The sequence below is a fragment of the Amia ocellicauda genome, chromosome 11 (assembly GCF_036373705.1).
Source record: "Amia ocellicauda isolate fAmiCal2 chromosome 11, fAmiCal2.hap1, whole genome shotgun sequence".
In the NCBI taxonomy this organism is placed as follows: domain Eukaryota; kingdom Metazoa; phylum Chordata; class Actinopteri; order Amiiformes; family Amiidae; genus Amia; species Amia ocellicauda.
This window is the reverse complement of record NC_089860.1, coordinates 32,037,878-32,156,083: the sequence shown is the minus strand read 5'-3', so window position 1 is coordinate 32,156,083 and position 118,206 is coordinate 32,037,878. Positions and strand designations below refer to the sequence as shown.

The 118,206-nt window shown below is 40.3% G+C and overlaps 1 protein-coding gene across 2 annotated transcripts; it reads right to left on the bottom strand.

Annotated features, from left to right (window-relative positions):
* Nucleotides 1–1,625: 1,625 nt before the first annotated feature.
* Nucleotides 1,626–116,807, bottom strand: pacrg (PARK2 co-regulated). Of its 2 annotated transcripts, XM_066717476.1 has the most exons (5): nucleotides 116,585–116,807; nucleotides 90,763–90,897; nucleotides 47,243–47,414; nucleotides 41,899–42,048; nucleotides 1,626–2,783 (listed from the first exon to the last, which is right to left on the bottom strand). In XM_066717476.1, exons 1-5 carry the CDS (start codon nucleotides 116,804–116,806, stop codon nucleotides 2,623–2,625), a joined length of 840 nt encoding a protein of 279 aa, XP_066573573.1. In that variant the 5' UTR covers nucleotide 116,807; the 3' UTR covers nucleotides 1,626–2,622. The 2 variants fall into 2 exon arrangements, with proteins under 2 accessions (XP_066573573.1, XP_066573574.1); XM_066717477.1 differs by lacking the exon at nucleotides 41,899–42,048.
* Nucleotides 116,808–118,206: the final 1,399 nt, after the last annotated feature.

The following is a 118,206-nucleotide window of genomic DNA, read 5'->3' as shown; positions in this document are numbered from 1 at the left end:
CATATTATGGTATCAAACACCATTCATACAAAACTGGCAAAGTAACAAGATGTGTTTCATAAATAAGATTAACAAAATAATACATATATATACACAATGCTTATTATTCACATCACTAATTAAGGGTTGACAATAATTCTGTTACAACTCATAAAATAAACGTAATTGTTTGTCATGAAATCAGTCAAGATTTTGATATTTCAGGGAGTACTACATAAAACATGGACATTTGTAGTTATCATAGTCCTAAAACAACAATACAAAAAACACAATTCACATTTAACACGTTTAATTTGAATAATCTGAGCTCAGTAAACCCTTCAGAAAATATATTTTAGTCCTAACAATAACCCTCCGAAGCCCAAAATATCCCAATACCCTGTTTTCCTGCAATTTCCAAGTGGCCCAAATGGAGTTTAAGATTGGGATCCATGTCAAGGCCAGGGGGGCAGTTTTATCTGCCCCCTTTTCATGAATAACTTTCCCATCTTTTAACAACGGCAGCTGACAGTTTCAAATGAAGCGGACGCCTCACTACGTGTGATTGAACAAGACTGGTTTTCGAGAGGTAAGGGGGCAGGAAAGAGGCAGGAAGAGCTCCTTCAGTGAGAGATGTTGTAAATGGGCTGAAACTCATTCAATCCAGGGAGACGGGCAGAGCCGAGGCAGTTTATACAGAGGGGATGCAGGTGGCTTATGAAAGAGCTGGCAGCCTCAGATTTAAGTCTAGTTTGGACTAGGGAGCCAAACATCAAGTTTAAAATAGCACTCATGACCTCAATAAGAGAGGGAAAAAAAACATAGCAAAATAAAAAAAATCAAGATTGGAGGGAGGTGGGAAAAAAGGCAATCAAAAGCAATCCTTCTATTTTATAACAATGAGGACATAGTATGAGGACAGAAGCATAAGGACATATCAAAGCAGTAATTGAATCCGGTAATTTAAATAAACAAATGTGTATTTACTGACAAATATAAATACCCAATTCCCCCAAGTCGTAGCTCCTGTACTCTTGTTAAAAATAAAAGGCTAGAAGCTGTAACACACACCCTACTGTTTACCAAGCCAGTGTGCCTTTTTTTTCATTCGTCCCCCCATTCCCTTGAGGAGCGCTATCTGAAACAGGCCGAGATTGTGGCTTCTAAACAGACAAAGGGCTCCCTAACCCAGCCAATGCCCCCAGTCTGGTTTTAATCTCTTCGTTCCTGGTGATGCGAAGTTTTATGATAAACAAACAATTGGCACTGCCGAAATCCTTCTCCAGCTCTCGGGCCTCCTCTTAACTCAGAGCAAAGCCCTTTTAGTGAAGGATTACTATGATTTAGATCCAACAGAGCAGGTTACCAATATCTGCCGCAGAAAGCGGAGGGTGCTCAGGAATGCGGCCGGTCCTCATTCCACAGTGCATTCCACAGCACGCACGGGCATGCTGCGCTCACTGCAGCTCGCAGGAGTTGTAATGATCTTTTACATCCTCTGGCTTTATTTATTTATTTTATTTGCTCCTCCTCTGCTTTCATTAATAATCTCATTGCAGTCTTTTTGTAATTTGTTTTCTTCATTTTGTCACTTTCTGGACAATCAGAATCAATTTGAAAATAATAACACACTGCGACACACAGTATTGCATCAGTTTCGTTTTATTGTTTTTGTTTTTTTCTTTTCTTTCAACCTCCTGATACATCCAGTTCATTGACAATACATCTTCATACAGGGCCCCGCAACTGCACCTCCCAGGATCCTTTGCCCTCTGCTGGTGTCATTTTCTCCTAGAGGAATCCAGGACATGTTTTTGTTTGGCCTTTTTCTTCTTATTCGATGTCTCTCTATGGAAACACAGGCAGAGGCCAGCAGGCCAGACTGGCACATGTAACATCCTGACATAATACCGCAAAGGGAAAATGTTAGCCTTACCGCTACTTGGGTTGAGAGGTTCAGTGGTCTGGATTTGAACTGTGTCAGTGATGGGTAGAACTTACAGCCAGAACAACAAGCGGTGGACACTGATGCCACACTTCTCATCCCTATCAGTCTTTTCATCTCTCAAAACCATCACCATTCGCTTACTGAGCTTTTTCTTCTGATGTGACAACACTCAGTCAGTATATATGATGCAAAGGCTCTATATAAGGGGGGTGGGGTACTACTCTGCAGAGGTTGGTAGCATACATTAAAAACAATTTCTGTCCCTTTCTATGGCTTGGATTATTGATAGACCTTTTAATTGGACTGGAGTTAATAGTTGATACATATAAAAGGAAGATGAATGCCCTTTGTGGGAGACACAATTCTACAATTCCATTTTAAATCAAACCTTTATTTACTTATTTATTTACAGTTTTGGTTTTAAGATCAAGACCAAAAGAAGTCTGGAATGAACACTGCAATGAAGCAAAATCTAATGTAGTGTGGAATCATTTAACCAACATACTCTAACACTAGCAGAGATCAGGAGAGAGAAGATATTAGAGCCTCAACAGCCCGCCATAAAAAAGTCAAGATAAAAAGAATGCTTTAAAGAATGTATTTTATGTTGAGTTATGATTTTAATATCTAGTGTAGAGGGGTGGGTAGTGGGGTCTGTGGAAGAGGATTGTGGGGGAGGTTGACTGAATGCCCCCTCAGGTAAGCATACAGGATTCGTATGTGGGGACCATGTATTTGATGTTAATAAAGGCGTCCTCCCCTCCATAGCGCTCAAACACCTCCAGGGTCTCCTGGATCAGATCCCCGATATTCTCCCTCTTCTGCTGGCTGTAGTCAATCCCATCTCCAGAGTTGACTGCAAACAAGGAAAAAAACAACATCTGTGAGATCAGAAAGAAATGGAACGAGACTCACAATGAAGGGAATAAGAAACTATCCAGAAAAAATTACTTCTAACCTCTACGCAGAGCAAGACACAGTTCTTAGTCTAGTGAGAATTTGCATTGTTTCAGCCAAACAGTGTGGGGTGGAGACAACGGAGGCCAAGAAAAGACACGTCAGGCACACAGATTGAGCCATTACCGAACTGGCTTACTGAATATATTTGAAAAGTGACAATACATCGTAAGCGTGACATGGAAAAACATCAGTTTGAAAAAAGAATCGATACGAGTCAACAATATTTCTGTGCTGATCAAAGTCCTAGAAATATGATTCCTATTATGTTCAAACATGGTAGACTAACACTGGGATTAACTCAAAAGTTTGACAGACCTGCCCACTGACAATTATAAGACAAGACGTGGGAATTTTGTGAGTTGAAGAAAGCAGCTTCCAAAAATAATAAATGCCGCCACTGAGGACAGGTTTGTAAATTTGTCAAACCTTTGCTCTTTTCGAGCCTAACTCTCCAACGCTGATTCCTTGTGGAAATAAATTTTTCTTCTCCAAAATAATTTCTGTCTTTGTGTATTTGGTTGACATTTGACACTGTTATTCCAACCTGTGCCCTCCGCAATGTTCGTGTTTATAAGAGAGTGGGGGATTTTGAATTGGTTAACAAAGGAGTAATTTACGTATTTCAAAGCACCAATGTCAGTTCAGATTAATGTCAGTGCTAGGGGTTGCTAAATTGGATTCCCCTCTGTAGGGCAGGACGTATGGCCAGTGTTTTAAAAGAGAAAGGCAGCTACCCCCCAGCGCAATGCAGTGCCCATTTATCTCAAAGGGGTGTTACCAAGTAAAATTAGCCAACAACAGCAAAGACATCAAAGCTTCATCCTCTGTGCATAATTAATTAATTTATTTTGTGTGGCTCACAGTTGACTAAACAGCCTTAAGGAACCTAAACCCATTAAACAAGAGTGCACAGCCAAGACTTAGGAGCATACGCATGGGCTGTCATAAAGATATGAAAAATAACTCCATGGCGCAGACAAATCATCATCCGCAAAGAGATCTTGATGTCACTTATAGCAATTTATGGCACCTCTATTTGCAATCTGCTTGAAATTTTCCCTTCCCATCGATGTATCCTGTACACTATGCTCAGACACGGGGCCGGGACTGTCCATATGCATTTCACTATGCTATGGCGTAGTCTGGTAACAATACAGAGCGGAAAAAAGAAACATTCCAACAGTGTCCCACTCACATACGAATGCATAAATTCCCTGACAGCCGAGAGCATCAAGTGGGATCAGTTAGTAGACTAAAGCACTGGATTTAGCTACAGTTAACACCAAGCCAGACATTGTACGTTTTATGATTTTTAAAACCAAACACCTGAAAGTTGATAATCTCCCCCCACCCCTTCTTCGAATTCCTGATTGTCATGGTCATTTTATTAACAAGTCCCGAATGGTAATTCCTATGCTGAATGGAGACGTGGCCGTGCCAGCCCAAAAACTTCCTGTGTAGCACCGGAAGTGACTGCTGTCAGTATAAGTTCAGGTGAGCAGGAGCACTGCTGTTGTGTGGTTCTGTGCACTGGAGACTATGACAGGTGAAATGCAACTGAGCACAATACAGTTTTGCCCCATTGATTGTGATTGCAGTTTAGGTTACCTTCATCAGTGACGGCACAGTGGATATTGAAAAAAAAAAATCCTGTTGTATTCATGTACAAAATTGGTATCTTAAATTTTATTATTGTGGTTGTGCAATAAGCTGACCAATTAATTAATTCAGGACGGCAGGAGTTGATCAAATCTTCCTTTTGAAAGTGGTGACTGGAGACCCTATATGAATATCACACTGAATATTTCGTATCCACTTTTTGTGAGTGTCTTCCATGGTAGGGAAAGTACGAAAGCTCAACACAGAGTTTAACTGGAGGAAGCAACACACAATGGGTCACAGCCGCGTTCAGCCGCATGACTGCCCTCACGTCGTAGATAATTTAATTTTCTGGAACTTATGATGACTCACTATCAGGGTAATTTGAAAGATTAATAATGTGAATATGTTATATATTAAAATTGAATGTTTGTCTTAAATCTAACAGTTGGTTACTTCCACTAGCTACAATATCTTTGGCAGAAGTAAATGAGCTGCTTAAGGGGAAATATGTAGGCTATCGGCCGTGCATAGAGTCCACTGTCTCTGGATAGACTGTAACCCATCATTGTAACCAAGTCTTCTGGCTTACGCTCCAGCAATGAGACAAGCTAGGAGTGTGGAGGAACATGGTAGGCAGTCTTATCAGGGCTCCACAGGCTCCGAAGCTCAATACTTCCCCTGAAATGTGCACAACAGATACGTCAATATGTTATTGAATTCATTCTATTTGGAGCATTCGGACAATGCTCCGATAGAAACACATACCCTCGTGCTCTTACAATCAAAGACCCGGCTTATTAAAAGTGAGCAGTCCTCACAGAGATACACCTTGTGAATGTGACACAATAGCAAGCACCAAAGGGAGCAGAGACCAGAGCTTTCGTGCCTAATATTTAAGCCACGTGTTCAGATAGTGCTTTTGTATAAAGTGCTGTGGGATAAACAGTCAATATCATAGTGTTGATGTGCTGATGTGCAGATTTTAGTAGTGTTATGGTCTATATCCACGTGTATGTTTTGAATCTATAATGCCTGTAGTGGTTTCTGACGTGCTAAATTAGTACAATAGTATGTTTACACTTTTAAATGGATTTGACATGTCATGTGACTCAAACTTCAAAATGCAGTTCGTAAATCTTGTTTGTTTAATGTTCACATTAACACACAACACATAAAAACATCAATTAAATCAATAAACAAACTGTATACCTACCAAATGTGTGCTTTTGTTTCATCCTGCCAGGGCCAATGCATAATAACAATCAAACCACACAAAAGCAAATGGCCTAGTAGTGATGGTCTGTCTCTGAGGTGGGGGGGTCATATCTTAATAGCAAGAAAGAACAGGTGGCTCTAATCCCTGTAAATGGATACCTGCACTTAAAGCGCTAAATCAGAACGTGAGCTTCTCATATGGTGATAAAACGCAACAGATTTTCACAGGCTGGCTTCGTAAAATAAATCTGAAAACGATCAGCTCCCCTCGGCTGCCCCATAGCCGTATAACAGCCCCTGTGTGGTGGTAAATGCAGTGAGTGACAGGATTATTTTTTCCACAGCTGTGACGACCGTGGCCTGGGCTTTGTACATGTTCTGGGCTGTGGGTCTTGAAGGGGCACCAAAAGCAGTGAATACCTATCCCCTGCATTGCAATAAAGTGCACACCTGAAGCCCATAATCAATGTGGGGGGTCAATTAGAGAACATATTTCACATTTCACACAGTTATGTGTGCAGATTCCTCGATGTAAAGTATTCAGTGCAGATTAAAGAAAGATATATCCCTCTTGAATCAAGGCTGTTCCTGATTAAAGGACTTCTACAGTAATACATGACAAAAGGATACATGTACAGAGAAAGCCTTAAATGAATGAATTATATTCAATGAACACAATTCAATACATGTAAGATTTGTTATGTATATAAGAATTAATGTAGCCGGCTCAGCTCAACACATTTTTTAAGTTGGTGCTCTCCAGGCCTGGTCCTAGAAGGCAGTTACTTAAGATCAGTTTAACATAATTAGTTGATTGAATTATATAATTGGGGTTTGATTGGAATGACCCTTGGCTCTGTAGGAAAAGCATAAAAAGCAACACAGTGAGCCACTACACATGTATTCACCTCTGTGACATGAGATGCTTCCATGGAATCCTTCACAAAACAGCTGGGAGAGACCCTTAGTCTCCTCTCCTGTAACCTTATAATATCACTCAGGTCTTTCATGAATAAGGATGTCTTTTGACACCAGCAAACTGTTCCCGGGTGTGACCTTGGCACTGCAGGCAATACAAGCATTGCAAACCGGTTCATGAAGGGCCCCTTGCCACTGGGATTCCAGTCACAGCTCCTAATCCTCCTCTCAGCTCCTCTGCGCAGGTCCCTATGGAACTGGCAGCTGCGCAACATGTGTCTCCCGTGCAAATGAAATAAGAGTGCCTACAGAGAGGACACCCCATTTGTTTAAACATTTTACAGTTGACACAGGAGTGCCATTCTGACAGACACAAACCAACTGGAGAGTAAATACTTGGGGAGGGATGGGGGCGGGGGGGCTCAGACACACAAAGATCAAAGAGGCCTATCGGGATGTTGGAGAGGAACACTGTTTTGTGGGACACACAAAACCTCCTTATCCAGGGAAGAGAGAGAGGACTACTGTGGAAGTAGTCAATGGAAGCGCTGTCAATGTGTTTTTAACTCCCACATGAAATGAGTCGCAAGGACATCAATGCACCAGGGACACCAGTGGCCTGATATGCATTAACGTGGGACATGCATGGGAATGCTTTCAGAGTTGGCATCCTTCGGCAAAACTTATTTTTTCACATTCCTCAAGGGGGCACAGACAGTAATATATTTAATGATCCATGCACTTGATTTTAATTTGATAAGGAAAAGTATACATCACTGTTATAAAAGTGGTCCACTCTCTCCACCCCTTCCTCCACTGGCGTTTCTTTAAGTTCTCTTTGTTCTGAATAAACAGCTGTGGTTTGACTTTATATTATGACTCCGGGTCAGCTGCAGGAGCAGTGTTTATTTTACCTACTTTAAGAGGCCACCTGTTAGTGAGCCTGTTGTATCAGTCGAGCGATCCTTGTGATCTGTGTGTAATCCAAGGATTCCCACATTACCAAGACCAGTCTTGTGGGGAAAATGCTCAAAGCTGCACAGCTGCAGAATAAAATAAATCCCTTGTTTAAAACTGGCTTGTGATTTTAACCACCATCCAGCACGGTTTTCAAGGGATCACACAAAAGCAGATCACACAGAAGATTATACACGGAGTGCTGGAACAGATCCAAGAGAATGATTCAGGATATGTTTTTTATCATCATTTTAATACTGGAAAACCTTCAGAGCTTTGTCAAATCCATGAGCCACATCAGGACTCCTTGGTATCATTCATTTTGTCTAATCTCACATTTGTACTTCTGAAAATGTGCGTCCCGCTCTCTCTCAGACCCACATCTGTAACATAATTAAGGGAGGCAAACACAATTATTCTGACAAGTTGACAAAAGCATAATAAATAGAGAACGTGAGGTCACGTTTGAGGTTTCCGCAGACACAAGATCGGTATTATGGGTGCATCCCACACCCCCATTCACTGGGGATCCAGAGAACAGACTCCACATTATGCAGCACGCACACGCACAGCCCCAGCCAGTAGCAAATAGAGCTGTATTTAAGCGCTTAGGTTTAGGAAAGTCTGTGGGAGGAAGAATGATGTGGTGGCTGTGGTTCTGAATTCCAGTTTTGCATTACGAACCTCCTGCGAGTTAAAATGTCATTCATAATGCCAGGAAAACACAAAAGGCTCAAACCCAGCAAAGGGGTGCCTGCCAGTTCTGTGCCTTCACAAGCGTTAACAAAGGTGGGCCTATTTATAAGAGCACAGTAGACAACAGACCTACGCCTTCACATTCAATTGACATTTTCTAACTGTAATTAAAGCAAACAAACACTTGGGAAACAATGCTTTCTGAGGTATTTTGGAAACTCCTGTAACATTATTGTTTGTCACTCCTTCTTAATCACTAAGTTTGGAGGACTCAGTCATACAAACAAAACACTTAGATGGGAAACAAGCAAGCTGGTAGTGAATCTCAACCAAACAAAGCCAATCTGATTTAGACCACATGAGATTCAAATCGATTGCATTTTCAATTGTTGTTTATGAATCATTTCAAGGCAGACACTGTTGCTTTGGGACAGAGAAGCACAAAGAATGTAACAGAACAAACAATCTCAGTCTCTGCAATCTCACTGTCAGAGCTACTGTTTCAACAAGTGCCAACTTCAGTCTGACAGGTGGGGCGACATTCCAACAGAGTGGCGACCTAGAGCGCAGAGAAGATTTCACTGCAGAGACGAGAGAGAAAGTCAAAGCGAAACACAGCTGAGCCCTACAACTTCTCATCGGAGGCTGGTTGGGCAGAGAGCGACTCATGAGAGGGGAGGAGGGCGAGGGGCCCAGTCCGAGGATCTCGGCAGGTTTCTAATTAAAAGGGCCTTGGATTTACGCTGCAGGTTTGCGGCGCTCTCGTAAAGAGTAAAGTGGAATAAATGAGGGGCTGGTGTGAAGCAGTTTGGCAGGCGGTGTGAGAGGCTGCCCTGTGACATTCCTCTACCCCCTCTCGCCCCCTTCCCATCCCCCCTTCCTCTCGGCAGAAAAACTGACACCACAGCTGCAGCTTGCTTTTGGACACACAAAATACACAGTCCTGGCATCCGGCCAGTCTCAGTCTAACTGGGGTCTGCTTTCCCCTACATTTACAACCTTTTTTGTGTTGATCAATAATAGCAAGCTTTATTTTTTATTCCTAAAGGGTGCTTTCTATTTTATAGCACAGCTTTATTTTAGCCAGCAGGGGAATGGTGGGGGGGAAACCCACACACACACAAGCAACCTGAAGCAGCCCACTAGTGTGGAATCAGACACAAGTAACATGCGTGTAGATAGATACTCAATATGCAACAGAATCTCTTGGTGACCTTGTGTAAGAGTGGAGGATCCAAGTTATCCACAATGGACAGTCACACGTTACAAGTTAATTATAGGCTTTACTCATCACTGACCAAATATCCCTGCCTGTTTAACTCCTTACTCAGCACAGGGTCTGTACCGAACAGCATGTGGGATTATGTTTTAATATATACAGTGTATATGTCTGTATGTAAACCTGTATTCAATATTTCCAGATTAAATGTAATGTGAAAGAAAGTGTTCCCTTTTTCTCTCTCTCTCTCGGTTCCCTTAAGAAAATAAGATGCTGTCTTACTGTTTTTCTTGTGAAGCAGGATCGGCCCCCACACACAAGCGTAATTCTATCAAATGATTCAGGATGCTAAAGTTAGCAGACAAAACATGTTTTACAGTAAAAGCTATATTTAGAAATGTTTGTTCTTCTATGTTTTCTATTCAGATTGAACGTGCTGAAGTGATCTACACATGAAACAGATCAATACACACCCATATTACATTTCATAGAGAAGTCTCCCAAGTTAAGGGGGGGTGGGAATTGATGCTGAAAATGTGTTTTTGGACAGAGCTTTAATTAACTTAATTTTGCTTCGCTTGCTAAAGTCAGCTTATATGAGGACCATAAATCTTAAGTGTGGAACATTAGCCTTAACAGAAGACAGACATCTGCTTCAATGGGCAATTTTAATTTTTCACACACTTGCACATAGCAGCTCTGAAACGCAAAGTGTATTAACGCTATCTGAAAAGCAAAGACACTATTGCCGGCGTCTCCAGTGTGGAGCTCTTCATTGTTACGTGGGCAGGAGAACAGCTGAAATAAATGAGCGCTTCCAAAGGAAATCGGCAGAAAATGCATTTTAATCTCGCATATGTCATAAAAAGCTGTTCTTTTGTCACTGCAATCAGCACACACATATATCCATAAACATTAGGAAAAATAATCACGTACACATCCTACCTCCACGGCTCTAATCTACACACTGCAAACTTGCTCTGAATACAGCAGCGCTGTGTGCCACACTCCATGCGCGCCCTGGCACACTTGAACGGGAATGAAGCGAATCAGAGTATAAATCAGCCACAGTCTAGATCACTAAGGCTAATGTTAATTGCTTTACTGTGTCTAACAAACCGGCCGTCGTAAAGAATCTGAATAAAACTGCAGCCGTAAATCAACCGTATGTACACAATTAGAGTCTAGCATGGAGAAATGGCAGGAGAAATTAAAAAAACAGAACAATACTGAAATATCAGTTACTGACACATCCATATCCTCACAGAAATAAGGAGACTGTGGCAGACAGCTCTGTCAGGTCTCTATCATTGAGATTTGAACTAATTACAACAACATCCCCTAGGTTAGTTTTTTCAATTTCAGGGGAATCAAATTCCCCCCCAACCCACACACATTTTTCTATTATAGCTCTGTGTGGCAATGAGAGTGTGCAGTGACACACACACACACACACACACACACACACTTTGCCGAAGATAGAACTGATTTAGAAATCTGCACACAGAGGTCCAGATGAAATCAGCGCTTGACCTATTCGCAGTACAGGAATGCGTGGGGCTTGAGTGTGGGTATTTAAGAGGCTGACAAAGCTGGGTGGGGAGGGGTGGCTGGGGAAGGGGATCCCGGGAGGGGGACAGATACCCTTTGTTTGCTCGGTGCAGAGCTCAGTGTGAGACCAGGCATGCAGGATCCACATTGTCTAGGGGGGGCTGAAATGTGATTGGGGTGTGTGTGTGGGACACAGGCTCAGTGCTGAAATACCACAGAGCCCCTTCTCTGGGTACTGGTGTGTGTGTGAGGGGGTGTACCTGTAGGCGTGAGCCCCTGGGGGAGGGAGGGTGTGGCAGGGGTCTCGGGGGGCGGGGGCTGGGGTCAGGGCGTTAACCGCCGGAGAGCTGGGATGGGTGGGATGGCCTGAGGGAGCTGACCATTGCCATGCGCCTGCTACAGGGAGAGAGTGTGTATTATCTCATGTGGAGATAATCAGCCTCCAAAAAAGCCACGGAAGACAATCAGGTCCTCCTCTTCATTAGGTGACTTAACGACAGTCTGATACTGAATGGTACTGTGCTAGTATTATTAATGTTATTTGTTTCTTAGCAGACACCTTTACCCAGGGTGACTTACAGTTAAGTGGCTCATTCAAAACATTCAAAACATTACAAAGTGCAGTAAATACAATCATTTTTCAATCCAACACAAAATTATTTTTCCAATGTCTAATTTACAGAAGTATTAAATAAACAAATGGAGTGGAGCAGACTATAAATTACAGGCAATGGTACCCTTTTAAAAATATATAATACTTTTCTACATTGCACAAGACCTTGAGTACAAACTATTACTGTCGGAGGGAGGCTTGTCCCATACGTTGGTAGTAATGTATATATAATGTAATGGAATGCACATATTGGAAAGCAAATATGGACGAAACAATATTTCACATTCCACCCAGTTCTCATGGCTCAAATGCTATTCACATTCCATGGCTGCGATAAAAAGATCATATATGAGGCACTGTTTTGTTTTATTTTTTTATTATTTTATTTATTTTTACGAAAGATTATTATTTTTTACATATTTTTAAACTACAGGCAGTAATCTGTTTTGGGACACTAAAATATTAGTGAGCCAGGACTCTGCCATTGTAAAGAGCTGTAAAAGAAAGCCAGAAATAGGCACCCTGCAAAGTGGCATATTGTAATTAACAGCTGGCACAATATCAGGAAGATGAATAAAAAAATAATTATTGTGCAATTTATAACTGTGTTTATGGCTATTAATGGCTTACCACCTACTTACCGTATGATAGCAAACCTTGAGCACAGCAAAATAATAATCACTGCACTGAAGAACAGCTTTGAAAAATGTGTCTTATTGAAGCTGTGTAATGAAGCTCAAAAGTACCTGTTCACTTGTTTGTATATCGTTATCTGATCTGGACCTTTTTTGTTGTTTTTTTCCTTCTCTTTTTTATAAACATAATATATATCAAATTAATTAGCAGACCTGTTTCACAGCACATTCTTTGTCTTTTTCTCTCAATTATCAATAGATGTTTAATTTTGATGGCTGCATACTCGAGAAACAATTTGCATTTCATTAGGATCAAACTGGAATTCAAAAGCACCTGCTGAAATTTACCAAGGCCTATTCACTGTGCAATCCGTTTTAAAATTAGTTCACGCTCAATAATGTACTAAGCAGGCAAATGGCACCTATAAAAAGATGTGCCCACAATGCCCACATAGACTTATCTTGTAAACAGAGCTTTTGCAGGTGGCAGTGCCAGAAAGAAGTGAAATAAAGAAGGAATAATTAGACATTAAAGCAGCAGGGTGAGAGAAAGGAAAAGATAGAGAGGGAGAATTTGAGAAGGTTGAGAGAGTATAGAGAAAGGGAAAAATAAAATAAAACAGTTATACAATGTAATCAGACTCAGAAATAGCACAAGACAAAGCAGAGGGGCTTAAGGGAAGAGTAAAAAAGGCACATAGTATGTTTTCTGCTTTAATCTTTTCAGAAAACTCCCACAATAAACATTTTCTTTATGAAACCAGAATAACAAAAATGTCTAAACTTGTACTTGGGGAAGAAAGAGCCCCAATTGCCAGTTTGATTTTTGCACTTATTATATTTGGATTTGCTGGTTGTATCCAAAGACACTCAAACAATGCTGCTAAACTTAGAGTACAGAGGAAATAGCCAAGTATATATCCCTATTAATAGCTCAGTACAGATGACACAAACCTGGTCAAGAACTCTCAAGAAATGATATTTCCGTTTATGAAATCATAAATGTCAAACACAGTGTTTAGATTTTAAAGCCATTGGAAAGTGAATATATATATGTCTATTGCTTGCATTCAACCAAATGATGATCAGGAAAAGGCCATGACTGATTTATAGAGACATTATATTGTTTTGTAAGGACTGGTGGCCAAACTGCATAGAGGGCTAAATTTCACTGTGTACTGAAAGATACTTTGTCAAACAGTCACCTTGGCTACTAAAACTACTGAAATGAAAACTACTAAAAACATATTTGCTCCTTGATGACAAATAAAGTGCAAAATAAATTAACCAAATATAAGATGAAAATGTAAATGACTCAACTAGGTGTGGATCACATGACAGACACTATTCAGATCTCACAGATCACAACTGAATTTGATGTGCTGCTCTGCTCTGTACTGGAGCCCTCAGTCCTTGAGTCCCAGTGGTCTTTTAGGTGGCTGGTAACCTTAATAGGGGAAATGGCAATCGTTTTCTCGAACAGATGAAGTCGGGGCAGATCCCTTAGCTCGGATCAGCACGGCACAAGGCTCTACAAGGCACACGTGGTTCTGGTTCGGCTTGGTGAATTTCATATGATACAAGTTTATAAGCTCAGCACTGCAGTGATGGTAACGCACTGCTTTGAGCTGAACGACAGATCATATTATCTGTTTAATATTCTGCTGTAATATCTCTTGCTCTATTCATGTAGGTATTAAGGCTCTGTACACATACATTGTTTTTAGTGATTTATCCAGTTATCCCCTAACCTCGCCTGTCCAGATTTTTGATCATCATATTTTAATACCTCAGTGTGAATAATATACTAACATGTCCCAATTGAACTGAAAAGGCAACGTGTGTCCATGTGTAGCACACAATCTGCCGCAGTGTGCATCGGACTGGCCGTTGGGCTGCTTGGCTTGCCATGTTTTAAGGTAAATTGAGGTGATTTACGTCACTTTGCCCTCGTTTATATTCTCGGCAAGTAAAGCGCATAACACTAACATCCCAGTCTGCCATACAAAAGACTCTGCTAAGTGTGGTTAAGGTTTTATTAATACAAAAAGGAGATTACAGAAAGGCATTATGAAATCTGTCTCAGTGATACTAAGTGCAGTAAATATACTTTTTATGGCTGTTTCCTGGCAGGCGGGTGCAGATTATTACTGCACTTTTTTAATTAAAAATATTTTTACATCATGTTTATTAAAAACTGCCTCTAATGGGATCCTCCTTAATATCTCCCCTGGGCTAATTATCAGTATCTGTCATTGCTGATGTAGAGCTGCAACTCATTTACACCCTGATGTGTTAATAGTGGCAGTATTTAATTATGTATTAAAAACAAAAGGATGCCTCACAGTTCGTCAGTCCAGGCCATCAACTGTTGTGTTTTTCTCTTCACGACTGTTGATTCCCCCAAACAGACAAGGACGAAACCCTTTGTAAAATACGCCTGTGAACAGAAATGTTTCATATCGATGCCCGACATTAAAATGACCATCGCTTTGGTCTGGAGTTAATGGCTGTATCCTTAACAGAAATTGGCTTTTGTTATAGCGCCTAGATGATAAAAAATGTAATTAACAACAAAGTGTGAAGGGCCGGGCACTTCACATCATTACATCAGTGAATTCTAGCACTTACTTTCAATGTGCAGAGGAGATGTTAACAGTGCCCCCCCCCAATCTCATTACTAATTTATTCCCGCTCTCTCCTCACTCTCGTTAGTTCCCCCTGGCACTCTTTATCTCCCTAACTCAGGTAACACTCCTCCCTCTCTCCTTCTCTCTAAACTCACTTCCATTCTCCCTTCTTCTGTCTGCCTAATGCGAAGCCAATCCTGCCTGTCCCGGTCTCCACAGACGCCTCTCATTTATTTTCTTTGTGAGTGTGTGCTGTGTGTGTGTTTCCATATCACCAGCACAACAGAGATCGAATCTGTGACTTGCAGCCACGCACACACCATGGTATTCCTGCTCCATTTATGCATGTTCAGTCTTGCTCTAGCAAGTTCTTATATGCCTACACAAAACAGGTAAGTTATGGCCGAAAGATTAGATAGACGCCTTTCTAAAATACCAGGCTGTATTTCAGTTATGCCTGATGCATCGGCTAACCTAATAATGTTCTGCTGTCACAATACTAGCAGTAGTAGTGGCAGCAGCAGTAGTAGTTTTAATACTATTAGTAGTAGTCTATCAGATCCCTCTCACCCCTGTTGTGCACATATCTGCAGAATAGTTCTGCTCATTCCTGGTCATGGAAAGCTACAAAGTATTTTGGGTTTTCTTTCCACCTGCACATCTATTGGCTAACTTACTCACCTACTGCCACCTTTAATCTTTGGGCCTTGTAGCATAAATCAAGGAACCCTGGAAAAGGGTTTACGGACAGCCCTGCTTCTTTTCAGAGGTAAGACAGCCATTCTATAAAAGTGCTGATGTAACAAGAAAGTCACGACTTCATCTTTAACTTCTGTTTTGCCGTGCCATACCCGTAGCATGTGCAGTGTCAAAAGGGAGAGTACTCCTGGCTGGTGATGTAATAAAACAATATAAATCCTATTTGATTTGACAGTACCTTCTCCTGTGCGGATAGGCACCATGCATTAGCAATGCAACAAATTCCTACTGGGCAAAAAATATTCATAATGAGAGTAGTTACCATGAGCCATTGAGGAAACTATAGCTGTCATATAGAGAGAGCTTTCCTTCTTTACCTGAGTGGGTGTGCAGGGATAGAGCACAAGCCTCCTTTCAGGCAGGCCAGGGGGTGGGCCGCACCAGCAGACAGTGTGCGTTATTGTGTGCCACAGTGGCTCGGCTCTGTCTCGCACTGCCAGCAGCACAGTGGGGTCACTATTTCTGGCCCTGGGATACAGCTGCTATTCTTCAGCCGCCCGCCAACGGAGAAACGGCTCTGCCTAACTGTTCTGTCTCACCCTCATTAATAAAAGATAACCAGCCATGGCTTGAACACCTTTTTTGTCCAGCTCAGCTCATTGAATCCTCTTCTTGGCTTTTTCTTTCTCTTTGAATGTGTGAATTTAAAATGGTAAAAAGGGTCCCTTTTTGTAGCAGGTGCCTCACAATTGTAATCATGAATAACATTTTTACATTCTCTCTGTTCTGGTCTTTTACAGATTATCCAGCAGTGTTTTACTAAAACACCGGATTGTGTAGCTAGTAAGTTTGTCCTACTGATAGTATACCGTCTCCAGACCCTTTACAATCACCAGACCCTGAAACGGCAGCTCTGAGAAGTAACTGCTAAACAGGTGCTTGTATCCAGAAACAGATGCAGAGTGTCTGTTAAACTTTGGGATGACGTTCAATAGACAGAGAGCTTTTTAAGCCAAAGACCTGTCACTTACCACTCAACTGCACCCTGGGAATCAGTAACGTGACGAGGATACGAAAAGGGCAAGCACTCATAGGCATACAGGGAGACTTTTGCTCAACAGTAAAATAATAAGAAATTCAAATGTATATCCCGCTGTGAGCATATTACTTCTCTGGCCTGGGGGGAGGGTAGTGCCAGGTGTAGTTCATCTCTGCTGGTTCTGTCACAGGGGTAGGTGTGTCAACACATGCACCAATCAACTGAGAGAAAAGGGCGTCTTTAGGGCATAAAGGCAGCAGGGCAGGAGCTGGAGCCCCCCCTCGCATGTCACTGGTAGGGATCTTCCAAAAATCACAGGTTGCCATGTGAACTTCAAGGCTGTCTGAATTGAAGCTGTAATGTGAAATGCTTTAAATACCAAATAAGTGAGTAACCTACGGTAGAAACAACATCTACAAACAACAAGTTACCATTACTTTAATGCCATTTCATTTCATTTTCCTTCATTTTAGAACATAATACTACACCACGTTAGGCTTTTTGTGAACTTCCTCATTAATGAAATATAGTTTCACCAATCAATTCTTGTGTTCCTCGAATGTCCTCTGTGAAGCCATGTTTGAAATTGCTCCTGATGGTATTTCTGCTTTCACATTTCTTTCCCCCATCAGCAAGTATTTTTCTCTTTGTCTCATGATACAATGGAAAATTGATTATTTGGACGTTAAATGGGCTGCGTGCTTGGCTGGCAAACTGGGCCAGCGCTGGTGAGATCAGCGTGGATACAGACGGCGCTGGGCACTGCCAGGAGGCTCCATTTACACCACCTGTTGACGTGATTTATTAAATGCCGGGGTTCAATTACAACGAGGGCTCCTGGTCTGCCAGTGAGGGAGAATGTACTGCAGCTCAGATGTTCCCAATGAAACATGCCTGAATTAGAAAGTTTGCTTCTGATCCCATTTGCCCAGTCATGCATCCATCTGTAAAGAGATGAGACCTAAATTGCTTAATGGAAAGTGCTCCATTACTACTCCAGTATATCAATGAGATGTGTTCTAAAAGGTTTTCTAACCTACATTCAGGTCTGGTCTTTATGGTTTCACAGACGGTCATGAAAAAGGCTTGGTCTGGTCTATTGTTGATCCTAATGGCCAACATAATTTATGCTCAACATCCTCTCTCACGTGCTTGATCTTCTTGAGCTGGAGTAGGTAGATCATGTCACTGTGAAATAGAGGGAGACCTTAGTGGAACATCTACCATGTCTAGTGTTTCAATGCGCTGAGCTCTGGTGAGATTTCTCAGAGAGCCATTTGAGATGTCTGTGTTGTGTTTCAGCAGTCATACAGATTTGATTTTCAGATATTATGAGTGGTGTTTGAGTCTGCTCCTTGGTGTTTTGTCTCTGTTGCATTATCTCTGTATCAGGGCTGCTCATATTGATGTGGTAGAGCTCGGTTCCTGTTTATTAAGAGTGGCATGATTCTCTTATTTTATATAAAAATAAGCTTTTATTAAGGTTTTATAATCTCCTGCTCTTTGTCAGCAATGGGGCTCCAACAGAATCAGAGAAGGGCAGTTCGATGGCCACACTGGGGAGAAAAAGCTCTGACTGAAGGCTCACGAAAATGGTTCATTCTTTGGTAATTTCTGCATTTACTTTTCTTTACAGAACAAAATGTCCTGCTGCACTCTAATGAATCCCAAATGAATTCCTAATGACCTGACAGGTTACCCTGCTAAATAGCACATAACAAGATGCTTAACGAGAGCCTGTTTTCTTCGTTTTGCTGTTCTTTTTCCCCAGTAATGAGGGCTGGCCTTGACCAGCGAGTATTAGACTGAGATGCAAGCAGTGTGTATGTGTGGCTCTCCTGGTAAGTGTCCCCATAAACCTGATTAAACACCGATGTATCCCATACGGCTGCCTAATCACCCTTTAATTTACAATGCAGTAAAACACAAACACACCAAAAGGAGAAAGACTACATTCAGAAACAGTGCTACACTGTAGTTCTCGGCATACAATTAGGGACCGCTTTGCCATTTCCTTGCAGATTGAGAGAAATACATCCGAATGGACAGTTTTGCTCTCATTAAATCATGTATTGTGTACACACATACTAGTCATTCAGCGAAATGAACATCCCATCACAACCCCCACCTCTTTCTCCCCCCCCCAAAACCCTACAGCATGAAGCTCATGTACTCTGCTCCGGGGGCGTATGTGTAGTGCATTCATTTAAAACAATTTCGCCTGTTGCCTGGGATCTCGGAGCGATCAGCACTTGCACATTAATTCGGCAATAAACATCCCTCTCAAATCAATGCTTTATCAGATTGTTTTTCTTTTAACAACATCCACGGCCCCGAGTTAACTGCAGAACAGCAGGGACTGGTGTGAGCCTCCACAGCAGCTCAGGAGAAGGGGAGAGTATAGTATATTTGTTTCCTGCAGTTGCGAGTGCCGGACAACTGAGTTTTACTGTGGCCATTTAGCCAGCGGGTCATGTGACAATGTGTGGGATTACACAGGAATTTAAGCAGGTCACATTTAGACACAGCGCTCACTGTTCACTGCGTTGGAGAACAGCGAAACTCACATGGTCCAAGTGAATCAGAAACAAGGGACATAGGAGCTCTGTGAATAATCCCGTCAAATCCAGTCCTGAACAAAACTCCAGAGCCTGTTGCTAGGACATTTAAGATGTTTGTTAAAATTCCACTGGAAATAAATAAATAAAATCGAGGCCCTCACCAACAGGTAGCTCTTGTGTACCATGCAACTAGTGACATTTGCAACTAACCTCAGCTGTTTATTTTTAATACAGTTTTGGCTAGAGCTATAAAAGGCCTTCTTGCTGCAAGGTTACTTAAGGGCATTACAAATATATAAAGGGTATATTAAGAGTTACATCTGAGGCAAGAGTACAGACTCATACTCTGAAAAGGTTTCCTTCTGTCCCTTCAAATGTAATAATAATAAATAAACCTCTGCCAGCAATGGCTTCCCAGAAGACTCACGGAAAAAAAAAAAACTGAATTCCAGTTACCTGGCCCGCAAAGAGTAATCAAATACAAAACAGGTTTAGTAAATGCAAGTGATATTAATTGCCTTCTAGGGCGGCTAATTGTTATTGCATTGGAACTGAACCTTTGAGTCAATTCACAGAGGCAATCAGAGGGGTAAAAAAAAGAAACGACTTCCTCCCCACTTGCCCCATGGAAAAGCTGACCCGGCCTATGTGTATTTTGCTACTCTTGTGTGGGCAATGAAAGGCTTAATAGAAAAATAAATACATCCATAAATAGCAAAGGTAAAAAAAAAAAGGACTAACAGAAATTGGAACAGAAAAAAACACTCCTGTAACATCCATTCTAGACTCTGACTCTCTCTGATACATTTTAAATGAACAAGAATGCAGATTAAATAACATTTGGTGTGAAAACACATGGAAGAGCTTTTAACGTGAAGGTTGATTCTCATTGTAATCAGATATTTCTCTTCTTTGTGAAGAAATGTCTGATAAGTTCTGCACCGCAAATAAGTTGTTTTTCAAATCACCAATACCGATGAAAAAAAAATGAGTGTCGATCATTCTAATTTGATACATGACAAGTCACTTTAAAATAACTTAAATAAAAAAAAAGGCTACTTCAGTAAATAACTACCAAGGATCGCACTGAAACTCTTAGTCTTATGAGCCACAGGTAACTGACTCCCAACTCAAACATGTTCTGTTAAGCACCATGCAGGTTATTTGGCACATGTTAGGGTCCAACTAATTAAAGGTAACAAACAAGCCCACAGCTGGGGGAATCTGGCCCTAATCCAGAACAGTACGAGACAATCTTGTGCACTTCTTATTACAGCAGACAGCACCAGCTTGTCTGTTAACACATCTTAAACAGTCCTGACCGATTTATGTGTCACATTGACTGAGCACTGACTTACCGGGCCTTTCCACCACTAAACCCAGCCTCAGCTTTTTGATTCAGCTTTAATATGATCTTCTCTAACATGGTTTCCAGGACTCACACCGCTTTGTGTCCTGTATTGATACCACACAGCATACATCATCTTACTTTCCCTTTGTTTACGGCCTACCTCAGCAATCAGCCTTTACAACAAATCAAAACAATGCCCGCCATGGGGAAACACAGCCAGTGCGGTATACCCTCGCAGGCGGTGTCTGTGTGTCCTTCATGTCTCTGTTCCACTTGGCTGCTCAGCATGAGACGGTACAGTAATGATGGTGATGTTCACACAGCCGGCTCCAGTGCACCAGCTGTGAGTAACAAGCACATCATTGTTTCTGAACAGTCAGAATATTTATTATCCTCCACAGGGGAGGGATATGCCTGGTGATAGGAATAAAACAGGGGGGGGTGTGCATGCATGTATGGGTATGTATATATATATATCCATCCATACATACATGTATATATGCATATATGTATTAGAGCAAGACAAATGGATCATTATTGGACCACGGAAATACTTGACTGGATCACGGGAGACAAAACAATGTCCTAGAAAGATATATTGTGTAGGTTGAAACCATGAAGATTGAAGGCCAGAATTATGGAAGAAGTCTGTAGAAACTTGTATCCCGTGCAGCAGGAGGTTATGACTGTCTGAAGTGCAATATGGGCCCCCAATATGTCCTGTGGTATCGTGGACTGTGGTGGAATTGTTGGGAAGATGTATTAAATGTCCACCCCTGAGTATATTACTAACAACAGTTCGATCAGGACAAAAGCTTGAGCATCTCTTTTATTCAGAAGACTGTGTGCAAAGGTTTTACTAAGACTGTTTGCAGGGAAGGCAGTGGATGACAAACACTGGGATCAAACACTACGAATTATACAATTATACTGAGCGGGTGAGAAGCTGTAATGCTGTGGAATTATAATCTTTCCCTTTAGGTACCTGCACAAAGACGATTTCATATTGAATCAAACAAAAGCCTATTTGAGGCAGAGAGCCATTATTTCCATACACGTGGCATCCGGATATAAAATATAATTATACACTAACTATGTTACATAAGAGAGACTGAAGTACAAAATGGTCCCCACAAGCAAAGCAAAACAACTCACTAAAGAGAGCGAGAGAGCAGAACAATACAGAAGTGCTTTCTCAACAGCACTGATGCCGATACACTCTGACACCAGATGAGGAGTAACTGTATTGGCATGACTGTGAAACACAACTGATATTCTTGATTTTGCCATGATGACACTTATATCAGCCTAGGGGTGACTTGCTAGCTCTCCTCTGGGCTGGGGAGAAAGGGGGTTGAAAGCATTTTCTGGGGGTATTCTCTGCAGTTTCATGTGTGGATACAGCCTCCCTGCCTTGGGACTTACCACCCCCCTGCAGACAGCACACAGAGTAGCACTGCAATCAGGGCAGGTGAACTGTCACTGGGAGACACTTAATCCCCAGCATCAAGGTCGGTGCACGGTCGCTGTTCAGATTGATTTCTGGGACCCTAACCAGCACCCTTTTCCCCCTCTATACTTCTGCAGTGCTTTTGAGCTGGGTTACAACAGAGAACCTATAAGTGAAGGAAGGGCAGGAGTCAGAGGGCTGGATGTCTCTCATTCTGTCCTACGTGCAGTACTGTGAGCAGCCTTCATTAGCAACACATCTGTGAAGCCATGTTATTCACACTCTGCAGTTGGTATAAGGCAAGTCTTTATGAATTCCTTTTTACTCATTGTTCAAGTGATTTCTGTTAATTTTGAACAACAATCGATATGGTAGGTCCTGCTCTGAAAGACACATAGGGCAGTTTTATCTACCAACCAGCAACCAAACACATATGCTACCAAAAGAGCCTTGTCCATTTTATTAATAAACTATAGCTGCAATGCATTCTCCGGGAGTTGAATCAGTACAATCACTATCACAATGTCAAGACATGGATCATTCAGTTGGAGGGTTACATCCTCTTGAAATAAGAGTTACATCCTCTTGGAAGACATTGTTTTGTACTTTTGAATCTGTGTTCACTGTGTTCTGACCCTAGCATTTCATTTTGTGATTCAGGTTTTGACTGGTCCAAAACAGGTACAACTACCCTAGCTAGCCATAACTGTCCATTTAGTGTCTTGCTCTCCAGAGGCACGTCTGTAGGTAGTTTACGTTGCCTGTTTAACAGATCACATCTTGTCGGAGCTCCTTGCGAATTTCCAACAAAGTTCTTTGGAACAGAGGCCATTTGTCACCTTGTCAGTCCTCTTCAGCACATCTCCAGTTTTCACACAAATGCAATTTATAGTCCCTTGTTGCACACACTACTGCACACTCAGTAAATGAAGAGAAAGCTTGTATTTTTCTTATTTAAGAGACTGTACTTGGAAAGATTTACTTTTCTTGTGGGTGGGTGGTACTACAGAAGTAACGGTACTTTATCTTTAGCAGAATTGACAAAGGATATTTGGTGCATGCTTAAGTGAATTTCACTGCAGGCTACTCTGGCACATTTCTACAGCGAAACATTAACACAAAAAACTGTGACCTGATTTTCACTTCTTATAAATAAGGTTAATATCTACTTCAGAAAAGCAGTTTCCTATAATGCTAGTTTATCTGCTTTAAAGGGAAAAAACAAACTCCCTTTCTTTTTACGATTCCTTCCTCTGTACACAAACTAAAACTTTTAAAGGTTAACCTAAGCCTAAGGTGATACCTGGTGATTTGTTAGCTCGTATTATTGGAAGCTGCGACGCACTTGAGAGAAGACTGTAAATAGTGCAGATTAAAGCAGATTAGTGGGGAAGTTCTGACAAGATACGTGACAAATGATTTTTATATACATCTCATCAATTACTGCAGGCAGTCCAAGGAATCATTCAAGAATATTTGGACCTGATATTTTGACATTCCTCTTCTTGAGTATTCTGCATTTCGACCCCCTAAACAACAGAACATCTACTGGTGCTGCCAAAATCACTAACCACTCATTTCAAATAGACATTTAGACCCAATGTTTCCCACAGTGAGTGCCACAATCTTTCCAGTTTCCAGTTTGTATCAATCAGAGGCTAAAAATGAAGATCTAGGTCTTCTCTAATTAAACCTATGATGTGCTCGATATGTTCAAAAGGCCGATGATGGCTCAGCAGGATGATCAGCCGTGCAGGCGCCGACACTCCCTGAGACACCTCTCGCTCTGCCTCTTCGTTTGATTTTTTTCCGACGTTAATCAAGCATTGACTATTAAACCTGGGGCCAGGCAGCATCTGAGCGTTTTAAAAATAAATATCCGATTTGAAACCGGAGAGCTGTCAATCTATACCCCGTTCCCCTCTGTAGATGAAATCTCTGGAGATGCCCATTTTGTGTGAGGATGAAGAGGAATGCGCAGGGTGTACAGTGTATGCCGAGTGAAAGACAGCCAAAAACTGACAGCAGCCCAATTAAGAACAATCCCAGGAGGAACGTGTGCCCTTGTCTGCCAGGCCTCCTGCGGCACTTCCAAGGACACTGCAATGGCTGGAGGAAGAGGGGGAATGGGTGGGGGAGGGCGGCTAAGAACATTTGTTAATCATTCCTCCCAAAAGACAAGCCACTTCAAGGCTTTCGAAAGGCGTTGATCACCCGCTTGGATAGTCAGCCATCTGGGAGGCATCACTCATGTACAGTACCTGAGCACACATTCAGGCCGCAGGCAACATAAATCAACACATTACTGGGAAACAAACTTTTGTTGTTTCCCCGTTATCTGAGAGCCAGCATTCTGGAGAATAACACACATAATCTGTACAACTGGGAAGTGCTTGGCAAGGACGGTGCCAAGAGACAAACATGATACAGAAAAAAAAAAAAAAAGATTCCCTCCTGTTACCAATTACGAAACTTAAAAGGGAACAAATACGGTTGCAAATTGCTGCTGATGACAGTGTGTTTTAACTCCAGAAAAGAGGTATACTCTAGATATAGAACTGGACTTAAAACTTATTATTTACTTAAAAATTATTCTTTTGAAGTCTGTTAAAATAAATGCAAATTACTAATGTCAGGAAGAAGAATTGGTAAGGTGATGTTCATGAATGGCACAAGCACAACATGGGGAGGCATTTCTAATTTTGAAAATGAAAACGGGTAAAAAAATTGGCACATTCATGAGAATCCTTATCAATTTTACAGGATCTCGCAGATTTAATCTGAGATGAAATGCAAATAGTGCACTGGGACCAGGCTTCAGAAACCATAAGGCTGAGATATTGGATAGTGGAGAAATTTTGACATATTGGGCCACACTCCCTGCAGCACTCAGATTAGCTTCTACAAGGCAAATAAAAGAGAAAAGCTGTGAAGCAAAGGCTAATTTATGATCCTTTCTTACACTAGCAAGGGAGTGTCTTCAAAGAGCCAAAGAAAACCCTCCGGCTTTAAACCATCACTCTTGTAATGTTGCAAGGAGTGAGGCACCTTCTAATCAAGGGATTTCTCAGGTCATAAGGTGACTTAAATTACCGTTTCTGCTACAATGACCTACTTCGTTTTCAGAATGAACTTTTACTACCTAGTTTTCAGATTGAACTTTTCACATGTTTTTGTTTTGTTTACAAGTAAATCAATTGCCAAGGAAATGCAGTGATATGATAATATACAAAGTATAATAATATAAATTAATATGTTGCAACCGTACACATGTGTAGTGTATAGTGTGCTAAATATAAAAAGGACGGGTTGAAATCAGGTGTGAAATGTCTCTGTATAAGTGAATACATTGTTTATATTTTGAAATATAAAGTGCTCAGTGGTCTTTCAAACCAAACATCTTATCAGCGGGAAAACGGGCTCCAAGAAGGAAAGCAAGAGTACATTGATTATGCACTGCATCATCTGTGACAGTAGGACTAAACAGAAAAATTAAAAAATATATACTTTTGCCATCTTTGAAATGAATTTTTTCATTGCCAGAGGTGTTTCCTATTTAAACGCTAATGCTTTAGCATATACTTCGATAAATATATAAATAGATATTTGTAACGATAAAAGCTATGCATTGCTGCTTTACTGCAGGCAGTCATAGAAAAGGGATGGAAAAAACACCACCTTTCCCACTATCTGAATTCCATTTGCCCGCTTCCCCTAACTTTCACTATTTCATATGTTTACTTAGGCACAAACTGATCCAAATCTAATTGGTCACTGAAATTGTTATTTTTTTTCATGAATTGCCAGGAGAAATAGAACACTGCCTTTTCTCAGATGCTCTAATTTCACAAAAGCGTGAAAACAGAAATCTGGGGAAAAAAAACATTCTCTTGAAACCCAGGATGAATCACAAACACCATTCATCTCATCACGAAGCAGCCCGCTCACATCAACACGACCACTGCGGAAACACAGGAAATGAGAGGCCCGACTTGAAAGATATTCTGGGAGTTGAAGTTAAAGGTCTTCAGTATTTAAAGTTAAAGGTAAAAGCAATATTTCATAACACAAATCAAAGACAAAAACAAAAAACAGTTGTTGGATTACATAGTATTAATGCTTGGTGATGTCGATTTGATTCTTGCATTCTAAAGCAGGAAGGTGAATTATGACAGATAGTAATATTAAGAAGTCTGACTAAATTAGTGTTGTTAATCCATGTATGTGTCTCAATTAAATCACATTAATATGATGATGAAACACAAATTGATGTAAACTTCCTTTCCTAGACCGCTCTTTCAACTGCAATCAGGTGAGAGGGTAGAATGCACAGTTCTTGTAATAAAAAGGCAAACTCGTTGAGAGCAAATCCACAGCATAGTTCTTTAAGTGCTGCCATGTGGATGGAAAGGGAATGTTTTGTTTATGTTTTCATAGCTAGCTTTAAACGTTTTGCTAGTCTTAATAGGCTAGATAAATTCCTGGGTTCGATGCGTTGTTGCTACAGATGCAAACAATTACAGGCCAGTAAATGCTTAAAAAATCTCAGCGTTGCATTCCACTTCATTTAATTTAAAATTAAGAGGGTGCTTCTTACAGGGCAGAAATTTCATCTGGGGCTCGAAAAAGCCGAATTAAACATGGGAAAAAACAGCCTCCAGCATAGATGCAACCAAGCCTAACACCAACGGTATGTGTTGGGTTCATATGATGTATCCAATCTGTACTTCAATATTGAAGTGATCATTTATTCAGAGGACACCCAGCAACCCTACGCTACCATTTCCTGTATCGCTTAATGAGCCAGTGAGCGCAATGAGCCCAAAAAGTCACAAAATCATGTGAGCAATATGCTGCCCTTCCAATAAAATCTCTGAAGATAGGCTTCCTGAGTTGTGATCCAGGCTCCCAGTCTGCAAGAGTGAAATCTGTGCGAGAGCGAGATATTTTTACTCTTGTTAATAAATAATAAAGCATTCCAAAGCACACACACACACACAAAGAAATGGCCAACACTTTGCAGAGTTATGATCTGGATTAAATATTCATACTGCCCCTTGCTGCCTCTGTGTGAATATATATTAGGACTCTGCAGTAACGCTTTAATCAAACAGATGCTAAATTTAACAATAGAACCTAAAACCTAATATAATTCTCATCCTGGGAGTCACCACATTATACTCGGCTGAACTAATTAGCCCACAGTTAACTATATGACTATATGCAAGCTTTCGCTACCCTCAGCTCAAGCCTGCAAATGAATGCTGTAAAAATTTTACTAGACAGAACTGAACACAAGGGGCTCAATTTGCTATAAAACTTTACTACACATCTCCACTTTTTTAAGCTAGAAGGTCGGGGGGCGGGGGCAAAGAGAAAGGTATAATTTTAGGAGTTGTAAGAAATGCACTTAGTGTGGAGGAGCTCGAAAAGGTTCTTTCTTTCTTGCATTACAGTAAGTATGCTTTTCAAATTGGGCCCACTGTGCCCTCACATAAACATCAGGTGATAAAAGGCTAGAGCGAAGTATGCACAGGAAACAAGCAATTAATAAAAATGACGGCCCCAAACCCCAACACGTCCGGACTGGAGGGCAATGACCCGTCTGTGAGCTCACTCGGACTGTCAAAATGTATGAGAGCCTCTATTGGAGCTGGGCAGGTCTGGGACAGGAAAGACCAAATTACAGATCTCCAGATATGGTCAACAATTGCCAAATTTTCAAACTTTGACATCAGAATTATACAGAACACTGCAATTTCAATCTCTGCGTGGATTTTCCAAAAAATGATATGGCATTAAAAACATAAACTACGTATTCTCATTCACCCTAAGGGAAGCAGCTGATACAATGACAGATATCTCACATTGCTGTCATTTCCCCCCAACCATTCATTTTGATCCTTTCACCAACATGGTGGCTAATCAAATGTCTATTTAAATGTCTCCGATTTGACCGGTCTATTCCACAATGAGAGGGTGCTAATGAATATCTTTGACTTTCACCTGACTGCTGTATCCATAATTGAACACCTAGCCACACAGACAAAACACTGGCCGTGCTAATGTAGTTTTTAATAATTTATACTGCAAATCAATCTTCGGTATAATCGCGCAGGCATGAAATGGCCCAGTCAATATTATGAGTTTAACCCGACACCAAGATAAGGACGTTGAATTGAGAAAAGCAAAATGCCAGAGATTGCTCAAACCTCGGACTAGGATCTTGGGAGAAGATCATGCAAGACCGTTATTTAAAACTCTAGTATCCAGCAATACAATTTAGATTATTCATGCACATACACTCTTCATTTTGATCATTACTATCAAATATTCAGTTCAGAGGCGAATGAAAGATGGGGGGGCATGGCTATTGTCGGAGCCGTGGGTTTTACATGTAGGATTTGCTTATTTTGTAGGTTTGTCAATAGACGGAAAATAAGAGAAGAGGAGACTCTTTCTCCAGTGGACAATCTCTCTCCAGGGGCAGGCAGATTAAACCCTTCTGACATCCATCTCACAAGCAGATCAAGGGTGAAGTCTCCCAAGTTCAGGATTACCATTATTAGGTTTTAGTTTTAGCCATTCGTTCTTGGATTCGTATCCACAGTCAATTCTCTCCCACTCAAAGTCCTTTGCGTCTCAGTGGAGAAGGGGTGAGAATTGTGGAGGACCAAGGCTGTTGTATGAAGTAAAAAGTATCTTTTTTACCCTCTTACCAACTGGATTGCAGTCCTACGCAGATTTCACAAAGCCTGATAGGCATTTATATGACAGAAGGGGTGCTTTAATCTTTAATGTAAGCATTATCAAAACGAAAGGGGCCTTTTCTGTTCTACCATTGAAATTGACAATGATATTATTAGGATGATGTTACGCACTGCAATAAAATGTCATGGGCACACGCTAATGAAGGGCCTCCTGGGAAATAAGGCGGCTAAATTATTAAAGACTTTCATTTAAAAATGTCCAAAACGAAGCTGAAATGATTTGCACTAAAGCAGAAAAGGTCACATCAGTATTGTGGGGTTTAATTAACCTCCTCACACCCTCCTTGCTCAATTATTCCTATCAGAGCAAAAGGGATAAATGGATTGCCAAATAAAACTTGCCATCACTAGATTATTTTTTCAAGGGATGGGACGCTCAACTGGTCCTTGAAGTTTCCATCACTTGGAGAAAGTTCTCAGCGGTGGAATGGAATTGCTGGAAGGTCCCTTGTGGCCCTGCAAGCTTCAGATTCTTTCGTCTCCTGACTAATTTATCAGCTATGCATGTCTATGGTATTTACAAATGCCATGCCCTTTGGCAGGTAAAATAAAAACAAAACACTGACACTCCATCCATCTACAGGAGAAGAAAATATCAATTTCTCAAGTCAGTTGCTGACTTGTTCAATGTGCATCTCTTCCTCTCTTTACATCCTTGTGCCTACTCTGGACAATCCCTTCTTGAAAATAAGCCACACAGCTTGGCTAGACTTGGACAGTTATTTTATTAAAAAGAAGGAGAAAACAGACATGCCAAATCTGTGTTCTAAAGTTTCTCAGGGGGAAATAACAAATCAAAATATCTTATCATATTTTATTTTCATACTTGTCTGGGTATTGTAATTAAATGGAACAGAATTCACTTCACTTTTGGATCCAGAGTTTCACCACGACAGCTAACAGTGTACAGAGCAGTTTTTAGAAACCCAAACATCTTTTCGTTCTAATTCCAAAGTGAATTCAAAAACTAATTGCTAAGCTGCTAAACTCATTTTTTATTTCTGGGATAGAGGGCAATTGTCAGATCCTGAGAGGGCCAGATTGGTCCCTTAGTTCAGAACATTGCGAATGGAAAGAAAGAATCTGGTTAACCCTTCAGCAGCTGGAACTGAATACTACTGAATGCCACAAACCTCCTCCCACCAAAAAAATAAGCCTAGATGAATAGTCTTATCTTGTTTGTAACCTTTCTCAGGTTCTTATGTGAACTGGATGGCTATAATCCTAAACCATGGTAGCTGCCATCTTCTATTTACTTGACATGTGGCAATACCTAAGACAGATTATAGAAACCTGAACTTCCACAGCAATTGTAGCAAAGTCTTAGTATTTCTGCTTGATTAGATATAATAATATGACTAAGAGCAAAATTAATTTGAGTTCCTGCATGTCAATTCTCACTGATTGGTCTTGCTGTCATTCACGTCTCCACGAATGGGCTATACAGAGTGCACTGTAAGTCAAAGGAACTTCATGTTTACGACTCTACTCCCCATTGTGATAATTGTCATAGTTAACAATAATGAAATGAATACATTATTTTACACAGAGAAATACATGACAGGGTAACAATTCTGGAAAAGCCTTCATTTCCTGTGCCGTTTCTAATGCTTAATGATAAATGATTCCAATTGAACTGAGTGGTTATTTCTTAGCAATTAAAAAGTTTTGTGTTGATTCAAGTTCATAACACAAGTTTTATTTCATTACTATATTTAAATGTAGGATTATAAATAACATAAAATGGTGTTCTACAGCTAAAACTAAGACTGACAGACACTAATTAATGTAATTGCAAGATTAATCATGATTAAGTTTGGTACTTGTTTGAAAGCACTAGTTTCAACATTCCTTGGATGTACCCGAGACAGTAACATAAAACTGACTAAATTAATTACTATTATTAGTGCAATTAATTAGGATGTGATAAAACATTTACATTTTAGTTTTTAGAGCGTGAACATTAGAAACAATTTATTCAAATGTATTAATTTATAGGTTAAGGGATCTTAATTAATCACACAGACGAAGACCAAGTTATGCTGGGATGCAGTGTTATTGAAAATTGATCCACAGGCTATAGAAAGGGAAGTGGTTTAAGACATCTTTCTATTATTCCCACCAATTGATCACCTAATAATAATTTGTATGGTCTATATATGACTAATGTTAGGAGGCCAAATTGAGATATGCAGAAATGCAATGGAATTGTTGATTTCAAATAACAAGAAGTCAGCTAGCAAGCACATAAATCAAATCGAAAGCTACAAATGTGAAGTTCAGTAACTTTATGAAAAGGTTTAAAAAAAAAAAAAAATTTGTACTGTGTTATGGAATGAAACTTCTATTTGCATTGAAATTAAGTATTTTCCTCCTCTTGACATTAAATTGCCAGACCTGCTTGGCAATCTTGTTTATGCTCTGCAGCACAGTGACTGGTTAACAATGAGAAAAAACTAATTTAATGTCTCTAGAGTACATATTGAGTGTGGTGTTACAATTACATTATATAGTGATGCACACAGGGATCACGTCTTAGTTGATAAGGTGTTCCTAACATGCCCCCGGGCTCAGATTTGGATGGTGCTCTATCAGGATTTTGAAACAGTCATGTACAGTACTAGAAGCGACCTCTGGTTTTCCTTCAAGAGACGACTGAGTGAAATACTCGAATCGATTCAGAGACAAGCACCAAACTGAGCAAGATTGGCCTGATTCTTATTTTGTCATGTAATGTCTGTCTATTTACCCTTATGCTGTGTTAAATACAAAGAACAACAACAAAAAGGCAATAGCAATGAAATGACGGAGATTGTGAACCCGTTATTGTTCACCGAGAGAAAACGTGTCTGAAGGAACACATACGACTCCTTCCCGTGGTTATCAGGCTGCTATGCTGGGTGACAGGCTTAATGAGTGGTATTGGTTGTGTGTGAGCAGTTCAGATGAGGTAGAGCACCAGGGCTAGTTTGCTGGTAGAGTAATGGCTTTGTCACACTGACTTATCTCACTCGCCCTTGAGCCTTCCAGGCATGCTCCCCAGCAAAACTCTGTGCTCAGCAGCCGCTATGGATTGGAATGCGTTTCTATTGAATGTTTTTTATAGGTGATCAATAAGAAAGCCTGCAGAGATTACTGGACTTGTACGCTCCTGATAGCTTTCATCCATTACAGCTCTTTAATAACAGCTGTGCCCCCTGGAAATGGTGTGTAAGAAGCCTTTCAGAAGCTAGATTTGAAGAGATCCATAATGTCGGCCACATAGTTACAGATGATTGAGACAGAAGTGGTGTTTGTATATCTCTAGATGTAAATGTACCATATTTGTATGGGTGTACATTTCATTTTTTCTTATTGTGAGTGAAAATAAACTTGTCCCCTCAAGGAGCAGTACAGCAACAATGTACGACATAATCAGTCAAGTTGATCCAATTGGCATTTGGAAGTTAACATCCCTGCCCAATAAATACGCTCTTGTGCGTTTCACTCTGAAGAATATGCAGCCTTACAGACAGTAGAAAAGCTAAGCTTGGGGGGATGACAACACTATCATATAGGCTACAGCTCAGACACTAGTACGCCATGTTTACTAAGCCCTCACACTACTATTAGTTTCTGCACTGGCCACAAGATGGGAAATACTACTCTTAGAAATCACTTAGAAGCACCATAGTATGTTACACCGAAAGGCACTCACTGTACATTCCAGTGGGCGGCTTTAATTTATATTCATCATCCGGATAAACACATGGACACAGTGCTTAGAGAGAGGAGAAGTTATAGAATGTGACTGCATGTGTTCTTTAAAAGCATTGTTTAATTTGGGTCCGAATTTGAAAAAATATATAAAATGAAAAAATCTCGGTTTACAAAAGGAAACTACCAATTCTGCCTTATTATGTATAGTGTAAATGATGATATCTTGAAACACTTCTGAATAGGATTGGCCTGAATGATACAAGCAAGCCTTTTGTTGTTGTCCGTCCAACCTAATTTGGTCCCAAGTGCATGTGTTCCCTAGCAGTTATTTGTCTTGTGCAGTGCTTGCGTAATACATTAATGAGTTATTAGATATCCCCTACCTACATATTTCATACCTGCACACACTGAGTCGTGTATTTGGAGGAGTGTGTTATGCCTTACAACCCAGGGTACGTGCTCTGTCATGTCCTGGGAAGGAGGTATGTTAAAGGTTATATTAAATCATTAATTTTACAGTCACTTGAAAAGACACTTATCCTCAACCAGAGCAGATTTGAGATTAACTAGTGCAATCTGACCGACCCTGGTAAGTCTTCCTTGCGTCTTGAGGTGAATCATTCTGAGGTTATATTTAAACCACATGATGTAGAATGCAAGGTGATTGTTAATCTGGAGGATGACTCCATAAACAGGCCAAGCTCGTGATTGTACTACGGTTCCTCCTTAAGTTGCTAGAACAATGCCCAGTCCCTGTAGTGAGGTTCCACTGGAATGATTAATGACAGAGGGGATTCATAAATGGATAGAAAAGAGAAACAGACATGGGAAGATTCATCCACTTGACGGATATTCACGGTGTGTTGGCGAAACTCTGAAAGCAGTAATCGAGACGAGTCTGCTTGTGAAAGCTCTGTGACCCCTGTGGTCCATTTTAGATGTCTGTATTTACTTGCAGTGTACATTCCTGCATGTGTGTTTGCTGGGGGGTTTTCAGAAGCACATCAAAGCACATCCACCATGTCCTCAATGATATCATACATTTCAGTTTGAGTACTTGAGCCTCTTGCTGACAGACTGGCAGACCCACCGATGTTGTCATGCCTCTTTTCTTTCTCCCCCCACCCTCTCTGTGTCTCTCTGTCTTTCCACTCAGCTGCCCTTCCAGGGGGGAGGGTTCACCCAAGTATAAAATTCACTGGCTCTCCGGATTAGTGGCCCAGCAGGTGATTGAAGAGAGCAGATTTCTTGCTCTCGTTGCTAATACAATACGGCAACATCTGCTTTAGTGGATCCCCTTTCAGAGGGCCGTGGGATTATGGAAGGTGACAGGACAACTGGCACTGTGTAAAAAGATAGATGAACAAATAAATAAATAAAGTCAGCATGGCACGAAAGGCTGTAAGTGCTTCGATGGGAGGCCTATAGGATGAACATTAAAGAGACACAAAGTCAGAACTGGTGTCCACAGAGACGGTGCGTCTGCACATAATCCTTGGTGACACCAGCATGTGAGACACACACTGTGCTTCAAGCAGGGAGTATCAGGTTACTGTTACTACAAGGGGACCACAGGTGGACCACAATCAAAGTCCCACTAAAGTCCAAATGAATGAAGACACGTGTTTATACTGTGGTGTCCCCTTCCAGCGGGACGTCATTGACAAGAAGCAAGATCTGTAAGGATCTGCAGACCGGTATCTGAGGTACTGCAAGATAATACAGTATCCACACCTCCTGCATTTTAGACGCTTTAAGGTAGTTTAAGTTGAATCAAACAAGGCTGGACAAATCCCTGCACACATACCCAGGCAGTGTTCAGCAATGCCTCTGGGGATGTCAAACACAATGATGTAGTAGTAGTATTTTTGTGTCACTGATGCAGCTGCAAAGCCCTGAATAGGAACCAAATCTGACGCTGAATATAACCTGTACAATGCTGTCCCTGAACACCAGGGGAGTGATTTAGGGGGGTTCAGGGGGTGATTGAAGGGATTTGGGGAATTTAAAATTAAATGTTTTGAATATTAAAAAATTGTTCTCAACGATTTTGTTCCTGGAATTATGAGTTGGGTTTTAAATTAGCCGCACTTTGAAAGAGCTGCTGAATCTGAGGAAGCCAATGTGCGTCCTCTTACTGCACATATATTCCTGGAACTGGGACGTTCATTCCAGGCTGCTGACGGTACCGTGTGCTGGAATGGAGATTAAGCCAACAGGTGCACATATCAGTCTGAATGTGGGACTGAGTGGGTCTATTCAGTCTCACATTGGGAGTCAGTGAATCAGTCAGTCTCGCGAGGTGAGTGAGCAGGGGTGGACTGGGACCAAAATCGGCCCTGGACTTGTGGGACAGTCCGGGAAGGGGGGGAATGCCCCACGAGTCCAGGGCTGATTTTTTTTAAATGAGGCTCCGCAAGTGACTGTGACCCATGGTTTCTTGCTTCGAAAACTCTCCGGCCGGATTTGAAATCCACCATGGCAGTTGCAGTTCAAGTGGTCAAACTTCATCGTGAGCCATGTATCACTGCATCTTTAAGCTTTTCTGCCAGGAATCAGGTGCAGATCTTGACATCTTGCTGTGCCACACTGATGTCCGCTGGCTTTCGTGTGGTTGCATGATCCATCAGGTCATGGAGCTGCATTTGGAAATCACACTTTTCGTTCGGAAGAAGGCAAGCAACCTCGACACTCAGTTTGAAAGCCAAGACTTAATCCTTTCCTCCTTGTACTTGGTGGATTTGACGAATTTCCAGGTATGGTAGAAGCTTGGCCTGCACCTATTTTGCAAGAAATTTCTTTGCTTTGACAAACAGATCAAATGAATTAGAAAAAAACCTTTTGACAAACAACCAAGCTAGTGCAGTCAGGGGAGGACTAACAAGCTGGATCTCTTGGTCAACAACAGGGCAGTACCTGGGGTAATATAGAGGGACAGGTATGACACTGTACAAAAGCTCTTGCTGTAGTTGTCCGCCCTACAGCAAGACCTAGGCAGCACATGATCAAAGCTACATATTCATAAGAGTGTTTGATATTGGTTGTGGAAGGTGAGGGGGAGGGGGGTAATGTAACAATTAACAAATAAACGGATACAACAAAGCCGTGTCTTCGAAAAATAAATGGTGAGAAAGAAAAAAATTGAAGAAAAAAATAAAAAGGATGAGATCCCGGTTGCCTGAATTTCTGGGATTATGCATGAGCTCCAGCCTTATCTGGTGACCTTTAAATTGAAGGCAAGCAATGACTGCAGCCCTGGGCTCGTGGTGCATGCCTGATTGGCTACCTGCTCAAACCTGCTGACAATAGAAATTAACAGAAGCACCAGGCATATCCAAAGGGAAATTATTTTAATATATATATTTATAGTTTCTTTTTTAAACATGGAGAGGCAAAAAAAAAAAGTCATTATGTGCTCTCAAGCATGCTGAGTAGGAACAGCACTGCAATTACCTTTTGCTCTGTTGGAACCATGCAGCATTGTATTTTAATAACAGATAGTATAGCACATTTGATCAAATGATAAATATTACATACCGATGGGGATACAGCACTGACGTGACTGGAAATCCCGCTGTGGGAACGGTGCAGTGTGGGAAATATATTGCTTTAAGGGTTATTCAAAAGAGGTTCGCAGGAGAATTAGGCACTAGGAGCCTTTCCCATTGGGTTCATTGAAATAACGTTGAGAGTATTATTGTAAATGTTTTTTAAAAAAGGAAAGAGAAGCAGAGCAATAAAAAACAATTCTGTCTGAGGGCAAGTCTAAATCTGGATTGCTTCAATTAAATCAGCTTTCAGACTGGATCTTCTTTATGAGGCCAATTAAAAGAAAACTAGTACAACCACGTGCATGTCAAATGTCTATAAACCAAAGCACAACCTTAGGCAGTGATGAACGCATTTCCAGAGAACGACACTTCGAACGACACTTCGAACGACACTTCGAACGACACATTTACCTTGGTATGGCACGTACCAGGGTCTTTCGTGGTGAAGCAACAGTCAAAAATGTAACTGATATGTTCATTAGATCACACACACATGGAAAAGACCACAGTGCCACAGAATGATCAATGACAAACTACATCTCAGGTGGCAGTTGTAATGAAAAGCAATTCAAACATATTTAAGTATGTTATTCACTTTAGTAGTGGTGTTTGTTTTTTCTTTTGAAGGAATTGCACAATAATAATCTCTCAAGGGAACTTAAGAACAAAAATCCACACACCAGCAGAAATAACGTTAATTATCGTTACAATAACACTTTATTAAACAGGAACGCAGATTACACCGCTATGCATTGGATACCACGGTACAATTAATCTTCCCTGACTTTGTTCACAAGACACATCCTTGATGGTCACAATCTCTCTGTGTTCAAAGGCCAGGCCTTAACTTTTCCATCGCCTTGTAATGTGGGAAAACCGTCAGCCTAGGGGGGCAAGCGGGACTAGAGCTGAAATTTGTCAAAGGAACAAATGTGGTGTATAGAAGGAGAGAGGGAGAGAGAGAGAGAGAGAGAGAGAGAGAGAGAGAGAGAGGAAGGAAGCCACTGTGCTTTGCAATATGTTATCTGTGTTGGCCACATTCCTAGCAGGAAGATAAAAGAGGCTAAATTAACTAGATCACAAAAGGGGTGGCATTGATGAATAACAAAGAAGACTTACACTTCAAAGATAAGGTAAAAAAACAACAACAACGATGATGGGGAAATAATCAGCACGATTGGATCTATGTATAAATGGTACCATAATAATAATAATTTTTAGCATTTAGTTGTCAAGAAAATAAAGGCACACTATACTATACACATACTATAACTGTGTTACAGATTATCCCTATACAAGAATGACAACGGACACTATTCCAGTGTGCCGTATCACACCCTATGTGCGGGAGCTTGTAGCTTGTACTGTTCTATACTCCACTGTGTAACTGAATGTTGTAGTGGGTTCTAGATTTTGTGTTCAATGGCTCTACAATATATCACTTTGCAATCACTCCATATAGTTCCGTACTGAGTGTGACTTTGGTCAGGAAAACTGTGATTGTGATTCTACTGAACAGTTTCAAAATGGACAGTGAATGAAAACGCTAGCAAAGGAGTAGCAGCTACATCCATTTGGATTCAAAAAGTACCTAATTGAATTTTGTACAATGTACAAAGGAATAAGATTCCACCCGATCTGCCTAATTTGTTTAAAGCAAAAACAGCATAAACTAACATTGCAAAAGTCATTTTTCATTTTAATGGAATCACTCGACTTCAGGATAATATATTTTTTAAGAGTTTTGCTTTTTTAAATCACTTCATAATTAATCCACATAGTTAAATACAGAGTAAATTTACTTCTTACCCCAAATGAGCCAACTACTCAGAAATGGATCACTATGAAAAAAACAGGGAACATGAATTAATCCCATAAGGATTATGGCCCTTTCCCATAAAGGCTAAATCAAGGGCAACATTACAAAATAAAACAGAATCTACCTTTCTGCTCTGATTGTATTTAATCATTATATAACACCATTAGAATATGCTCCAAAACCCCAATGTAATTCAACAATGCCATAGATCAGTGAATGCGATGCTAACCTCAAGAGCCACGGAGCACATTTCTGCAGGTACTGACGCAAATGTAGGGTCTGGCACCCTCCCAAAGCAGATGTACCCACCATTACTGTCCGTTCTTAGAAATCTGTCTCCTTTCTGCTTTTTCTGAGCTGTCTGAGAAGTTGAGGAAACCTGATTTTTGCCCTATAGGTCATGTTTTGTGACACTTGATTTAAAGCTTTTTTTAAAGTGTCATGAAATGCCTTTTATCCTGTGAATATAATGGAAAAGAAAAATCAATAAGCATATATATGCGAACAATATGCCCCCCCGCATTATATTTTATCATTAAGTGGTGGTAGCTGATCGCTCCCACGTCTCATTATTAACCAATGGAGTCCAGAGTCAGGTTGGAAACGGCAAACGCTGAATTCAAAAAGGAAAAGAAATGTAGAAACGTATACAGGTCACTCCAGCCCCAGTGCATTGGTGCTTCGTATCACATCGAGTCAGGAGGTTTCCATTAATCCTCCAGTCCCCTCACGCAGACAGAGCGCTGTGCTATTTCCTCCGGTCCCAGCGGCATCACTTGTTGATTAGGAGGCCTCTATCGCTCATACGCAGACAGTCATCTTCTGCTGTCCTCCGCATAATACAGTGTTGCCCTGGGTGCTCTCGAGTTAATAAGTCTCCCCGAGTCATCTAACACTATTTACCACACTGGCTGGGTTTTGCACATCCCAACGGCAAATCCCACTCTGCCTTTCCTTCTGAGATGAGAACCTTCAGCTCCGTGTACTTTACAAAACGAGGCCGTCTCGTGTGTTGCCCACATTAGCCCCAAAGCCCGTGGCACTCTTGATTTATAGTGTAGCCATAACATCCACTGTGATAAAACGCGCAGAGCCAGGCCACGTTGTGTATGCCTCATACAGCTTATACAGAGCCCCTTAGCTCTGAAGAGCTCTGAACCAGTTATTATATCACACACCCTCACCCGAGAAATTAACACGGAGAGAAGCCATTGCATTCATCATGTTCTCAGTCATACAAACATGGCTACTACTGCTACTTATACTACTAATGAAACACAAAGGAGGCCAAAGCAGGACTTAGATATGACATCAGCATATTCCTTTCTCTTTCCCCTGTCTCCAAAATGACGACTGTTGCTACCAATATGCTCTGTGAATTTCCGCCTGTGTTAGGAATATGTCTGAGGATGACAGAGTGTGCCAGTTCTTGATGGAAGTCTTGCTCTGTTTCATTAGGAATGATATCCATTTACAGAATGAGGGTGAATTAGAAAATGAAATAAAGGCTGATATACCCTTCACAGAGCCCAAATGACAGACTGAAATAATTCACTCAATAACTCAAGTGAAAGGCAGCAGTATTATAGCTATTACACAGAGCTGCTACAGTAGAACTCTACCCACAATAGTGTCTGTACAGGGGCACAATGTTGTTGTTTTTTGGACCTTTGATAACCCTGCAGTCCACTCACTTGGTGGCTGGATAAGGGAACAGCTGATCAATATGATCGGTCCAATAATTAAGCATTGAAGCAGAGGTGTAATTTTAAAACCTTGTCGTGTCTCTATGAGTCTCAGTGACTCAGAGACCCTTTTCCATAATCCCCCTTTTCTCAGTGTGTGAAATTTGGAACAAAATGGTGTCATCTCACCTCTAAATGCAGGGAAGGACTTAATTACACACTGGTACTGTATGATCAGCGCTCACATGTGCTGGCACAGAAACCAGGGCAGTACAGTCCCACACTGTCTGTCTTCACGGGAGGAAACAAAGGGACAACTTGTGCTGTCAGGGAGCAGAACAACACAGAGAGTATAAAGACTTTCTTTGGGAGGACTGGGGTGGCATACATTCCAGTGCAGACAACTGTATGACACAGGCTTTCACACAGTATGCCTTTCAAACCAGCACTCCTGAAAGCACAACATAGGGTAGCACATTTCCGCACTGCATTAGAATACACACATTGAAAAAATATTGATTATTAAATCCAAAGGATATAAGGTAGACCGATTACATAAAAGAGAAATTTAAAATGAAGGACAAATTCAAATGACAAGGATGAGAGACCAGCTACTAATTACAATAAGACAATTTGTTTAAAAATAAATAAATGTTGCTTCAGATTTGCTGTGTGGATTTATACTGTGACCTTACGATATATCTGTCAATTTAAAAGTAGTTATTCTCTTGTTCAAGGTACCTCCCCTGATATTTTAATGACAATATAGTTTATGCCTAGATGTTCAAAAGACGCTATTGGTCCGGCAGTAAAACAGATAAGTTCTTGTTATCAGGACTTTAACACTGCAAGCCACAGCTAGTCCAGCTTCTTGTTCTCCATCGTTCAGGTGAGTCGGCCTACAGCCCTGCTGTAAGTGACTCGGCAGTATCAGCTGTTCATGCACCCTGGTGTGTTGTTCATTTTGGATTAAAGCGTCTCCTAAATTGGCCTTTAATTAACCTGAAAAGTCTTATCAATAAAAAATGACAACTAATAATAATGACTCCTGCCTTTTAGTCCATAAAAAAGCAGCAACAGAAACTATATAAAGTCTTTCTCAGACTTTCAACAGCCCAGAGGCTGAATTACAACACCTCCGGTTTGTTTTTCCCAATAGGCTCCTTCAGTGCATCCTTCCCTGGATGCCTATAGCATCAGTTCAGCAGTGGTGGTAAGTCATTTTGAAAGGTCAGATCTCAACAGCAGCCAGATTTGCAGAGAAATACATAAAGAAAGGAAAGAAATTAATGTAGGCAGCCAGCTAGCAGCCATTGATAAACTATTTCTCTGGAGCAGGCTAGCTAAGTGTGCGTTTAAGAAAATGCCGCGTTTAAATGGTTGCGGAATTGGCTTGACAGCTAATTTACGGCCTGATTTACATGAAGGAAAAGATTAATATGCCAGCCCCACTCTTTCCCTACAACAGATAATGTAATAGAATTAAAAGGCAAGAGATTAAAACTGGATATTGATTAAACTTAAGGAAGCAAAAGAAAATGAGAAAAAGAAAAGAGAAAATAGAGCGACTGCCTTGTAAAGCCTCTTTTTTAATCCCGCCCCTGATTTATTTCCAGTGCAACAGGTAGCTGATTCCTGCCCATCTAGGAGTGGCTATCAGTTTCCTGTTCTTGGGTTAATGTGAAAAATGCAGAAGCAGCACTATTTACAAATGCCACTTACGGCTTACCATGATTATAATCATTGCCTGTAGTGAGGTGGATTTTCAGACATTAGAGGTGTCATCAGTAACTCTCTCGGTTCAGAGGTCTCTTGAATCCAGTACTGCGGGATTATTCGACCATCTCAAAGGCGTTTAATGAGAACTATCGAATTTAACTGTGCCGATTGACACAGATTGAAAAACGGCTGTGAGAGCCTGTATTGCTCAATCAACACTGGGAGAAGTGACCAGGGAATGTGACTAGAAGAGGACACTGAATAATCGCATAATCGTTGTGCAGCCCTACTTCGGAAAAAGGAGAGAGAGGTGACACTCTCTGCTGTGTTTGTACCCTCATGCCCATGGACATTTCAAAACACAACTTTGTTGTGCTGGTCATCGATACATGTCTAACATGTCTAACCTCAACAGCTGGTTTGACTGAGAGGTATCCTGACTCATTATCCTGACCTCCACAGAGACGGCACTGAGATGCATTTTGCTTCCCATGATCTCACACACACACAACAAGCATAAGAAGAACCAACAGCAAAGAGAAAGATGCCAATCACAACTAGGCCTGAAACACGGTGAGGCTGCTAAAGGCAGACACTACCACTCTAGGTGAAGAGCGAATGGTGCCACTTACTGTTAATGTTCTTGAAGATGTTGAGGATGGGCAGGATCTGTCTGTAGTAGGGCACCAGGGCCTCTCCCACCATGTCTCCAGAGACCACCAGGTGCTGCAGGACCTTCAGCGTGGTGCAGATCACCTGCCTGTTTCGAGTGTTCAGAGCATCTGCAAGAGAGGGCCCGCTTAGTGTATTGATAGTACACCACTTCCCTGGGTTCATTTGTTTTAATTTCCTGACACCAATGTGATATAATCACACAAGGAGATGTAAAAAGAGAAATACTTCAAAAGTAACAAAGTATAAAGATTTATTTAAAAGAAGCAATCACACTAGGGAAAGAAAACAATCACACTAGGGAAAGAAGCAGTAGAAGATATAGCAGTCAGGCGACACCATAAGCAAAAGAATGAAAATGAAATGAAAGAAATGAAAGATCCTTGCATTGGAAACACCTCACTAGTTTCTTTCCTTTTTTGTTTTCTTTCTCTCTTTATTTGAATTTGTCCTAAAGGAACAGTCTGGTCTTTATTCTTCATGCAATATCCAATTCAGAAAGTTTGCCACAACGCTCTGTCACAAAGTTACGGAAGGACACAAGCAGGACATTTGTCTCTCCTCATACCATCCCCTGAAATGAGATGCTGAGATCCTGTGAACCCAATTAGCAATGTTGTTTAGTTTTTTCTTGGTACTCAGCTATTCTCACCAGTCACCTTCTCAGGACGGTTCACCACAGTATTGTCATGTGAATAAACTCTAGCTGGATTGTCGGGTTTATTTCTTATGTTTGCTTCCATGACACTATGGTAACCCTCTCTATTCACAAGATTCTTCAAATGTCTTCTTTAACTTCCTGCCAAGCTGTAGGTATGTGCTGATTTATACAATAACACCAGACACGACATCATATAGCAAGTGAATATTAAACACCAGACTTCGGCTCTTTGAAGTGCTAGCAGTTAGACAGAAGGATTAACTGTTTTGTTTTTCCTGAAAGCTTTAATCCTGTCAATTATGAAATAATGTGATATATATTTTACTTCTCCCTCGAAATCAATCTGTCAATGCACATTATTTTGGCAATCAAGATACAGCACCTATCTGCAGGACCACACTTAAACCAGACATGTATGTTTGGTCTTTTTAGGGGCATAGCCCTAGTATTTCAACTGTATTCACGAGGTGAGCAGTTAAAGAGCCCTTCATATCAGTTGTGAGGGGATGCTGCAGATAGGAGCACTATTGGTGGCTGATCTCTATCTCCATTGGGAAGAGTCCATGCATGTGAATGATTTGGACCTGGTACAGCGAGCTAAAGATCTGGCCTCTTTGAAATGGCGTTGGAGGAAAGAGCAGCTGCAGAACAAGATATCAATGAGTGATCAGACGGAAACTGCAGGAGTGAGTTGGTCAATCAAAAAAGGGAATGCTCTGATCACAAAGGACAATGCTTCAGGTACTGTGAGCCCCAGGCCCAAATGGGCCACACAGTGAGACTCTAACACTAACCAGACTGACCTCTCTTGTACTTGAGTCAGTACTTATCGAGATCAGCCACTAAGGAACCCGAGAAGACCAGCATCATGTTGAAAGGCTGAGTCACAGATTAATGTGGATTATTGAGGAAAGCATTTTCTTGTCAGCAATTTGTTAACACATACACAGCAGGTAGGAAACAAATATATAGGCCCAACCTACAGTATATGTATACATTAAAGGTATCTGCAGGAAAGTCTGACATGTCCACAAGAGATCATACACTGATGATGCCGCGGAGCGAGGCTTTACACTGGAGGCCCTTTTGCCACACAATAGTGTAACACATTGTATAAGAAACATCGCATCCAACAGGTGTGCACGTACGCAAGGGGGAAGAGAGCACCAGCCGTAACGAGCCACTCTCACTGGATTTTTTTTCCTGTTGGAAATCAATTTTGTTCAGCTTTAAGTTTCAATAGTAACTGAAAATCAAACGCTGTTGTAAATGCAGCTGGAGAGTGGAAATAAGAGAAAGCCAATCAAGAGTAATTTGGCTGACAGCACTTAACCAAGCCTCCCGCAGACAGCCTCCCGAGGGGGCTGTGATGGGATTCTTTCAGAGAGATCTGACACTTGTGCAAAACTGGGTGGGGGGGCTCTCAGGTGACTCAGAACATCTGTTTATCACTAACACTCAATTCAACCTCTCCTTGGGGATAAAAAAATACAAAAAAACTAGGGGAGTGCTTTTCCACACTACAAGACAGTACTTAAGTGCTATGGAGCTCAGAGAGATGACATATCCTTTTTTTTCACAGCAGACAAATTGTAGAACCAACCGTAAAAAAAAACAACCAAAAAACAGTATGACAGCAATGCCAGATCTCCTCACAACGATAATTACAACAAAACAACAACACAAATCTTCAGCTGGATATCTGAAAAGAATTCAGATAGTGTCAGCACAGGATATGTGTTTCTTAGAGTAAATCCCAACCCTGTTATGGACTCACATCTAAAGCAGATAGGATGCATGCAGGTAAAAACGCAAGTAGACACTGGAGGTTAAAAAGAGCCTTTGAAGATTTTTATTTCTATTTATTTTTCTGACACAAGCTACACATGAAAATATGCATCGAACATCTGAACTCCGAAATCCATTTGACATTATGATGAATGTGAATATGATTTACTTTTTAAAATTGATTTATTTATCTTCCTTGTTCAGCAACTGCTGGAACATTACTGAGTACAAAGCATTTATATTTTAATTAGATTTTGTTTGGTGACATTGGATTGGATTGTGTCTGGAGGGGCAATAGCAGTTTCCCTTTTCAAAGTAATATCCTAGTGTAAGGAGATATTACAAGATTTAAAAATGTATATGCATGGTCCCCTGCTGTCTAGTTATATAAATACAAATACAAAATCATGATTATTATGCACATAAACTGTTTACTTGACTTTGGCATTTGGACTGTAGGTATACTTAATAATTTATCAGGTCATGCCTGCTGACAGGAGGGACGTTGCTTCAGTTTTATCAGTTTGGTATCAATCGCACTAGAACTAGTTATAATTTATTCATGGCACCCTATTAAATTTGTAGCACATAAAACTCATAAATCCCATTTCTTAAATGTCAGCGATAGGTGACATTTGCAAAGATTTTTTTTAAGCTAGCAATAAAATGTTTCTGCTTAAGTATGTAGGTTTTATTGTTATGAAATTTTAATTTCAACCCCAGACAGAATAAATGTTATTCCAAATTGTGTAGGATTGAGAAAGATATGTTTCCAGATTTTGTTATTTTAATATCATTTTAATATATAGACTTTTGTGTCTATTTTTGTTCAACTATCGTTGGACATACTGTTGATAGAATACTATATACTATATTAAAACAACAATGAAAAACAGTCATAGCCAGAAAAAGCAACCTGTAGGAATCCCATGTTTTGAATGCTTACATCCACAACATTGCAGACAATACAGACATTGTAGGATTAAACTATCTGGAACAAAATAGTCAGAAAGACACACAGATTTAATTATAAAGCCAAGCTAACACAACACCCCCATACATTCTCTATTAGAATACATTATTACAGTTTTTAGATCATTGTTATACAGACAATGTAGATGGTTTAGTAATTGCAGATTACAACTTTAAAAGTAGGTACGTCAGCAAGAAATAAGCACAGAAATCACTTACTGCACAGTCCAAAAGTGAGAAATCGAATAAACTGAATGGCACAGCGCTGAATTCTGTATTCTTATAAGGTGACAGGGAGTGGTCATCAACTTTCAAAATGTTTAATACAACTCATTCATCTACTTGATAAGTGCAGAAGTGTGATTGTGACTATATTTGCATTAGAAAACTTTTGCATTTAAAGATTACAGAGGCTTATTTTTATTTTATTTTTTTCCCCCTGCATTTGGAAGTAATTAATCTGCAACACAGAGACATGCCCCGGTAGTTTTGGCATGGTCAGAAATGTGCATCTTTTAATAATGAGGAACCCAATAACAGCAGGCATTTAAAATGCCATTATCATATCTGTGTATGTATTTTCATAAAGAATATCACCTTTGGTGTAGCCCGAGAAGGCAAATGATTGTGCTTGCTAAGCTTAAGTATTAGCAGTCATTGTGGGAAGATTTAAAAAAGTAAAAATCTCATATTGAGCTGCTATTTGAATATGGTCCCAAAAAGCCCCAAAGATACTGTCTCTCCCTCTTGATTAAGGAAGCCATTGAGTCACAGAGCAGGATATTTTATATATATATATATATATATATATATATATATATTTTTTTTTTTGTATTAGTTGTTATTTAAAAGTATTTGGAAACAGCTGAACGCACTGTGGAATTCACAATCAGAACTTCTAAAATGAAATCAATTAATAATTAATACAGAATAAAGGAGAGTTTAATGAGGACTGGGGAAAAAAGAAAAGGCGCCGATGTGAAGCAATCGAGTCTCTCTGCGCAGTTTGCCCCATGGCTACAGAATTAGAAACCTTTCCACTCCCATGTCCTCTATTTATACCCTCAGCCCATACTTCAGTGGAATGACCCCTCTCCCGGCTCCATGTTGTCCCCCTGCTGTTCGGGCCGTCTGTCAGCACGCAGGCTGTGACTGGGGGGCGCCAAGAAACTTTTCTTTTTTTTTTAGATTCTGACCACAGGCTGAACAGGTGAGAACAACTGACAGAGCTCAGACAATGGCGTAGCGGCGCTTGTCAAATTCCAGCGGATTGCACTTTGAAACTGAGACTAGGGCTGTGCCAGAACTAGCCCTGTGTGTGTGAGAGAGTGAGTGTGTGTTAAAGACCCTGGAAGGAAGTAGAAGTGGGGTGTGAGGCCCAGAAGGTCAGGCAGTGAAGGTCAATGCCAAAATCATAGCAACACAACAAGCCTGGAAAACGTGCCTGGTGATTGAGTGGTGGTAACCAACCCTAACTTCTAAAATTTTAGTGATGACAAAAATATAAAAATAAATATATAAAGTCAACTAAAGGTTGTTGAATAATTGAAATGTACAATCTGAGATTTAAACTTTCTCCTGTTGTTCTGCTATAAACACAATTTCAGGTGAAAACCCTGTACTGGTTCAGATATTTAAAACCAACACCTTAAATCAATCTGTAAAAAGAGACTGAAGACAGTAATAATAAGAGTAACAATAATAATAATAATAATAATAATAATAATAATAATAATAATAATAATAATAATACTTTATATAGTTGTTATATATTTTGGACAGGCTTGTTAAAACATTGGTAAACAGAACAGGACCCCAGAAAAGCATAGAACAAAAAACAGGAAATAAAAACAGGTCTGTGCTCTGTGCTCTGTGCTACTCACTCTTAATGGGGATGATCAGCTGGGGGATTACAGGCAGGATCTTGGTGCCGCCGTGTTCCAGCAAGTCGTGCACGCCCTGCCGTGAGAAGAACTCGTAGGGGTGCACAGTCTCACACAGCCCATCGAAGAACAGCGGCAGATAGTGGTGGTAGTCCAGCTTCTCGATCTCTACCTGGACAGCAACACACACACACACACACACACAAGAGAAATTATTATTGCATTTCTACGGCACTCTTGCCAACCTAGAATATTGCAAGCTAGCCTATATTGCAGTCTGGGTTTTCAAACTCTTCCTGAAAACATATTGTGATTTTGGCTGGACTGTCACATTGCAGGTTTGTTTCACTTCTTCTGACATGTACTCCTGTGAGCACTGCTTCTATCCATCAATGAGCAGCAGTTAGCATCAGTGATCAAGAAACAGTGTGAAGGATATCTATACCACATAAATAACTAGAAAGACACTGAAGAGAAACTGAAAAACAGACCTTCACAATATTGACTATTTTTACAAGCAATGTATATATCAAATACATATAATTATACAGTGAAATAACATTATCATTATGTTCTCTAACACAGTTGTAAGTTAGCAAATGTCTAATTCCAGGGGGTTGCATTCACTTGCATATCATCAATTTAACCCTCAATCATGAACATCCTAAGAAATATGGACTGCAGGTGTTAGTGTATTCCATACTTGCAACCTCATGGAGTGACGGTAGACAAAAACTACTGTCCAACCTTTTTCCATTGCTTATTTTCTGCACATCCCACGTGTCAATGGACTGATTACATGATGATTAATTTAATTACTGGTAACCTAAAAAGTCCTTCTGTTGTGGACAATCCAGTCTCTCTCATCATTCAAAAAGTGCAATGTTTAAACCCTGGGATGTATACCCCTGTACAAGTGTGCTGTAGTTTAGACGTGTGTCTCTGAAACACTTAGGCTATATATTTGCATTTCAAGGTCATCTAATTGTCATCTGCTTTTCTGCATTTTGGAAAGAATATGTGGATTCTCTAATGATCTGTGTGCCAGGTTGGTATTGCACATGTTTTACATAAGTGTTATAAAATAAAGAATCAGACCCTGAGGTTTTGTACATCGTAAGTCCTTGGGTGAACATAATGTTTGTGTGGGTACAATCAGAATAAGTACTTAAACAATCCAGTTTTTGTGTCTGTAACAAATACTTAACTTGGGCTATAAATGCTGCTTAAGGGCCTTTGATACTTTTATGCATACAATCAAGTGCTTTAACCACCACTTACACGACCTCTTTTAATGCTCACTTTGAATGTGAATCAAGTAAGAAAGTAAGTAGGTAACGAAGTAAATCTGAGTCTCCACAGCCGTACATTCGGTCTTTGAAACGTTTTAAGTGCCGCGAAAAGAACACAATTAATGTTGTTTCGCACCAACCTATTCGCTCCAGATGCATGCAATCTTCTCACATGTGAACAATAGTACTCAGCGGACTGATTGAGCATTGGCCTGATTATAGACATATGACACACGGCGTTCAAGGGGGTGGAAGAATACAGGCTATCCAGCATGAAGAGGTGTACGGAGTGTCGGGTGTTTGACAGGAGAGAGCATGCAATCAGTGGGAATCTGCCGTAAGGAAGGGTAAACATCGGAGATCAGTGAGAAGTCTGCGGGACAGCTGCACATCTAACACCCTGTCAGATTCCAGGGCCAATAGTGAGAATGTCAATAAGCCACTAGAAGACGCTTTGAAGCATTGACCTTGGGGACCCCCATCAGCGTCCTTCACACAAGACATCAAAGTCAGCCTCCCGAAGCACGTTTACAGCCAAAACTAAGGCCCAGGCAAGTAAATAACGTTAGCTTTGAGGTACAGCTGATTGTATTGAAGTCATTTACTTCCAACCTTGACCCCCTTAGTTTGGTCAAGATCCCCCATAAGTCATGTTGCTTTAGAAGGAAAATAAATAATAAAATCCATCACTGGCCGTAATAAAGTGCGCATTAAAGACATGATATTCTGATTCTGCTGTCGGCTGACTCCCTGATCTAATAGTTTGATGCGTTTCTTATGAGAGATGAGTGTTAATTCAGGTGGGAATAACACAGTTGGCAGGCTATGGTTTCATGGAAATAATATAAGAAAGTCACTTGAAATCCTCCAGTGAGTTCAAGATAGAGGGCAAATTCACTATGACTTAAACTCAATGCTGGACCATTAGTCGAAGTCCCTTAGGCTTCAACATAATGTCAGACAAGTAAAAGACAAAAGCTGAAAAAACTTAAATGGTTCAAAAGAATGAAAAAGGAAGTAAACGCCGTTTTCGAATGCAAGGTTTGCAAGGAGGAAATATTAAGATTGTTTTTTTTTTCTGTGAGAATAAGTCATCATAAAAGAAAAAAACATATTTCTGCCAAAGGCACAGTAAGTGCAAATAAATACATAATAAAAAAGGAGAGCATATTATTTATAAAATACAAATTATTAATTACACTAATGCAAGTTATATAAAGGCTTTCTATCCATATTTTGATTACTAATAAAATTAAATGAGGAACTGATAATTAAAACAAGATTTTCCAGAAAACAGAAGCATGGAGAAAAATAATTTTAATAAATGTTAAAATCATAAATGACATCTGAAAGTGATGATAGAGAGCTGTTTTATTTCTAACTGTCTCTATGTGCATTGGATTATATTGAGTTTGTAATTAGAAAGTTTGAGAGAATGGCAGACGTTCAAAAATAAAACTCAATACTAGGGAGAACAGAAGGCAAATTTCACAGTGTGTGTGACAGTGGTAGTGGGGTCTTCTGTATTAAGTGCAGCTGTTAAGGCAGAGAAATACTTTCTCCAGTCACCTAAACTATTTTGTTGCAACTGCATAAGAGTCTATGGCCACGGATTTACAGGATTACACAGTGACACAGGTGCAGGCAAGAGACAGGAAGAAACGGAGGTGGGGAAGAAAATGATCTGAAAACTCAACTGTAAAGAAATTGCTTGCACTGGCAAAGGCATTTTGGACCGTGTCTGCGCCTGCTGGAGACACCGTATTCCTTCTGACATCCCCCCTCAGTTGCTCGCTGTTAATTATTCACTTGTTTGCCTCGAGTGGAAATCACACTTTAGGCAGAAACATGTTCTAAGTGTAGCAGACACGCCTGCAATGTATAAAGCTTTTCTAAAATGGAAAAATAAAACAGATTTAAAAAGTGATTCTAGGCCAAGCAAACAAAGGGCAGACGAAATGTGCAGGAGTGGTTCTGGCTGAAACCAATTCAGATTGCAGTTCACACTGATTTCACAGGTTCTGATAGAGGCTGTGAGCTTTGGTCGTAACAATGAACATCCAGTATCCATTTTAGTTTCAGAGCTCACAGTCAGTGTGACTAGCCCTCCTGTTCTCTGTGGAGCTAGTGTGCCCAAGCTCTCTTTCTAAACAATTTGTGCACAGTGTCATCCTGAAATAATCAAATCTGTGGGCACAAACAAATGTGTTTTGAGTGTTCTGAAGCTTTTGGGCAGTGTAGCATTTTCATCAAAGCCAAGACTATTAATTTCCTTTTAAAGGATCTGTAGAATCTGTACAGCAGTGGGGTACTGCACAAATAAGCAGGTACAAAATAATATGAATTCCATTTAGAGCACATGGTGATGATTTTTTTCTAATGTCTTAAATCTACGGTGAATTTGCAGAAACTGTTCTTTAAAAAAGCAACAATGGTAGCAGTGGGTAGTGCCCTAGTCCAAGTGGGATAACTGGCAGGAGGTTATTTAAATTTGTTTTCAAATCTTCCAGGCATGAGAAATTTAAAGAGGCATACTCTCTTTCATTCTATAAAAAATAACTGTACCTTGAGAGAGGGCCATGATTAATATACATGCTCAGTGTGGCTCAGTTTAACTCGCATTGTTAAATTAAATGGACACCGAAAGTGACTGGAATAACATGAGCCGCCAAAATTGTCCTGACGCTGATTTACATTCGTGGGAAGTGGATATAAAGCAGATTTGAACTTTAGACTTCGTGATGGACTAGATTTCACAGTGTGTTGCAAAGGTGGTGCTATTGCGCACTGAACTGTTTGGATGTACAAACACAAAGATCAGTAACTCATTCATCATGTGTGTCACATGTCCCACCAAGGCATTGTCACTAACTGTACATAAGAGCATCGGAGGCCACGGGCGTTCTTGCACAATATACAGATCCGCCTTGTGCTCAGTAATAATCACGTTAATTATGGGCACAAAGGGGAAGAGTAGAACAACTTAAACAGGCCGCACTATTCCCTTCTCTCTCCATGTGCTGCAGCTATAAATAGTCAGGCACATTATTTTTAATAGAGATGAAACTGCAGGAGGGGAGGCAGCACAGCGAGTCTTTCTTGATAAGGCTGTGATGCACTTGGGTTTGTATCATCAGATCACAGTGAGGATGGGGTTACCAGAGGCTAGGGGGGTCTGTGGTGAACTAGTGAGGAGAATCAGTGGAGAGAAATGTGACTAGGAATGTCCTCTGCTCTGCATCCCCACCCCGTCTCCACCAAAACATGTTTGGATGTTTAAATTTCAAAAGCATCCCAAATGAAGATCGAACACTATAGACACAATTTCAGAAAAATAACAACATATACGCAATTCAAGGACAATGAAAATACAGACACATAACTCCTAATGCTGCAAAGTCCTGCAGTGTTGTGCACTATTAAGGACCACTTGTGCACATAGAGAGGAATTTTCATTTCTACATTGTAATGAGCTTTAAGAGGCTTTCCTGACGACATATGAAAGACCTGTGCACAAACACATGACTCGTCAAGCCACAAGATCCTGCTCTGACTGGGTCTCGAGCTGGTAATGCATAATGTGACCAACTGTAGTTCAAGGCAATTGTGAGATCATGCATGAGTGGTTGTGTGCAGCTCCTGATAGCATGTGATGGCTTTATTTTGAGAAATACAGTACAAGCAACCCCCCAACCCCCGTCCGCACTTACGACAAAGATAGATAGAGGATCTTTGCTTACGACCATTTTTGAATGTGAAATAGCCACTAACTCCCCCCTCCAATTTTCATCCGCAGCTCACATATATGACGACAAATTCCAGGTGTCATCCCAAAACAGGAAACACACATCAGCAAGAGTCGCGAATTTGCAAATGCTCCACATCGATCCTCACTTTAGCGTTTAAACTATTTTCACTGTTCAAAAATGTTTGGTTTTACATAATAAATGTTTGTAAAGGCATATATTTCTGATGGTTAGTTTATTTCCATTTCCACAGTCAATTTTGGTATTGTTAGGTTATTGTGGTGACATAGGGAAAGAAACACAAGTAGGTCTAAATCTTTAAAGTATTTGATTGGAACAAACAACTCTCAACTACGTTAGCCTGGCAACAGAGTTTCAGCACCATTTAGAGTTATAAAATCCAAAGTTACAACAGGGATGAAATGGGTTTCCAGGATCGAATGGTCATTTATAATATTACGCCTATGGGAAATAAGGGTTCGAGTTACAGCGGCTCTCCAGGAACCAGTTAGGTCGTAAGTGCGGTGGTTTCCTGTACATGAAAGAGGGTATTTAAAGAAAGTACTGCAAACACTGTAACAGACATGCTGGATGCCAAGAAATTCACATCAATGTGCTACCCTTCAAAACAACAGAGTTCTTATTTAGTCAGAGGAAAATATGTGTATTTGATCTATTACACAGTGAGAGCACGTTTGAAACTGCTACTGAATATTTGTTTATCTATCAAGTAGTACGTAGGTGTTTAAACAGCTGGGGAAATAAATATAGCTTTCAAAATAACCTACATTATCTTCATAGTATAGCAACGCTGAAAATCCCTGTCCTCGTCTGACTCACAGTTTTGTGTTTCAATGAAGCAACACATAATTAAGATGAACCCCAAAATACAGAATAATAAGTCAAGCATGTTTCTGAGCCTGGTGTTAGTGAGAGCCAGAGACTTCTCTGAATCTGCTCTAGTTTAAAGGGTGAAATTGCTAAACCCAAGAGTACCAGGGAGCTGGACAGAGACAGGGAACTAGGCCAGAACTGCACCACCTATGGCAAGTGAAAACAAAACAAAACAAGCTACACTAGAGATGATAAGAGGTTTTGAGTGTTTGGGAGATGGCTGCATTATGTATTGGGTTAAATGGGAAAAATAAAGATAAAACAAACAAACAAAACAAAAAATAAAATACTATAAAGGCACGATCAAATTAATACATTGGATTTGCTGTTCACAACTGATAATCTTTATTTAAATTTATTTAAAGCAGGGAAGAAAATATCTGGTCCAGGTGCATATTTTTGTAAAAAGCTTTATATTTACAGTTTCTGAAAACTTGTTGTAACACCACTACATATAGCTTTCCCACTATAACATTCATGACACTTTTAAGTGTCTCTAAATCCCATTTGAAAACTAAAGGGGATTGTGCCTTCTCTGTTGCAGCCCCTCACCTTTGGAATAGTCTGCCGATTCATATTAGATTATGTGATAGTATTGAGTCTTTTAAATCTCAGTTGAAGACTCATTTTTATTCTATTGCTTATAACTGTTCGTAGATTTACTCTTATTGTCTTGACTTTTTTTGTGCATGTTTTAAATTGTGATTGTATTAAAAATGTTGTTACTGTAAAGCACTTTGGTCAACATGTGTTGTTTTAAATGTGCTATAAAAAAAAAGAAAAAAAAAGGAGGATCTCAACAACTGGAGCACTGCTTTCGGTCCAATGCTGCTGTTTTGCAGAAAACCAAGCCTCCGATTAATTACATTAAAAGTGTGGCTGATCTTAATTCTGGCAATGTATTGGAATATTTGGTTCCTGAAAACAAAGCTCACATTATCCCAGCGGTGAAATACGCACAAAAACACAGAAAATGGAAACAAAACAACACAAACAAACAAAAATATGGTATAATTACACTGAATTAACTTTTCTTTGAAAACGAAATTACACAATGCTACTGAATGGTGCTGTTTCTCAGTAAAGAATGTTTTCTTTTTTTTTTTTTGGGTCAATGTTTTTTTTAGTGCAGAGAAGCCTGATTTTGAGTTTGTCACTTCCAGTCCAATGTTGTCTTTCTAGACTTGGCTCAAACCCCCCCAAAACAGCTTACAGGCCCCGGGAGTGTAACAGTCAGACTGAGCAACACATTCAGACACCTGCTGCTCCTTTCACTGCTGAAACAGCTCCTCTCTGTCTCTGTGTGACAGAGACAGAATAAAAACCTGCAAGGCCGAAACCCCAGGGGACAATCTCCTCTAGCCAAGCTAATCTGTTTTTGTGTCTGTGTGTTGTACATCTGCTTCCCTTCACACTGTAAGAAAGGTAGAAGAATTACAGTAGCACATCATTAGCACCATGTGTAAAGAATGCTGCACTTTCCTGCAGAAAGACCATCTCGAAGTGCGTTGAACACAAGAACTGGATCACAGCAAGCACTTTAGGTGTCACTGTGTTTAAGACATACTTGTACTAAAACACAGGAGACCTGGTCTCAAAGGTTGGTTTTACACAGGCCGGGGAAAGGGATTGAATCTATTTTGCCTGGAAAAGAGGCAGCTGTGAGTGGATTTTATTCAGGTTTTCAAAATACTGAATGGAAGGGGTAAAGTCATGCACAAAGCCTGCTTCTCACTCAGCAATGAAGCACTGCCCAGAGAGATCACAAGGGGAGACTGAGATTAGCTGTGTTTAAGACTGAAAACAGGAGGTCCTTCACACTGTTTTACAGAAGTCATGATGCCCAGCCATGCACTTGAAACGGACTCATATCAGAGATTGTTTTACCCTGTGACCTTCCTCAATTGCAAATGTCTGCAAACCATAGTCAACCAACACGTTTATGTTAAATTTCTACACAGTGTTCTTTACTCTGAGATTATTTCTGTCATAGCTCGCCCTCATCTACCTTCCCCGAGCTTCAAAGCGAAGGGCTTTGTCAAGAACCAACCTCTCGTGGGCTCACTTACCACACGCTTTACCGCTATCGGTCACCACACAGCCTTCACCAATTTGTTAAACATTCCCAGCCTCCCTAGGATGTGAGGATATCTGTCCCTGGATGGAAAGCATATGAAGATTCATCCTTTTAACACAGTCATCCCTACAGCAATAACAGTCACCTGACATAAAGAAGACAGAAACGCTCATTCACTAAGAGTACTCTGGGATATTAACAGCAGTAACTTCAGAGAAGGCACAGTGCTCTTTCTGACATGTACAGGCACATGTAAATATACATTTATGAATATAAATCCAAACATCATTCATCTATAGTACTGTACAGGCATGTGCAGTGCAGTAACAATGATGTAAATGTTTTCCTGTGCAGTAACAGCATACTAGAAACAAAATACCACCGTCAAATGTTAAAACAAAAAGTACAAAAGTAACAATTTCACTGCTACTCTAATATAAACCCTGCCACCTCTGTTTAGCTTTCAGATTTCCATTTGAAAGTCTTCAATGCTATGCCATTCTTTGTAATGGCACAGAAAATGTAATCCAAGACACAACGTGAAATAGCATCTTATTCTAGTACATCCTGGAGACAGAGAGTAGGTGCTTGAGTCTCCTCCTCCTCCTCCTCCTCAATTTGGTCCAATAACTTCTGGGAAATGGTACTTTGACATTTCATTACTCATTCTATTATTTGCTGCCTGGCTTAATCACAGAATAGACTGCTTTAGCGGGGGAAAAACGCAGTGTGTATGATTCAACAAATATTTGCATTCTCCATATAGTTTTTTTGTAAACTGAAATTTGATTATACATTTTTCTGCAATTGATCCCTCTGTGGTGTAATTTTCATACAGTATGAAACTCTACCTGGTATTAGTCACAACTGGAATGTACGACAATCTCAAGTCTGCGGAGAGAGGTACATTTTTGTGTCTCTTTGATAATGGAACCTATCTATTCCAACACTGTGCCCTCAGTAACTTATAAAGAGACAGAATATGCATATTGTATCAGGTTTTCAGATCAGTTTTCCCCTAAATATTCCTTGCCTGTGGCCCCATTTCCACTTGGTCTAATGGTACTGCCACCTCAAACTGGAAACACTGCAGCAACAAAATAAGCCTGATCCTATTTTCTGGCAGGTAGATCAAAGAGACTGGTCTGTTCAGAGCAACAGCATCCCCTTCCCAATTCAACTGAGAGTTACAGTGGCTTCCATACTGTAAACATTTTTGCTGCACACATTGGATTATTGTCACAGGTTAGCCATGTGAAAGAGATCTACTGTGATTAGATTAATCGCAAAAAAAAAGAGGAGTCAAAGTGTGTGCAGTTCTTGTATCCCCCTGTATAGAGGAGTTGTGTGCTGGCTGTCAAGTTCTTGTCTTGCAGCCCCCAACCCCCCCTTACACAGGTGACCACAGCAGCGCTTTGATGTAGGAGCAGTGTGTCAGGAAATGACTCAACCAGGTAACACTATATCACACTATGCATTCTGTAACTGTTCTCTTGAGGGATAAGATTTAGGATAGGATAGGATTTATCTCTGTGTTGACTCAGAGTTGTGTGCGCAAGAGTGCTTTACAAACTCAAATAAATTAGGTCTTTTTCTGAAGAAGGGGCTCAATCCCAATGCCATCTGCTAGCCCTGTGGCGACGAAAGAGGAATTTCCCTGAAGTGATCCAGGTCCGAGTTGGGTAGTGGATTCCTATCAATTCAGGGATTTCTAACTGGTTGTACAAATGGTGTTTCCTGGGCATATATTTCAACGGGGCAATGTGCTTAAGTCTTCTAATTAAGATATCAAATAGACAGAAGCATCCATTCCACTGAAAAAAGTAAATCTGAGATCATTTAAATCATTACAATCCAAGGAGCACCCTGCAGTCTCGCAACGGGGCTTTTTCAATAAAGGTTCAATCCTTCTCTTTTGGCTGTTTCCATACGATTGACAAGCAGAAAGCAATCTCTTTACTGCATAGTAGTTCCTAAGAAAAATATCACCAATGATCCACATTTTCCACTTCCTGTAAAGCGGTTTTCAAGCTTCGTTTCATCAGGTTGGGAAAAAAAGAACCCCCACTTAAGGATCACACACATTTCAAATTGAATGTCATTTCAGAGTAAAAGGAAAACCTGAAACAGATGTAATTACAGGAGGCAATATAATGGCTCCAATCTTTGACCTCAAAGGATAAAATAAGTCATGCCTTATCAGCGCTGCGCAGTATGAAAATTGTTCTCTGTATTGCAGTTCTTTTAATGTCGCATTTGTGGAAAGGCAAATTCTATTCTTCAAGGGTGTAATTTTTAAAATTCTCACTTCCTCAATCGCTGTATTCTTTTTTTAAAAGGAGATGAAGACAAAAAATATTGGCTTATAAAAAGCCATTAGACTCAGGAGATTACCTCCCCGTGGCAAATCGGCACTGTCACAACTATTCTAAAGTGGTGCACAACACTGCTGTTGTGCAACCTTTCTGCCTTTCTTGCCTCCCGACATGATTTTACAGCCACATTATAGTTCAAACTATGCCCTGCACAATTAGTAAGACGTCTATATTTGGGCTTAAATCTGCAACACTGCCAGTGCAAAGTGGATAATGTGCATATTAAAACACTGCATAATGTAGTTTCAATTCATAAAACAAAATGGCATGATAAAATGGTTCTGTTTCATATAGACATATTTTTTTGTTTATCTACAGTATGTCAGCAATTGTCAGAGATTGTCACAGTGTTTGCTAGACTTGTTTCTGAGCTGTAGGCAGGTGCAGTCTGAAGTCTTAGCTCTGCAGTACCTCACACACCACGCCATAAAGCCTGTTTCTTCAGAGAGGAAAACCTGATGGGGAAAGACACAAGGAAGAAAAAGATTGACAGAGGGCATTTACTTTCATCTGTATTGTATATCCAAGACATTCAGTTTTCAGCAGCTCTCTCTTCAGTGCGATCCTCTCCACAAACAGAAATGAAAAGGGATGCCCCAGGCAGGACAGACGAGTGCTGCTCTAGTAAAGCCATGCACTGGTAAACAGGCGCTTCAAATAGAAGAAGCTGAGAGACGTAAAGCCGGCAGAATTTGTCTCTTGTATTTGTGACAGGATGAAATATTCAAGAAAACATTCACAACCCTAGAACAACAATAAATAGGTTGCACATCTAGTCACGGCCTTGGCCAGGGTGGGGTTCCCAGGGACTGTGTACAATGAGTTGGGGATGGAGAAACGCTGTCTGGGCAATCCTCAATTCACACACCATTGCCTCCATGTGGCCTCTGGAGCAGCTGCAGGTTCAGATGTTTCGCCATTCCCGCTGCACCAATTCCTCCGATGGGTGTATCAGTTGGGCTGTGGGCATTCTAGGTTTGCAGCATGAAAAGATGGCAAATGCAGGTGGCATTTCAGAGGATGCATGTTTCATCTCAATTCTTCTGAAGAGGAATGGATCGCCACTGGCCAGACTAATGGCAGATTCCAAATTAGGTGAAAAACAGGGGGAGCATAATCAGATGACCAATTTTATTGATGTAAAACAATGAAAGAGCGGATTTCAAATTAATTAAGGTCCTAGCTACCGCATTGCCAGTGAAATGCCGTTTGTTCATATCAAACTGTACAATCTGCCTGCCCCAGTGCCACTCCCTGTGGTCCACGGCCTGCCCGGAGGCAAGGCAGTCCACATCCTGTTAGCGTCTGAGGGCTGATTTTCTTTCTTTTCCTGAAAGCTGGAATGTCTTCTGAGGGAAGGCCTGGGGGCTCTGCTAACATAAGGAATGAACGACAGCCCTCAGATAAAGAGCTCTAGTTCAAACACATCACTGTGTCTTTAATTGAACTGGATGTTTTTTGGGGGGGCAGAATTATTTAAACTGGAACGGGTGATTAGATTGGGGTTTCAATTATTTTTTGAAACAAAATTAATAACAACAACTGAAAAGTAATGACTTCCAAGTAACAAATACTGGTTGGAAATAATTTAGTTTTTCCTAATTCCATCACACCACATGTATTTTTAAACATGGATGGATTTTTTTCCCTTCTGAGACTCAAAACTCAAGCACTTGAACAAAAACGAAAAACAAAGTGCAAGTTTTGCAGGCTATTCCAAAACAGTTACAACCGAGTGACCGAGTCTGATGCAGATAGTTAACCTCTAGCCAAATCTGGAGCAGTGGAAGATGAGACAGAGAAACACAATTAATAAGAAAAAATGAGGATACATGGAGAGGTTTTCAATCGCTAGACAGAGCAGTCTGTCATCGCTGAAAAAGGGCAGAACAAAATAGGCTAAGGCAGAAGGCCATTTCTTGTGGCTTTCCAAATGGCTGAATAGATATCAGGATTTTACAGCCTATTACACATGATAATTGAGGAGCATATTGAATTTTGTGCTTTTCATATAATTTACTATTTATTAGAATGTTTATATATCATTCTGAACACGCTCTGAAAGTCAATAGTACTACCTTACTAATTGCAAAACCCAAGCCCGGATTTGGTCCCGGTGTTTTCAAAAGCAACCATCAAGTTTAAACAAAATTAAAATCCTCTTAGCTAGATGATTTTAAAACATTATCTTTAGTTTAAAAAACTCATTGGTTGCCGCTTATTCCTCACATTTGCTATTTCTGCCGAGTGTAACATTTGTTTTTTTAATGCTGATTTTACTGCCGTCCATGGTCATGAAAGACAGAGGTACAATAATGAAAACCCATACCGACAATCATTAAAAAATACCGCTTTCTATTTCAGCCTGCCAAGATTCTTTGATTCGGTATCATGACTTTAGTTTAATATGGTTTTAGAATTTTCTGAAAGGTTTCACTGAAGGGACTTATTAAATCTACAAAGAGTTGTATTGAAACTGAAGGTCTCAGTACTGACAAACATGGGAACTGAAAGCAGACAGACCATTTATAACAAACCAGTGCCAATGCTTGCATAAAAATTGAAAGCTTTTTGCATTAGATATATAAACACCATGGAAGGTTTTGTATGGTGATAAATACCCACGATACATAACACCTATTGTGTCAGGTGCAGAGCACTTCTATAGGCTGTATTCTGACCATGTTCCCCTTTCCCCATTATGACTGTAAAAGCGCCTCTCTGTGTTACACAACATCCAGAGGCAGGTTCTCCCTGACAAACCGGAGTGTCCTAAATTCTAGCGCTCGCCGGAGCCCATCTCCGAGCTTGATTCGAACAGCTCATGCATGAAATCCAAAACCTGATTGAGTACCCTCATTACACTCATTCATCACTGTAATTAGCCATAATCATAGCTATCCTGAGAGAATGAGAAAGGAGAATGTTTTTTTTTTGCACAGATCTGCACAGTAACTGGAAGCAGGGACTTTGTGGGTAAGTAATGGAGAGGAAAGAAAAAAGTTGTTGAAACTACTTCTGCATACCAGCAAACGTGCATTAACAGTGCAAACAATCACTGAAACACCCAAAGAATGTGAAATAGGTTTTAGCAGAAATTAGAGCTGAGGATGGGGCGTGTGTCTGTCATCTTCACATTCCACCACCTTAGGTTTACAGCTGGAACCGAAGATAACTTCTGCTCCTGACCAAGTCGGAGAGAATCGCTCATCTAGTTCTTTGCGGTGGTCATGTCAGCAGGGTTGTATTGCACTCAAAATAAAGAGTGAAGACCACAGAGGAGGTTAGCACAGCACAACCCTGCCTCTGAACTCAACACTGGGTGTGATAGTGCAGCCCATGGCCTTGGTTTGGTGCTTGGACTACATAAGATGGCATATCACAGTAACACAGCAACTGCCATGACAAACCAATCCATGGAGTCAATGCGAGAACAATGTCCTGACTTTACGCTGTCTAATATCTTTAGTTCAATATTACAGTGGTGCACATTATGGGATGTGTAAGTATTACACCACATGCTGCTCCTGAACTAAAAGGTTTTACTATGTTGCTAAAGCCTTCTAGACAAAGACTCTAATAACTTGTAAAAAGAGCCTGCCTTCTACCAAGCAGAAGTTTTCATCAAACTCCCATTATGTATGCAGATCTGATCACCATCGTTTATTATTTAATGAAAAAGCACTGGCCCTCAATATGGAGCACTTTATGAGAGTTTAAAATTTAAGGACTTGAAAATTGACTGGTGATTTCATCTCAAACACTCTCCGTCACTATGGGCAGTGTAATGCTGCTGTAGCGGTCACGCAAGACTGAGATTTATAATATATGCTGGGGTTTTTGGTGTTGATTTTTTTCAACTTCATTTTCCCACTTTATATGAATAAAATTGGTTTTAATAATTCATTTTTAATTATATGTCCTAATGATGTGGTTGTATTTTATGTCATGTAACTTGCTCAAGTAGCGTAGTTAACATCACCTTCATTCTTCTCCAGTCGAGAAGCCTTCTCAGAAGGTAATTTAGGTGGAAAAGGTAAGTCAGTTGAGTGAGTTGACACCCTGAGAGACAGTTTAAGGGGAAGTAATGGTGTTGGGCTTCTGTAATCTGCAACAAGACACAGACAACAGCCAAAATGTCCTGTTTCTCCATCACCAATCAAGCTGCCATGCAGAATTAAATTGCCCTTAATCATGCAGTTGTAGGGACCCTGACTGGTATTCATTTTTCAATTAAAGTCAATACATGAGATGTCAGGCACAAGTAAGCCCTCCTGAGCTCAGCAATGTCAGGCTAGATTGGATCAGGAAAAAGTACTGGTGGGTGGAGGCTTTTTGTTCTAATTCCCACAATGAGAATGAGAGTGATATCCTTCTAATATCCCTCTCCCTGTTGTGGATTATTACCTGCTGTTTTGCATAAGTTTGTCAACAAAATCTGGGCAGTCATGCAACTTTAAGTGTGTCCCAGGACAATGGCTCTTCTTATTCCATGATGCTGAAATATATGATAACGATTATTTTAGCAAGGTTCCATGATCAATGGCAAATTTATTTCTCCTGTAAAGCTCCAGGCTTTAGAAAAGTCTTTTGGAAAGCTACTTATCCCAGGGTAGATAATTAGCCTGGGAACATGAACAGAAGCAGTAAAAGAGAATCCTTCTTATTATATATTGATATATAAATGACTTAACAGGAAGATGAAGGTGATATAAAGTATTTCTTTAAGGTTACAGTTTATAATCCAGTTTGAGAAGACAGCGAAGAAGTAGGCCTAGGTAAGGTATTTAAACAAACAAACAGGGAAATATATTCTTCCATTGTAATACAAAATCATACTTTGAACACCTGACACAGCTTCTACATTTTAATCGAGATAGGTTGTGATGTAATAAAAGTGTAAGACAGCAATGCACCCGTGAGGAATGACCTAACTCCTCCTGGAGCAATTCTGGATGTCCTCCAACACACTCCCATTTCTTTTGCCTTCACCCTGCTGTGTGGGCTTTCTGTCATGAGCAAGACATTCCCAGGCACATCTCTAAGCTAATGTGTGAGCCCAAACAGAAATATGTCATGGAGAAGAAAGAGAAAATGTTGCATGCAAGCATCTGTATTGACATTTATCTAGAGTTCATCCAACCGTGTGGACAGTGTGGCATGAAATCCTGCTCCCCACGCACCTCTTGGCAAGGAGTGCTTAACCCCTTAACTAAGACAGCTGTTGTGATACTATCACCTGTCCACGTAGCATCAATACTGCCTGTTCTCTCGGCGTCTGCCAAACTCAGCTTTGGGTTGAGACCCCCCAGAAGGATTATCTAACTCTGTAAGGGGGCTTAAGCGATGGGTTTGACTTCCAACGATTAGCAACACAGTACAAAGGATGCCAAGAAACTATCTTGGTTTTAATCAAGTTGTCAAGGTTTCACTGACACCCTGTCTCAGGTTGGTGCTCTGTGCTCTGAACTGTCCCCCCCCACTGACCAGTACAGATAGTTCTGTGCTGAACTACATGTGATCTCACGGATCAGGTTAATGAATGAGTACCTCAGAACACGGTTTTGTTAAAATAAAAAGGAAAACTGCATGAGCTATGCATTAATGTTATTTATTTCCTGATTTCCTTCACTTCCTACATTGGAAGGCTGTGTTGTGTTTGAATGTACACCTTTTATTTTATAATTAAAATTCCTAATTATCTAAAGCCCCACTCACTAAGAGTTGCTTTGCCTTTCTTAGGGATAACATAAATTTACATAAATTATGAACATAAACGAATTGATTTATTAGATCAGTACCATTGAAATATAAATGTAAAGCTGTTTGATTGTTGTATTTCTAATACCCTTATGTACTCAGATTATATGCGTGATTTGAATGAGCAAGCGAACAAAACTACAAGAGCAATAAAAACTGAAGCTGAATTGCCTTCGTTATCTTGCCTCCGTCTTCAGGCCTGGTAATTCTGCAAGTGTGGATTAGTATGTTCCCAAGAAGCCAGGAATGGGCTGTAATAACACAGACCTCTATCCAGTGCTAATGAAATTAATAAGAAAGTACAATTGAAATTAAAGAAATAATTGCAATAATCCCCCTGGCAGACATATGTTCTTGTGGAAGGCTGCTTTAGATAACAAACTGCTGTGAGGAGATAGGGTGGCCATGAAATAATAAGGTGAGTTGGAGGGGTTTGCTAAAACTGCCTTTAATTTTCTCTTGTTAATTAGCTAAGGAGTGGAAGGACTGAGGGTGTAAACAGAGATGAAACCAAGAAATACCAAGCTGTGGATGGCGGGCAGGCGTGGGGCACCTCAGGTGAGGCATAACCTTCAGTATAACTAATTCAACAATCAATCCATTCCACTCGGGGGGTTTTGGTCACGGTTGGTAAGATAGTATACCAGTGTTGTAGCCAACGGACACAGTAGAGACTCACTTAATTTTCCTCTAATAAAATGTGTTAAATCAGGTAACAGTCGGTGCTCGAGAATGTTAATGTCTGTTGCTATCTTTTTTTACCTTGTACTTCTTCCATCATGTATGAATTTTTACATATTTGAACATAAAATAATTTATTTAAAAGTTCGTGAATCTGTGCTACATCACAATGCTCTGGGTCTGGCAAGAGCTGTGTTTCCTCTGAATATTGTACAAGACCAAGGAGCCTTCTTCAAATGAAGAAGCACATAGTTTTATATATTTTAAGCCCATGGATTTCCATTTTTTTTTGCAGATCTCACACTATAAACAGTATATAAACAGAGCAAAACACGATAAGCACCTAAAAATCTCCATTAACAACAAACACATGCTTACGTTTTAATGTAATGACCAATGTTACCATTTACATTTGATTTTAAATTGCACACACTTTCTAAAAGGTACAGTACTGCACACATGAATTTACAGTTTGAATTATAGTGCAATCTACAGTAATAGAGAGCAATAAGAAAACGCATACATGTCAAATTAAAGGTACTGGGGTGTTTGCCAATGTCACAGCCTATGGCCTAGATTAAATCTAAGTTGCATCTCTGAGGTATGAACAGCTGGTTATGCATCTCCAGTTAGTGCTGAGGAGTACAGAAGCACGAAAACTTAAAATACATTTTAGACGTTGACTTAACTCAAAGCCATACAACAGACTGTTTAAAACTTATATCTTGCATTTAAACATCGTCTTCCTGATCCATAGTCTAGGGCCTACATTTATAAAGTGTTAAACTGTTGTGTTAGCATTTTTTTAAAGACTGCTCCCACAATTATGAAGCCAAAACCATTTAAAAACTAACTGAAGCAGGGAAATTCTGCTTTTCGCCAAAGGGCAATAAATGAGCTTCTGGTTTGAAAGCACAGATACATTTTTAGGACTTATTTAAAAAGATAATGCATCCAAATTGATATATCCAAATTGCTTCAGATTCGCATCTCTTTGACCTCTTACGCAAATCTCAGCGTTGCATCATTAAAGACCACTTTTTTCTCCTTTTCTTTCTTGTAAGACATAAACCAAAGCAAAAAAGGCTCTGGAAAGCCATTTACTAAATATGGCAAAGTTTAAATATCCCTTAAGGGAAATGAAAATGTCCTTAAGATTCCAAGAGTCAGTAATTGATACTAATGATGCCTTTTTATCCCTAAATGCTGAGATATCAATGCACTCTGTCAGCTGCTACTTAAATGAGGATTTTACTTGAAGAAAAGATCCGAGGTGTCAGCGAGAGCTCACAGACTGGAAAGAAACTGATTAAAACACGCATCAGAAATTTACAGTCGCAGCATAATTAAGGCAAACAAATCAGAGATAAGGTAAATAACTGATATAGTTAATGGGACTTACTGTTTATCAGGAAGCTAATTAATTAGAAATTAGTTAATCAGAAAGTAAGATATGTATGGCAGATTATCAGCCTGTTTGCCAACTCAGTCCTGCCCCCCCTCTCCTCCTTCTCCCATGCAGCGGCACATTGACACAGAAGCAATACAGTGAACTGATAAGTGTTTTCACATTTGTTGAAGCTGGATTTGGATTAACCACATATGTGCAGGCTGTGCATAGATAAAGAGGCACTTTTCACCAACATTAGAGCTGTGATATCTAACCTGCTCAGTCACACATATCTTTGTTTCTTTCACAAGAAAAGGTATTTTTGTAATCAGTCAATGGTTTCCGAAAGCAACGGATAAGATCTGTTCAATCTCGTTGATGTTTACTGACAACCATAATGTGACCACAACCACTGGCCACAGCATGGCTGAGCTCTGTTCTTGCTGTTTGAGCTATGGATAAATAAATGAAAAACACAACTTATTTACAAAGCATGCACCAGTGCAAGGGACTACCAAGTATATTATTCACTAAAAGCACTCTGCTTTATATATGCTTTACAAGCTGGTCTCGGATCTGCCCATGCCACTTCCGGGTTTGGGTCCTTGGGGTGGTGCCACTGGGCACTGGGGGGGAAAGCCAGGTGGGGGAAAATCAGTTCACCCCACATAAGGGACCCTTGAGGCTGCTTGGGCATCTGTAAGTAGGGTGTGAACTGTTCCTTCTGCATTCAGTGCTGCATCAAGCACAATTTATGTAATACTTTGAAGGCATTCTGGACCTGTGATGCCAGAACAGTCTGATGGCTTTGAGAATGTGTTTATTGGAGCAGGCAGGTGTTGTCTCATCCCTCCTAAAGCAGCATGAATGTCACAGCAGTGTGCTAAGCTCGAAAAAAGGAGATTGAAACCGGAACTTCGAATGAAAAAATATGAAGGAAATAATATTATAAATAAGTATACATATATCATCCTTCTGAGTTTCTCTCAGAATGTAGGAGTGCACAGGGCAAATCTCATATCATCTCAATCCCCCATTTAGCTCTGGGAGTCATCAGGTCTATTTATCTGCACATTTCTATTGACTCTGATTAGAGACCTCTCCATTTCATCGCTATCTTTGATGCCAGGCTATTATTATACCTTGGGTCTGAACTACATTAAACCCCTTAAAAATCGCCTTCATTAAAATATGCAGCTCGTTATATCAAGCAAAACACTTGGCTTCCGAGGAGAGAGCTTCTAATGAAAGCAGAGCGAAGTTAAACTGGCTTTGAAGTGCCGACACACTCTTCAGTCCATTTGAATTATGAATACGGTGCTTCAAGAACGCAACAGGCTTTAGAGATAACCGAGGTTCGTTTACGGCTCTTTACAAGGTACCTCCAGTGTGTTTCAGAGGGAATGTCTGAAAAATGACCCCACTTAAAATAAATACCAAAAGAGGTATAATCGTCTATACAACATTTTCTACCCCTCCAGAGCAAACAAAAACTGGTGAGTAACATTACACACAATATCTTCCTTTATGTAAGAATACGTTGGAAGTCAAAGAATTTTAATAAGACCCTTGAAATCTTTCAAAAGGTTGCAGAGCTGGTAACTACCCTAGTGTGTTCATTTTTTATTTTGTCTCTGAATGAAAGCTGAATTACACACCTGTGACATCTTCACTCGAAAGAGACAGTTATGCATCACAATGTCTGCAAAGTATTGACAATGAAGACAAAAGAGAAACGGATTGACACTTCACATGAAATCAAGGAAATGACCTGTCGTATGCTATGAAGGGAGAACTGAGGAGAGAGGGACTAAAGATGGTGCTTATTATATTCACAGACATATTTTTTAATGAATGCTAAGTAAGGCTGAGTAAGGCTTTTTTCCCCACTATCAAGGTCCTTTGATTCTAAAACATGTAAACGTTTGCATGCTCTGCTACTTATTGTGACTGCAGTGTTACGTATGTTAGTTTATTATAATTCCTTATTTATAATTTTCTCCTTTTCTCACCCACTACCAACTGACGTCACTGCTAAGACTCCATGCTCTTCAGAAGGAAAGGGACAAAGTATGTGTCTTCTAAACAGAATTGTTGTCTAAGCCATCCCCTCTTTTTCGCACTGCAAGCCCAGCATGGCCACAGCTATTACACCAATCTGATCACCTGGAAATGCTAACAATGTGAACCTACCTCAGTCCGGGCTTTGGGGTGCATCCTTTAGGGTGGGCACAGTGCTTTACTGGATGCATCACTCAAGAGCCTGAGGTTATTGTATTTTTTATGATCATTCTCACAACAGAGGGTTTAACTAAGTGAACGAAATAAATAATACAGTACAGCTGATAGTTACAATACAAATGTTAAAAAAGACTAAAAGATCAAGAGCTATTGAGAGAGTATGAGGCACTTCAAGTTGGCTATGACAATTAACATAAAGTATGTAAAGTATTAAATTATCTTATGCTAGTGTCCAGTAAAAGCTATGTCTGTCCTGCAAGTGCAGTCTTCGGGGTGATTGGCGATAGAGATTTTAAATGTCCAAAAATACAACAACAACAACAACAACAACAACAACAAAATTACTGTTGCAGATAACTGTGTGTAGGCAGCCAGGTTGCCACAAAGTGTGGTAGCTGAAAACGTTAATATTGTGTCACATCTGGAGGTGAATGAATGTTTACCCGGACACTCTGGCTGTGAAATTCAATCACAACAATGTTTCCTGGCATGTGTAATGGACTATCTCGCGGACGGTAGTTGGTTGGAGTTGTGGCGAGTGCTGTGAAGATCATTCACAGCTCCAGGCTGGGCGGAGGCCATGCATGCTGATTACTGTCTCTCTCAGCTATTTAAAGTCCTGCTCTCTGGCTTGACAACAGTCCTGCAGTAAACTGTGTCCTCCGGCAGAGGAGCTATGAAAAGCACTGCCCTGCCTCACAACTGAACAGCGGGACAGAACAGAGCAGGGCTTCCTCAATACACTCTCAGCTCACACTCTACATGAAACTGAATTGCTCCACTTGCTCGAAGGTAAATGTTGCTGCTGATGCTCCCCAAGTTCCCCTTTTGTATGAAATAGCAGCACCCCAGAGAAAAGGCTTCGGAAAAAGCTATTAGTAGAAAGTACTTCCAGTCTTTTTTAATATATATAAAAATTCACAAGATCACCCAAGCTTGGCTGTTTTGTTTTCTTCCCCATCCCACTATTATTTCCCTTACAATAATGCCTTCATTTGTGCTTCAAAACAGAAGCTTTACAGTTGGTCAGAGTGCTTACAGAAGACATTTTACGCTATACCGTATATATATTTCCCCCCAGTAGCATCTATTTTGAAATAGCTCCCGACAGCACCTATTCCAGCCAAACAGACATAGAAATCGATAAAAAAAAGAACAGAAAAATGCAATTTTAAGACAGAAATATTTTTTAAAAGGATGATAATGCTGGACTTTGTTACGTAGATGGGCTTCATATTTTGGATCAATCTGTTCAGTCACAAAAACTACTCCAACTAAGTGGGTTCTGTAATGTTACATAGAAAAACTGGGTGTAAAAATGTAATTACAGCGTGTTTAATTGAATTATTGCTATATTTTAAGCTGCTGCATCATGCTGTGCCTCGAAACCTAGCCTAGGCCTACAGGGTCTTCTTCGTTGTTATCAAACCAAGCTGCAGTTACAGAATTGAACTAATAATTGGCCTCATTGGTCAGAATGATTCAACACTTGCACATTTAATCAAATATTCTCCTTAGGTGCTACTCTTTTCAGGACTGGCGCTGGAGTCCATTACAGCTTTATCGAGGTATTAGCGAGTGTAGCGTCCACTTATCTTTCATGCTTCTAAGAAGGCAGTGGTGGATACAGGTGCTTGATGAGAAACTACTGCCCTCCATTGCTTGATAAAGATACTTAGACCATCCAAGAGCACCCAATTGAGATTCGTTCTGGGATAAACAATTTGGCAAGAATAAAGTTTTTCAACAGTTGTAGATTGGAGGAGACAGGATTGATAGTATCTGGCAGGGAGGATAACTGGTGGCTCATGAGTTTAGTCTGTGCATTACAACAGACGGCTGTTCTGCTTGCGCTATCTCTCTACAGCAGGGTTCTTCTAATCCAGTCCTTAAAGGCCAGAGCATGTTCTGGTGTTTGTTCAACCTGAGCTCTCAATTCATTCCTTAAACGAATTATTAACTCAACCAAATTCTACCCCTCTAGTCTTTAAAGACACCTATAAAACCTGTGTCCCTGAAGAACGGGCACCTTTCACTACAGGATGCATTCTGAGAGAAACACCTTTATTCAGTAGTACTAAGGTCAAACTTTGCTTCCATTCAGGTCATCCTCAACCCGTTGCTCAACAGAGTCTCAAGGACATAAAAGCAATCGAGCCCCCACAGGGCATTGTGCCGAATATTCACAAGGGTGATGGGGCCTGTTGTGGCACAATAGCCTCACATGCTGTTTTTTGTTTTGCCTTGTAAGGACCCATACCATGGAAGCAGGCAGGCACATACACAATGATCTGTTGGCATGCTATCCCTCATCAAACTGCTGGGGTCCTCTTGGAGACTGAATTTATATTGCGCGGAAATATTCTGTGCCATTATTTGTAATTTCAATAAGTACATCAAGTATGCAGCATGGGGGGGTTGTCACATCAGCTGTTGCATGTGCATGTTGGATTCCCTTGTAAAACCACTTGATCTTCTTCAGGTTACTCTCAAAAAGACTTGTTTCTCCTAAACAATGATTCCATTTTATTTTATACTTGTATCTGTTAAAAAGATGCTGTTGGCTTGTTTGGAATTTTTGTATTTGATGTGATGTGAAAGATATTTAGTGATTCGTTCACTGGCTTTATCTGGGGGTCAGGTTAGCACTTCAGACCAATCTGACCTCAGCTCGAGTGTCTTTTGTGGTGGAAACAAATGTACTACATATAAGGACGCTGCATTGACTATCACCTGGCTTCCTTATTTCTCCACCTTTGCAGGGGGAAGAAATGTGTTAAAAGCCTCATTCAGGGAGTTTTTGAGGTTGTACGAAAACTTTGCTCTCTATTACTGCCTCACAGTGACCTTCACTTTACCTACTTTATCAAGAGGTGAGGCACATGCAGCCTGTGCAAAATCTCGCAAGAAAGAATTACAGATCTGACTAAAGCCCTTCTGCATTTGACATTCAAATCCTACAGCACCACAGTTGCATACATGATCAAACAGCACTACAATTCCAAGTCTCTCTCCTTCTTCCCTTGCACTGAAAGTCTTCATTAAAGCAGAAGGTTAGAGATATCATAGGCAATTTTCTATGCGGTTTCTGAGAAAAGAGGATTTCATTGTTAAAAACTATCAGGCCGGAGATGAGATATAATATACTATACTCGCACTATACTATAATCTAGGAGATGGGTTGAGGCTAATGCATAGCTGACCTGCAACAGTGAGCTTTCAGAAGAATGCAGAGAATGTCTGACATTGCTTGTCCTGGAAAAATAAAAAAAGAAAAAGAAAAGAAAAGAAAGAAAAGAAAATGGTAGAAAGTCAACAGGGTCTGACAACAAAATGTTTCACATAATTGTTTCTGCTATTGAGGCAGAAAGTGCCTGGGCTGGAGTCGGTTGAGTTCTGTTTTCTGTCTCTATCTCGGTGGGACCGTTTCCTTACATCCCCCACTATATATTCTTTTGGTCTTCAGGTATGAATCGCTTGAATTGCTTGAAATATTACTCACATTACCAACGTGCCACCCTGAAAATTATGTTTGCTAAAAACCATATCACACAAACAAAATGTCACCTGACCAGCAATAATGTATGAGATTATCTCATGTAAATGTTGCCTGTACATGGAAACCATAGACCTCTATGCATGGCATATCAACCACTGCATGATTTGCAAACAGTGAGCCCATGGAAAATTAAAAACATTTCATTTGACATTAATTTGACATTGTTTTAAAAAGGCTCCCCAGTAGCACATCCCCTGCAGGCCTCACCCTGAGTGCAGGATGGGTCCTCTAGCCTGGATAGGGCTGATCTCATATCACAGCTATGTGATATGCTAAGTCGGCATCTAAGATGTCTGCAGGTTTGGGTGGTTAATATAAAAGTAAAAATACACTTTTTTTTTTTTTTTAACAAATCAGGGAAACTCCCACACAGTCTCTCATGGGGAGCGGGCTGTGTCAGATGTGAAAGCCTGAGAGAGGTGCCAGATACAGCATTTGTGACAGATCTGCCTCCTGGGAGTACAAAAAAACAAGGAGAAGAAGGAGAATCCCTCTAGAGAGGGAGTCCTGCAGACACAGAGCAACTCTCCCCCAGGTGATTTCATTATGGAGGGAGGCCTGTAATCATCCTGCACTAGCCCTGTTATCTTTTGTAAGGCCACAGCCTTTTATGGAGCAATTATAAGCGACAACAGCATATCTGGTTTCCTAAAATAGGTTCGTAAGTGGTCAGAAAAAGGAATCTGGATTCCACTGATACGCACAGGGATGACTGGTTCTTGCATTGCTTTAGTGGAGGAGTGGAGTGCTGTCAAAAGTGGGTACGTGGGGTGGTGGGTAAGTGACATGGATTGATGCCTTTTAGAGTTTAAGGAAGGGAGAATAATATAAATAGGATTTCCATTATCTGTCTTGCTGTTGGGGCATTTTTGGTAGGGTATGGGAGAATGACTGCAAATGTCTGCAAAAAGCAATCAAGTCACAGTAATAACATTAGCTTAGGTCACAAAAAAAGCTATCACTAGGACAGTGGCAAACAACCCTTATTGAAAACTTGGTATGCAGTATAACCTTGTGATTAGCTTCTGAGATGATGACAATGGCTTCTCTGTGTAGTATACAGAGCCATATAGAGAACATGTTGACTTCTCTGAATTTATTCCACTGAATTCAACCACTGGGCACTGTTGTGGATCTACGGAAGAAGTATGCCAAATACGTACATGAAAATATAAAAGATTGGTGACAACAGGTGGCAACAGGTTTATTAACTAATGCCATTTTAAGACTGACAGCCCTGTTACCATCCTATGAAATGATAAATCAATCAATTTTAATTACACAGATCAAATTCAAATGCTATAGAGCAGCATAGGAGTCTTAGAAAAAGCAGTCATCGCGGAATCATAGATTTTTGTTTATTTCTTCGTTTCACTGGCAACTCTCAATTTGTGAAAAGGTCACGCTCATTAAACAAATTAAATGTATCAATGCGCTCATCCAATTAATCAATTCGCTGGTTCATTTCCATGGAATATTGATTGGTGTTTATCAGTCGCGTGTGCATATTCAACATGCTAGTTAACTGCTCACCCTATCTACGATCAGCTCCAATTTAATGTACCTGGGTGTTATGTGGCAAGAAGATAACACAGTGTTTAAATAAACCATTTGGGTCACTAATTCCAGTGCGTAAACATAGCACTGTAGGTGGTTCCCTAAAGCACATACTTGTGCTCAGCTCCGAAGCAAGCACACATGTTTATTTCAGTAGCCTCCTGAGAAATGGCAGAAGGCTCCATGTTGTCTGGCCTTGTGGAATGCCCGAAAACCCAGGAGAGGCATGTTCATACCGGGGCAACCAAACCACAACTGTGAAAAACAATAAAAGTCTGTCTTATGCATCTTTTCTGCCCTTGTTTATTGGGTGTGATGTCCCCAGCTGGTCACGGCCAAGGAATTACCTTCCCACCACATCTCCTCATGTTTAAAGTCACTGTGTGCGTGTGTGCGTGTGTGTGTGTTGTGGAGGTGTGGGGGAGGAGCAGGGTTGGGGGGTTTTGTGGAGTTCAACGTCATGTCATTTCCATGCATCAAGTTGAACAAAAGGGCGTTGAACCTTGAACATCAAGTAAACACTGAATTAACTACAAGCGTTCACTTGTTAACATAGGGAGGGATTGAAATGGACTCCATGAAAGCATCAACATATTCTTAACAAATTCCGAAAGGCTAAATACAAATCATATATTGTTTATTAATGTTAATTTAATTCATTTTTCATTGGAGCTTGTCACATATTTCACATGCGCCTTCTCCTATGCCCCCCCCATAGCAAATACCTAGTACTTAGCAACATTATGTCTGCACTTGTTACCTCTTTGTACTAGGTTGTACGGCTTCTGTGTTTTATATTGATTGCACTACTACACTTTTGTAATGCGTTTATGCTGTATTTTGTATTTCAACACTTTTATAATGGTGTAAAATGCTTATTGTGTAGACTGTAAGTAACCCTAGATAGACAAATAAACAATACTTTTGGCTTGCAGAAATAATTTCAGAATGGCAACATTGTCAAGGTGTTTTAAGAAGGTGTCACGTTGAAAACAAATTCTAAAAAACTATCTTGTAGTACAGTGTGTCATATGGTGACTCATTAAATCTTTTCTTAATTACCCTCTAGCTGGACTGGCAAAGTGTATACATGGACTGATTCCATTCAGAGAGGCCAGCTCTAAGGCCTACACAAAACGAAAGCTTAATTACCCCTGAGAGAAATCAATAAAGTCAGTATTCTCTCCAGTTAATGTTACACAAGGTTTTGCTCTCACAGCTCTTAAGTCGCATACTATTTTAAAGAAAAATGGCTCTCAGAAACACCTCATCCAGGAACAATAAATAAATGTCAAGTAAAAGTACACAAGCCTGTACCCTTTTAAGTTTTACCTACAACACTAAACAAAGAAGAAAAATATATACTAGTCGTGAAGGACAGTCTTTTAGCCACTGTTCAAATGTAATTTCAGTTCCAGAGAACCACCAAAAAAAAAAGCAATGCGAGAATGTTTTAAAAATTAAACGAAAACACTGGAATACTTTTAATTCAAAAAGTGCTTTCTGTTCAGAGTGTTTAGTTAATATCCAAGACACCTGGTCCATTCCATTACAAGCCTGAGGCAAACCAAGAAACTCTTGTACATTGACTTGAAAGAATGCACACCAGTACACTGCACTTTTGAAGCCGAGCTTTCATCTATGAGGCAAAAGAGGCATGCAGCTGCATACTTTTAAACGGAACTGATATATTACTGCAACCTTTAGATCTCGGGGGGTGAAACTGCAAAGATGAGTAATTTGCATTACAGATGATTCATTTAAGCAAAGATGAAAAAATAAATTACATTCTAAATATCCTTCTCTTCTGTTCCGTGCACAATGTATTGCATATCAAGCTTTATAAATAAACCTTGCTTGTAGATTTGAAGATATTGCCTGCGGTTCAAAGACATCAAGTGCTGGGGAGTTGCAGCAGTAACAATTAATTTTAATTACGAGGGCTATTGAGCTGAATGCAAGAGCTGTGATCTGGAAACTTAAAATACAGAATTATAAGGAGTGTCAGTAATGCTGGAGCTTCCTGTAAGTAACATCTCACTCCTTTATTTACAACCCCGGTGATTGCTGCCAATATATTTTATAGTTCCTTTTACAACAGCCTTCAGTGATGGTAGGCCTGCAGAAACTTGTAGCACTGTGTTAAATCATCTTTTGTATCAGCAGCAAAGCAGTGTGAAGCTGCCTGCATGTTTTGGAGCAAAGTGAGTATGGATTTACATGGGAATGAAATTCAAAATTACTTTTCAAAAGCTGAAGATATCTAAACATGTGCAATGTGATATCTCAGCATCAACAAAGAGACAGACTTAACGTTACTTACGATAAACAACAGGACCGTTGTGGATTTAAGAAATAGCCAAATCCAGGCTGAGCAAATGTGCATCTTCAAATCACTACTTTAACGATGCTACCAACACTTCAGCTAAGCTTTAGTCATTTCAAAAGCACCTTAATAATATCTTAAATAGAAGTAGCACTTTCAACTGAATGTTGTAATTCATTCTGCAGTGCTGCACCTAAAAGACACTTGCAAACTGTAATGTTAATCCTGGGAACAATGGCTGCAGTGTCCTGTCACTTTGCACCAATATACAAATACCAAAGCAATGCATTCCAGAGCAGCGGGATGCAGTTCCAGCACTTTCTGAGCCCACATCGCAGAGCTGGGCTAATTAATATCACACATGTCCTACACTGGGAGTAATATGTCATTTCTGAGGAAGGCTGCAGCCTTTTGTATCAGTGGCATATGGCATGTCACATGCCTTCAACAATATTGAAGTTTGAAATTGTCTGATGCCCTGCTCTGGAAAATGCTGGATGCTTATGGAGTCACACTTTTTCAGATGAACAGAGAGATTATTTACTATTATTTACTATCAATGACTGACAGTTCAGCTCTGAACAGAAACAAACAAACAACTTCCCACTGTGCACATTACTGTGCCTGCACATCTCTCTCTGAAGCATTACAGCTGGTCCAGTTTCAGTAATGGACAAGAAAAACAGCACCATGACTTTGATGCCAAAATCCGGCCTGTCTACCATTTTTTAATTATTACTAGTGCAGTTGCTGTCTAGGGGTAATGCACAAGTTTAGTATAGCTTGTATGTCTTTGCTTCTTTCAATCACCCCCTCCCCGCCACCCTCAGCATCAGTCCTAGGGCTCAGTGTGAAATTAATTGTGGGGAAATATGAGAAATAAAAGGCGAATATATCCCAACGCTACCTGTACTGTTTTGCTCTGATTACATTAATAAGTGCATGTGCATGACGTGCCGTACCTCCGGTGTGCAGTTATCAATTCCAGCCTCTGGGAATTAGAATGCATGAACATAACAATAAGGCCAGTCAATGTGGTCCTTTGTTAGATTTAAAGGCTACAGTGCATTTGAGAGACAAGCCAGCAGTAATTTATTGCAGGAGCCATTACAGTTATTAGAAAACTCACCCAGAATGACTAATGACCGGCGAGCTGGCCATTGGTTTTCAGTCAGCACTGACAGGAGCGTCCGCTCTTTTTAGCTATTGATATTTGTGAGCATGGATTCTGGACCTGGCACTACAGTTTGGATGCAGGCCTCTTCCAATCTACTAAATCATAATGAAAAAGCAAACAAAGCAATGCATGCTTAGACTAAATAATAATCTGAAGGTGTGCTATCCAGGCACAACCAAAGCAACAACCAGAAACCAGAATGAAATAGGCCTTTACCAAATAAATGCGATATCCTCAGCACATAGCAAAACTGATTGAATACAATTCAAATTAGGTCTCTGTCCAAGAGCCATGGGTCATTTGGCATGAAGTTCCCTTATTTAATTCCTAAAGGTCGTTAAGTGTATCTAAATGGGAGCCATTTCTTATGCTTGACAGAATATGTTTCAAGAAATAGGGGTGAGCCGAGAGGGGGTGGGGAGGACATACTGTTGTGTGTTTTTTATCAGTTGCAGACTTTTAAAAAGAGCCCATCAGTACTCATCAAAAGCTATTTAATAAATTCAACCATGCTATAAGAAATGTAAATAATAAAACAAGTATAAAATACAATAATTGTTTTTCTTTTTATATTAATCACTTACTTATTGTAATAATAATTATTATTATAATTACCTGTTTTAGTCAATCTTAATGAAAAAGCCAGTATGGTTTAATGCCTGTTCTGTAAAAGAGCACCAATATGTTCCCCTTCAATACTGGATTTGCTTTCGTGACTTTTTTTAATGATCTAATCTGTGTCATTCACTTTCAGTGATCACAGTTCTGTGACTACACAGAATACACATCCTCTGTACATTGTCTGACTCTACAGATGTATAAAAACCAGCTGAACAATCTTTAAATGGTTCTGCCTTTTTCTTTTCATGCATGCAGGGAACTTTGCAGCTGCATCAACGGCACAGGATAGATTTGTATCAATCACTACAGACAGTGACATATGTTTCTAGCAATCAGAGAATAAGCACAGCACCTAAGCAGAGAGGTGTTGGGTTGCATGATGTTGCAACAGGAATGGAATGTCAGAACAGTGATCTTGATAGGAGTTCTTTACAAGAGTTCCTTTTATAGCAATCTATTGTGGTCTGAATGGTGACCACACAGACTATCATACATGGGTATCATGGTTAGCCAAAGTGTTGTTCTGCTTTGATGATCAACACCAGGTAATGCCAAAAGCAGGTCATGGGAAATACAGTGCATCTCTTTGTACGAGCTCATCTGTTGTTGAACTTCCAAAGAAATTGCTGTTGGGGTCAACACCATTATTGTGAATGTAAGACAAAATGGAAAAAAGAGAAAGGTTTAATCAGTCCATAAGGAATTCAAGGTTTAATCAGTCACTGCTATAGCCTGCTGCCAAGCATCAGAAAATGAGGACGCACTCCACATCAGGCAGCCGGCTAACTCCCACTCATTAGGAAACAGGCACGCTCAGTTTAACCTCGAGGTCCGCCACTTGGCTAACCTGCCTCCCTTCTGCAACGCAAATATGCTCCCACTGCATTTCAGTTGGGAGTGAGTCAATCAGACTCATTAGGGTAATTAAGACAGGCCCTTAGAGACCTAAGTGCTACCAGATTGGTACCTGCTCTTGCATCCAAGATATATCCTATTCTTCTTCTTTTTTTTCCTTTACCTTTTTCCATTGACTTGGTTATCTGCAGATACTATGATGCTCCATATCTATAAGATATCACAATAAGCCTTCAGCACCACACACTGACCTTTCAGGACTGCTTAGTGAGGCCTGAACGGATGAGATCTTTGTATTACAAAAATCCAAACATCGGCCATGATCAAACATCTTTGAAATTACCTAGACACCCAGATTGCCTAGTTCATTTGATAAAGAAAAAATAATCTATACATTTGTACAACAGACTATACTCTTGGGTTAAACAGGGGACTACGTGAACACAGGCAGTTCTCCCAACACACATCGATATTATCAAAGTCATTGTTATACAGCCCTTGTGTATTATTTTTAGATCTTGTTATAATGCCAATAGAACACACATGTTTAACATGTTACTTGTAACAGTTAACTGGATTCAACTGACCAGTCTGTGACAGCCCACTGTCTGTCACGGCACAGCTGCTGCTGATGTCCGCTGATGAGGTGCTCATGTGCCGCAGCTGTGTTGTCCGCTCCCTCGCTAATAGGCTGCAGACTCACGGCTGCGGGCAATGAGCACCGAGGCGATTGTGACGTCAGCTGCAGCTGTGCCCTGTCTATTTAATCCCTCTCCCTCCCCGACGGAAGCAGCTAACCACCGAGAATAAGGAGCGAGACCTACAACCCTAACTGCCCGGAACCCCTATTTTGTGTGGACGTTTTGTTTTGCTTTGTTTATTTTACCCCTTGTGTTTGCCGTCTGTGAACCCAATAAACCCCGGACACCAACTGAACCCGAGACTCTCTCCCTCTTTTTGGCTTCTACATTTGGTGGCCGATGTGGGGAAGCTCCGCAGCACACTGTCACTGAGGACCAACCTGGTGCGTGGAGGGACGGCTATGGAGGCAGCTTCCGTGGAACAATTGCTGGCCGCAGTGGTGCAGCTGCAGGCTCAGCAACAACACACCCTGGATGCGCTGGTCCAGCAACTTCAGGTGCCGCAGCGAACCCGGCTTGGGCTGGACTGAGGATCCCGAAGATGGGGCCGGAGGACGATCCAGAGGCTTTTATTACCATCTTCGAGCGCACCACCCGGTGTTGCGGCTGGCCGGAGTCGGAGTGGGTGGTACGCCTGGCTCCCCTGTTGACTGGGGAGGCGCAGTCCGCCGCCCGAGCGCTCAGTCCAGAGGATGCCCTGGTCTACAAGAAACTGAAGGACAGTGTCCTGGACCAGGTTGGCCTGACAACAGATGGCCAGCGGCAAACCCGGCTCCCGGCCCCGGGCATTCGCGCAACAGCTGCGGGACGCCTGCCACCACTGGCTCAAGCCGGACGTGCACGAGCCATGGAAGTTGCCAACCTGGTGGCCCTGGAGCAGTTCATCTGCCGTCTCCGACGTCCCTCCGCAGAGTTGGTGCAAGCCCACCAACCCAAAGACCTGGAGGAGGCCACCAGGCTGGCGGAGAACCACCTCGCTGCCTGGGAGGATGCCACCTCCCGACGCCTGACAGCAGGCACCCTCCCTCCCATTCCGAAGACCCTCTCTGACCCGACTCCCCCGGAAACCCCAGCTCCTAAACCTGTCTCTCCCCGACCCGCTGCCCATCCCAAAAACAAATCTGTCTCCTTAGCCCCCTCCATTTCTCTCTCCCCAGGTGGTGTGCGGTCCCCTGGAACAGCCACAGTGACGGGCCGGCGTCATAGGCAGCCTGGACATAGCCCGGCTGAGCGCCCCCTGGCGAAAACTGATTGCTCCACGGTTTGTGCTGCCCGGTACCGGTAAGAATTGGGGGACGTGAAGTCAAGGCCCTCCTGGACTCCGGCTATAGCAAGACGCTGGTCCAGGATGGCCTGGCTCCCCGGGGCACCGGCAGGCGAGGCACTAAAGTAGCTATACGGTGTATTCACAGGGACATACACTGGTACCCCACGGCCCAGGTGACTATGATGATTGGTGGGGAAACTTATAAGATGAACGTGGGGCTCGCCCCTCGTTTGCCATTCCCGGTGGTCCTAGGGTGGGATTGGTCTGAATTTCTGTCCAATATCAAAGATCCTAGGCTCTCATCTGATTTGGCTGGGGCACGCGTGGGACATGGCTCTGGGGGGCTGATCACCCTTAGTGGCTGCCGGCGATGAGCGGGGCGGGGACAGCCTTCCCTCCGACCACAATCGCGCAGCAGCTGACAGTACTCTGTCGGACCCGGTGGAGGGAACGAGTTCTGGGACTCGCCAGCTCTCTCCTTCCTCCACCCGAATGGCCGACACCTCTGGCGCAGCCCTGGATCCCGTCTTCTCCCGGGTTTCCGATTTCACTCTGGACCAGTCCCGCGATGATGCCCTGGGTTGGCTATATGACCAGATCACAGTTGTGGACGGTCGCATAGTGAACGCACAGAGGGCGCGCTCGTATCCAAAAACCGAGGGGGGGACCCGGTCACAAAATAATTGCTGGTACTACGTTTACACAGGCGCTTTGTGTTTTTCTCTGCACACAAAGTACCTATGGCGGGTCACCTGGGTCGTGACAAGACCTTAAGCCGGATAACAGACCGGTTCTTCTGGCCAGGCATCAAAAAGGAGGTAGAAAGGTGGTGTGCTGCCTGTCCGGAGTGCCAGAAGACCAATGCCAGTGCGGTACCGCGGGCTCCACTGGTGCCGCTGCCTCTCATGGAGATACCATTTGAGCGCATTGGGATGGATTTGATCGGTCCGTTAGAGAAAAGCTCCGCGGGGTATCGATTTGTGCTGGTCATAGTGGATTATGCCACTCTGTACCCTGAGGCGATTCCTCTACGGACAATGTCAGCGACTAGGATCGCCGAGGAGCTGTTTAAGGTCTTCACTCGGGTGGGGATCCCAAAGGAAAAAGCGTGATGCTAGACCTCTGTAGGCTGCTGGGGATAAAGTCCATCAGGACCTCAATCTATCATCCCCAAACAGACGGCCTAGTGGAGTGCTTTAATAAAACCCTAAAGAACATGATCTGTAAGTTTGTGAGCACAGACGGTCGGGACTGGGACAAGTTATTGCCGCCCCTGCTGTTTGCACAACGCGAGGTGCCCCAGGTGTCCACCGGCTTCTCTCCCTTCGAGCTGCTGTACGGGAGGCGGCCGAGTACAGCACGTCCTGGACCTGAGAGATCGGCTATCGGCACTAGGGAAACTTGCACAGTCGCATCTCTTACAGGCCCAGGAGCGACAACAGCGCTTGTACAACAGGGGAGCCCGGTTACGATCGTTCACCCCAGGGGACAAGGTACTGGTGTTACTCCCAACTTCAACATCTAAACTGCTGGCTAAGTTGCAGGGGCCCTTTGTGGTCACACGCCACTTAGGGGATGTTGATTATGAGGTGTGTCGCCCGGGCCGTCGGAGGGAAAAGCAGATCTATCATCTGAACATGCTGAAGAAGTGGCGAGAGGAGGAAGCATTGGGTGCTTCTAGTTCCTCCCACAGTAAAGAGTCTGAAGCCGCTGTTTCTGAGGTTCGCATTGAACCCAATTTAACAAACACCCAAAAACAGCAGGTTCGCTCTTTATTGCGCCGCTTCCAGCATGTCTTTTCTCACCGACCCGGGCTCACACCTCTCACTGAACACCATATTCACACGGCACCGGACACCTGCGTGCGTGTCAAACCCTATCGCACCCCATATTACAAAAAGCAGGCTGTCAACGAAGAGGTGCAGAAGATGTTGGAGCTGGGAGTCTTTGAGAATTCACAGTCGGAGTGGTGTAGCCCTATAGTCTTGGTGCCAAAGCCTGACGGCAGCAGGGTCTAGGTTTGATTCCTATCCGATGCCCCGTTGTGGACGAGTTGCTGGATCGGCTGGGCGCTGCTCACTTTTTCACGACACTGGACTTAACCAAGGGATACTGGCAGATCCCCCTCAGTCCAGTGTCCCGAGAGAAAACCACTTTCTCCACTCCTCGGGGTTTATACCAGTTCCGCACTATGCCTTTTGGGCTGCACGGAGCCCCGGCCACTTTCCAACGGCTGATGGACTGTGTGCTCCGGCCCCACCCACAATATGCCTCTGCTTACCTGGACGATGTGGTGATTTTCAGTAAGGACTGGAATAGCCACCTCGTCCAGGTCACACCTGTGCTCCGGTCCCTTCAGCAGGCGGGGCTCACGGCAAACCCGGGCAAGTGCGCAGTTGGGAAGAGGGAGACTGAGTATCTAGGGTACCTCTTAGGAGGGGGGCAGGTACGGCCAGTCGTTGACAAGGTGACCGCTATCACCACCTGTCCGCCTCCTAAGTCCAAAAAGGAAGTTTGGCAGTTTTTGGGGTTTGCCGGGTATTATCGCCGGTTTCTGCCAGACTTTGCCACCCTGGCTTACCCCCTGACCGAACTGACGCGAAAAGGTGCTCCAGATACGGTCCAGTGGACGGAGCAGTGCCAGGTGGCTTTCCAGGTGATTAAGGACCGCCTCTGCCAACACCCTGTCTTAAAATGCCCCGACTTCTCTCTCCCTTTCATTCTACAGACCGACGACTCGGAAGTTGGAGTGGGCGCGGTCCTGTCCCAGAGTGTTGGGGGTCAGGAACACCCAATCCTCTATTTGAGTAAAAAACTGTCGCCCCAGGAGCGTAAATATAGCACCATTGAAAAGGAGTGTCTCGCTATAAAGTGGGCTGTGGAGACACTCCACTACTACCTCCTGGGGCACCCCTTCACCCATGCCCCCCTGCAGTGGCTGCACCACATGAAGGACTCGAATCACCGCATCACCCGCTGGTACCTCACCCTGCAGGACTTCAACTTCCGAGTCCGTCACCGCCCTGGCCCCCAGCACCTCAACGCTGACTTCCTCTCCCGGGCCTTTCCTTCCCCTTCCCCTGTCCCTTCCACTTCTCCCTCCCTTCTCTCTCCCGGCCTGCCTGTCGGGTGGTCCTTTTCCTTGTCTGTCATGGCACGGCTGCTGCTGACATCTGCTGATGAGGTGCTCATGTGCCGCAGCTGTGTTGTCCGCTCCCTCGCTAACAGGCTGCGGACTCACGGCTGCAGGCAATGAGCACCGAGGCAATTGTGACGTCAGCGGCAGCTGTGCCCTGTCTATTTAATCCCTCTCCCTCCCCGACGGAAGCAGCTAACTGCCGAGAATAAGGAGCGAGACCTACAACCCTAACTGCCCGGAACCCCTATTTTGTGTGGACGTTTTGTTTTGCTTTGTTTATTTTACCCCTTGTGTTTGTCGTCTGTGAACCCAATAAACCCCGGACACCAACGGAACCCGAGACTCTCTCCCTCTTTGTGTCTGGCTTCTACACAGTCTAAACAAATATATGGTTCTGCATCATATTTGAGTTGTTCATAAACAAGATCAGGGTGCTGCTAAAAGTGTGAAACTTCTAGGTTAGACACGTTGCCTATGGAAGATTCATGTTACTACATCTGTACACTTATTTAGCATGTTTCTTTAAAATGATGATCGAAATTATGTGTAAACGGATGTGTCACCAGTCTTCTGTAATTCTGTTGAAATGTGTCTGGGGGTTTTCATTCTTTCTTTCTTTCTTTCCTCCTGTAAGTGACTTACACAAGACTGCCTCTCTGCTGGTATCAAGGCTGTTGTTTTCTGTATTCAGTGTCTGTCTGGCACCCACGCAAATCTCCCCTTACAGATGTAAAACAAGAAAATTGCCAGGTGACACTCTGTTCAACGGCACATATAAACATGGGGAGAAAAGAGCACCCTGCGATTTCCAGTGGCAATTCAAGGTAATGACATTACAGCTAAGAAGGATGCAAACCTGAAAGCTGAGAGATGGCAGCTACAATTCTATAAATTCACTTTCTTCATAATAATAATTATGATGATAATAATAATAATAATACATTATTATGCATTAGTCTTCCATTTCTATTATCAGCAACAGAAGTGCATCTGTTAAAACCTTCCACCTGCAGGGAGGGATGTTTCTGTCGGCTGGACTGAGTTGCTCACCAACCCTGGCTTAGCAGGGAAATGTCAGGGGGTGGAGCAAAACTGGCAGAGTGTCACCGAGTTCGGGGGGGGCGGCTTTGACAATGCGCATTAATTCAGAGAATTTGCACTTGTCTCGTCCCTCTTCAAGATGTATAGAGTTGAAAAGGTGATATAAATTCAGTAATCTGAAATTCCATATTAAGAGAAGAAATACAAGAAAATACAACTTCTATTTGGCAGGGCCATCTCAATGCTACTCCTAAATGGTCCAGTGATAGAACAGTGTTGTCATGCGTGCCATAAACTCTCCACCCAGACTGCAATTGCCAGCTTCCACTAACCTTCTGATATCAAAAAGACTGACACACTATAGTGCCTCTGAGGCTTTTTACTGGCTCCCTAACCTACAAAATAAAAATAACCAATTTAATTCAGTAGACTGCCCCATTCAAAAGCATTTTAATCCCAAGACCAGTCCTCCAGTCTACATCTAATTCAAATGAAATGTTTTACTTTTGTAGTACAAGAAATGAATGGACAATAGACAACAGAGAAAGACACTGGTTTTCCTTTTTTTTTTTTTACAGAATCCCTCTGGGGTCTGTATTTGGCTGCACATCACATGCAAGTCATAACTAGCGCTTTGTAAAAATTGGCATGACAATCTGTGATGTTTTTGGAGACAGAAAGGAGCAGTGTATTCAGCGAAGCTAATTCTGCATCACTGACTTGTTGGACACATATCCTATATCTGGTGGCTTTAAGAAGGATAAAGCCACCAGTGATTAAAAAATGAAAGATCCATGCAAGACAATTTAAAATTGATCACAAAGAAAACATCTTGAATTGAACCACTCACTCAATCCACAGCCCAAGTACATCTGGAATCAATACAAGCGTTTATGGTAGAACAGGCAAAAAAATGAATACATGTGCAGAATGCACCTGATCTACAGAGAGAGAAAATAACAGTGAGTTAAGTGAAGGTGAGGGATAATTTTAGTGGTAGGTTTCCTTAGATACTGAATTGCGTGAAATGTTCAGCTCTGGTGTGAATTAAATTGTAGTGTGAATCAAACAGTTTGGGATACAGATCCCTAAGGAGCATGTCACCTTTGCAAAGGGAAATTCCTGCTGGTTGGTACTGAATCACCACTGTCTGAGCAAGAACTGACTCTGCCACTAAAACATTGTGTAATGTGGGCTTGTATCGATTACTACACCCAACTGGTTACAGCTGTGCAGCTATGGCAACAATTGTCACCTGACCTGATCATTCTAAATAGGTTGATACACCCTAAAATAAAATCATCAATGAAAGCTAAAATCTGTTTTTAAAAGTACAATCTGCACCTGGTATTTACATTCAAATTAATATATCACTGTATGCACTGTGTGTAGGCCTAAGTTGTATCGTGATTGTGAAATGCAGTTAAGAAGGATATATGATCAAATATGTAAAGTCTTTGAGTGTCCTAATCTAGTAGAATATTTCTGAAATGTTATTGAAACCCTTCCCAATTAATTTAAACACCTTGGATCACTTTAATTTTCCTTCATTTGAAAGTCACTCAGAGACTTAAAAAAAAAGCAAAAAAAAACTAAAAGTAAGAAAAGTCATCAAAACTAAAAAAGTAAATATGAACAAAACACACAGCAACATCAAATGTAACAGTTGTACAAGAAAAAACAGAAAGCACATTCACTTCATTTGAATTTGGTTCTCATCCACAACAAGGACATTGTCAGGACACCTTTATCCTTTCAATGTCCAAGATCTTTACAGCCATCCGCGTTGAATAATTTCAAGGCACTTTGTACAGTGCATTAATCACAGAGACCCTTAAGCACTTACACAGATTCTAATATTGTGACCTTGAGGTTACAAGAAAGACATAAGGGGTTCCTAGCTATTGAGGAATAGGGAGGGGGTGGGGGGGCAGAAAAGCTTTCAAGGTAATGAAATTCAGCAATAATTTAACTGAAAGACTTGCAGGGACAGGCCTGGGCTGAGAGAGTGAGAGAGAGACAGACAGAGAGAGAGTGAAAAAAGAAACAGCAGATTAAATTGCATTTCATTAAAAGAAAAAAACGTATGTGTTTTTTTTTCTCTTAAAAAAAAGATTTTACCACAAAAGCACGATAACAGCATTAGTTTCTGGAATGAATTAAATCATTTCAAAACCAATTAACCTTCGACTGACAGAAAGAGGGAGAGAGAGAAAGAGAATATGTGAGAGAGAGTGGAGCCAAAACACTGAGTTAGCCCCCCTTTGGGGGGGTCCTGATACTGAAGGGGATGGGATGGTGTTGCGACTAAACCCAACTGATTATATTATGCACCTCTCTCCTGACTGAAAGCATGCGGTTGTGCCAACATGGTGCAGTGAAACGCTGAGAGCGAGCACAGCCACAACCCTGTCCATTTAGTTAATTAAAGGCTCCATTTGGAGACAGAGACAGTGGCATTGCAAGTGCCAATCAATACGTCTCTAGTTAGGGAGGCAAGAGCGATGACACTGAGAGCCACAGCCTCCACGTCTCCGGCATGGATGTGCCTGCCTCTTGGATTGGCTGGCGAGGAGAATGCCCCCCTGTGTTTTTTGCCCGCCATCTGCAGTACACAAGGAGATGCCAGCTGCAAGAAGGTGACCTCACCCAGGGCGCTGACAATGGAGAGCCGTGGGATAGGAGAGAAGAAGGAGGCAGTTTTCTTCAAGACAAAGACCACCAAAAAACACTTGTTTTGTTCCTCGTCTTGGCAGCCAAAGCATGAACCCCCATTTATCTTCACTTGTTTACCAGGAGATAAACATTTTTCTCTAATCTATGTCTTTTATAGCCAGCGCTAAGTTTCGGATCCATGTGTTGGACGGTCCAAGATGCTTGACTTGGTATTCAAAGCACTTTAAATGTGTGCAGCTCCAAAACCTATTGAATACAACATAGACCTTCAGCACAATGTACAGAGGAGATAAATGCCTGCTATTAATTAATCCAGGGTTGAACAAATGAGCAGTTTAGGAAATCTGTTGAATAAAGCAAACCACAAATCTACTGCAAATATCATTATCCTCAAAACTAGAAAAATCCACATCTTTTCCTTCTAGTAACTCCGGGGTTAGACTCGACTGCACACTAGAATGATCTAACTGTCAAACAAATATATTTCAATTACAAAAGCGCCTTATTTCATCAAAAGCTCAGAATGTTAACAGGAGCGTTGAAACATGTTTAAGACAAAAAGTAAATAACACAGTGAGACTGCAAGTCAGGATAAAACACATTGTATAAGCTGATAAATTGAACCAATAAAAAAAGCCCTCTTGATTGTCCTGAGGCTGAAAATGTAATATCCCTGTGCATTCCTGGTAGAGAATAAAACAGACTGCGATTCAGACTCCTCTATTTTTTCCAGGGACAGTTCCCCTGAGGGTGACATAGACCTTGCTATTGAGGATATATATTTTTTTTGTTTACTTTTTTTTTTTCTGTCACATGATTTCAGAACTTCCTATTTATACCTCCACACTTATTTTAACCTTTCCAAAAGCCTGCAGGCATTTTATTTTCTTCTTTTTACTTTCCTAACCTCCGATTAGCCTCCTCCCCCACCCCCAATCCCACTCTCCTAAAAAAACAAAGCTGCAGAGTGGTCTCGAAACAGATTCACCTGGTTAACACTAGATACTTTCTTGAGAGAAATTCTTCCTCAGAATCACACATCACAGGATCTTGTACGTGAAAGGAATGTGTAAATGGTGACACAAGGCGCTCTCTAAGAAGAACTTTGTGAAGCCAGACTTTTCCATTCTACTCCATACCCAATTCAATGGGGTGTTATGATCCCTGATAAAAGAAAAATCATTATATATTTAATGATATACCCTTGTAAAACAAAGAAACCTTATGTATTAAGGTTAACTGAAAGGCTACTTGTATCACTAACTATAAGATCCCACAATAGACAATGGCACACTGCTGAATTTTCAATGACACACACTACTACATACTAGCACAACAAATGGAAACAACCACATTGTGCAATATGTCAAAAGCATAACGGACCAGGCTTTTGAATTATAAAATAACAAACAAGCTTAACCTGTTCATTTATATTTATTTATTTACTAATTTATTAACTTCATCTGCTTCTGAAACAATCAAGGAGTGGTGACAGCAAATGACTCACACCCGTGTGCCGGGTGGAAGAACCCCGCATTCATTCCCTAAGAAAAATTATGTACACAGCTTGATGTAATTGTCAGACGAAGTCATCCGTCCATCCAGCGCATAAAAATGGAAATGGGCAGATGTGGTAAAAAGCTTCTCTCACAGCGGCTGTGACCTCGCCGTCTCTCCCCACACGTAATTCAATCACTCCGAAGAGATGGATATCCATCCCGCGGGAGCGCTTACACTCTCCATTTCCTAAAGCGCTTGATCAGATTAATTGATCGTCCCCGCTGCCGTTTTGGCAGAAACTGGGTTTGCATTGATATTCCTATAAAATGTTTTCATTCCACTTCAACTCCATAAACCACGGTGCACGAGACATGACACTAAATCCCAGCAGCAGGCGAGTCAGACGGATGTGAGCTGGCTAGCTAACAAGTACAGAACAGTACAGATCAGGCAGGAAGAAGAGCTAAAGTGAGCTGCATTAATAATTACTAAGATCCAACAGCCGCATTTAACTTTGATTGTTGGTCCCTTAAGGACGCATGGTACTCCCATGCCAAAAAACAGCAATACCCAATTTGCTAAAGACCCCTCAGACAAAAGTTTATAACATAAAATGTATACAATATCAGAAGCTTCACAATCACCCTGACAATATTACATTTCAGACATGAAAGACTGTTATTTGTCCCTTGATACTTGACTCACACATACACATGCATGTACACACCTGTATTGAACTGGTATGAATGCACAAGCATCCTACAGTACATGTCAAGAATTAGTTGTGTTCTAGAGAGATTGATTCAGACAGTCAGTGTAACCTTATAACCTGACAGAGACCATATCGACAAAATCTGCCTGCTGTATCACTATGGCACGCTTGTGAGAGTAGAAGAAAATGAACAAGGTTTTCTTTTCAGCAGTGGAGCTGTTTAGCATAGATAAACTTCAATGAAAATGTATAAACAATCCCTTTCTTTTACATATACACATAGGATTCATTTAGACACTCAGTACACATTTGCAAATTTCTTCCTATTTTTTTCAAAACTGATATTTGCCTTGCACTTTGAACTCTTAAATTATACAATTTGGCATAATTGCACGGACATCCTGAAAATGCCCGGGTAGTCCAATTGAAAGTTTAGACATTAATATGATATTGTGTGTTATTGGAATTTGCAAAGGTTTTGACAGTCTGAACGCTAATTCTAATGACACTCTATAGGAGAGACCTGAGAATGTGTAATTGAGTAAGCTTTGAAAGGAGGCTCAAGATCTAAAGGTGTGCTGCAACTTTGAAGAGGTTTTCGTATGATTTCTATTCGCAACAGCTATCCTGTCCCACACTGAAATTCAACCTCAAGGCGGGAAATAAAGGGAAACTGTCCAAGTCAGTTCTTCTAATGAGGGAACAGGCACGCACTGCTGCACTCTGGTGCACAGAGAAGGAGATGCTGAATACATTTAATGCAGAAGACTGAAATAAATTAAATATTTTTCAAAAATACTTAATTTCTGATGGTATATAGCAATACAAAAAAACAACATGCCATGTGCAATTTGCTTCTTGCTGTTCTTACAGCTTTCCACGATTTACTTTATTGTGTTGTACTGCTCTCCTGCCTTTGATGTTCATGAACATGTTGGAAGTGCTCATTGGTGCAAGATCAGAGGTATTCACCAGCACTATGGAGAAATTTGTAGAGTAACCTAAAAGAGATTTATTAAAGAATTGGAGTGGCCATTATTTTTAAATATTTAAATTTTAAAGTTGCTTCAACAATTTAGCAGACTAGTTTTCATATGTGTTTACTTTTCATTTGATCATTTAACATTCATTTTTACCATTTTCTTAAAGAAGGGACTGTTTAGATACAAAAAATAAAATAAAATAAAAAAACTTAAAAATAAGAGAGGGCTATCAAAGGGTTCAAGGTCTACAGTCCAGACAGGGTGGCGTGTGATTGGTGACCCCAGTGAGCCAGGGTTTAGTTGGCTTGTTGCACAACAGTAACTTGTGTAGTGTACTGAGCACCTGTGAGCTCTGCAGTGTTATCAATAAGAGATGCATCACATCTCCACAGCAGTGAACTGAGTTTGTCCAATACAAACTGAGAGGTTCTTATAAATAAATAATAATTGATTCTAGATTAAAAATAAATAACGTAATTAACTAACCCTGACTCTACCTACAAAAGGGAATTAATTATTTCATATGCAGCTTGTTAAAATACCTACCCACTGCATTTCCCATTTGCAGCTTTCCTGAGGATTTGGACATATGTTTAACAAACCAATTAAGAAACACACAGGCTTGTTTAGACATGTTGGAGCTCGACTTTCTACGTAAGCGTACGGCGGCGCACACGCAAACATATGTCCAGGCACACAAGCAAAAACACACATTATCCAAAGTGCACAGGCAAGTGAATCATGCTGTGCGATGGTTTAATACTATCAGGAGCACCTGCTGTCAACTTGAGAAACAGCTGCATGGAAAAGCGGCTGCTGGGTAATTAAACCCTGCAGGCCTTCCTTAGAAAGACCCTAATTACACCTGCAGATCACATTCATGACACCAGGCAGACGTCAACACGCTCATCTGAAAAGACGTGCAAATCTGGCCAAGAAACAAACAAAAACAGAAAGCTACTTCCTCGTTCTTCCTAGGCATGGAGAATAAAGGAATATCTTCACCATACCTTCCAGGCTATCTTGTTCCCCTTCGTGTCATGTTCCAGGCCGATTGGAAAGTCCCCGCGCTCGTAGAATTTGCGGAAGGCTGTGGGCTTCGCCGGTCGCTCGCGGAACGCTCCGGCTGCAGGAGGCCCCATGACCTACAGCCAGGGCAGAACGACAACAATTCAGACCAGCAAAACTAGCTGAGGAGAAATTTTACCATGCTTTGTAGAAACATGGTGCAATAAGGAGAATACAACAATAAGAGCAGATCCAGTTAGTCTGCAAACCGTGCCAACCTCAACAAACCTGTGGTTTTGGGTGCAGGAGGATTTGTAACTCACAGCAAGTTTGTACATTCAGTATACATGACAATCCTTTAGATCCCATCCTTGTGTTCAAGGAAAGATGGATACATTACAATGCAAGAAAACAACAAAATTCATGCTAAAAACAAATCATTTAAAAGTTATTCAATAATTCAATTATTATTAATATTAGGTTTATTTGGGTATTGAGCGAATGAACATCTTAACCAGAAGATTGAACAAGATTAGTGAGATCTTAAAAGGTATGAAACAGCTGTGCCTGACTTCTTGGGGGGACAGTGAAATCACTGTGACAAAAAAATTTACAAATCATTTAATCCACAATACGTCATATGTATTGGAGTCTCCAACAGTACAACACAATGAAAATGAAGCCAAGCACGCTGAAGTGCCAGGGATAATACTTCAGCACATAAGGACATCTCTCAGTGAGTAAAATCATTCAAACCTTTATGATGAATTCTGTATGAAATCAAACATTTATTTTCGTTCAAAAAGAAGGGGGTTATTTTAATACAGTTGGAAATGGATCAACTTCATTCACACCTTCTGATAATGCCCCTCCAGGCGTCCATTATGATGTGAATTAATTGAATCAATCTGAGGTTGCCTCCTGCAGTCCTTATGTTGTAATCCAATCCAATATCTTATTCTTGTACAATATCTTTGAAAATCTAACAGGCCTCCACTTGCAAGGATATTAAGGACATTAATATATATAATATGTTTGTCTGATTCGCTCATGTTGGCAATAGTTATGTCTTCATTTCCAGACTCTTAGAATGGCTGGGCGAGACGGCTTAACGATCAGAGAGGTCGCCTGCTGAGTCTGTTTTTTGGCATGTCTTTATCAAGCTGGCCACTCTCTTCCCCAGCTCTGATTGCGCATTTTCACAAGGGCAGACCGATGAGGTAATTGAAATGCAAATGGCTCCACACGGCTCTACTGTAGCCCTCTTCAACATAAAACTGCTCGGCCTCCTGCTATACTGTACTTATGACCAGAACCAGAGTCTAGGGGCGCAGGGTGACTGCGAGAAAAGCCGGTGTTTGGTTATTAAAGCATACATCTGGGGTATAACTGGAGGAGCAGATTAGCTGTCATCTTTGCCTTTCTTTTTTTTGGACGCTGAACTGACCCCTGACCCCACTGTATGGAGGTCATTCTTGGGCAAGGAGAACAGCAAATTAAAGCAGCCAAGAGATGTCTGTCAGAGTGTTTTTTTTACCCCCTTCTTTATGAAAACAAAGTGCTCATCTAACCTTATTAGTATAGCACATCCATGTGCTGACATGCATCTCTGACGGGAGGGAGAATCAGTGGCTCATCAATTCAGATGGTAAGTTCAGTGTGGCACCGCTTCTTTCACCATGCAGGTGATCCATCAAACCGACTGTGAGACAGGTCTCTGCAGACACTAGAGCAGCTCTGAACACCTTTGATGGATGTTTGGTAAGGGGCTGTCAATTCGCTGTCAGCTCTGGTGAAGCCTGCATTTTTATTTCTTTTTTTAATTTTTTCCAACTGTTTGCTAAGTTAGGCTGCTGGGTAGCATCGCACTGTCTCTAACACAATCAATGAAGAGAACACACAACGGAATTAATGTTACCAGAGTTTACTACAATGCAAACATGGCATTCCTTCTGGATCTCCAGAAATGGATCACTCTTGAAGTGGGAGACAACAGGGGTCTCTTTTTAAAACAGGTCGGTGTGAAAGTGACCCATTGGGGGGCATACAATTAGTAGCACAATTAGCCTAAACTGGCTAAAACTTGGGCATGACACAGAAATTCACTCAACCTGTCCAGTGACTGAAGCATGTCACTTTGTATTGCCCCTTCTTGAATAACTTTGATCAAAACCAAAGGCAAATAAATAATTAAATGGATATACAATTGAATAATATACAATTAAAATTAAGCCTGTTATAAATATTACATGACCGTGAGCAGGAATATTTTTATAATGCACAAGGTTTGTGTTTATGCATTTGATCTCATCCAGCCTTTTTAGTGAAGGATCCCAAGGAATCAACTACAACATCACCTGGTAGCTTTTCCCAAACCTCCATGACTCTTTGTGTCAAGCAGTGCTCCTATTTTCCATTTTAAATGTGCACGCATTTCAATGTAAGTTAATCACCTGTGTAATTACATTTAGAACCCCTATTACACTGCAGTCATGACCAAGTAGTTTGCAACTGTGTTGAGAAGTGTTTCTGCTATTCGTTTGTCTAAGATGCTGCACTAGACCAGAAAATCCATTTTTTTTTAAGAAGAGGTCAGAGAGATATCACCAGGGAAGAAACCCAGCATCTGCTGATGTCTATGGGTTCCAGACTTCAGGCAGTCATTGACTGCAAAGGACTTGCAACCAAGTATTGAAACTCACAATTTAATTCATGATTATATTAGTTTGTCCAATTACTTTAGAGCCCCTACAATTTGGGGGACCACATATAAAAATGGGTTTAATTCCTACACCGTTCACACAATTTGGATGTATCAACCCTCAAATTAAAGATGAAAGTCTACACTTAAAGCACATATTGATTGTTACCTTTCATATCCATTGTGGTGGCATATAGAGCCTAAATGATGACAATTGTGTCACTGTCCAAATATTTATGGGTATGAATTCTCTTTTTGTTTTTGCCTTGGATGTGTGGAGTCAGTTGCATATAACATATTACAAACACATACATATATATATTCAAAGGAAAACCCTTGGACTTCTGGAAAATGATTATTTTCCAGAAGTCCAAGAGTGATTTCCTCAGTTCTAGCTACCAAATATCAGTCCCTAAAAATGAAAATGATTTTGGCCTCCTTCACATCCTAATGAGAACAATGTAGTTTAAACCTGGTAATATAAATGTAATGTAGGCCAAAAATATGAATCCATTTTTTTTTAAGAAGAGGTCAGAGAGATATGTGGTCTTCCAGCAGAATACAATACACACAACTACACTATGCATATGAGCAGTAGGGTAAGTGACCCAAAGGGAAACCAGGGAAATTAATTAAGCAAGTGTCTTGTTACCTACCAATGATTTCCCTTCAAGGCATTTAAGTTCAAGTTAAACAAGCAAACACACACAATCTATTTATGATTTTCCTCAGGTTTCCTCAGGCACTTAAAACAAATATATAGCCTACAGTGCCATTACAAAAGTATTCAGACCCTTCCTATAGTGCTCAATTTTGTGAAGTCACAAAATGATGTATACACAAAACCTATTTTTTAATTCAGAGCTTGAATGCTGAAACTGAACACTTCTAAGGGTAAGATAAGCTACAATGAATGGCAGCAAAAACTAGAGACAAAACATTTAAATATGTTGATTGTATACGTATTCAGTAACTCAATATTTGGTGGAAGCACCTCTGGCAGCAATTATGGCCGCAAGTCATTTTGGTTAAGTCTCTACTTACTTTGCACACCAGCTTGGTGCAATTTCTTCCCTATTCTTCTTGGCAGATTTGCTCAAGCTCTTCTCAAGTTGCTTGGGGATCACTCATGGACAGCAGTTTTCAAGTGTTTACACAGATTCTCCATAGGATTCAAGTCAGGACTCAAGGACATTCACTTTCTTATTCTTTAGCCACTGCAGTGTAGCTTTGTCCTTGTGCTTTGAATCATTGTCCTGCTGAATGGTCAATTTTCACCACAGTTTTAAGTCTTTAGCAGAATGAAACATGTTTTCTTATAGTATTTGCCTGTACATTACTCCATCCATTTTTCATACAATCCTAACAAAGCTTCCCAGTCCCTGCTGAAGAGAAGCATCTACATCGCACTGACTGTAGGGATGGTGTTGACAGGGTGATGTGCTATTTTGGGTCTACACCAAATGTAACACTTGGCATTTTGGAGGGACAGTCTGATCTAGGCAGTACACTATGCAGTGGGTGGTAAAATGCACCTTTCTTTTCTTGATGATTGAGTACACTGTGCTCACAGGAACATTCAGACCTTTATATTTTTCGTACCCTTTTCCTGACCTGTGCTTTTCAATGATTGTATCCCTCACTTGCTTTGAAAGCTCCTTGATCTTCAAGATTGATTATTTGCTTGAAATTCACTACCTGACCAAGGAACCTCACAGAGACAGGTGTTTTTCTCCTGAAATCATGAGAACCACTATTATTGCATAGACACAGGGGCCATTCAACTAGTTGTGTGGCTAGTTAAGGTTTGTGCACCAGAATGAATTTAGGTTTGCGACACCAGAAGGTTTGAATACTTATTAAATCATGACTTTTCCATTTTAATTAGATATTGAAGTGTGTCAGGGGGCTACGCTCTCGTTTTGTACAACGTGCAATGTTGTATGGCAAATTGTACATGATTAGTCCTGTTGGGGACTAGTTCCTCTTGCATATCGGCGTAGGAATATGCCTTATCAACGGGAGTGCTAGAGCACTGTGCATGTGATTGCAGGAGGGTCCCTGCTAAATTGAGTCTCTAGCAAGCTTTTGTGTTGATGTTTCATTAGTTAATTGGTAATGATCACGTAGGGTGAATGTGTGGGGATAGATGTGCTACTGGTAGTGGGGGTTGGACCTGCAAGGTAGTCACGCATAGCGGGGGACATACAGTTAGGTCCATAAATATTTGAACAGTTACACAATTGTCATAATTTTGGCTCTGTACACCACCACCATGGATTTGAAAGAAAACAATCAATATGTATTTTAAGTGGAGACTTTCATCTTTAATTTGAGGGTAGTTATATCCACATTGGGTGAACGGTGTAGGAATTATACCCATTTTTATATGTGATCCCCCTCAATTTTAGGGGCTCAAAAGTTAATAACATAATCATTAATTAAATTGTGAGTTTTAATACTTGGTTGCAAATCCTATGCAGTCAATGACTGCCTGAAGTCTGGAATCCATAGACATCACCAGATGCTGGGTTTCTTCCCTGGTGATGCTCTGCCAAGCCTGCACTGCAGCTGTCTTTAGTTACTGCTTGGTCTTGGGGTATTTTGCCTTCAGTTTTGCCTTTGGATTCAGGTCAGGTGATTGACTTGGCCATTGCAGAACATTCCACTTCTTCGCCTTAAAAAAAGTATTGGGTTGCTCTCGCAGTGTGCTTCATTGTCCATCTGCACTGTGAAGTACCGTCCAATGAGTTTTGAAGCATTTGACTGAATCTGAGCAGACAATATAGCCCTAAACACTTCAGAATTCATCCTGCTGCTTTTGTCAGCAGTCACATCATCAATAAATACAAGGGAACCAGTTCCCTTGGCAGCCATACATGCCCATGCCATAACATGCATCAGAGATGAGGTGGTATGCTTCAGATCATGAGCAGTTCCTTCCCTTCTACATACTCTTCTCTTCCCATCATTCTGGTACAAGTTGATCTTTGTCTCATCTGTCCATAGGATGTTGTTCCAGAACTGTACATGGTTCTTTAGATGTTTTTTGACAAACTCTATTCTGGTCTTTCTGTTTCCTGTTTACATCTTGTGGTAAACCCTCTGTATTTACTCTTGTGAAGTCTTCTCTTGATTGCTGACATTGACACAGATACGCCTACCTCCTGGAGGATGTTCTGGCCAACTGTTGTGAATGGGTTTTTCTTCACCAAGGAAATAATTATTTTTTCATCCACTACAGTTGTTTTCCGTGGTCTTCCAGGCCTTTTGGTGTTCCTGAGCTCACCAGTGCGTTCTTTCCTTTTAAGAATGTACCAAATAGTTGATTTGGCCACACCTATTGTTTTTTCTATCTCTCTGATTGTTTTGTTCTGATTTCTAAGGCAAGACTGAAGGCAAAACGCCCCAAGATCAAGCAGGAACTAAAGACAGCTGCAGTGCAGGCCTGGCAGAGCATCACCAGGGAAGAAACCCAGCATCTGCTGATGTCTATGGGTTCCAGACTTCAGGCAGTCATTGACTGCAAAGGACTTGCAACCAAGTATTGAAACTCACAATTTAATTCATGATTATATTAGTTTGTCCAATTACTTTAGAGCCCCTACAATTTGGGGGACCACATATAAAAATGGGTTTAATTCCTACACCGTTCACACAATTTGGATGTATCAACCCTCAAATTAAAGATGAAAGTCTACACTTAAAGCACATATTGATTGTTACCTTTCATATCCATTGTGGTGGCATATAGAGCCTAAATGATGACAATTGTGTCACTGTCCAAATATTTATGGGTATGAATTCTCTTTTTGTTTTTGCCTTGGATGTGTGGAGTCAGTTGCATATAACATATTACAAACACATACATATATATATATTCAAAGGAAAACCCTTGGACTTCTGGAAAAGGATTATTTTCCAGAAGTCCAAGAGTGATTTCCTCAGTTCTAGCTACCAAATATCAGTCCCTAAAAAATGAAAATGATTTTGGCCTCCTTCACATCCTAATGAGAACAATGTAGTTTAAACCTGGTAATATAAATGTAATGTAGGCCAAAAATATGAGTAAATGCAGCCAGGATTCTTCAATTTCAGTGATCAAAAATTACATTTGGCTGTCTAAGTTCAGAGAAAGATCTGATGTTTTATCTTGCCAAGTTTCTTTAAAGAGTAGCTTATTTAATTCTCCTGCTATTTCATTTACAAGGTTGTAGATTTAAATTTGGGATTCCGTGTTGCTGTTGTTCTGCTTCCTGCCATTTACTGCTATTTACCAAACACACTAACTACTCTAGGGGGAATAGACAAACTATCAAAGCAGATTGTGTGATCGTGTTTTATGGGGGGAAATTTGTCACTGAAGCGTTTGTGTAGTTTGTGAATAAAAATAGTTCCCCATTTCATCTCCTCACATTCAGCCTGCAGGAGTGGAACTGATGATTACAATGTGAAACGACAATTTAATCAAAATAAAACGACACACACACAAAAAAAGGTAATACGGGGGAATGAAAGCCGAGTGTACATTTAGAATCATATTATTTTCTTGATTCAACAATACATCCCAAGCCACCAAAAACAGCTTATGTGATCTTCATCTCTCTTTCGTTTTCACAAGTAGGTTTTAACACCCTCAGCTGTTCGATAAAATTTAAGCAACTTGCCTTCAATGCCCATTCCAGCCCCTAATGCAATCCACTTGTCACTGATATTGCAGGTCCTTTGTACAGTACACTGCATACAGCATGTCTTTCAGTTGAATCTCACAGGTCCTATGGGCGATCACTCAAAGGGCATGATTCTAAGGTCTTGCCAAGAAGGATTAATGAGCAGTCTTGTTAATATGCCAAACATTTACAAGATGTACGTGTCTGTGAATGTGTCCCATCACAAACAGGTGAGCAAATCAGCAGGTCATTCAGTATTATTTTAAAATAAATACCCTTTTCATCTTCTTTAATATATCGGTATTTATGTGCATAAATACCTGAAGTGCTTTACTTGCTTTTCAGCATCAGTGATTGCATTATTGTTGTGTAGTTGTTTATGATTGCACTGTGGCAAAGCAACATTATGAAACAGACAAACAACAATATCCAGCCCTTCCTAACAGATTTGGTTGCTTTTAATATTTTCTTAGAGACTTTATTTCATCAGCAATTTAGATTCCAAGGGGTGGAAGGCGGCTTGGGACCAGTTGTTTTTCATGTGTTCATGTGTTTGGAAGAGCAAAAAAATTAAGTGAAGCCTACCTCTGACTTAAAAAAAAATCTCTGTTGAGTACTAACAGCATGAGGATGAGAGGAAGCAGCAATTAATTCATTCTTCATTGAAGGTAAGAAAATAGGGAGAGACTCAGGGCCTGTTCAAAGAGACCCTGCCCCCCGTCCTCGACCTCCTCCCTCGTTCAGGATTTAGCGAATATCCAATCCACCATAAGGAAACAAGGTACCTCTCTATTCTTAGAGCAACTATCAATTTAGGCCCTGTGCTGTGTGACAGTCTGACAGGACTAAAGAAGGAGGCTCACTTAATGTCCACAGGGGAAAGACGAGACACGGGGAGATGAAGTTACAATTATGGCCTGTGAAAGATGAGAGCTGGGCCACACTGTCTGTAGGCCCTGGAGCAAGTAACCTCTGCTGTGAATGAGAGCCAAACTGACTCCTTATGAAAGACAAGAGTTAACCATTGCTCCCCAGAGCTGGTTTGGACACTGCTCAAAAAGAGTTGGACAAAATTCTGCAGTTTTCCAAAAGTTTTGCTCCTTGCCTCTTTCCAACATCCCAAGTTTCTTTCTTTAAAACAACTTTTTATCATCTCTACTCATCAACTGCCTTGTTGTAGCATTCTCTTGTACTTCAACCCTTATTCTCAACCCTTTATTCTCCTGCCCTACACCCCCCTTGGGTGAAACCATCCACCTGCATTCTCAGGGATAGAAATAAGACTCCAGTTATGCAGTAGCTTAATTCAGATTTGACAAGGCATGGGCTCCTGTTAAAATTATAATGAAGGAGCGAAAAAAGCATTAATCTACCCTAGGAAACTGAAATATACACTTGGTACTGGTATAGGCGAGATGGCAACTGTAAATCCTGAAATTACTCAAACTGCTATTCAATGGAAGTCTAATATTTCCATTCCTGCATCAATAGGATTGCACTGCATCTGACCATTTTGCAGCACCTCTTTATAACTCCTCTATGTTGACTGCAAATAGCAATAGATCCTCAGACTGCCTCTCTGCCTTGAAAACTATAAACTGTTATCACCAGCAATGGTTTCTGGTTGACTCCCCACACTGCCGGAGATCAGCTCAAAAGCACTTCCTGTTGCAGTCTTTTGTTCTGCTGCAGGCCTGCTGTTAAAGCATACTGGCAATATTTATTCAATCGCCCATACTATATCTTTGCAATGTATTTCGCTTCACTGTGTAACTTAATACTTTAGCCTGTCATTTGTTCTGCAACTACTCTTCCACATACTGCACTGTGGCTTTCAGCAATGGACTTTTAAAATGAACTGGCAATGGCCTTGGATAAGGGTATCAGAAAGGTAATAATAATTAAGGAAGACATGAAGTTGATGTGTTCTCAGTAACTATACGCATATTGCACTTATATTTGCAGTAAAAATAATTACATAGGTACATACTCATGGAGTTATTTTCCATATATGCCTCACTGGACTTTCACCAATGTAATTACTATCACTGTGACCAATATTGTTTATTTATCCATTTAAAAGTATTATTGTCAATCCTCTTGATTGTCTGCCTTATGTATAATTTACAAATGCATTTTACAATGATCTGCATGTTGTCCAAATTGAGTTTTGATAGTGTCTAATAAATAAACCGTTAAAAAATAATTAAGCTAAAGGTAAAATTAAAAGCCAGTTTGACATATTTATAAGTCAGGATGACTAAAGTACACCAAGGGGATACTTAATTATAAAAATATAGACATAAACGGGTTAGACAATTAATTGTACATTTCAGTTGAACATTCACAATAACTGAGAGACTATCGTATTCTGCAACTTAGACTTGAACTTGCACCACTGAGATTTAAACATAGCTGAATGTAACACTGAATCTGCAATCAAATGTGCAGTTATAATTACTAATAAAATAACTCATTTAAACAGAATTACCAGACAGATCAGTATTAAGCAATACAATCAGTGACATTAGCACATCTTCTTTTTTTTCCCAAAGCCAAAAGATCACTCTAAACAGACAACATGGTGTCAGCTCAAACTATATAGCAAATCATCCCAAATTTAAATTCCATGTCAGAAGCCAACAGAAGAACCTTCTTTATTTATTGATTCATCAATTTTTATTTATTCATGTTTTGACTGGTCTAGAAACTTGTAGCACAGTGGGTTTTTCAATTCCAGCTCTCCATCGCAAGCAAAGTCATTTGTTACCTGGAGAGGTTATTCAATGTGAGCCTTCTCTGTCACAGCTTGGCGCCTTGATGAAGGGACATTTTCAGTGACAATGACAGAGATGGGTGTTTTAATAAATGCAAAAAACCAAAATATCTCTCTTACACTAGTACTGTCATTTAATTACAAATTCACAGCCAAGGAAAAACACAAACATAATGGAACAGCGGTGGAATTACACAATAACTCAATAACAATAGAATTTTGAATTAGTGATTGTCTTTATTGCATCATGCATTTATCCTTCATTTCTTGACTGACCCCACTAGAACACCATCTTAATGCCTTTCTTTGTCATTCATGTTGTGTCATGGATCTATGTTACATGCTCCCACCTAATTTCAAATTGCTGTAGTCTTTACAAATACAATGTACATGCACATGTAAAAAAGGTTGGGAAACGCTTTTGCAAATACAAAGTGGGATGAGAGTGTTACATCACATCATTTTAATTTATACGAAAACTTTTGGGAACAAAGACATTTGCCAGTTGTCGTTCCAAACTATTTGGAAAGTTGGTAAGTGAAAGAACTAAGCGTAAGTGTATTGCGCATATAGTTGTATTGCACTCATATTTGTATTGCGCTCATATTTTGTAAGTCACCCTGGATAAGGGCGTCTGCCAATAAATAAAGAAAGAAAGAAAGAAAAGAAAAGGTGAACTGTGAGCAATGCATTTGTAAGGGTATTATGCATCACAGATACATACTGAATCTAATACAAAATATTAAAAGGTATTTTAATTTCAATATTAAAACAAACAAAAAAATAAATGTAAAAACTTCAACCTTACTACTGGTTGGATATAGCCAAATGCAGAAAGGGCTAGATATAAATACAGACAGCTAAATGCATTGATGATTAGCCATACTGCATTTTTCACAGAATTATTGATTCACTTTCACATTACTAATTGGATAGCCTAACTCTTTACATGGCTGTATGCACATGTAATCTGATATAGATACTAGAACAGGAGAGAACTGTGTAACTGGGATTTTAAAAGTGTATTTGATCCTGGAAGCTTCACCCATGAATTGTTGAAATCTGACATATATTTTAATCAACAAATGTGATTAGTTTTTCCATAATTTCCTATTTATGTCTTCACTTATTGGATGTTTCAAAAGTAGAAAAGCAGCACTACTCTGGTTGTGCTAGAAAAGTATGCATTTCACTTAATATTTGCATTCGACAAATTGGTTACTTTTCTATTCATGCGGAAGTGAAGTACTCTCATCACATGCATCATCTGCCATTTTAACATAAGCTGTGAATGGTCACATGGCATTTCTGGTTTGTCTATCAGCACTGATGTCAACAACACCTGGAATGATCCTACTATTTGGCGCTGGCCCTACACTGCAGTATAACATGGTAGTCAAGAGCATTTAATTTGAAATGTTATCTGGTGATTAATTTAGTTTAATAAATATTGTTCATTAAACAATACTTTAATTTTCCTTTTCAGCCTGATTCAGCCTAGTGAAGATTCACATTGAGCGAACCGAGTTAAGACAGAGGTTGAGGAAACTTTGCACTTCCACTTGATTGAATTCTGTGGCGTGGCAGCCAACATTAAAACACCCCAGTACTCACTCAATGCAATCAGTGCAATCAACTGGAATCTTTATTGAACTGGGTTTCTGTATTCAGTTATTGTAGAAGGAATAACTGTAGTTATGTAAGGTCTTGCATTTGAACTTACTGTGCAAAATGACATCACCAGAAATGAGGGTGAAGTAGGGTTGATATAGATTTGCTGTGCCACCCGTGTCCCATCATTGAAAATGACTGAATAATTCACGAACACAAATGAATAAAGACCAGAGCAGGAGAACCCGTTGGTTGCCGATGAACACCTGTGTTGCATTGTTGTATGTCTGGCTGGTACCCCTCTGTTTGTTAGCTGCTGTTATGCTAAAGCCTCTCAGGAACACACAGGCTAGCCATGGGATCAAACAGGGGAAGCACAGAGCAGCCGAGTGCGTGTTAAACTCAATACCGGAGGACAAGTCATATCACAGAACAGAAGGACAAACTCATGATTCATTTAGCTGAGCCTATTGTATAGATCAAAGGAGGCACTTTGAAAGCCATCCAGCACCAGGTTTGATGGTGAAGGGTGGCTATGGGAGGGGGGTGGAAGAAAGCCCAGTTAGGCCAATTTTGTTCAGCGCAAGCAATCAATACCTTTGTTCTTCCCTGACAAGAGTCAAGGGATCAGTAATGTTAGTGCAACAGACAGGCCTTCTGTTTACCTCAGGATTACTGATCTGAGGCTCCAACACATCATAATCAGGAATAAGCAGAGTACAGACAGACACGCTGCTCTTGAGTCAATCCAAAGAGCTCCTGGCCTTCACAGAAGAGACAAGGCAGGCTGAGATGCAGTTTATACAATTTAAACAGGTGTGCACAATGTACTATGCAGATTCACAAAAACAGATGCTGTGTGGCCAACCCAATAACAGTCATGACTTACGATGGTTCAATAAATTATTACTTTTTCTAACAATCAAGCTTAAACCTAACCAATGTCAATCTCAAGATCACAAGCACAGGGAAACAATCTTTCATGGAAAAATATTATGAAGCATTAGAGTGGCAGCTATTTAAGTGATAGTTTCAGTAGTAGTAGAAATAGTGAAGCACTTTTTATGAAGGTCATCCATCTTTAGAAAGTCTGTTTTCCTTCTGTAAATATGTCTCTGTTTACGATTCTGTATTTTAATAGCAATAAATACTAGATATGGACTTACAACACATACTAAATCAGCTGAAAAGCACAGGGAATGGTTTTAAATGGCAAAGCAGGAGATGTAATTCAAGCAACAACAACAACATAAAAACAATTCTTGCTACCACTGTATACAGCTCTGTGACAAACTTTATTAGACACAATGCAGTAATGGTCAGGATGTAGAAATCTAGTGCATCAGATCAATTTGGAACTGATGAATTCTGGGGTTTGCATGCTGTCACTGATTTGATGAAGCATACAAGGCTGCCATCGTCACTGACACATTACATCCAATGATACACACACTATTCATCGTTTAATGATGCACCGAGACACTTACTCACACGGGCTCCACTGCACTTATTTATTTATTTGCTTGTCACATTCCAATACTAAGAACATTCTTAAGCAGGGCTGTGAAATGATTCATGTTGAGTGTGGCATACAACTCTCTGCTCATGTGACTCTTTTCCACTGCAGCGCCTGGTCATTTTACAGTCTTGTTTATCTGCCTACTGATAATTATTTCCTACCGTTTTAATACTTTAGAAAATGTAAGATACAACTATCAATGGACCTTTTTGTCACCAGCTGATTAACATTCGCTCTTACTTACTGGGGCGGTGGTGGTGGGTTTGAGTGATATACACTGTGTTAACTGATTTTCAGTCAATTTAGACCTTGAATTTAAGTAATAACAAAAATATAATATAAAAACAAGATCCTATAAAAACAAGGCCTATCTGTTTTAAGAGATTTTTTCCACAAATTAAAAGGCCCTGTGCATTGATTTTACACAGACCTTCTAATTCTTTCCTCCAGCTAGAGATATAATTTGCTTTACCAAATGACATTGCAGTTTATTTATTGTTTTTCCATGGCTGGATTTCAGTGATCCTGCTTTCACTTTCTGTTTAAATCAAAAATATACTTATACTTATATACTTATCAATATATTATTTGAAAATGTAAATATATCAAGCTAATAGCTCTGGGAAGCTCTACAACTAGTGTTTCCAGCCCGGGGAGCCGAGGCACCGAAAACCCAGGCAACCCCACAAGCCTGGGTTTGGCTCAGGTATAAAACCGGGGTGAAAAAACAAAAAACATATTTGCGTGCACAGCGCAACAGCGAACTCTTGTATACTTTCGTGTATTTTTTCATTCGGTGAGAAGATTGATGTTCAACCTGTTGGCAAAACCTACAATATAACTGAGCACTGTTGCAAAATACGAGGAGTTCAAGAAAAATGTTCCAATCCAAGCTCGGTTTGGTTCTACTTCCTACAAGAAGTACTCGGCCAATCAGCCAAATGCAAAAAGTATGCAAACAAGGTTTGGCAAACAGCTGGGGGCTCTATAAGGTCTTTTCAGTTTATACAAATTATCAATACATAACTGTGTGACAAGGTGAGGCCTGCATTTATGATTTATGGGTTGAGAGAGAGAGAGAGAGAGAGAGAGAGAGAGAGAGAGAGAGAGAGAGAGAGAGAGAGAGAGAGAGAGGGGTGCAATCAGAAAAGTTTAGAGTGAGCTTAGTGTTTTTTATTTATTTAATTTTGTTTCCATATTGATTATTTTTTCCATTGATAAGCCTATTACATAATTGGCTTCAAGCCCGGGTGCCCCGGGGACCCCGGGTTTATGAATTTTAAACTCCAAAAACCTGGGCCTGGACTTTTCTCCCGGTTTTGGAAACCCTATCTACAACCATTAAAACTGAAAATCTTGAATCAGAAAAATGATGTCAATAGTTGTTAAATGACATTGGCTGGAGCTCAACTTTAACAGCTGACATTCTGGGATTTGGTCAGTGGTCACCAGTAAAACATATTTCATAAAAGTTTAACTACAGTGTGGGGCTTATATTGATACAGATCCAGCGGTTCGATTGCGTTGACTCCCCATAGCCCGACTGATGACTGTAATCACTACAGCCGGGTTGGATCACAAGCTCCACCACACCATATGTTGTTAAATCTTTATGTTTGTTTGTTTGCTATAACAGCTTTCTACTTCAACCCTATAAGGCTGTGAAGAAATCGATTTAATGTAGCTATCGATCTTGTCTAACTGCCATTTTCAGGTACACAACAGTTTAGGGTATCATTGTGCTCTCCCTGTGTGTTACAGTAATCACTGATTCGTTTGACCAAATGCTTGAAACATTGAAGACCTTTCTCTGTCTAAACCCAGGCAAAGTTGTAGACAAGGTAACTAACTTTCTTTCTGAATCATGCAATCAACAACATATGAAGCCCAACAGAATCCCTGCAGTATAATCTAGAATATAAGGATCTTAGATGACAACCACTACATCCTCAGAGTGAGTTATGGAAGCTGTTATCTACAGTTTAAAATTAACTGAAATGGTGTTATAGAATATGTGAAAATATAGACACTGAACATTTCCCGGCAATCTGTTTTGTTAAATTATACTGTTAAATTATTATACTTTTTCAAACGTTTTCAAAGCAATGCGAGTAAAGTTATATTCTGTCAATTATATATTAATTTATGTTCAGGTCGTACAATAAAAAATACAGTGTGTATGAAAATGCACATTGTCATGGTAGTTCAGAGCATCCAACCCTAAATTGCCTGGGGCCCTAATTAGCATTATTAGCACGGCCACTGGCGACTCAGCTCGCTCCCTCTGGGATGCCAGTCGAAGGGATTAAATTAGGAGAAGTTTGTTTATAGTTATCATCACCTTCTCCACAGCTTTAATTGAAGTACAATTACAATTCATTATTAATGCACAGCTTAGTATGTGCATCACGGACGGTGAGGCCCTTATACAGCTAATCACTGCTTTGCCTAAATAACACAAGACAATCGCGCGCGGCTTCGAGACACAAAGCGAGAATAAGTTAGTATTCAAGAGGTTAATCCAATTCTAATCTTAATGAAATCCATTACATTTTCTCTTCTCTCTATTTTCATTCTCTTTCAACAAAATAATAAAAGGGTTCAGCTTAATTGCTTTCTCTTTAATATCCTGCATGAAAACCTCCTGGAGGCTGTTTTTCCACACTGTGTGGTTTAAACTGAATCATTTTCTGTGTCATCGCGGTTTGGGAGAGAGTACAGAGTAGATGACTGACAGCCATCTTAGATGTAGCCTTTGAAAGAGCATGTTTGTCTCTGTTCCTTTAGGAGTTGTCCTCCTAGGGATCCTGAATAATTATCTCATTACAGGAAGCATTACTTCTGTGACTTGAAAATAGGCCCTCTTCTTAAATCGGGTCTCAGTATTGCAGCCCTCAGTTGAATCATTCTTAAAATGCAAGCCTGCTTCCTATGTGTACCTGGCACCTTGACATTGACACTACTCACTTCCCACAAGAGCATAGCAATATTAAAACGGCAGGTCCAGCCTAGCATCGAGACATGACTACCCAAAGGTAATATTTAATTGTGCCCCCCAAAAGACTAAACTAATAAGGATAGTTTAAACACATCTGAAGCTCCAGGCAAGTGTATCAGAGGAAAGGGACACATGTTACCCCCATCAATGTCACAGTACATTTCTATATAGTTAATTTAATGTGCTGAGTCTTCAGCTGACACAAAGACAGTTACAGTAAAAAAAGAAATAGGCCTATATATCCAACTAGTTATAATGGCAAATATACTGAACAAAAATATAAACGCAACATGTAAGGTGTTGGTCCCATGTTTCATGAGCTGAAATGTATACATTCATGCATTAATTCATCCACCTGACATGTGTGGCATATCAAGAGACTGATTAAACAGCATGATCATTACATAGGTGCACCTTGTGCTGGGGACAATAAATAGCCACTCTAAAACTTGCACACAACACAATTCCACAGATATCTCAAGTTTTGAGGGAATGTGCATTTGGCATGCTGACTACAGGAATGCCCATTTTATGCATGAAACGGTTTAGCCTATGTTTGTGGACGGATGTTTTGAGTCTTGCTCTATAGTTGTATTCAATGGCTAGGGCTGCAGCCCTTGATAAAATTGTAGGCTACATGCAATATGGTAGTAATAGTGTGCAAGTAAATAATTGTATTAACAGGATCATGCTGTATGAAACCTTGAGTTCACTGTGTGATCAACAGAGCACAAACATTAATGGGCAGACCAACCATATACAGAGTGGCTAACATATTGCTCACCGTGACCTAGTTTTCCATTAACAATGACAAGCCACTTCCAACAGAGAGCTAGGAACAGATTACCTGAGTTTAATAAGGAACAACTCACATAAACTTGATCCTGTATCCTGCACTTCTGTCATCTATTCGGTGTAACTAGTCAGAGATACTGCGATATGACAGATCTGATCACAGCACAGATACAGTACGCTGTAAAGAGTGGGATCCTTACATGAAGAAAAACATGGGCTCCTCTACTATAACACAGGATAGGTTTTCATCCTTCAGCAGTAACTGATATATTTAGCTAATGTATCTAGAGCACAAAAAATATGCTTTGTGAGTAAAAATTAATATCAATAAAAAATAAGTTGTGCACAAATTCGGTGAAGTATGAGAGACGCATCGGTGCGAAGTCTCCGTTCCTGATAAGATTCCCCACAGTATAACTCACATACAGCCTTAATCCTGCCCGTAGTAAACGAGGTCTGCAACATGTTCCATCAGCAGTTTGTAATTCAATCTACAAGCTGATGTTTTACCAAAGGGTCAAAAGGACATGTATTACTTGAAGGAGTATATCTGGGACATATTGATTTGCTCCTCTCAGGTACAGTGCTCACATCAGAAAAATGTGTACATGGGCTTGCAGCACAAACAGCACTGTTGCAGCAAACTATATCTTCCATACATTTTACAAAACGGTACATCTTTTTCCTTTTAATACAGCCAGTGTTTCTGTTGGACAGCCATCACTGCATCAATTGGATAGCTGCTTATTAGTGGATTGCCCCTGGTGAGGGACATTTCTATCTGACAGCAGACCTAATTCATTGCAAATCAGCTACACTTTCTTCTCTTATAGTTGGGTGATTTGGATGGCAGTCAGGTGTCACAGTATTAGAAGTCCATTTGTTTTTCCAGTCTTGCTTTGTAATAAAAAAAATGACCAAGCCTTACATTGGTGATTCTTTTGTTGGGGAAGTTATGAGTTGGATATGATTAGAGCCCGACTGATACAGGTTTTTTGGGTCCGATACCGATACCGATATCGATACATGGGAAGCAAACTTTCCCGGTTACCGATATATCTGCCGATATTTGCTTTGTTTTTGTTAGCATGCAAAACAGACATTTCTAGCATGGATCCCTCATATCTCTCTGTCAGAGAGAAATTGTGTCAAATATGCACTGCAGGCTTAACTGCACTGCACTATGACTTTTACATTTTTACATTTTACATAATAAACTTAACATTAATTTTCCTCATAACAAACAACCACAAATCAGACATTGTAAAAATAAATTAGAATAAGGGATAAGGAAAAATATGCATCTATACATTAGAACAAAGACCATGTATATGAGCAATTTCACACACAAATAGAAAAATGTGCCTGTTCTATACATTCGAGCAAATAATAAGATAGTGTTAAGTGCTGGTTTGGCTTATATTTGCATTTTACACTCGTCAGGTTGTATCAAGTCCTGCTCAGTGCTCAACACTGCCGCTCACACAGGGGCAGGTTATTATTAAAGCTTTAAAAAATGTATTTAAAAATGCACTCGAAAGTTACTTATTTAATGCGTATGTTAAATGTATTGCAATACAAATCACACGTTGTAATATTTGAAATAGTTTTATAAATATATAGTTTCATTGTCTGAGAGATGTGTCTTTCACTCATTTTCTTTAGATTGTTCTCTTTGATCTGAGCTCGCTTTTCATTTGGATATCTGGTTTTGTTTGCTGATATCCAGTCAACATCTTCAGTGAACATTTACTGTTTTTTATTTTATTTTAATTGCTATTGTGAATTTTGAAAAGCGATTTAATTAACTTTTCAGTAAAAGTGCGGCTTTTATGCAATACTACACGGTAATCTTCAGTCATGACGAAAATCAATAATCAAAACCATGGATACTCAAATGCAGTGCAGCTTTCAAAAACACTTTCTATCGTTATGGGGGTTTTAGTAAAACAGTAGTTTATTGCTTTATGAGCCCCGTGTTTCTCAGAATCACTGCGGAGTCGGAGCTTCCAGCCGAAACTAAAGCACGTTAAACTAAACTACAGCGATCCTAAAAAATAATTGTAAATAATTATAATAACGACTGTAAAACCAAAGAAACCGGCATTTATTTCGTCTGAGACTCTGAGAAAGGTTTTTATGGTAATTTGAAAAAAAATATTTAGCCAATAGTTTGAGAAAATATATTGGTGGAATATGTGCCAATACATATATTTCTGTAAAAGGCAAATATCATCCGATAATATCGGTGCTCCGATATATCTGTCGGTCCCTAGATATGATATTATATTACAGGTTCAGATCTACAAAGCAACAGCAAAGGCATCAGGGATATATTTTGTTTTCATTCACAGATATTCTTCTATTAAAGCTTGTATTCTCCTCCCCTTGCCTTTGAGGGTTAAATTCCCTTTGTGTACTGAGCCCACCGAGAGAGATGTGATCCTCAGTTCATATGAAAAGATGGGGGGTTCTAGAAAATCAGTAATCCTCTTGTCTCCTAATCATACTAAAATGTGCTTGGTTTCCACTTTATTCCTTCTTACAATGATGCTCTTCAAAGTACAAAGAAAAAGCAGATGTTTTATTTCCCCCACTAAGGGAAGGTGACAACCTCCAAACAGAATATGAAATCAGTCCTGTTAGCTTCTCACAATGCTAAATTAATTCAAGGGACAAAGCTGGTCTATAATCGATCCAGTTTTTATGGGTGACAAATATTTTGTAGTGTAATAAGCCCTATTTCATTCTCTTTCACGTTCAAGTTGGCATGGCCTTAGTGTTAGGTTAAAAGCATTGTCTTTCAATGATGTTAACATTGTAGAAAAGAAAAAAACAGAGTAGAAAAAACAACCCCCTTTAAAGAGTTTCTGTAAGGCTGAAAAGACTGAAGGTCTCTAGGATACTTCAGCCTTTGACAATCAAGGGTTGTCGATGACTCCGGGGCTGAATGCTCTTAAAAGGCTTTTGTATGGAACAAACATGCAATTTTGCAGTGCCATTCTGGTTAACATAAAGTCAAGGATATCAGATCAGTAATAGGTAACATAAAAACAAAATTATGATTCTGATCATAATTTAAAACAGAAGGGTTATAAATTATTACACACGGTTTTTATAAAAAAAAGATAAATTGTCACAATGTCAAATTACACTAATTGCAATGCATGGCTGAATTGTCACTCTCCATCTGTCCACAAACTTAGGTTTTTAATTAGGGCAGTACTATGGAAGAGATCAAGAAGACTATTAAGTCATCAACACATTAACTGGTGAAAAAAAATGCAAACTGTAATTGATATTTACCAGTAGACTAGTCGAACTCATTTGATATAAGTTTTTGTAATTCTAAAGAAAATTAGGTTGATTTAAATTAAAATGCTCGTCTAATGCTTTTTAATGTATTAATTATTTCAGATAGGATGTTATTTTTTAAGTTTATGTGAACATGCATCAGCTGGAGATAACTTAATTGTCCGTCATTAGAGGATATTTTATAATAACCTGTAGATGGTGTGATGACTACATAATACACCTAATTATTCTTTAGATGCACTTCACTTGAAATGGCTTGATTGACTGCTTGAAGTTTCCCACTGCAATACAGGTCATAAGGTTTTTCATATTTCTGAAGGGAAAACAGGAAACCTTGCAGATCAATCTACAATGACAAGAAAGGATGAATTTTTGAGCTGTATTAATGCTCATTTCTGTACTCAATAGTCGTGAAAACTTTTCACACCATGACAGCAGTCTCAGTCTTGAGGCACGAGCAGTTAACTATTATTAAACTATGCATTACTTAAATGTGTTATTTGTGTATGGATAAGCAAATCCACTTCTACACTAATGCTTCTTAGATTAAAAGTAATATTTCTCTATGTGCCATAGAGATCTTCAGCAGTGCTGCAAAAAGTCTCTAAAGCAAGCACTGCTTTCCCAAGTATTATTAACTGGCATTTGATTAAACAGCAAACTAATAACAGGTTGTTTCTTTATATGATTTAACTTTTACTCAGAGGGTTTCCAATTTCTGTGGAGCTTTCACTATGATTGAAATTATTAATCTTTGTGGCTGATGGCAAACTGTTTATATTGCAGCATCTGGAATCGGAAAGATCTTGTTTCTGGCAGGAAAATGAAAATGGGTAATGTTTTTAACTTGGCATTGTCAAAAGATACAGCCATAGAGAAACATTTACACTGTACCATGTACCACGTGTCGCATGTTGGTAAAGGCATTTTGTCCTTGAGACATGAACGTATGTATGCTCTTCATTAAACCCTGTCATGAAGTATGTTCGTTGTTTTATCACATTGCAAGTTTGTGCAAGAGATGCAATATTTATTTGATAATGTATGAAATACTATAAAGCAAACTATAATAACAACATCTTGAAATAGGTCTCACTGTCTCACTGATCCTAGGTCCGCAAAAAAACACAAATTACACACCAGGTTTTCACTGGGCAGAGAAAAGATACTAGCAGGTGGGTCAGATTCAATGTAGGTCTTAGTAAGCAAAAAAAAAAATAGTATTAATAGAAAACCTTGAAAATACAGATCACCACACAACCAACCACAGAAAATTAAGGGAAACAATCCTATTTTAGACAATGATAATATTGTTACTATGTCATAACAAAAACAAACAGAGGCACTTTAAATCAGACTGAGATAAATACAACAGTTTTCAGTCTTATACATTTCTGGATTTTGGTATAATATGCAATTTAATTATTTGATAATTAACTGAATTATATAATTAAGGATCCTAATGTATCAGATAAGTGGTTAGAAGGTGGAGCATTTGACTATCCCTGCTTCAGCTGGAATGTATCAGGTAAAGCCAATTTCATAGGTCAGAATAAAATAAATGTTTGCTTATTGTCTAATAAGATTCGCAAAAGAAGAAAGAACACACTCTGTAGTTTGACCAGCTGTGTACTGTATCAGCAGTATGACTCCGTTTCACACAAAGAATGAGTCACACTGAACTAAATCTTGTTTATTTTACCGAAACCTCTGTACAGTCATTTTGTTTGCCCCTTTTTGAAAAGCATTTTTTCACATCAAAAAAACTGTAATACACTTCTGCAGATCAAGCTGGCCATTGTTATTGTGCTACTCTGAAAATCTGATGCCCCTCACATCATGATTAAACTGTTCTTGACATGAAAAGAAAATGTCAGTCCACCCAAGAGAACTGCAAAATAGTAATAATAAATAAATGCATACATACATACATACAGGAGCATACCAGGTAATATATTCAGCACACGACTGTCGCTCTTTCAACATAATAGACTATGATTAAGCCATTTCGTTTCTGAACCGTGCTATCATAGCTGAGGTGACTCTGAAAGGATATGAATATGCTGTGAAGGATTTCAGCAAGCACTCATCTTGCTGTATTTATGAGTAACATTTAGGCTGTCTGTCTGCAAATGAATAAAGATGGGCTCCAAAACCTCATATCACTTCATCAGCGATTTACACTTTCTACTACAACCACATTTGTATTTCTTTGTTTGGTGGCACGGATTGACACATTAGGGTGTCAAAGCAGGAGTTGCAAACCTTGTTTAACAATATGGAACAACATTCGAAAAGCCACACTGATCTGACAAAATCCTCCCCCACCCCCTCCTTGATTGACAGAATATTTCTGTAGGTCTATCTATAGTACACAATAGTAAGATCAACAAAGGCACTAAAGAGGGAGTTTAAAGGAGTTAGTAATGTACAGTATTATCCAGTATTGTCACCCAAACCCATTTAAATCACCCAGTACCATCTATGTTTCTCTCTGTTTGCCCTTAACATTTAAATCTCTTTTTTTTAAAAGCAAATGCCTCCATCTAAATATACTTCCCCCCCCTCATCAGAGCAGAATGGTGACTTTTGCTCTCTCAATTATTTTTTCAGCACTGTTAGTCAGTGACTTACAGCTGTGCCCATTAAATACCATCCCCTCACACACACACACCCACACCCGAACACAAGAGCTGCTCGATACAGTCAGGCGCACCTCCGAATTAAGGGGCTTATTTGCATAACAAAAGGGCGACTTTCAGACAAGCACACACTCTTCATTTATCTTTTCTTACATAATTACAGTACTAAAACACACACACACACACACAAACATTAATGTTGGCCTAATTATTTATTCAATACAACTTATCTGCAAGAAACATTTGTGTTGTTTTACTGTTCCATGTTTTGTTTTGTTTTACCCTTGATTAAAGATCAGGCTATGCTTTACTGACCATTGAACATGATTTGAATGTATGTGTTCTGTTCTGAAAGCTTCATAAGTAAGGGAGGATGAATAGAAAACTTCAAATGTAACAGATTAGCTGTTTTTGGAGTTACATTTAAAAATACAATAACACTTAAATAAATCATACACTTTGTAACTCCCCAAGTGCTCTCCAAACCCATTTAAAGTTGCACTGTTGCCAAGGCTTGTGCTACAGTAGCCTGGTTATAGGACAGTTAGCCAGCTCCAGTATTGATTTTGTATCATACATCAATTCCACTTTAAGATTAGATTAAGGTTAAATTGCATTGTGCTACCAATACTGGGCTATGAAGAACCTGGAAACATCCACATTGTCACAGTACAAACTTGGACAACTCAGTGTCAGGCATCAGATGGTTATACTACAAAAGCAAGTAACCTGTCTGGAGTCTAATAATTCAATCCTCCAACTTCCCCCAACAACAACAACAAGAACAAAAAAGTGCATATTTGACCTGATCAATAACAACTTCCAACAAGGACTGAAGAGTCTGACAGCTAACATTTCCACCTGATTTATCTTCAGTAGAAGCAACAGACAAAGGAGTTGAGCAGCTCATCTGGCTGGTAGCATTACTCACAGTTTAACACTGCATAAATATTTCATCACTGCTGGGGATTGTACAGCATTCCTGTTACAAAAGAGCTAGTGCAGACTACAGGAATAGAGACGGATAGCTGGAGCAAGTGGGTCCACGGTGAAGAATGGCTGTAATAAATGCCATTAATTTAGATTCATAGAAAAGCTGATGGGGAGAAGGGGGTTGGGGGGGGGCTTTGGAGAGTCTGCTGTTTGAATAAGGTACAGCTCCCACTCCACAGGACTCTCAATAGATGGGCCAGTCCCAGCTTTGATTCGCCTCCTCTCAGTACATCCTCACGCATTGATGAAGATGTTATCATTACACGCAATAGGACAAGACCAGAGAGGGCTTTTATTAGCCAGTTGTGCTTAGGGAGGACACACCAGACTGACATTTCCTTTGCCATTTTTTATTTTTTTTTCAGGGGGCAATTTTCCAGGCTGCTGAATAATCGTTTCTGTCAATTTGAATCCCTTTCTTTGTGATCCTGCTTCTACTCAGTAATGTCGGGAAAAAATCTTTTCAGGCTCAGAGGTGGGCTTTGCCTTCTATGATGTGGCTGTTTCATCTACCTGCATTCATGCAATCAAGCAGGGGGCACCCTGTATGAGCATGTATTTAAAATGTGCGGCTCAATCACAGTGCTATCTTTATGGTCCTACATGTGGTACTGATACATAGCCTATATCAGATAACAAGATTAGATAACTTTATTAAAAATTAAATTAGTAATTTAATTTAAAAAAATGGCATTTACAAATAGAGTATAACATTAAAACAGCTGTGAAAATACTGTCTGCAGAGTATTGGGATGTTTCCCGCACCACATTTCATTTTTTTTTTTTTTTTTTGTCTGGTTACCAATAAAGCCAAGCACACGCAAACATAATTAATTTACAGAAAGTCTTTTGCATGCTGTGCAGGGTGTGAAAATTTAAAAAAATATATAAATTAAGACCTAACATATCACACTTTGAAATTATTTCTGCTAGTGCTGGTTATTTAACAGGATCACTGTAGCAGAGTGTAATTATTTTGTAATGTCTCTCTACAAGCCCAAACAGCATTTTAATTTAAGGTATTATTATCTCTGAGCATTGCCTGTATCTCTTGAAAGAATACATTAAGGAACCCATTCTTCTCTAATGTATTATTAAATGGGAAAATGGATCTGATGATTTTATTAATAATGGTAATAACTGTATGATAAGACTGCAAAATATATATTCTGACATTATCAACATTTGTGAAAGAATATAAGAAATGTTATATATATAATTCAAGTGGTATTTTGTTAGCTTCTTTAAAGCCATGAAACTAAACGTTAAAGGCTACTGCAATTGGAGGAAGCAGTTTTGTGCAGCAACATGTCAGTTCAAAGTGCAATACAAATGAGGGCCATGAAGATTTAAACGACAGGGAAATAGATCCTCAGAACTAATGCAATTTTAATGACTTGAAATGAATGTAAAATTGTAGTAACCAAGTAAACCACACATTAATAATAAAACTAAGTAAGAAAATGCATGCATGCATGCTTACATACATACATACATACATCTTTCAATACACAATACAGAACAGGGATTTGACCGACTTAGTTGCATTTCCGTCATTTCCGTGAAGTGTTTTGTTTTCGGGCTCAGTGTGCGGTTTGAGGCCGACACTGTCACTGTTGTATTAATACATAATCACACAAAAGACTTCCTGGGCAAGAGAACGACATTCATTACCAAACTTAAAGAATCCCCCCCTATATATATATATATATATATATATATATATATATACCAATACAATAATACACAGCGGGCAGATACCACACGGCTGGAAATGGTCGTTTCTGACACCCAAACCTCTTACCACGGAGTTCTTCATAGTGGACCTGACTGTGAAGCCCGCGGTCTTCAGGGGGCTCTTGTCTCTGGCCGCCTCTACAGTCCTCATTGTGGAGCTCATGGGCTGTGAGGACAATGCACTGGAAGATGAAGTTGGGGTGAAATGTCGGCCGTTTGCTTTGAAGATCCCGGACACGGGGATACTTTGTTGCTCTAGAGCCCGTGCAGGCGCGTCCTGCGTTGCCATGGACACGACGCTGGCAGCACGTCGCGGTTGCCATGGAGACCCTGCGGAGTCGCTACGCAGTTGCCATGGACACTTTCCGGCAACAGACTCGAGTCCCCAAAGATGCAACAGAAATTATTTATTTAAAACCTGTAACTAACACGTATTCATTTTGTTTTCATATTTTGCAACTAAAACAGTATTTGCAGTTCATCAGCGTGCGTTTGTTTGTGACTTCATACATGAAAATGATGTTTTCACAGACGAAGCTATATCTAGGTTTATGATTGAACACATGCTAGAATCTTTACAAATCCTTACAAACAAATGAAAGCAACTAAAGGATGCAACAGGGCCACATCATGCTTATTCTCCTCAATTCTCCTGATTATGACTTCCTTATTCTGAGACCCCTCATGTATAATGTTTCACAATATTTTCTGGACATGACCTTTGCCCTCCAATTAACAGATTTTATAAGTGCTCCCATCTCACCCTCGAACAACTTGATCTAAGCTATCCTCAAACTAGAATCTCAATAAACCAAATTATACAATTTACACCATTACACATACAACATAATATTATTTATATGTCAAGCCAAATTGTCATTTAGAAATATTTCAAAATACAGTTCAAGATATCTTAAATTGAATTGCAGATATCTCAAACTAACTCCATTTCAAGATATCTCGAATTGAATTTGAGATATCTCAAATTAGACAGGAAGTCAATTTGAGATAACTTAAATTAGACAGGAAGTCAATTTGAGATAACTTAAATTAGACAGGAAGTCAGTTTGAGATATCTTGAATGCAATTTGAGATATCTGCAATTCAATTTAAGATATCTTGAATTGTATTTTGAGATATCTCTAAATGACAATTTGGCTTTCCATATATTTATGTCTAACAAAAAGTCAATCAACAATGAAACAAAAAGGAAAGCTGCTATTCATATTGAGAAGAAAAATAAATGTAGCATTATTTTTATAATGTTATAAAATGTATGCAAATGAAATGTGTTTCAAACATGGTAATTTGAAAATAAAATAAATCATGTAACTATATGTACAGTACATCCAGAAAGTATTCACAGCGCTTCACTTTTTCCACATTTTGTTATGTTACAGCCTTATTTCAAAATTGATTAAATTCATTATTTTCCTTAAAATTCTACAAACAATACCCCATAATGACAACGTGAAAGAAGATTGTTTGAAATCTTTGCAAATTTATTAAAAATAAAAAACAAAAAAAGCACATGTACATAAGTATTCACAGACTTTGCCATGACACTCAAAATTGAGCTCAGGTGCATCCTGTTTCCACTGATCATCCTTGAGATGTTTCTACAACTTGATTGGAGTCCACCTGTGGTAAATTCAGTTGATTGGACATGATTTGCAAAGGCACACACCT

Bases quoted from the DNA above. Each gene is read 5' to 3' on its own strand.
- pacrg (XM_066717476.1), bottom strand. From the start codon at position 116,806: ATGGCAACGCAGGACGCGCCTGCACGGGCTCTAGAGCAACAAAGTATC. The intron at 90,898-116,584 runs GTAAGAGGTTTG...CCCTGGCTGTAG, and splicing joins CCACTATGAAGAACTCCGTG to GTCATGGGGCCTCCTGCAGC. The intron at 42,049-47,242 runs GTGAGTAGCACA...CCTCTCTTGCAG, and splicing joins GCTGATCATCCCCATTAAGA to ATGCTCTGAACACTCGAAAC.